Source organism: Drosophila willistoni, assembly GCF_018902025.1.
Source record: "Drosophila willistoni isolate 14030-0811.24 chromosome XL unlocalized genomic scaffold, UCI_dwil_1.1 Seg142, whole genome shotgun sequence".
Taxonomy (NCBI): domain Eukaryota; kingdom Metazoa; phylum Arthropoda; class Insecta; order Diptera; family Drosophilidae; genus Drosophila; species Drosophila willistoni.
In genome coordinates, this window is record NW_025814053.1 from 1164076 (window position 1) to 1271303 (window position 107228).

Sequence of the window (107228 nt, forward strand, 5' to 3'; positions counted from 1 at the left end):
AAATGTATCTTCCAGAACTATATGATATAGTAGACCGATCCTGATGATTTTCATACTTTATCTTACCCGGGTAATGAAAAGATGAAAAAAAAATTTCATCCCGATAGCTCTTAGGATGGCTGCGTAAAACGCATACGCACAGACGGACAGACAGACGGACATGGCTATATCTCAGCTCAGCTTCTCATGCTGATCAAGAATATATATACTTTATGGGGTCGGAAACGTCTCCTTCTGTGCGTTACAAACATCTGACCAATTTTATAATACCCTCTGCAAGGGTATAAAAATGTATGTATCCTGCACAAGAACGATTTTGGACAACTCAACGTAGTTTTGAGTCATTTCATTTATAATCATATACAAATTTCTGGACACATAGACTTGTTTTGGAGCGTGAAATGTCTAATTTAATAGCGCTACCCCTCGGAATCTAGAAAAAACGATTTTTGATTATCGAATTCAACAAATTCAGCAAAATTTTGTGAGGATGAGCGAGATAGCATATGCTATGACGCGAATATAATAGACATTCATACATTTGTTGTTAGAAATTTAAAATATTTTTCACCTGGTGCCTGGACAAAAGTTTTTAGAAAATATACTTAAATGTATATGTACTAAAAAAATTCAAAACAGAAAAAATACAATTTCTTAAAAACTCCAGGTGTATACATACATACATATATGCCGCTAAATATACCATACACCCATAGGGTGAAATGGTATATTAAAGTCGCCAAAATGTATGTAACAGGCAGAAGGAAGCATCTGCGACCCCACAAAGTATATATATTCTTGATCAGGATCAACAACCGAGTCGATCTAGCCATGTCCGTCTGTCCGCCGTCTGTCCGTCTGTCCGTCCGTCCGTCTGTCCGTATGAACACCTAGATCTCGGAGACTGTAAGAGCTAGAGCCACCAAATTTGGTATGTAGACTCGTGTAGTATGTAGAGTGATCAAGTTTATTTCAAATTTTTGCCACGCCCCTTTCCGCCCCCGCAATTTAAAAAAAGCGTTTATCTCAAAAACTATTCCAGCTAGAGACACCATATTTGGTATGTATATTCGCTTAGTAAATGCACACATTTTGTATGTATGATAAATAAATTTTGCCATGCCCTTTTCCGCCCACGTAATTTCAAAAACTTGATTATCTCCCGTATTTTTTTACCTTATGCAATCAAATTTGGCACACTTAAATTCAATACTAATATCTAGCAAAATACCAAATTTGATCAAAATCGGACAAAAAACAGTCGAGTTATGCATATAAACGTTTTTCCATAAGGCCGGAGTTGGCCGTTGGCTGGTGGGGGCGCTAGTGTGCTCGTATGATTGAGTGAGCTAGATACTAAGATATGCTTGTAAAAAGCATGTGAAAATGCATTTGTTTAATAATGTTGAAATATTTCCTTAACTGGTGTATGGTATACCTAAGTCGGCGAGACGACTTACTTACTTCATTTTGGTTAAGAAAACCGCACCATTTTGTAAGATTTTAACTCAAAAGTAGAAGCACTTCTAGTGGCATTAAAACATTGTGTATAAAAATGGAATTTATTATTACCAATTAACATAAATTCGTCGTAATTGATATAATTATAAATTAAAAGAAAAGTTATGGAGAAAAGTCGCTGTTCGTGACTTTGCCGTTTATATGGGAGCTATACGACATAGTGGTTCGATCCGGCAGAATCCGATATATACAAACTGTGCAATATATACAAGCCTACATGCAAAATTTAGGCTTTAACAGTCTAGGAGGAGTTCGCGTCGATCCAGACGGTAAGGGCGGGCGGGCGGACAGACGGACTGGCGGACAAACTCGTCTCGTCGTGCTGATCAAGAATATATATACTTTATATGGTCGGAGATGCTTCCTTCTATGCGTTGCACACTTATTACCAAAATTAATATACCCTTTTTGCAAGGGTATAAAAACTGCAGAATTGTCAGTTTTCAGTTTAAATGTATTCTATTCTATTGGACAGTAAACTTTTTTGATAATATTAAGTTCGAATTTCAAGTCAACTAAATAATTGATCAGCTATTCCCAATTTTTAAAATTGCTGTTTTGAGAAAAGCTTTTACACCTTTTTTATGTATAGTTTCTCTATGAGCATTGCGATCTTTGTCACAAAATAAAGATGATTCTAAAATAGTAGAATAGAACAGAATGAATTACACAATAAACATTAGGTCTACTAGTTAGAGGGTTTCAATATTTGTAATATTATTTCCCAAATCTTAACTTTTGAAGTTATATCCTGGAAACATAAATTTTAACTTATTTTGGTACATCGTGTAATAAAAATATTTAAACTTTGTGGTTTAATATGATTTTTATGTCCTTTTTACTTTTTGTCACAGATTAGGCCTAGTTGAATGAAATACAGAAATATATGTGTATGTATATATATCTCCACGATTTGGGTAGAGCATATAAATAATTAATAAGGATAAACTAATTATCCTTAAAACTTGCTTAGTTTTTGTGCAAAACATTTTTTCGAAATTAGTTACAGGGAGGGGTAAATTTCCAGACCTTCCCCAACACATGAACAGTCGTGTTAAGTGTCGATTTCGCCGCAACAGAGGGAGCCACCGGGTGGGCACGTTTTTATGGGATTCATTTATGGATAATATGTCCCAAAAACATGAATCAACTTTATGGCAATACTCTTATATTTATGGCTGTAAGTTGTCCCAAAAAGAAAGGTTAGCTTTTTGGCGAGGGCAAAAGGGACGAAAGCATCTATCGATAAGGACAAATATCGATATTAGCGAAATGTGACCGCCCCCTTTACGCCCGCCCACTCACTCATGGGGAGTTGAATGTTGCAAAAACAACAAAATTGGACCAAATGTTGGTTGTGTTTGTGTTGTGTTCCCTCAGTTGGCCGCGAGATATTGCCCAGGATTGGCTGTTGGCCAGGCCAACATGAAGAGCAAAGTGGGCCAAAAACGAATTAATCTATTTCACTGCGACAGTAAATCGCAAAATTGTTTTTGAAAGTGAAAAAGTTGCCAATTCAATTGATAGGTAAATCAGCTTAATTAGTTTAAGTGTCGGAAAAATCAAACTGTAACTTTCTTTATCTATCACTTTCATATCTGCCTCGTACGTCTCTCTCTCTCTCTCTCCCTCGCAGTCTCTCTCTCTCTCTATCTATCTCGATGTGTTTGTGTGAGTGTGTACGTTTGTGTTTCCGCCAAGCTGCTCTAGTTTCTCGGCACTTTCTCCTGCCTCATTTTACAACAGTTTTTTTTTGTGTGTTTTTGGTTACTTTTGATTACTTTGACTTTCATTTAAAATGAGCAAAACAAGGATAATAAAAAACCATTAAAAAGGCCCAAAGCCCTTTGCTGGCATGTCCAAACGACATTTGTCCAAAACAAGACAAACAACAAATAAATAAAATGTGCCATATCTCTGCCCAAAAGGAGGTCACTCAAAAGGAGTCGAATGACCCCTTCGCACATCTTTATCTTCGCAGGTTGTTTGTCAATTTCTTTGGATTGTTTAATTCGATTATTGGCCTTTAATTATGTCATTGCAAAAGTATCCTATATAATCGGACTTCCACATGTATACAGACGGGTCCTTATGCCTAGGTACATATACAAATGAAGGTGTCGCCATCGCCAGAGGAATGACCTCCCAGTAGGTTAATGAAAACGTGGCTGTGGCTCGGCCTGGCCCCTTCTCTATTGTTGCAAGTTGGTGTGCCTAATCCCAACTAACTAACTAACTAGTGAGAGTAACTACTTCCGGACTACATCACTAACTAGTGAGTGTAACCATTTCCTGACGACATAATTAATTGACATCAAAAAGTTTTTCCAAAGTGTGCGAAGAAACAGAACTACAACTCTCTTTTTTCAAAGTCCTCTATATTATTTCGAAAAAGATGAATTCATCTTTCGTGGCATTGTTACGAAAAAGAGCTCGCGAGCTTGAGGTAATTGTAATCCTGGGTCTTAAAAGAAGAGGACTGTTTACACAAGAGTTTTTGATTTTCTTTCTACCTGATTAAGATTTTCGGTATACGAAATTCAGTTACCTTCGAGGGGGACATTTCGTCAGTTTAAGGACTTATCCCAATTTCTATTCTAAGTGATCGGCCACTTCGATTGTGATGAGTGTCTGGACCCCCAAGAACCCTCCAGGATCCGTACAACTGAAACTGACTTAGCTAGCGTCGTGAGCATCTAAAGATAATCTCAAATCTCCTCATATCTAAAAGTAAAATAAGGAAAGATAAAGATTACATTTCAACCGATGCTAATATAAAACATGACAACTTGTTGTTAAATACCACGTTTTGCAATGTATCTGCTCACTTAATTAATGTCAAAGGAGTCGAATATAAGACAACCAATGGCAAAGTAACACGTCCTTAAGAATGCATTGATTCATTTCATAATACTGCAATGGACTGAGAATAAGGCTGACCATTGAAAATCCGTGTCTAAAATTGGTAATAACGTGGTAACGTAACCTCCTATCAAACCCATGCTTGGTTTAACACGGTGTTTTTGAAATGTGACCCATGTGTTAGGTAAGGACCCGGTGTATTAGCAATATCGATTGTGTATCGAATAACGAATATTTCAATTTTACTACCTTTTTATTGTCTCTACTAAAAGAATGACTGAAAAGAGTGTTTTGAAGTAGTGTTTTGAAGTTAATAACAAAACTTAACTCTTTTCATTATACCCTTGCAAAAAGGGTATATTAATTTTGGTCAGAAGTGTGCAACGCATAGAAGGAAGCATCTCCGACCATATAAAGTATATATGTTCTTGATCAGCACGACGAGACGAGTTTAAATAGCCATGTCCGTCCGTCCGTCCGTCCGTCTGTCCGTCCGTCTGGATCAACGCAAACTCCTCCTAGACCGTTAGAGCTACAGAGCTGAAATTTTGCATGTAGGCTTGTATATACTGCAGGCGTTGTATATCTCGGATTCAGCCGGATCGGACCACTATATCATATAGCTCCCATACAAACGCCAAAGTCACGAACAGTTTATTTAATATTAGAGAGTTTATTACGCCTGTAAACGTCTGTGCCAAATTTGATCAAGATCAGGTGACTATATCATATAGCTCCCATAGGAACGATCGGTCGAAAACAGTGACTTTTGTCAATAACTTCGTTACTTTTGAAGCAATTGTCATAAAAATTTATATATCTCAGTTTAGCATAACTATTAATGACTTTGCCAAATTTAATTAAGATCGGGTAACTATATCATATAGCTCCCATAGGAACAATCGGTGGTGAACAGTGACTTTGATCAATATGTTCGTTATTTCCTAAGCCGTTCTTTCGCAAACATTAGACCTTTTACACAAAAAACTTGCAAGGGTATACAAACTTTGACGCGGTCAAAGTTAGCCCCGTCCCTCTGGTTATACCATACACCCATAGGGTGAAATGGTATATTAAAGTCGCCAAAATGTATGTAACAGGCAGAAGGAAGCATGTCCGACCCCACAAAGTATATATATTCTTGATCAGGATCAACAACCGAGTCGATCTAGCCATGTCCGTCTGTCCGTCTGTCCGTATGAACACCTAGATCTCGGAGACTATAAGAGCTAGAGCCACCAAATTTTTTATGTAGACTCGTGTAGTATGTAGAGTGATCAAGTTTATTTCAAATTTTTGCCACGCCCCTTTCCGCCCCCGCAATTTAAAAAAAGCGTTTATCTCAAAAACTATTCTAGCTAGAGACACAATATTTGGTATGTATATTCGCTTAGTAAATGCACACATTTTGTATGTATAAAAATTTTGCCACGCCCTTTTCCGCCCCCGTAATTTGAAAAACTTGATTATCTCCCGTATTTTTTTACCTCATGCAATCAAATTTGGCACACTTAAATTTAATACTAATATCTATCAAAATACCAAATTTGATCAAAATCGGATAAAAAGCAGTCGAGTTATGCATATAAACGTTTTTCCATAAGGCCGGAGTTGGCCGTTGGCTGGTGGGGGCGCTAGGGTGCTCGTATGATTGAGTGAGCGAGATACTAAGATATGCTTGTAAGAAGCATGTGAAAATGCTTGAAATATTTGCTTTACTGGTGTATGGTATACCAAAGTCGGCGAAACGACTTACTTACTTCATTTTTGATTATAGTCTTGTAGAGGGTTATTATAAAGTTGGCAGATGTTTTTATACCATACACCCATAGGGTGAAATGGTATATTAAAGTCGCCAAAATGTATGTAACAGGCAGAAGGAAGCATCTCCGACCCCACAAAGTATATATATTCTTGATCAGGATCAACAACCGAGTCGATCTAGCCATGTCCGTCTGTCCGTCCGTCCGTCTGTCCGTATGAACACCTAGATCTCGGAGACTGTAGGAGCTAGAGCCACCAAATTTGGTATGTAGACTCGTGTAGTATGTAGAGTGATCAAGTTTATTTCAAATTTTTGCCACGCCCCTTTCCGCCCCCGCAATTTAAAAAAAACGTTTATCTCAAAAACTATTCCAGCTAGAGACACCATATTTGGTATGTATATTCGCTTAGTAAATGCACACATTTTGTATGTGTAAAAATTTTGCCACGCCCTTTTCCGACCCCGTAATTTGAAAAACTTAATAATCTCCCGTATTTTTTTACCTTATGCAATCACACTTGGCACACTTAAATTCAATACTAATATCTAGCAAAATACCAAATTTGATCAAAATCGGACAAAAAACCGTCGAGTTATGCATATAAACGTTTTTCCATAAGGCCGGAGTTGGCCGTTGGCTGGTGGGGGCGCTAGTGTGCTCGTATGATTGAGTGAGCGAGATACTAAGATATGCTTGTAAAAAGCATGTGAAAATGCATTTGTTCAATAAAGTTGAAATATTTGCTTTACTGGTGTATGGTATACCTAAGTCGGCGAGACGACTTACTTACTTCATTCGTATAGAGGCAGGCGTTTCCAATTCAGTAAATAAGTGTATTATTGATAAGCTTGAGACTAGGCGAGTCAATATACCCATGTCAATAAGTCTGTCTGTGCGAATTACCTTCACGCTCTCAATTTGTGATCTACTGAAAACCTGATGTTATCTTGTTGATCGAGAGGATCCTTTTTGAATGGTTACTAGGTAGAATGTAGGGAGCCAATAACAATATGGCAAGCACTGCTTGAAATCATTGAATCTCAAAGAGGAACTATGTAGTTCCCTTAAGGGAACGATTTCCATTTTTGAACGCTTTACAGTTGCTGTTTCTTAGAAAAGAAAGTTCTAGTGGCTTTTAACGAAACTATGTCAAATGTTTAAGCAAAACTAACTAAACGGATCCGAGGGGTACATATCTGATATGCCTCTCTCAAAACCGCTTCAACCCTTTCCCCCATCTGCCACTTGATTGTCGGCTGTTCGGTCTTTGAAGTGGCAGTGCTGTCGTCTCTGGTTTCAAAATTCAATTGAGAAAACTGTCAGCAAGTCAACAATTGAACACGAGGTGAGTGTGTTGATGTGGATGACTCAAAAACCAACGCACCTGAGCAACGAACCAGCAGCAACCAAGCAAGCCACACGAACGGCACCGTTGACAAAGATGACTAACAATAAGACGAAGATGAAGATGAAAAACGATGGCATTGATGATGTAAGCCGATACCAGATGAAAGTAGAGACACTAGGCCATTCGGCTGTCCTCCCCGCCCCACTAAACACCCGCTTTTGGGGGGAGGGGTCCAACTTCTTCGCACACATACCGACACTCAGTGGGAAATCATTTTCCTATGAAATCATTTGTAGAGCTTTTTCAACGCTTTTATTTTCTGAGTAGTCCTTTCGATTAACCGACAAATGAAAGAAATATTTCTGTGAGAAGTCTCTTCAATCCCGATCTAATGACTTCATTGTGTATCCTTCAGTATTACAGCCATGGATACAGGACCACTAGCCATGATGTTCACCAGCCTGGGGTTATTGGCGTTGGTGGTGTTGATGTTTCTGCTCCTTGCCTGCCATTGTATGGGATCAGGACGAGCAGCCAGCTGGATGCGTATGCGTTCCAGCAAGGAGGAGGAGAAGATTGGACTGTCCAAGCACAAGCACAAGCTCTTCCATGCCAATGGTTATATGGCAAGTGTGAGTGGCATGAGAACATTGAGAATTTCTTTGCTTTCAATCTGTGAGTTTTGGTCCTTTTGTGCCTCGATTTATTCAGATTCAGACCGGCTCCGAGTTTCTTTTGAGCACCAGTGGAAGCTTCAAGCGATTCGACACCATTGATAAAGAGGATTATCATCAGCGTTCCCAGCAATTGTCAAATGGGGGTAATGGTTGTTTGCCACCCGAAACGAACACCACGAAGACCACTCCATTGTGGAATCTACCGCAGGCGGATGCGGCTATACCCCCGCAACCTTTGCGCCCTGCTCCTGCTCCGAATAGTGCTGGTCCTGGATCGAAAACTGTGACATTCTCCTTTAGCAATGAGATACGGAACGGTGGAGGAGAATTGCCACAACCGTTGGAGGCACCACCGGCAGCTCCATTGCGTCTATCTACATCCGCCTCAATTATGCAAACGGGCACAGCCATACCCCGACCACTGGCCAAGAGGCAGGTCTCTTTGCAGCAGGTCATCGTTAGTCGGAAGCCCACGGAAGAGAACACGGAACAGTCCCAGCAGCCGGAGGATGAACGACGAGTTCCGCCAATTTTAAAGCGCCGCAATTCCAGCACAAATCCATTTTTATGCGAGTCCTTGGACTCAACTGCCACACCCACCACCCCGAATCCAGCTCCTGCGACCTCACCTCCGTCACCACCTCAGCAGGACAATGGAAATCCTTTTGCGGAGACAACGAATTCTCAACCTCCTACTAACCGCCTGTTCAAATTGTCTGGAGCCTGCCCCTCGAATCCCTTTACACGACTCAAGGGTCCGCATTTGCTGCAGAAAACCATCTCCGAGGATTACCTCTTCCGCAAGCTGGGTGCTGGGATCCATGCCAATGGCAATGCCGCAATCAGTGCAAATGGCAATAGCACATGGTCCTTTGGTCGCTCTCTGCTCAGGCAGGAATCGTCGATCAGTTTGGGACTGGGTCGTCGCAATAGCTCACAGAGCTCACTGGATAGTGGTTCATTGGATGGCGGCTTGAATTTGGGACGCGGCATTTCCTGTGATTCCGTCAATTCCGACTCCTCATTGTTTCTCGATCAGCTCGATCAGCCATATACACAAATAACCGGATATCTCTGTGTGGGCCTTCAATATGATAAGTAAGTCCCTCTCTCTCTCTTTCTCTTTCTCTTTCTGTATAAATGTTTCACTTCGTTAACATCAAGCCTAACCAACCACGGTCTGGAGCTAATAGTCAGTGTTCTAGAGGCCAAGGGTCTCATCTGTCCATTCAGCGTGGATTCGTTGGACACGTTCGTGCGCATTTACCTGGTGCCCGATCATCCAGGTGCCATGCAGACAAAGGTGAGCAGTTTAAAGCGAATTCAAAGATTTGAATTAATCCATCGATCTGGATTACAGGTAGTGAATGCCTCCCTCACACCCGCTTACAATGAGAGCTTCAACTTCTGGTTGCATAAAAAGCAGATGAGGCATTCTCTGTGGTTCCATCTCTATCACAATGGACCCGCCCACACGCTGATCGGTGAGGCGGAGATGGAAATCGGAGAGATACCCAAACCCATAACCACATGGATACCATTGTCCGATTCGAGGAAATGCAACGCCCGCTGGGGTGAGCTTATGTTCTCGCTCAGCTATCTGCCCACAGCGGAACGTCTCACCATTGTTGTGGTCAAGGGTCGCAATTTAAAAATGGAACTGGACACGGATTCCGACTCAGATGACACCAGACTGGTGCAGCATATTTTCGTAAAGGTACGTATGACCCCCCGAAAACCCCAGGCCCCCCCAATGGAATGTAACTTGTTGATTTTGGCTTCAGGTCTATTTGATGAACAACGAGAAGAAGGTTCTGAAAAAGCGGACTTCATTGAAGCGCAAGGATCGCTGTCCCATTTTCAATGAGTCGATGATATTCAGTGTGCCGCCTCATAGTCTGACCACAGTGCAATTGCGTCTCACCGTGTTTGGTGTGACTGAGAATGGGATATTGCCGCTGGGCCATGTCATTGCCGGCAGCTGTGCTGTTGGCAAGGGTCTGCGGCACTGGCATCAGATGTTGTCCTCGTTGCGCAAACCGGTGGCCATGTGGCACGTCCTGAGGCGTGCCATCAATCAGCCAATTTTCACAGGCGGAGCCGAGGCTGTAGTGGCCGCTATGCAATCCACCCTAGAAAGGGCGAGTGCCAAGAGGAACAGCATTGTCTAGAACCCCGAGAAACTCTAGTCGGCGGCGGATCAGAGGAAGATCTGTGCATCTCATTGACAGCAATTTCACACTTTACTCATTGAGGCGTTTAATTTTGGCTAAACCCTTTCTTCCCTTTCCCCAAAAAACACAAATCAACCGAATTATTTTCGGCACTAAAAAAGATATTTTCAAACCGAAAATAACCTTGTTAATATCCTTAGTTGATCAACATGCTAAGGTTTTCCGATTCACCAAAACTCCAACATAGAAATCCACTAATTGATTTCTAAGATTTGTATCTCTTTTGAATCGAGTAGGACCGAATTGGAATACCCACACAATATGTTGGCAACACTGGACACATAAATATCGTTTATTATTTTATATTATTATTTAATCATCTCCCAAAGTCTAGGATAGTTTGAGTAATTCAATCAAACCAAATGAAATCGAATTGCATTTTAAATGAAACCCTATAAATTGCATTTACTATGGCTAACATGAAAAACTTTTATTACTTTTCTACTCTTTCTCCTAACAAAAAAAAACCTAAAAACTCACATGATGGGAAAATTCTATACTAAGCCAATATATATAGAAACACATATATGCGGTATAGGATATATAGTTATAGATATGATATACATATATGTAAGCACATGTAATCGCCCGCACCGCACCAAAAAGGACAAATTGTGAGCCTATTTAATTAGTTATTTATTGAGATAGTTCTACTACTAAACAAATTACACAAATGTATCTGCATATAGTCATACATACCTACATTTATAAAGCACTAAAGAAATCCGAAAAGAAAACCCTAATATTACAGTATTATTATGTATAGCAACCCAAAAAGGACAACGAAACCTGACAAAATTTGTTCTTCTCATAATTAAAAGGAAAAAGAAAACATAAGATGTAATTCATTTGGTTAAAGCTTGATTTACTTTTCGTATTTGTAGGTATATTATATATTTTTAGATAGGATCAGTCAATCCATGTGTTTTTTGGCAATCATCGAAAAGTTGTTGCACATTTTATTTTATCAATTGTTATCAGATTTATGAGAGAAAGATTGTGATAAGTAGAATTCAAATTGTGTCTAAATAAACCAATGGAAAAGTATTCATCTACATAAACCATCATCTAAATATAAATAGTTACTTGTGGTTAAGATCGGCAGGTCGATCTATATATACATAACAAAACTTTGCAGAAATCCATATAGACATATAGTTTATAGAATTCCTTGATCCGTTTGACATGATTTAGAACTCGGAATTGAATGTCTGTTGATATCGAAGAATCCAATTAAAGTTCATTACGCCAATTCTCTGCAAGGTTATAACAAATAGGATACATTTTTTGTATAGCAAACATATATACATACTTATTTATACTAAAATATCTGCGTTAACAGTTGCATTTAGATTTAGTTGTTATATTATACATACATACATATTATATATGAGCGTTTCTTACTAAATGTATATTGTGTTTCGATTTATATTTTTTACAGTAAAACGACAATAAATTTTCATAATAATTCAAATGTAAACAAAACAATAATCAAAATGAAACGAAAAACCAAGAAAGATATTTAAGAGCATTTCGCCAAAATATTATTTCACCAATATTCACCAAGTCAACTTCCCTTATACCCTAGCATTTCGTATGTATGTATGTACTTTTTACCTACTATTAGGTTAGGGCTTTGCATGAATCCAAAATCTTTGAAAAGTATTCAACTTTTTTTGGGGAAATTTGTATTTCCTCAGTCTTACGCGAAGCCACATCAAAGTTGTATCAAATCGGTTAAGAAAATTAAATTTCAAAAGCAAACTCTTTCGAAATATTCACAACTATTGCCCACGGCCCAAGTCCTACACAATCCTGCACAATCCAAAACTAACTAATAGCACACACGCTTATCTATACTATCAATACATACAATACATAAATGATATATACATATATATACTTCTATACCTAATCACATTCAATTGACCAACCAAATCAAAAAGAACCTGGCACATTTGTAGCAAAATCGAAAACCAAACGAAAGCTTTAACATGTCCCCTATTTATTATTAGATTATCTAACAATGGAAAATATATAAAACTTGATCATTTCTATGAAACATAAAGAAAAGGCATTTAATGAAAACCAGTAATAAATTTGAATAATCAAAATATTTACTCATACAGCCAAACATGAAAATCGAAAACCTAATCTTACAACTGCGCAAAATAGAATGAATACAAAAATAAAAATTTAATAAACTGTTTGTTTAAAGACATATTAATATAAATAGTTTAAAGTCGTGTTAAATTTGTATAAATTATACATACATATACATATATATGTATATATATATTAAATATATATCTACAAATTGTTATACAAATAAATGCAAATATACATACATAATTCAGCAACTATATGAATTGGAAACTAAATTGAAAGGCGGCTGGTTTTTCAAAAACTTTCAATATTCAAAGCTTTAAAGGATTAAGCCAGCAATCAACAAACCAAAACACATAATTTCGGGAAACACATAATTTAATGGAAATTATAAAATCACTTTCCAAAGTCAAATTTACAACATGATTGAAAATCGGTCAAAAACTAACATATTTACGGATTCGCAAAGTTAATAGTTCTTTTTGAGACACAAATTACACTGTGCAACACCAAAAATCAAACCGCAACGGGTTTTTTTCTGAAAATACATCTATTGAATAGCAAAATCCTAATTGGGTTTTTCAATGTTAGCTCGTTTTTTCTTTTTTTAGCGAGTTGAAATTTCCCATTTTGAGAATATTTTTTAGTTTGTCATATGAACTAAATATGATTTCTTCATGCATTCGACCTAAATCATCCTCATTTGTTGTAGAAATATTGTTAATGCTTAAATAAATTACTTTTTTTTGAATGTTATATAACCCAAAATGCCATTTTCAGCAACAGTTTTCGAAAAAATTACTCGTAAGCCCTTTTCTAGGATTGTTTTGGAAATATTTTTAATTTATAGCTATTTTTTGTGAGAATAAAGCCGTATCAACACCTCTATCTCGAAGACTATAGGAGCTAGAGTCGCCAAATTGGCTTTATAGACCCGTGTAGTATGGTGATCAATTTTATTTCTAATTTTTGTCACTTGCCTTCAATCGGCTTTATATTGTAATATCTCGAGCGAGATAGCATGTTATAAGTAGATAAATTTGCATTCCATGTTGTGTCTTATGTTATTACATTTTACTAACCAAAAACGTGGAATGATTTTCCTCTAATCGATGCACTGCAAGGGAGAATATAAGCGACATTTTTCATACAATTTACCAAATAGGATATAGAATCAAGTTATTTGATAGCTATACAATGATTGGATCAGAAAAGGTTTTTGATTATATTTTTTGCCATTCGCTGGGATTCTTTAAATCTTGATAACAAGGCCAACAAGGACCCAAAGTACGAAAAATAAAAAACCATTAGCCCTTGGCCGGGGTTTTCCCCTCTCAAATATTGACAAACATTACGATACAACAACAACAAAAAAAAACAAGCGATTGAAAACTCTGGGCAAATGTTTGGCAACTTCCGGTTTAAAATGGCCAACCCTGTAAAACTAATTTTGAAAAATAATTTAGACATGTTTTCAATAAAAAAAACCTTTTGTAATGATTTGAGTGTAAATTTTTAAGATTCCAGTATGTTCATTTACGGAAGAAACATGTGAATTATAAATTTAAGAAAGAAAAAAAATGTTCCGTTCGGATCTATTAGAATATAATGCAAAGTATATGATCAATAGCAATTGACACCGGTTGGCTAACACAATATACTCAAGCACAGCTTACAAAACTTACAGTAAACTTACCTACTGCCCTAAAAATCAGTATTAAGAACAGGAGGGCACAGCAAATATTAATAGCTTCTCCTACTTTTGTAGACGTTTTTTCCCGACGTGTGATGAGTAATCGTATTTCTACATTTATTATTCTCAAAAAAAAGATATTTATAAATTTAAAATATTTCCAAAACTACTCTAAACATAAGGGCCGTGGTAACTTTGTATACCCTTCCAAGTTTTTTTTCCTATAGCCATCGAAGAGAAAGGATTTTATATAGAAAGAGAACAGACTGCAAACTTAGGGTAAAGCAATCCGGCGCATGTAGCATGCTACTTTATCGTTTGTTTTTTAAATATGAAAGCTATATAATTTAATTTTCCGATTTTTTCAAATTTAGCAGAGTTATAAATAAATATAAATATATATAACAAAAAAATATTTAAACAATTTTTTTTTAAACAGTAGCTAAGAAATTAACGACGTTATTGAGAAAAGTCACGGTTTTTATAGGAGCTATATGATATACTGCTGAATCGGATATATACAACCCGTGCAGCAAATACAAACAAACATGCACACATTCAACTCTGTAGCTTTTATGGACTAGGAGCAGTTCGAGTTCATCCAGATGGACGAACGAACTGACGGACAGACAGACATGACTATATAAACTCGTCCAGTCGTTGATGCTTCCTTCTATGCGTTGCACACAATTGACCAAAATTAATATACCCTTTTTGCAAGGTAAATATAGAAAGAAAAATAAACTGTTATGTTCAATTGAAAATAAAAGTAGCCCTTGTGTTTCTTCTGTCATTTTCATTTTCAATGCCCCAGATCCGATTCGGATTCATTTCAGTAGCAAAGCTGAAAATGAAGTAAATAAAATTGCAACATTAAAAGTAAAGAAAAAAACAAAACCAAAAACAAAATTAAATTGGTAAGTGAGAACAGTAGATGGAGGGAATAGAAAGGTTTTGACTTAGTAAGTATAATATAATACCAATTTGTCCTTCTAGCAAAATTCAAATTCGATTCAAAAACTTAGTTTGAGGCGGTTGCATCTCTCCTTGATGACTTTCGCACTCTCGGCATCCATCCAGATCTCAACCTGTTCATTGAGGCAAATTTCCGTAACGTTCTCATCGGCCTTAGATGGTAAATTTTTTCGGCTCACCACTGCCCATTTCTCCGTCTTAATATCAGAATTCTGGCGCTCCACGCATCGTGAAAATGCGCTGCAAACTAAACTTGATCTTTGTCCACGCAACTCTGGCCGCGGTTAGGTGGAGCAAGTTTTTTGGACCGATAGCCTCAAATGGCCCAATAGAACAAATGTTCCTTGCCACCCAATCCATGGTGACTTCATTAGCTGTTCCCAATTTAGTTCCCGAAATCCTGAAAAATGCCGAAGAAATCTTCCAGCAGATTGCAAAAGTCCTTGGTACATTCCAAAGACGAAACGACCAAAACAAAGGGACTGTTCTCTGGGAGTATGTTCACGTAAGGGGACCGCGGTCCATTCACATTAATCGGTTCTATTTCAATTTAGTAGTCCGATTTCACGGGGCGTGGTCTGGACCTAATGTCGCAGTCTCTCATACCACAGACTTCCACCATACTTCCTTCAGACGAGGTGCTTTGCAAACTCTCCTCACTGGATTCGAGAACAGTTTTGAACCTATTATCAAAAGACGGAATATTCAGTCACTTACCGTTTAATATCCATGGGTTTTTCGTGCCCTTAGCCGTTTCATTTAATACCGCGTTTGCAATCAAATGTTGATGGCTGTGAGCATTCGCTACTAGATCCGGAGGATAGCTCAATGACGTACTTCCTTCGAGCGACACAACTGCAATACTTGAATCTGACACCTGGTTATCGACTAATGGAACCGCTCACAAAATTGTTGCCATCATAGCAAGACACAATCGGCTCAATTTGTTGTTGCCTAAACCAGCAACTTCTGTTATGAGATCTCAATTCTCCAATGTTCCCGGCTGAATTTTAAGCTCTATCTTAAGCTCATATATGGTAGCTGAGATCGCCAGATTCATGACTATAAAACATCGCGAAGTTAAAAGAATCACCCGAGGTAGTTTGCAAAGTCTCCTCACTGGATTCGAGGATCTGTCTGAACCTTGATTCCAAAAACTCACTGCTTGATCCAGAGGAGAGCTCAATCCCAGGAGACTGGCTACCGTCGGACAACTGTAATTCAATTCTTGAGTAGAGTTGCACCTCCAAAACCAACTGAGAAAGCACATTTAGCCCCACAACAAACGTTACTGAAATTCTTCATGGAACTATCTGGTCCAGCACGATGCCGCAACCCGAAGAGATCCTGTTTGAATCTTAATTCTATTGTAGTTGCAAAAAAAATTAAATAAAGTGGAAAATACAAAAGTATAACATTTTTCCTTTCCAACAAGTTTCCTTTCCTCTTTCCTCTAAGCACGATTTCCTTTATATTGAAAAAAATCAGCTTCATTAAACTGAACAATATTAAATTTAAATATGATATAGTTGTCCGATCCGCTTGAACCCGAGAGCCCGAATCCAAGCCCTGCAGTATAAAGAAGCTCACGTGGGAAGAGCTCTGAAGCTCTTACGGTCTAGGAGGAGTTCTGTACGGACAGACATATACCTATATAGTTTATATGGTCGGAGATGCCTCCTTCTTCTTTCCTTTTAATTAGTATACCATTTTTGCAAGGGTATAAAAAAAGGCTTAATTGTAATTTTTCGAAAACTGTAGCCGAAAATTGCATTTTGTGTTATGTAACATTCATAAAATGAATTTTTTTTCAAGCATTAACAATATTTCTACACCAAATGATGATTGAAAAAGGAATCGATATCTAAGTCATATTTAGCTTATATGACAAACTAAAAAATAAACTCAAAATGCAAAATTTCAACTCGCTAAAAAAATAAAAGGGGAAAACCCAAAGTGGGGTTTGCTAGTCAAAAGATGTACTTGGAGAAAAAAGGTCCGGCGCGGTTTCATTTCAAGAACCTACAATTGGTTGCACAGTGTTATTGGCCAATCTGCGATTTTCATCTATTTCCAACCAATTTTAAAAGTTTACATTTGAAAATAAATACATGCATTTTTCGAATACAGTGAAACCTCGATATAACGAATCTGAGGGGGATCGCAAAATTATTCGTTATATCTATTGATTCGCTATAGGTACTGAAATGTAAAACCTTAGTCCTTTCAAGGGACTTAACAAAAAATTCGTTATATTGGGTTTTTCGTTATAACGAAGTTCGTTATATCGAGGTTTCACTGTACTTTGATATTGAGTAAAATAGGAAGACTATTCATGAAATTAAAGTTTCATGGAATATTTTCTTTTTCGTTGGCACTTTTCGTCTCGATTGAAAAGACAAATTGAACTTACTGAAGGTAAGAATATCAAAGATTTTATCCCAAGTCACGGAAATTCTCACTGTACGGGAAGAAAGAGACAAATAATGTATTATAATGCATGATACTTATTGTATAATGATATAAACAATAACACAAAACTAGTTCAATTTTGAGGAAAAACTCTTACGAACAAACCAGGGCTACCTTCGGTCGTGCCGAAATTTGCATACTCTTTGCACACTCTTGCTTTTCCATTACTCTTTCCTTACCTACAGGCATTCGAGCGGAAAACGTTTTATCCAAAAAGTTAAAGTTCCGCGGGCCAAAAACTTAGACTGGAGTAAACTGGAGCAAACATAGCAGGCTATTTAATCGTATGTGTATATAACAGCATTATAATAGGTAAAGTGATCCGATTTTGATAAAAAAAAAGACAAAGATTATTATCTCTGTAATTAACTAGTTTGGAGACAATTGCAGAAGAGCCAAACGAAGCTATGAAAGGTATATGATATAGTCATCCAACTTGATGAAATTTAACAGTATTGAACTGACATATATTAACTTTTTTGAGATTCGTCTGACCAAAATGAATCAATCAATGCAATCGTATTCCTGTTTGAGCGCTCAACAAATACTTGAACACAGCAAAATAGTATGAAAAAAATTCAAAGTTGCTTATTTGGACTCAAATCTTGAAGCAGTTCTTTTAAGTATTTTAAATAAGATTCTGAAATTGTTATGCTTAACGCAGTAATAGAATTCCAAGGCATTTCGAATCGCCAATATCTCGTCATTCGGCTTAACACTTCTGTTAAATTAAATTATTAAATAAAAAAATTACAATTTTGAGACTCACCATAAAGAATTTTAAATTGCATACATAGTACACTACTTTATTCGATTTTAGAAGAAGCTATTAGTTATTTGAACATTTTGTTGGAATCAATGGTACTGACAAAATGATAATATTTCCTAAGGATTGATTAAGGATCTCTATTAGTAAAAGATCACCAAAACAAAAGAAAAAAAAACTTTTTTCTTTTAATCAAAACTTTGATTATTTCAATTTGAGTTTTGAAATTCTTTGTTATTTTGGTCTAAATGAAGCTAAAAGGATTTGTGTTTGAATCCCAGTGAGGACCGCAAGAATTGAAATCTTAACTTACAGTAATAATTGGTAATTATTTAATAAAACTCATTAGTTGAAAACATTTTTTATAATAAGAAAAAAGATTAAAAATGATTCTTGTTTTCTACGCTCAAAATAATACTTCTAAAAAACTGCTTTAGATTTTTCAAATATACTTTTCTATATTTTTTAACCTTAATGGTTGAGTATAATTAAAACTAAATTAAATTAAATTGAACTCATTAATTATCTCTTTTTTTATTTCTTTCATTTGAATTATTATGCACAATTTTTATGAAATAACTCAAAAATTGAAACAACTTTTAAATCATTTCCTTGTTATTGTTTTAATATATTTAACTTGTAATGATTACGGTTCCTGCTCTGAATCTCAATGTGTCTCTAAAGCATGGAGATTTTCCGAAAACCTCTTAAGAACAAAGAAACGGCGACCCATTGTCGATATTAAAAAGCAATTAATATTTCCCATACCCATCTACAATGAACAATTTATTTACGTAGTATTTACGTACGTATCTATGTATCTATGGTAAGTGCAGTTTGTCTAAACACAAATGCTCATCGAAAGATACAAATACTTAATAGATACATATGTATCTTGTGCGGTTTCCAATTCAAAGACAAAACGACAACAACGAAAAAGAAACCGAAAATGATCTCCGCTGGCTGATGATGTGTCCCAGCTGTGTTGCCATTGGATCATCTAAATTTAGCATCAGCGATTAGCAGCCAATGGCAGACGGAGAAGCGATCGGAACACGGACCAGACTACTTGACGACATTGCAGACTGACTGTCTGCCAGGAGTGTCTGTGGCCGATGGATTCAGTTGTTAGTTGAACGAGCAAGTGCCAGGACATGAGTCACAAGTTGCAGTTACATTTGAAGGCCAAGGAGAAAGATCGCCGCCTCCTCCGCACACCGAAATGTGCGAGATGTCGCAATCATGGGGTCATCTCCTGTGTCAAGGGACACAAGAAACTGTGCCGCTGGCGGGAATGTTGCTGTCCCAATTGCCAATTGGTTGTGGACCGTCAACGCGTTATGGCCGCCCAGGTGGCCCTACGGCGCCAACAGACAATGGAGGCCCTGGAGGTAAGGGCCTCATCCACCAGCGAGGGAGAAGAATCTACGCCATGCACCTCACCACCAGCACCCCCATTGATGACACCTCAGCTAGCATCCTCGTCCACTCGCCAGGTTCTGATCGCCCAGAAAAGGATTTACAAGCAGCGTTTGAGGAATTTGCAGCAATCCACATTGCATATCACAGCGGCCATGGAAGGTAAGTGTTAAGGCTAGAGTAAGGACATGCGGTGCCAGACTGTCTGGCAGACACAGGCAACTTGTAACTGGAGATCCGCACAGGAAATGCCCAACAATAACAACAACAGCAGCACCAACAACAAATTGCTTAACTAAAGCCAAAAACAAAAAAAAAAAGAAAAGAAAAACCCAATTGAAATTTGAAATTGGATGCTCGTGGCAATTCGATACTTGAGCAAAAGGGAAAACTCTCTGGGCCAAGAAAAAGAAACAAAATTTGAAAAAGGAAAAAGAAGAAAAATATGTTACCATCTGGTTTCCAGATAATTTCAAGCAAACTGTTGTTGGTTTTTGGTGCCAGACTGTCTGTCTCACTGACTGACTGACTAATTGGCTTAACGAATTGCAGCAATTTGTTGTTCTGTATCTGACAACGCCTCCGGTCTTCTTCTTCTCCGTTCTCCTTAGAGTACAAACAACGATTTCCCTCCACATTCAGTTCCCCGCTGATGGAACGCCTGCGCAAGCGGCGTGCATTCGCTGATCCGGAACTTAACTATGTCATGGAGGCGACATTGGGCGGCAGTCCTGCCTGCCATGCCCTATATGCCGCCGCTGCTGTGGGCTATCAAACAATGCCGCCGTTTACGCCCACACCCACAACCACGCCCAACACACTCGATGTCTGTCCACCTCTACCACCGGCTACAGCTACTGTGAAGAAACCCAAGCTGAGCTTCTCCATTGAGTCCATAATAGGAACGTAGCTGTGTCTCTCATCCTGCATACTGCAGGAAAACTGAAAACTGAAAATTGTAAATAGTCCTCTTTTTTTTAATAGAATTAGTCTTCATATGAAATAAAACGAATATACAAATGTAGACTTTTAAATTTGCTTTTGAAATTAGCTGTTTCTGACACTGGGTTACAACTAAAAAACGGTCATATCGGGCAGTTAACAAAAATAAATTAAACAACGAAACTTTATTCAACACTTGTAAAAATAATTTGTAAATTTAATAGTTACATTGGAAAATATTAACTATCATCATATAATATTACACATATGTAAAGATGAAAGTTGGAGTCTGGCCCACTGTGCACATCACTTCTGCAATCGTTATCGAAACAGGGTTGCCTAATTATAAATTTTAAAAAACCTATCGACTTGGCGCTCGAACAATAACAAAATTTTCGCATCCACCTACACACACACAAGCAAACGTAGAAGGCGAGGAGCACAGAAACACTCAAACACATACAAATGTAAATAATAATTTATACACATATGCTTTTATATGGCAGATAAGTTTATTAATAAATTTTCAGTTATGTACTATTTTTAATATATATGTATGTATGTATATATAATAAATATTATGTATGTATGGATGTGTGTGTCTGTTTTTATAGGTACGTATTTATGTACATAGCAATACTGTTTGATTCTTGCTCTCCCGCAGCACACTGAATTCAATCAAAACAAACGGCAGTGAACAGGCGTCGCAACCACATCCACATCCACCACGTTATCGTTACGTTAGATAATCGGAGCCGGAGCACAGCTACCCCCCGCCGACACCCCTTTCTATCGTCAAGGTGAGTTGTTGCACATGCAGAAGCGAAAAAATCGATTGTCAAATTGGAGGCTATTCTGCTTGGCCTAAAGAGCGAAGGTACAATTAAGCAGTTAAATCGTTTTCCCACGCCAACGGACAACCCTCATCCATCCAGCGAGCCACTTCACCAAAATTGATTTGTTTTTTTTTTGTTGGTTCTGTGTTAAATTGCCATAAATAATATTGTGTGTGATTTTTGTTGATTGTTTTGCGTGCCGTCTACAATTCAATTGCGTGAGGTGCAAAAAACAAAATAACAACCATGACAATTACAACAACAAAAAGGCCGCAAATTGTTGCCGAACTTTGTGTGTGTGCGAGTGTGAGTGTGTATTCGTACGTGTATCGGTGTGAGTGAAAAAGTGAGACACTAGCAGCTGTTTAGTCAGCCAATTAGTCCCCCTCTCGAAATATTTTACGAAAGTGCTTCACATTTTTTTTGTTTGTTCATATTTTGGCTTCTAAATTGTTGGATTTAATTTAATTTTCATTTAGATTTGTTCGTTTTAATTAAGTATACACCTTATCGGTTCTATTATCTTATCTATTGGATTTGAATAAGTTACATACGGTATATGTATAGGAGATATGTATATGGGATATGTGGGAAGGTGCTTATCCAAGTTGATTCAGACTCAGTATTAAAGTCCAACTGAAATGTTGCATAAGAATTGACCTCCAACCTAAATAGAAGTTTGATTTCTGTAGACATACATCTGTACATACTTACACTGATGTGAGTCGAAGGTTCAATAACCTTATTTACTTTTCCGTGTCCAAAATCCGTGTTCAATATGCTCGCAATCAAACCTAGGGCTAAGTTAATCAAAGTAATAATAAATTTTATATATTTATATAAATCTTCTATGGGAATAAAATCGGTATTATATTGCCATTCCAAACTATTTATGTTTTTTTTCTTCAGTTCAGTAATCCACTTTACACTTTTTTAGGATGGGTTACTATGCAGTTACATTGCTACGTCTTCGAAAAAAGTTTCAATTGCTTCAATATTAGATGCAGTGTATATGAGTATCTGAATAAACCCTTATCATAGCTTTTCTGCGCTGTATGTTGTGATAACAACTTGTTCTCAGTTGCTATCTCAGCATCTATCATACGAATCGCTGTTTCGCAACATACAACATTTCATACCCAAATTCACCGATTTGCGTAGGATCCTTCAAAATTCAATAAGTGAACGCATAGTATTTATCTAATTGATACTCGAAAGTTTTCTTTCTGTGTACTCGAGATGTTTGTTTACAATTTTAACATCTTCCAAATGGCAACCGGTTTCAAATGCGACACAGCGAAATGTTACCAAAACCTAAATGACACATGGATATATATCGACATATGTACATACATACATACATACTATATCTGCTGGTATTGGGTCCATGGGGTCCAAGCAAAAAGCATTTTAAGTATATGTACACTTTGTCTGATTGACGCTTCAGTTTTGGGTATTCTTGTGATTGTCAGGTTATTGTTCTTTTGTTCTAGCATTAGACAAATTGCTTAGTCTTGTCTCATTACGTAATTGCCGGATTCAAAGTACAAAATTGTACAAATACATACATATGTATGTATGGATTTTATATATACATATATAAATCACAGATTTATATATACATAAATCGGAATGGTTGCCATAAGCCGAGCCTAGGAACTGTAAAAGACGTCACTGATAAGGAAATTAGCTCAAAGTCAAAAGTACATAGCACTGATAGTCCACAATTAAATAAAACAAAAAAAAAAAACATATGTCTAGTAGCAGTATTAATTTATATATCACATAATCCCCCAGTTAACAACAAAGAAAAAAACAACAAGACACTGAAAATAAGAAACTAGATAAACAAATTTCTTACAATTAGATATGCATCCTAATGTTAGATAAGACCATGTCAAAATCCAGAACAAAAAAATTTCAGAAAAAAAATATCTCTTTGTGAAAAATTTAAGATCCAGGAAAAGAAAATTTCTAGCAATTAGATATGCAATTAGCCTTTATTAGATTTTCTAATTGTATTGTATAAGGCCATGCTAATTTACATAACAATCAAATTTCAAAACAAAACAAAAAAGATACTCTGTAAAAAATTAAAGAACTAGGAAAATAATATTTTTAACAATTAGGTATGCAATTAGCCTTAATTGGATATCCTGATATTAGATAAGACCATGTCGAAATCCGGAACAATAAAATTTCAGAACAAAACAAAAAACATATCTTTAAAAAATGTAAAAACTAGAAAAAGAAAATTAGATATGCAATTAATTATAATATATTTTAATTTTAGATAAGACTATGCAAAATCCAAAAAAATAAAAATTCGCAACAAAAAAATCTTTTTGAAAAATTTTAGTGAAAATAATAAAAAAAAAAATTATATTACATTTAAAGTAGTATACAAAATGGTTTTAAAATCTCTGTTTACAAATAGTATGCTTTTTTATACTATAATTAATTTGCCCTGTAAAAATCAAATTTTCATCAATTAATTTTTGTAATATTTTGATTCCACAATATATCGATACATTATCAATGCCTCATCACTAATTATAATCAGCTGTTTTTTTCGTTTTTCAAGCGCGCCAACTGAAACTGTTAAATGTGTAAACTGTTAACTCCTGGTTAAACTAGTTTTTACTTGACGTTTCTTTTTTTTATTGAAATCGTCTTCGGCATTCTCAATAGGCTTTACTAATTCGGGGGTATAAGGTGGGGGAATAGCAAGAAAAGAAATATCAACTTCCATAAATTATTAATGATAACCATATAGATATAGGCTACCAGTTTCAAACTTTTACCACTGATAACAGCGCCGGCCCACAACGCACACACACACACACATTTTAAGTCTAAAATATACGTATGTATACACTCACGTTTGAATGTGCCGCCTCTCTTATACTTTTCCTTGTGCTTTTCTTACAGTGTTAACGATTAGGACACGGAAGGACAGACAGTCTGCTGTTAAAGATGAGTCGTTTACTATTGAATAAACCCAGCGCCATCCAGCGAGCCGCTGCCACAGTGTCTAGAACGTCAGCTGTCGTGTCAGTACAACAACAAAAACCACAACCATGCAAAATAACGCCCAGCGTCGTAATACGCCGCTGGAAATCGTTTCTACATAACAATAACAGCGCCGTTCAAAAATCAGCTACAGCTACAGCAACAGCGTCGCTTTCACAGCGCAGTCAAGTCGAAACTTTGAACGCGCGTGGTAGCTATACTTCTCGGTTAGTATATAGTGGAGGCTATATCCCTTTCTACACCTCCATCTCCAATATACCCACACACACCTCACTTTCACACTTGTCATCACTGGGGTCAGTTGCGGAAGCATTTGAAATATTTTAACATTATCATAACATCCACGATTTGGTGTTTAACAGTGTCTGATATTTTTGTTTTTTTTTTTTTTTTGGTTTTGCACTTCCTTTTTTCGATTCTCGCTCCTGCTTTTGTGGTCTGCTGCTGCTCTATTCCACACACAGTTCGTACACCAGCAAAAGCAACACAATGTCTTCAAAATGCCTGCAATTGGAGAACATCAATCCGAACTTTATCACCATGGAATACGCGGTTCGTGGTCCATTGGTGGTACGAGCCGGTGAAATTGAAAAGGAACTGGAGAAGGTGAGTCTAACTAACTTAATTAGCTTAATATCCCTCACTCTCTCACTAGACCACTAGATCAGCATTTACTTACCAAACCAACCAAAATGTTTACTTATGTATGTATGCGTGCGTGCGTGCGTGTGTACGTGTGTGTATGTATGTATGTTTTAGGTTTTGCGCTTTGCCGCCCTTTTTAATTTCAATTGAATGGACCAGAATAATGCCTCAAATCATTCACACTCCATCATTGTTATCTTTATTGAACTGAAATAATATGCCGTGCAGATCAAACGAAATACTATAATAACATATACATATGAAACATTTTTGGGTAAAGTAGCTACTTTACGCTACTAGAGCGTAAATAATACCTGTTTCCATCATTAAATAAGGTTTTTTGCTAAAAGTTCTTCCAAGAATGTTAAGTTTACATAGATTTATAAAAAATGTCGTTTCTTCTTCCGTTTTTGATCATTAGAATTCCATCAATATGTAGTATTCTACATAAATACATATGTATGTATGTTTATACAAATATATATTTTGTACATATGTATTTGCGCATAGTTTTTAATCTCTAGCCCTGAGCTTATTAGAAATATTATCGAACTTTATCTCAATGTTTAATTGTATAATGAAAGTGATAAAAGTGAACTTTGAAAGTGGAACCGCAAATTTCGATCACCTGATTATACATATATACAATGTACATACATATACATACATATATCCACCTACATATATTTGTACATGTTTTGAAGTACGTGAGAATATATGTGAATGATTTCAAGTGATTTCATGGGCTGGCTGAACAAGTCATTTTTACAGATATCATGATCTAATTCGATTCTAATTAGTTTAGTTTCCATTGTTTGTACTCTCTGTATGGAGAGACAAACATATGGAATTTCTAGTTGGAAATGAAACATTTCGTGTCTATCGCATAATTAATTAGGCTGGTTTGTCATGCCAAAGTAAATTTCGAAAACAAACCACATGAAATTTCAATTTCACGAGACGATTTGTGTTTGGTGACAAACAGTTGACATTTTAAGACAATACCAAATATTATATATGATGTATATGTATGTGTATATGATTCTTAATTAAGGTTAAGAATTTGATCATCTGCCTAGACAAGTTCACTGAACGTATAAAAAACGAGTAAATGACATTGGCCTTCAACTCTGCTCAACATGTTCACCCCCAGTTGGTCCTCTTATATAAACAACTTGAGGCGATGCTGTTATCCTGTTATCAGTGAAAGTCCCTAAACTCGTAGCAAACATGCGCAAACATCTTTCTCATTCTCTCTCTCTCTCTCTCTCTCGCTATGTTACCTCTCTTTGTATTTTTCTTTGTTTGACTCTTCGAAAACAAACACAATAAATTTATACTTATATATACATATGTATGTATGTACTTTTATATGGCCAATATACATATGACTTTAGACATTTTGCATTGGTTCTATTGTTGTTGACAGCGGCAGCAGCATGTCAACGTTCCATTCCCCTCAGTCGCCTTCTCCCCTCCTCCACCTCCTCATCCTCCTCGCCACTGTCTTGTCTTGCTCCATTGATTTCCTTTTCACTCATCTGCGTTTTATCAAATGTGTTTACATACACACACACACACATACAAGAAATGTATATAAAATGATAAAAACTGTTTTTTGGCTCTTGGCCAAATGATAAAGACAAAGACGTAGCTTGACTTTCCGTTTCCAGATTGTGTATAAATTTTGCTTGAAAATAAATGGCGAAAATGTATTTTCTACAATCGAGCCCAATATCCTTATAATTTAAGATCCTGCTGGTACTCTTAAAGTGTATTTGTTTCTACACCCTTTTTGGTACGTCCATGGAGATGAAGAAGTTGAAGACTGAAATGGGTGGAACTTGACCTATCTGTCGAATTTAGTTATTTTTATTATCCTGTCATATAGGCAAATATGTACAAATTCCAAAATGCCAATTCCAAAGATTGTTCAATAGAAACAACAACAAAATTCCATGATGTTATACAAATTTTGTTACAAATTTAAGTAACCTGTATATGTATGTACATGGAAACTTTCCGTTATAAAGAACATTAGTAACTGGAACTAAGTTGTTAATTCCAAAACACTATATAGATCGATTAATATTATCTAAAATTTCTTCTTAACCTTCTCATGACATTTACTGTTTAAAAACTGATATCGCATCTATAACTGCGCTATATATGTACATACTTGTATATAAATACATTCATATAATGTATACATATTTCAATTATATAGCCTCTCGTAATCGAAATCTTCACAACAACAAAAAAAAAAAAACGTGCGAACATTCATCAAACACTTTTGTTTATACACTTTCCAAAAACAAAGTATATTAACTTTGGCCCATCAATGGGATCAAAGGTGATTTAGATCTGGGCCAATTAAAGTTAGTCCAGCCTTTAAGATACTTCTCATTCAAATTGAATGTCCTTCAGCTTATTAGAAAGAAGGGTATACAAATTGTGACATACTAGAACAATTAGCAACTGCCATACATTTATTTATTAGTTTTCTTTAACAATTTCAAGTGCAAATAAGTCGAATACTTTACGCAATACATACTTACATTCGTATATATGTATGTTATTCGATATGTATAAATGTTTTAGGTGGCAACTATATATATGTAGGTATAGTATAGTTAGTACAGAGATACAATAATAACAATAGCAGCTCTTATGAAACTTACCATTTTATAAACACAATCTCCTCGACTCTCTCTATCTCTCTCTCTCTCTCTCTCTCTCTCTCTCTCTCTCTCTTTCTCTTAACGCGTATTCTGTTTGTGGTAGGTGTGTTCTGGCAATTGGCATTGAAAGTACTTTTTATCAGTTCAGTATTAAGCGATAATTCAGACGCACCTTCGAGGGGAGACTCATTACTTTTATTAATGGGGACATCAGACGCTTCTGATTTTCATCTCCAAATAAACTATTCCAAAGATTAAATAGTGAAAAGCAGAAGAAGGTATTCTGAATGCCGCTTTACCCGGTAATCGCTTACCACGTATTCGATCTTACCCGGTTTTTAAATTCTTTTTTTAGTTCTGCCTTAAATTTGGCCAAAGTATATATAGGTACCAACTATGATTGAAAGTTTTGTTTTATTTACGAAGAGGTACTTATAGTTTTTAAATGGAATAGATGTTTTGGTTTACATATTTTTGTGTTTTTGAATGACTTAACTGAAAGACAATGTGGTAAGAACGCCCAATTAGCTTCTTATTAATGAATAGGGAAAGTGAATTATAACGAGAAATATATGCGAATATCTCTGCCGGCTCGAAGTCAAGATTTTTATATGTATTCCCAAATCACACCATAAAGACTTTACCGATCAAATACGAATAGCTTACGAACCCAAACACAACAAACCCTTTACGTAATATAGTAAACAGGACAAAGCAATGTATGTGTATGTAATTATAATCCTTTGTCTAAGACGGCTTCCGATGAGTGGGCGAAATATATCGGAATAAGAACATAAAAAACCAATCCCCTTTTTATCCTTTCATCTACAAAAATCTCGACCTCTAGCTTTTTATTTCCAAACAGCTTAAAGGACTCTAAATCCCTCAACGAGAATAATAATTAACAACTTTTATTTCCATTTTTGGGCATTCAAATCTTTTGAAGTTTGTTTACGATATCTGTCTTTGTAAATATCGGACTACTATGTATATATGGATATTAACAATAGTAGATTAGGTCAGTGGCGCATCCTCGGGGAAGGCAAGGTCATCCCCCAAAATTTAATGCTAGAACCAGTATTGATCTGTATACTAACTATATTTGAGTCTATTACTTTACTATGATATTATGTATTTCCTCTTTGTGCAGTGTAATATGAATGCGGTGCATCAATTTGTTTACTTGTTTACAAGACATTCGCTTCATATCTGACAATTTATGGTACATATGTAGGGGAGAGGGCCCAGTTGTGACTCAGGCCCAGTTGTGACATTCTCAAATATTTTTGAAATGCGGTATTAAATGACAGTTTGAGCCCTGTAAATCATGTTTGTTAGACGTTCTGCAGTTTTTGGACAGACCCCAACGTTAATAATCGTATTGTATATACGCGTACCAAACATCGTTTTGAAAATCGTGCGAAAAAGTTTTTTTCCATTTTTTTCAAAGTACCAAAATTTTGTGAAATCAACAGTGAAAAGGTGAGTGCAATGCACCAAAGTATTGTATTTGCCGTATATTTTGTGATTCTATAAAAATTTATGTGATTATGTAGTGTATATATTATAAAAAATATAGATATAAACTTTAAACTATAAAAAGGCCCGGTTATGACTCAGCTGGGGTGCCCAGTTATGTCCCATTTTTTTTTGCACTCGGATTATGTAAAATTATCAAATTCCAACATTTTTGTTGTTGTTTAACAACAAGGAAAGGAAATTTACATATTGAGACTAGTTTGTCCAAGAATATTCTGGAAGATCTCGATCGGGAATGTTCATTCGAAGTGCGCTAATATGCAAGCAAATTATTTCGCTTGCAAAAACTGCGAAAGTGACATGGACGACGAGGGCTTAAAATCGTTCTCATTTATGGCCATTTTCTTTTGGGTTTTTCATTGTTTTTGGCTTTGAAGCCCTTCAAAATAAGTAAAGCATTAAATCACAACAATTCGTGTGACATTCCTTTCATATTTTCTTATTTTCAGTGAATTTCTTAAGTTGAGTCATAACTTTTTAAAGTTAAAAAAAGTTATCCAAATTAAATCTGTTCCAAAATTTTTTGAGTAACTCAAATAAACATACATTCTTTGGAAAAAAGTTGCGTTTGGTTAATATTTAAATGTTAAACTTCTTAATTTTTCATTTTCCCGAACTGAAGAAAAAATTTCGAGGTTTTTCAAAACCCGGGTCATAACTGGGCCCTCTCCCCTACGTAGTTGAATCTCCATTAAGCGATGTATATTTCATTCTATTTCCATAATGACAAAAGGACAAACCATCATATGTTTAATTAATATGTATGTATGTGTGTATATTCGAAATTTTCATTGTTTCTTCATAGTCCATTCTTTGATAGTTCCCTATAAATAAACATTAGTTAGATCAAAGCTGGTTAACCCCTCAGTTGAGCTACTACTATAGTACAACATTAGAACAGTATTAGTTGCGAACAGTATTCTTTTGAAATCCTACACACACATTTGTATGTATGTAGATATGTCCATTTTTGTGTGTGTGTGTGTTTGTGTATTCCTAAATGTAGCCAGAATGCATGCATGCATGGTGTTTGTATGTATGAACTTAGTTTACAAGCTACCTCAATCGTGATTTGCTGTGAATTCTCCAATTATTCATATTAACGGGCATTGACGTCACTCCCCCCCAAACCCCAGCCCAGACCCAGCCCCAACTCGCTCCCCCAGTGGTTCCCGAAGGGGAATGTAAGTGAATGTGAATTGCATGTCATTCCACATTGTTTGTGGCGGGTGCAAATGTTGTGAGTTTGTTTGTTTGAGAAAATTGTGTGTGTTAGTAGTGTAGTATTTCCAGCTGAGCATTAGGGTGACCCAACAGAAAAAACTAAAAACTGATATTTTTTGATGAATTCTGTTTGGTGTTTCTTATGCCAGATTCTCTGCCTTATTGATTAACATCTATTGAGATTATCAGATTCCGGATAGTCCAATTGAGATAAAATCACTCTCTCTGTTTTGTTGGGTCGATGTTTACGCTCTACTTGATACTATTATACATATATATACATACATATGTATTATTGCATTCGGAAAGCGATAGTGATCCGATATTAAAGTTTGAATGTTATGTCAGTATGGAAGCGAAATGAAGATTGTAAAATATATTATTTACATTCAGTGAGATCAACATTTATATATAATAATAATTATCTGTCAATTTTATTTCCAATATATCGTCTTCCCCTTCTTTTTCACCTATTCGAAATTGAGTTTTGAGAAAATATCACTTTAGTTTCTGCTTGAGACACCCTAATTGTGCATTGTGTATATTTGTTTTCGTATTTCATGTCTATTTTAATTGGACAATGACTTGAAGTGTTGTAAGTGGGTGTATGTACATAAATATGGACATATCGTATATGAGAGAGCAAACCAGACTTGTCGTTTCCTCTTTAGCGGTTCGTCTCATTGTTGCTTATCCTCTCACTTCGGATCAGCGATTTAGTAGTCAATTTGAACATTTCCAAATTGAACGCTTAAGTCTGTTTCAAGTTAGTTTCTTCGTAGTGAAAACGGAGGGACCTAAGAATTATTTTCGATGTAAAATGTACAGGATTTTTAAAGGAGCTAAATATTTAGGTAGAACGTTTGTCTGTATTTGATTAATTGATCCAAAAAATCAATAAGCCCAATAATTAGTGTATCACAAAAGCTAGAAATAATGTACGCCATTAAGAGACTATTTCCTAGATTTGGTAGTCTTCATTAGCGGCCTCATATGAAACAGGCTCAAAAAGAAGCTATATAGATATCGATGTATTATATTAGAATGTAGCAAGTGCTGTATTATCCTACCCAAAACTCGCATTTTAATACCTTTGCTTATTTTTTTCTTGGTAATCCACATTGAATTGGCAACTGGGTTGCTGTGAGTCATGGGATTTCCCCTCATGTAGTAGAAGTAGTAATGAATTTATAATGAAAATCGCCGTCCCAACTTAGCTTGTACATATATATAATTATAGGACTCAACGAACCGTTAGTAAGCGTAATTTGAGCCCATTTACATTTAATTTGATATCAATTTGAATTGCTCTCAATATAATTTGCTTAATGTATAATTTCAGGGCGTCAAGAAACCCTTCGACGAGGTGATTCGTGCCAACATTGGTGATTGCCATGCCATGGGACAGAAGCCGGTGACGTTTTTGCGTCAGGTGAGTGAGTTGTAATCGGTGCCGCAGGAATCCATTTAAATTGCTAATTTCCCCTTCCTTCAGTTGCTGGCATTAACCTTTGAGCCACGTCTGCTCGACTCGCCCGAATATCCGGAAGACGTAAAGCAGCGGGCTCGTGCCATATTGGGTAATTGCCAGGGTCACTCCATGGGCTCCTATACCGACTCGGCTGGTCTTGAGGTGGTTCGTCGTCAAGTGACCGAGTATATAGAACGGCGAGATGGCGGTATTCCAGCCGAATACTTGAATATCTATCTGACAGGCGGTGCTTCTCCAGGCATTAAGAGTATCTTGTCACTTATCCAGTAAGATCTATTTTCAATTGAACGAAGTGACGACCGCAACTTATCTATCCCTCTCTCTCTCTCTCCCCTCGTGTGTTTAGTGCTGATGTGGACGGCAAGCCACCAGGTGTTATGGTGCCCATCCCACAGTATCCATTGTACTCGGCCACTATTGCCGAATACGGAATGACTAAAGTGGACTATTACCTTGATGAGGAGACCGGCTGGAGTCTTGGACGTAAGGAACTGCAACGTGCCTTCGATGAGGCCAAAAGCACATGCAGTCCCCGCGCCTTGGTGGTTATCAATCCAGGCAACCCTACCGGCCAGGTCCTAACCCGCGATAATATTGTGGAAATTATTAAGTTTGCCCATGACAACAAACTTATAATCCTCGCCGATGAGGTCTATCAGGACAATGTCTATGACAAGAACTCGAAATTCTATTCGTTCAAGAGGGTGGCCTACGAATTGGGCGAACCCTATCGCAACCAGGAGCTGGTCAGTTTCCTGTCCACGTCGAAGGGCTATCTCGGCGAATGCGGCATTCGTGGTGGCTACATGGAGGTGGTGAACTTGTGCCCCAATGTTAAGGCCATGCTAACCAAATCGATAACAGCCGCTCTATGCAGCACAACCGCTGGCCAGGTGGCTGTTAGTGCTCTGGTCAATCCTCCCAAGCCGGGTGAACCATCTTATGAGCTATTCCAGAAGGAAAAGAACGCCACATTGACTGCCCTCAAGGAGCGAGCGGAGCTAGTCCACAAGACTCTGAGCGGTTTCGAGGGTTACAAAGTGAATCCAGTGCAGGGTGCTATGTATGTGTTCCCCCAAGTTGAGATCCCACCCAAGGCCATTGAAGCGGCCAAAGCCAAGGGCCTGGCTCCCGATGTCTTTTACGCATTTGAGCTTTTGGAAACGAGTGGTTAGTGGAAGGAAAACGAATAATAAAAACATTGTCATTTCCATATATTCTTGATGTCTTTTCCAGGTATTTGCATTGTTCCGGGAAGCGGTTTTGGTCAAAGGGCTGGCACCTATCACTTCCGTAGCACCATTTTGCCACAGACCGATAAGCTAAAACTGATGATGGAAAAATTCCGTGTATTCCACACCGAGTTCATGAAGAAATACAAGTAGAAGAAGGATCATCCATCCCATCCCTCCAACTGGCCCCCACATAGAAGTCTTTGAAGCCTCTGCCTGTGTTAAATATGTCTGATTCCCCAATTAATTAATTTTATACCGTAAATAGATTGAGACTTGTTTTTGATTTTTGTTACAATTCCTTTTAACTATTTGCCGCGTTATTTATATATCAAATATATATGTACCTTCTATATATACATTCATATATCTATCTATATACTATATATATACGGGTTTGTTCTCAATTTTGATACATAATACCGCCAAACTCTTCTGTTTTTCGACTAAATTCATGTTGGGAGTCGCTATTAAGTCCACAACATGAATTTTTCATTTCGACTAGACACGATTCGGAAAACGAGAGAAGTGACAATAATTTTTGTTAGCTTACGCACATACATACTGATATTGTTGTTTACAAAAGAATATTGCATTATTCCCAATTATACGTGCATACATATTATGCATAATATGCAGATTGCTTTTGCATGTAAAGGTATTTGTTTTCAAGTCATTAGTAATTGTTAAAAAACAAAAACCAAGAAAAACTATTGAAATCCAAAATATATATTGTATTATTGTTGAACAGTAATTTAAAATTTAAAAATTGGTTTTATTGGCTCAATAATGGATTCTTTTTGATCTTTAAATGCAGAGAGATATATAGGCATGGTTTCCTAAAATTCCTTTCAGGCAAACTCGTTCTGCATTTAAGTATCCTTAAGAATCTTTGAAATATTAACTTAAAATTTATCAAAATATAACTTGCATACTTCAGGGATAGAGATGTTGAGTTAATTGCATATCGCAAGGCGCAATCCCATGTATATTTTATTCCAATACACACTTTGGGAATAAATTAAGATTACATTCATCGATATCATTTCAAGTCGAAGAATGTCTTCAATTATTTTTAATTTTTCGAATTCGAATACATGAATCAGATGATCCAAACAAACAAGAAGTTAATACCAACGAACCAACAATTGTTAGGGAAATAAAAAGCAAACGTTTTTTTCGAAGTACATATTCGAAAAAAAAAGATATCTGAAGAGTAATGGAAGCAACTCTATAGAGAATTGAGAAACGTGAGTTGCGGTACGAAAAAGAACGAGTTAGAAGGCGAAATAAGAAAAAAAGGATTAACATATACCACAGATGTATTAAAAGCATTAAGTTTTTTTGACCCAGTACTTTGTGGTGTGTAAGCAAAGCAAATACCAGGTGAACCGTGGAAATAAATGTGAAATAAACAAAGTATACTTTTAGGCAGGTGCATTCAGGCGTTAAGGTATTTCTGTTACACAAGTAACAGCGAGTAAAACTTTTCATCTAGTCGAATAATGTTTTTAACTATCCTCGAGACAAGGTGCTTTGAACTTAAGCATAAATAAAATTTGGTTCTGATGTACTTAAAATTTGATTTACTATTGCTTAAAACGAAAATGAAATACCTCACACATTCCATTATGGTTACTTTTCGATTTACATTGAAGCAAAAACAAAGGCAAAATGCAGAATGTGTGTGTGTGTGTGTGTGTGTGTCTATCGCTTACGTTCCGTGCCCGAAAGTATCGAGCGTGGAATGGGATTACGGGTGAAGTGTGTTAATTGACGCTTCGATACATCTGGATGTGGAGCGCCAAAAGCGTCATCATTGATTGCACCAGGATCACCAGCGGCACCAGAATCTCCATTTGGTGTTGCAGCATTGCGTTCAAAACTGGGCAACGGGGCCTTCTTCTCGTGGGCCAATTCAGTGAATTGCAACTTGCGCCTGTGCTGGGGCGAAATCTTTTTGCAGTGACACATTTGGTGAATGTGCAAAGTCCGTTCTAGCTCGAATTTGCGATCACAAAATTTGCATTGATTGCTACAGGTCAGGGTCGTGGTGCTATCCTTTGAACGTTTTTTCGCAAAGCGTATTTTGAAATCGTCATCATGAGTACGACGATGGGCCGCAAGAAGGCTTCTAATGTTGAATTTGGCAGCACACAGATTGCAGTTGTACAGTGGCTGAGGAATCGGAGCTGGTTCTTGCTCTTTGACTTGGCCATGCACATATGAACTCAGGGGCTTGCTATTTAAACGATGGAGACCATAGGTATTTCCACCTTTTGACATCAAACACATTTCTTCGTATTCGGCTTCCCGGATAATATCATGCATACGTCGAGATATATTCAATTCAGATGGTGTCAGATCAAGATCCTCTAAAGGGTCACGTGGAGTGAGGCCATTACGTCTTGGTGATTCTATTTTAAGTACTAAAAATACACGCAAACACATTACACTGATTGAAGCTATGAAGTTTCTCCCTTTGTCCCCCTTACCATTGTGTCCACCAGTTACTCGAGATGGCTTCTCCGTGGCATTCTGTGGAGGATATGCGGTTTGCCAGCACTTCTTTACCGCTTGCTTTCCTTTATGGGCGTATTCAGCTGCAGCATTAGCACCTGGAACCTTGCGACTCGCTTCTCTGTTCTGGGCGCCACCACCAGCAGTTGCTAGCGGTTCACCGGCACCACCACGTGAGGTACGTGCACGTACATTGCGCGACGGACCGGCCATATGATTTGCTTCCGATAGATACATCAATTTACGTTCCACAGCTCTGCGCGACTTTTCGACATCGTCTTCCACAGAGTTTTCACGATGATTTTGCTGCATTTCCACAGTGATCCGCTCATTGTGACGTGTGTGTTGTGGCTGTGTACTTCGTTTCGGTTTGCCATGCACCTGTCTCTGAGCCTGGTGTTTGATTCGACCGCCTAAATTCATTTTAAGTGTCTGCGTGAGAATTATTATTATATATATAAAAACTTGTAATTATTACGATTACGATGTTGATGTTAGGTTAGTTGAAGCAAAACTAGACATCAATACGAACGAAACTTGTAAACAGATTGTATTTGTTTGGAAGCAAAAGTCATGGCCCATGATGATGAATAAAAAAACTTTAAACTATATGAAACTCAACCTAGAAGGTTGTAAGAGATTTATGTATTCTAAAAGTTTAAAAGAAACTTTATGAAGATTTTTTGTGGTCTAGCTAAAGCTTATAGGGGAGTCCCAGAAATCGCTCAAAGCCTAAATCCACCTGCCCAGAAGTATGCTATACATTTCAAGGGTAATACCAGGCAAACTCAGAAATACACGGTATAGCGTTCTGTGATGAATGTATATGTGAATAAAATATATATGTACATATAACGTTTTGCATGCGGATTCAGTTGAAAGCCAGATCTGGCTAGAAAACAGCTGAAATGACATCAGTGTTTGTACGATGTTCGACTTCAAGGTTGCATGCATCGACTCTATTGTCGGAGTTCTCCATTGTCGGAGTTCGACTCCTTTACCTGATGTTGGTACTATTTTTCCCGATTTTCACTCTTTTGTTCGAAGTTGGGGACTCTTTTGCATGAACTGCACTCTTTTGTTGCATGTTGGATGCTATTATCGAGCAACCACTGATGTCATTTCAGTTCTAGCCAGATCTGGCTGTTTTGGAAATGAGATTGCGGAAAAAATTTGAAAACAGCGGGCGGCGGGAATTCTAGCTTTTTTAGCAAATTGAAATATCTATTTTTTTAATTTTACTTTCTTCTCAATTTGGTGATTTGTTTCTATCGCATTTGACGATGATTTTGAGAAAGAAATCAAAGCATTGAGCATAAAATCCTTAATAGAAAAAAATCTAAGAGAATGCTGCACGGGTTTTGTAGTGGAGCCAGGGTTTGAAAACTGTCAACCGTTTTGCTGTGAGCTGTAGCTTCTGCTTCGAAAACTATGAACAGTCGAAGCAAAAGCAACAGCAAAAAACCGAAATCAGAAAATCTGACAGCAAAAGCAGCAGCTGGTCAAACAGTTGAAGCAAAGGTAAATATTTAATTATTTTTATTTAATTGTTATAAATACAATTTTGTCAATTTTAGATTGCCGGACAACTTTAATATATAAAACAGATTGATGCTTTTTTGAAAATACAAAACAAAAGCATCACTCCGATCCTGGAGTATTTTAGTACTCCCAATATTGACCAAATTGAACGTAAGTACTATAAAGTAAGGCAGGTACAATGGGAAAATGTCGACGACACGGTTAAGTTCTGGAATAAAGTACTAAAATACCGGGATTCTGGCGGAAACTGCAGATTTCATGAATTGGCTTTAGTTGCTCGAATGCCAAAGTGGAGAGGGTTCTTAGCCAAGTGAGTTTTGTTAAATCCAAAATCCGAAATAGGATTAGCGTTGATACGTTAAACGCTATATTAAGCATAAGGTTTATATTTATATATGTATTTTTAAATTAGAAATTAACTTATCTAAAATTTTAGGTATGGGCTGGACCGAGAAAACAAATGGTGTTTTGATTTATTATACGAGCCATAAGGAAGATATTGAAAATCTGGTAAAAAATTCAATATTTAAAAATCTTCTTCTTTTCGACTTTTTTCCCCGGAGATTCAGCGTTTTTTAGCTGTTTTCTTGAGTCGATTCAGCTGTTTTGGCCTAACAAAAAATGACATCACTGCGAGCAACATGTTCCTTGCAATTCGATATATCGACATCGCAAAATTCCCATCGATTTATCGCACTCCATCGGTTCCATCGATAATATCGATGGTGCCATCGATGGTTTTCCCACCTCTAGTTGAGTAATTTAATTCGTCGAGTTGAAATAAAGTAGAACTTACTCTTCGTACTATAGTTTTTCTCGTGTCTTCTTGTTGAGTGCTCTGCCTGCCAGGTGACTTCAAATCAGTGATGAGTGGTACGCGTGAAGAGATTTTGGATCAAATTAAAGTGCAGGGCGATTTAGTGCGTCAATTAAAGGCAGCCAAGGAGCCAAAGGAGAAGGTCAGTTTCTTGTTCCGATTTATATCTGTTTCAAGTGACATTTTGCATGGCCACCATAACTGTAATTTGTGTAAAAGAGCTTTTTGCCAATCCCCTCCAACGCTTTTCACCCATGAATGTGTATGTGTGTGTGTGTGAGTGTGTGTACCTTGTAGCCCTGTTGCATAGTGGCAATTTAGTTTCTATATTTCATCATACTTGCCACATGGCCATAATCATTACTAAGAGTTATTGGCAACTTTTTGTTGTTTGCCGTAATTAGATTGCAAGTATACATACATACAAAGTGCGCACATATACTTTCACATTTGTTTGTTGTTGTTGCTTTTCTTGGTTGTTGCTGGTGCGTTCCACTCTCAAATTGTTTCAATTGTCAGTAAATCACGCAGTAACAGAGAGCGATAGCGCGGGTGAGCGAGAGAGTGAGAGGATAACTATTGTTGTTGCTGTTTCCAATTGTATTTGCCCCCTTTTTTTATTTTTTGGTCATCATTGTTGTATTGTGTGCATGACCGACTGACGGCTCGAACCTGGCCCTGGCAGCACATGGTGGTTAACAGAAACCGGCTAGACCACAATTGCATTGTGCCAACAAACAGATGATTATAATCATCCTACATACATACACATAAGAAAAGAAGTCGACAAAAGGCAACTAAAAAAAAAAACGTGTTCACAAGTTGTTGCTGTTGCTCTGGTTCAATTTCAATTTTAACTGCCTTTCCCTCAAATGCCAAGATCAGCTGTTGCTATACCGCCACCAGCCTGCCAACTTGTTTTAATCTGATGTCAATAAAAAGGAATGCATGAGGCAATCAGCGGCATTTCAGGGATTCCCTAGCCACGCAAAGAATAGCCGACCTTTAAATACCCTACACCCGAAAAGGAGAAAGTTGTAGAGCTCCACTGAGATGCCATGTGTCTAGAATTTCATATTATTAATTGGATCTGATTATAAATTGCACTATAAACAAAAGGAAGGTTATGTAAAATGAACCAATACACTACACTTGGGCAACATAAAAGATTGATACAATTGAAATATTATAATAAATAATCTATAATTCTAATTTTAATAATTAAAATTTAAAATCAATTACACATTTGCATGGAACTAGGGATCACATTTGAAAATTGCTAAACAAAATTTTGCAGCAAATTTTTAAGTTAAACGCGTTACAAATTAATTTCTTTGATTTGCTTTTGCGCTGATGATTCAGTTTTCGATATTGCAAGTGAATAAAAAAGTGCTAAAAAGTGTTTAATAAATCCAAAAAATAAAACAAGTTTGAAATGCAAATAAAAAAGGAAATAAAAATGAAACTTGGCAAGTCAACGGACGTTTTAGCCTGCTGGCGGTCAATGGGAACGCAAAATAATTACATATTGGGTTTATAATTTCACACACACACACACACACATACAGACATACATGTTTCGTTTCGCCATTAAATTAACTAACAAAAACACAAAAAAAAAAAAAGAAATTGCAACATTAATTAGTTTCATAATTGTTGTTGTTGTTTATTAGGTTGAAAAAAGTTAAAAAGAATTTCAAAAAAAACACAAAAAGCCAAAAGAAAGTTGTTGCAAGGAAAAAAAAGAAACAAAAACCAAAAAAGAAAACAGAGAGAAAAATATCTCAATTATTTAAAAAATTTCAATGTTGCGTTCAGTATTTGGCCGCCAGTGGCGCTGTAGTGCTACGTTTCAGTGGTGTGCAATGTTCCAGCCCTCTGGCGGCGAAGTTGGTAAAACCGGGATTTCAGCAGCAACAACAACAACAAGAACAAGCCAAGCACATGAACAACAACAACAACAAGAAATCCATAAGGTTAGCATCTAAGTGACATTTACCAATTGCGAACAAAAATGTTTTAATAATGCCATATTTCCCCACTTTCTTCTTTTCTCTCTATCTCTCTATTCCACGCCATTTTACAGATAGATGAGGAAGTCTCTCGTCTATTGGCTCTGAAAGCCAAATTGGGTGGCGATGCACCGGTTAATCAAAAATTCACGCTGAAAACACCAAAAGGCACACGTGATTATGCGCCACAGCAGATGACCCTGCGGCAAGGTGTCCTCGACAAGATTGTACAGGTGTTTAAGCGTCACGGTGGCGAAGCTATCGATACGCCCGTCTTTGAACTCAAGGTAAGCGATCCCCCATTTGTAGAGATGAAAGTTCAGTGCTGGGAAGTAGAGACTAAAGTGCCCCTCCACTGAGAGGAAAGTTCAGTGTTGGGAAGTAGCGAATTGTGCAGACTCTATATTTAGTGATTATGGGATCTAAATGATATTAAGTAGATAAGTGTGTGTCAAATTTTAGATGAGAGTTTAAATTTTGGAAAAAGAAGGAGATAGGCAATACAATGCTGGAAAATACATTCTAAAGCGTTTAATACATAGACTGATCTTATTATAGCTTTCAATTTTGTCATATTTAACCCCCAACTTCATGTATAATTCCAATATCAGTCACTCGAGGCATAGGCAGACCATTTGACCTAATACCAACAGAAAGAAAAGAAAACGTTTAAAGCCGCTGATCTTTTCCATGCAGATGTAGTTGCCTGAAGGTCGTGTCGACATCAAAATCAAAGCTTCAGATTTAGCCTCATTCAGCTATGGGTATATAAAAGTCCGATTTCAAAGAATCGGGACATAAGCTCAAAATTGTTACATCTGTTAATAGAGTTTAAAAAATGCAACACCCATTTATAGGAATAGTTTATTTAAAGTGTGATTTAATAATAAATATCATTTTCCTTTTCTTTCACCTTTTCGTAGGAAGTGCTGACCGGAAAATACGGTGAAGACTCGAAGCTTATATACGATCTTAAAGATCAGGGCGGCGAAATATTATCAATGCGCTATGATCTAACTGTACCATTGGCCCGCTATTTAGCCATGAATAAGATATCAAGCATAAAACGTTATCACATAGCCAAAGTGTATAGACGCGATAATCCTGCCATGACACGTGGACGTTATCGTGAGTTCTACCAATGTGATTTTGACATTGCCGGCACTTATGACCCGATGATTGCCGATGCGGAATGTGTGAAAATCGTAGCCGAAATTCTAGACACACTCGATTTGGGCGAATATGTGATTAAACTAAATCATCGTCAGCTGTTGGATGGCATGTTTGAGGCTTGCGGCGTGCCAGCGGATAACTTCCGTGCTATATGCTCGGCCGTCGATAAGTTGGATAAGGTAAAAACTCAATAGAAAAACACATAAAATAGCAATAGTTATGGGTTTTCCATTATACCTTTTCAGTCACCATGGGAGGACGTGCGTAAGGAGATGGTTGATGAAAAGGGCCTAGATGGAGCTACAGCAGATAAAATTGGCGAATATGTGCGGCTGAGTGGGGGCACAGAGCTGGTTGAGAAACTTTTGGCCGATCCCAAACTGAAGGCTGTGCCCAATGCCGTCAAAGGTCTCGAAGGCATGCAATTACTTCTCAAATATTGTTCTCTCTTGGGCCTGGAGAAGGCAATCAGTTTCGATTTGAGTTTGGCCAGAGGTTTGGACTATTACACCGGAGTGATCTATGAATGTGTGCTAAAGACAGAGCCGCCATTAAGCCTACCAGCAACTCCGATTAAGACATCCGCTCAAAATGGCGGCGACCAGCAGGATCAACAGGGTGGCGGAGGGATTGTTGGCTCCGTAGCCGGTGGCGGGCGCTACGATAACTTGGTCGGAATGTTTGATCCACGTGGCAAGGCTGTACCCTGTGTGGGCGTGTCGATTGGCGTAGAGCGTATATTCTCGGTGCTAGAGGCCAAATTCGCGGCAAGCAAGGTGAAATTGCGTACCAATGATGTCGAGGTCTACGTGGCATCGGCCCACAAAGGCTTGCACGAGCAGCGCTTGCGTGTCCTCAATCAGCTGTGGCAGGCAGGCGTTAAAGTAAGTTTGCTATTAAGTGATATACATACACAGAACTGATCTTATGTGTCTGCCTCACTCTGCTTCAACAGGCTGAACACTCGTATAAACTTAATCCAAAACTCTTGGCCCAGCTGCAGCATTGTGAGGAGAATCAAATTCCCTTGGCCATCATACTGGGAGATGCAGAATTGTCGCAAGGCGTGGTTAAGCTGCGCGAGGTAGTGACGCGGCAAGAGGCCAGCGTCAAATTGGATGACCTGGCCGAGGAGATAATTAAACGTAGACCAAAGGACTAATTGCGGAACTTGTGTGTGGTCAAACCAGCTGCTGCTCCTCCTCGCTACATTTGGATATTACAACATATACACACATAATGTGTTCCTTTTTTTTTTTTGTTTTTTGCCTTGATATATGTATGTGTCCGTGCTATTATTATTAAACATAAACAGAACTGTAGAAGAATAAGTTTATAGACAACTTGTACCAAAACTGGAGACTAAAAAGAGAATTAATAAATATTGCATTAAACGCATTCGCATTTAAAAAAGAAAACCAAACAACCTAAACTTTATTCTAACTTATTTCATGTACTACATATACATCTTGTCGTTGTGCCTACACACTTGAAATTCGTTGTCGATCCGATTTAAGCATACTAATTGTGATGATATTTTCTTTCAGCAGCCTCTAGACAGCAGCCGCCCACATCGACTCGAATTTAAGAAACTGGCTGCTGCGAGTCAACAGTAAGAATATAAGTGTTCCGAAAAAATGCCGGAAACCCTACCCGCCACGGCTACAATGAGTGCCTCCAGCATTGATTGTACTGTGGCGGTACTGAAGGTACCCACACCCACTATGCAAATGCCTCAGGTGTATAATCTGCAGAGCTTGGGCCTCATTATGGAGCCAAACAACATAAATATCGAACTGAATCCAGCGGCTGCTCCGGCAAGCTCAACGATAACCACATCAACTGGTTTCAAGGTAAGTCGATCATTGCGACATATCAAACAAAAACACTTCAGAAACATTTAAAATTACAAAATACAGGCCGACATGATTTTTGGTGACATTCATTTGAGAGGTGCCCTTTAACTAATTGCGTATCCGATTTTTGCCAATCACATACAGATTTTGTAAAATCAGGGGATGTGTGGTTGGTAAACAGACACCCGAAAGTATACTATAGAAAGTGAAAGATATTTTTTTTTTACATTTTTAACAGATTTTAGAATATCCTGTTCAAGAAAAATATCCCTTGTTTGCAAACATTACTAATAAACAATGTGTTAGATGCAAGAGATTCCAATCACTCTTAAAAATTAATAAACGAAAAATTCTTCGACTCCCTCTAGCATACTTTTCGGGATCAAATTTTACTCACTTTATAACCATAGTTTGATATTTTGTAAATTGCTTTTAAAGTATACCTAATATATTGTTTCTATAATACATATTACGTTTTTATTATGCAATCAAAAATTGCAAATTCGGTCACTTTGAATAATTTCAACCCATTTGCTTCGGAAGTATAGGGTCGTGATCAGCATCCACCGATTGCTAAGGACACCTTAAAAATGTCGACCTGTGTAACTTGCGTTTTCAGTGACAAAATCAAGGTCGAGAAGGGCCTTCAAAACAAAATGTCTCGAGATTGGAGATCGCTTTCTCAATGTCCCATGTGGTACTTGATTAGCCTGAAGCTGCTGCAGTTCAAAAGCATGACTGCAGAAAAAGGACAGCGTATTTCTTTATATAAATCTAAATCTGTCTCATCTAGTTTTATCTCAATCTATAATAGTATCGCAACACTATAAGTTATACAATTCTTGAATTGAATTTCTGAAATTTCTTTCTTCATTTCTGATTCTTTGGGATATGCTTGGCTTTGGTTCTTCGTAGACATGAGGATTCATTGTTAGAAACTTGAAATCTGCCAAGATTTTAGGTTAGTAGACAAAGGTAGTATTAGTGTAGTGAATCAAAAACTAATTAATTCCTCACCAAAACTGGGCTTCCATAGGGAAGAGTGTACAGAAATTAGTCCAGAACCCAAAGTCGTAGTGGCGAAGATTTATTCATTCAAAAAGATTCTTCCAGGGAAGCGTATTTCCCATGTGTTATAAGATCATCCAAGTCTGTAACATTTAGACGATTTCATATAGTTATATCCGTTCGTCCGTCCGTCTGGACCAACGCAAACTCCTCCTTGACCTTTGTATATACTGCACAGATTTTATATTTCGGAATCAGCCGGATCGGACCACTATATCATAAAGCCTCATAAAAATGGCAAAGTCACGAACAGTTTTTTATCTCAATAACTTCGTTATTTTCTGAGCTATTGTCGTGAAATTTAATATTGGTGAGTGAATAGGGATTCCAGAGAGAGGGAGACTAACCCAATCTTCATTCGTTGAATTCAAAATATGAACTTTTATTTACAAAAGTACAGAGTATATATAGGACTATCTTAGGCTCTAGGAGGTAACAATTGTTCTTAGGAGATCTTATTCCAGTACGACTCACACCCACGTATTTGGGGGTTGATAAATTATTATTATTTTGGGCACTGTGATCGTTCGGGTTAGTTTAGAATTACAAGTGTTAACAGTGACTTTTATGGATAATTTCGTTACATTTGACGCGATTGGTTTAAAAAAAAAATTTGTCAGTTTTATTTATCTGTTAATGACTGTGCCAAATTTGATCAAGATCGAGCGATATATATACCTTATAGCTCCCCTAGGAAAGATCGCTGGTAAACGGTGACTTTGATCAATAACTTCTGTATTTCCTTTGACGGCTATGGGTAGGGAAAGAGTAACAAAAAACTTGCAACGGTATACAAACATTGACGCGGTCGAACTTGGCCCCGTCCCTCTGGTTAAAATTATTTTGAGTACGAAATTATACAACGATGGATACCAACGAAATAAAGCTTCTCAGTTATTCTCAGATTTCGTGACTCCAAGGAACTTCTGTGATATCTTTCTTTTATTTTTCGCATTCAGTGTCTTCTGATTTGTTGATTGGGCACTTATCAGGGGATTCATATCATCCACGTCGTGTAGGAATCTATTCTCCAAATGCCGCTTTGTCCGATCAACACTTAAAAGACACCTTAGCCTAGGGATTTAATAGAATTAAGATGTGACTTTTCCATTAAATCGACCAAACTCGAACCAAAGTTGTATTCGTAACTGCTTAATGACTTTTCAGTCGTTTCAGTTTTGAAGATCTTTTCTTAAACCTTGAGATCCTTCTTCCATTTGACGCACAATCTTAATTCCTTGAGACTTTGGGGTAAAAAAATTTCTCTATCGGAACTTCACACCATAGATCGACTTTGTAATTAAGCCCAACAAGGCAATCAAAATCTATTATAAGGAAAGTTGTTTAGCTTTCATGCCAGCAAGCAAATGTGTTCTCCTCCTCAGCAACAATGTTTTTTTACGAACAAAGGGAGTAAGAGCCGGGCAACTACCAGGAGTATAAATTCCATCCCTTTGGGAACTATTCGATATAGTGGTCCGAGCCGGCCGAGATACACAACGCCTGCAACGCCGTTCCATCTACGATATCGGACGGACAAAGCTATGCAATATTAATATACCTGTACCTCGGTTTGCAAATCATGTAAATCGATCAACTAATTTTATATAAAAAAACCCGTGTAAAGAGAAACAGATTGTAAAAAAGACGTAACAAACATACCTTAACTCAAAACATACCTTCATACAGGTAATAAGACATTATTGTGCTTCTTATATTTAGTTTATAAAATTTAAGTTCACGAATTAAAATTCCTCTTATAAAGCGGTTTCCTAGTTTCCTAGTACAAGTTACTTATGCTTCAGCCTAATTGTTTAGAGTTAAATGGTATATTAAATGTATTTTCCGACCAATCTGTGCATGTCCGTCTGTCCGTAAGAACACCAAGATCTGAGAGACTACATATAAGAGCTAGAGGCACCAAATTTGGTATGTAGACTCGTGTAGTATGTACAGTGATCGGGTTTATTTATTTTATTATTTAATTTTTGCCACGCCCACTTCGGCCCCCATAATTTAGAAAAACCGATTACCTCTCGCAATTTTGATTATCAACATTAAATTCAGCATACTAATTAAAATCGGATCAGCAACATCTAAAATATACGTATAAACGTGTGTTACTAGGCGGTCCAAAAGGGCAGAGCAAGATGTCATATAGTATTAATAGTGTTAATATTAATATTAATTCTAAAAGGTATTACCAGTTTGGAAAAAAGTGAATATTATCCGAATCCGCGTAAAGCGAGTAACAGGTGATGTATACCCTTTTCCCAAGGGTATAAATAGCAACTCTGATTCTATAATGTGAATGATTCTGTGATCATCTTTAGATGAATCGGACTCATATATACTCATTTATAGTTCCCGAATGCGTTTGTTTTTCTCTATTAAGTTTTTAAGGTAATTTCATTTAATTTTTGTTATTCTACTCGTTTCTTATTTACTTTCTCTCCCCCGCTTCTACTTGAACATTTTGTGTGTCTCTCTCATTTTCCGCTAACGCATTATGTAATTAAATTATGCATAACGGAGAAAAATGTCAAACGGTCCAGGACTACGTTTTTACACTCGAATTGAGTTAACCTCTCCTCCTGCTCCTGTTGCTCCTGTTCTCACTGTTCCTCGCTGTGTTTCAGTTTCTGTTTCCAGCTTCTGTGGTCGACGCATTTTTCATGCTTCAGTGCGTGCAATTTGTTTGACGGGTGTTCCTAGGGGTTGTGCGGGGCAAACGAGGTGTGGGGTTGTTTTTTTTTTTTTTTGTTGCTTTGTTTTGTTTCACTTTTTTTACCCCTGCCCCTCGTAGGATGCCTCATTCAAATGACCTTACCCAGGATGCGGCATTTCTCTGATTCTGACAGCATGAAAATGGTATGATGATACCCACATGCAAATGTAACTAGAGCGAGAGAGAGAGAAAGAGTGAAAACGAGATGGAGCAATGGAGTCAGAGAGTCGAGAGATGTCAGGCTAATGCAGTTTCAATATATAAATTTTCATTTAATTTTGACGATTGTCCAACATTTTGCTGTTGTCTTTTGTCGCTGACATGTCACTGCCAATGGATGACGACGACGACGATGATGATGATGATGATTATAATGGGTAAAAAGCGTCGCACAGTGGGTGATTTTGGTATTTTTTTTTTAATATATCTCTAATAACTTAGTCCTTCTGATCGTTGTGATGAAAAATCTGTAGAAAGACTGAACTCCTGGAATGTCCAACATCCTGTCGATGTTCACAAAAATCACTTGCTACACTTTTTTGATCGAAATCCTGGTAGAATTCCAAAGAGGCATTTTATAATAATATTACGTCCAAAATAGGAAAAGTTATCGATCAAAAAAGCGACTTTGTACTTAATTTAGATCGAATAAATCTTAAATTATTTAAATTGTAAATTATTTTATAGACTTCATCATTCCACAAAAGGATTTTGAAATTTATGAAACTTTTCTGGCAAAGTGTTTTTTAACTTCTTATATTTGTTTTGATATTGGTCCAAAATTTTAGCATTCAAGTGGGGTTACTTAAATCATTGAATGATTTGAATACCATTCAAAGTGTTAGAAAATAGTATATTAATATACCCATATAGCGTATGAACATTCATAATAGAAAATGAGATATTAATCGTAAACAAAAATTTGCTTCGAATTCACACGTACACCGAGTTCAAGAAGAATGGCGAATACGAATAAGTATGAATATGTAATTTTCATAAGCTATGAGTTATTCCAAACGTAGCGGCATCAACTTAGTACTTCTCGTTTAGCGTTTTCCTTTTAAAACTATCACACTTTGGTATAGTCCTACTCATATGGGATTCTTTAGTTGAGTTTTTCAAATTGTATTTTTCCAAAGATATTCGAATGTATTCATTTGGTCGCCACATAGAATACATTCATGCAGAACAATCTATTGCGGCCTTGGTTGGTCTTTTTGTAAGTCCCCTTAATGACCTTAAAAGTGACCTAGAATACAGTTGCTCAATGCTGGCTATAAGTTACCAATCTATAATTCGATCTCAATTTCAATGTATAACATTAATTACTTCGACACATTTGTAGATCATACATTAACCCACTGTATGGATTCGATTCGATGGTGGTGGTTTGGTTTGGTTTCCTTTACCGTGGTGTGGGGTGAGCTCGGCAGCGATTTTTGGGTTTCACTTTGCCAGGGTGCAGAGCACTTCAGCTTGTTTGTCAGCACCAGCACCACCAGTGAATGGAGGGAGGGCTCTCGCACTCGCACTACTGGCTTTGATATCATTCAATGCTTCTAATTTACGGATTAATGAAGGCGCAAGTTTACATATTGAAATTTGCTCTCTCGCTCGCTCGTTCGTTTATTCGGTTTACTACCCATCCCGTCGATCGTGGGAAGCGATTAGTGGCCATGACCGTGGCCAGGGCATGAGTTTTGGGGCAGCGCGCAGGCACGGCATGACATTTGTTCCCTTTTTAATTTTTCCTCCTCTTCCTTCGTTCATTTTATCCATCATTATTTCAAATGGCATTGATGGATTGCCACATAAATTTGTGATTTGCTAAGCTTGATTTTCCTAACCAAAGTTAATTTGTATGAATATTCATTTATACAAGCAAGTATGCATGTGTTTGTAACACCGTAAACACTCTGCGTATGTGTGTGTGTGTGTGTGCCGAAGGGTTGCATGCAAGATTTGAGGTTGACTTCGAATATATTTTGTTGTCCTAGGTTTTTACCAATTTCAAGCATAAGTTACGGCTTTAAAAGGCCGTTTCTAAGTTTCATAATTATCCAATGTTTTAGAAATATGTTGTTTTTACAAGCCTTGCTTACTAAATATATATATATACATATATATATATACTTTTTATTCACCGACCGATTTGGCTTAGAAAACTTTTTCCCAAATCCCACTACACGGATTTTTCTAATTGTTTTATTTAACCAAAGAACTCTAAAAAAAAACCTTTAAGAACTTTCGAAAAATGGTAATTTCTTGGGATTGTTTCTTTGCTGGAGACCTAAATCACATTTTCGAGAAATGTTAGAGAAAGTGCTGTTTGCCACTTCGCTTACAGAGAGAAAGAACCACGAAATATAATGAATGAAAAGTCAATGCGAAGTGTTACTCGAAATCCCTTGAGAGCGCATACTGAACCTTCTATTAATAAACATCGATTCTTATCCAAGAGCTAAGCTTCAATTTTCCAATTCACAGTTCGGCGCCTTTTCATCAAATGTCACATTCTGGTTGTCACTCTCTCTCTCTCTCTCTCTCTGTCTCTCTGTGGATTTCAAACTTAATAATATTAATAATAATAATAACGATGAAGATCAAATGGTTTTTTTTTCATTCTTCTTTTTTTGACAATCCGATTGAAAGTCATAAATACTTTATAGGTGAGATGGTATCTAGCTAGCTCCATAAGAGAGAGAACATTCCACATGGCAAGGACACGCGCCAGCAGTTGCTTATCTCGGGTGACCAAGCCGAGTGAGCCACGTGCCCTTGTCCTGGTCCGTTGTCCTTGCTCAGAATTGCCATAGTTTTTGTGGCACGTATGTATGAGCGGCAAATTTGCGTGCGTTTTAATGACTTTTTCTCCACAACCATTTCGCTCTCAGGTCTCAGTTTCGGGCAATGCACTTAATTCGATTATGAGGATAAGAGACTGGCAGAAAGAGAGAGAGAGAGAGTGAGAAGGAGAGCAGAGACTTTGCTTTCAGAGGGTTGGATTTCGCAAAATGTAATTGAAATGAAACTAACTGCACATTTCCCAGGCATTCCATGGACATATGTATCTATGTTTGTGACTCCTGCGTGTGTGTGTGTGTGTGTGCGTCCAAGTCTAACTAATGTGGGTGTTAACGGTGTGTTAAGTGATTTTACCATTTGTTCATCGAACAATTGGCTAACGATAAAAATAACGCACGTTTCTCACATATTTCAAAATGGCAATCTAAAATTTTTGCCGATTTCCGTTTTAAACTGCAAAAAAAAAGGGCAGGGGCCAAAAAATGAGATTAAAAAGAAACGTATCGTTTTACACAAATTCCTGGGAATGCTAGCGAAACCCGAGAAATCGATTAGATGGTCCTCCTCAATGGATTGCTCTGAGAGGTTCCCCCCAGTTACGGGTTCGCTGGCCCTTCTTAACATACACATTTATTATAATTTGCATAAGAAATTGCCAACCAATTAAACTTCTTCTCCTTCCTCTTCGATCCACTTCACCTGACTCTTGCACATTTTCGGCATATTTTCGCACGCTGTTGTTATTGTCAATTATTATCATTGCCTCGCTTCTTGTCAACACATATAGCCACAAATTCATTTACATTTCTACTTGAGAGGGCGGGTCCATCAGTAAGTCACTAAGCATGTCGCCGCAAAGGTCATTTACCCTCAACTAGGAAGTGACAGTGAATCCATCAATTCAACAAATCGCAACCATTTGGGGTCAGGAAGAGGCTGAAAAGTATCTGAAGTTTCAGATTCGACCACTAGAATGAAACCATCTCACAAGAACTAGTACCTTTTCAAAGAACCTCGTCTAAACAAATATTATACGTAGGACTAAATTTACCAAAAATGTCTTCGAATTCAAAAATCACTAAAACCGCCCCATCCGTCTTAAGTCACATGTAAGGCATTCCTTTTCGAACAATTTATTTCAAGAAATACTTAATTCATAAAAAATTAACCGTATTTAGATTACTCTTTTTGTGACAGTTTCCTTTATTTTTGAGATATTTGGGGGTTGTTCCATAATAAAGATCTGTATAAATACATTCGAATCTTCGCTTACTCTGAGTCATGTTCAATGATTACTTATTATTTAGATACAAATTTTCAGTTTTTCGACTGTTGATTACTAGTTCTTGAGATACGGGTACCATCTTTTATTTATTGCTTGCTCAGAAACAATACTGCAGAAGAATTGAAATCTCTACGTTTTAATTTTTCGGCTTTGATGCCATTTTGCACCTCTAATTTATATTGAGAACCTAGTTGGAAATTAGTAATTACTAATTTGTTGTAAATTGTTGGAAAATTCAACCAAAACAGCAAATAAATGAGTACTTGAAATACACTCACAGTACTCCAAGTTTATAAGTTGATTGTTTTTACAAAAATGACCTTGATAAGTCTATTTCGAGTCCTTATGTTGGCTTAAAAATGATTTTTTTTATACCCGATTGAAAGAAGACTGAAAAATAAGTCTTCTATGAAAGTGGATTAAACTAGACTATAAAAAACTTTTATATTGATTCAAAAATGAGTTTTTATAGCCAAAAAATCGGACTATGAAAGAAGTCGTATATTATTGAAACTCAACAATGAGTCGAAGCTTTTCAAATGAAGGGGTCTTAACGCATTAAGAAGAGTCACCACTAGAATTCTATTTTTTCCCAAACTAATTCATGAATATTTTAGTCAACAAGAAGAATTTAAAAAGTGGGTACTTATTTGATTTATTCATATCTCATATTCGGTCGAGCATATGTTATTGCTCAATTCTTTTCAGCTTTAAGCCTTATTCATTCGATTACTTTTTAAACACACCTCGTATCATACATGTTTGTATGTATGTATTGAGGTAATACATACACACATATTTAATAATATGCAAACGAGTTAACCAATCGAGTTGAGGAGACTTCTGTTTCGCAATTGCAGTATCCTTTTTGAGGCATGTACTGGATGCATGTGCAACCCGGTGGGCAAGAATATCAAATTTCAATGCTTAATTTATGGCCTGTGACTTGCTGTTGCACTTTAAAGTGAAAACTTTTCCTCCTCCCCTTTCTCTCTTTCTCTTTTCTTTTCTTTTTTCCTTGATAAATGATACTGCGACGCCTACGCGTGCGTTCAAGGGTTGAGACGTTGTTGTTGTGGCTGCCGCATTTTGCGGTATGCCGCAACGCCGATCAAACGCGATAAACGTTCTTTCACTGTATGTGTGTGTGTGTGTGTGTGTGTGTGTGTGTGAGAGAGGGGTGCTGCTGGTCCTGACTGTGATACGGCTACGTGGCTGCGGTTGACTCTGCAAACGGTTGCAAGTCAAAATTAATTAGAATTTTCAACAAGAAAGGCATTAGAGACGAGTGAGCGACTCAACGACTTTGGATATACTCTTTCTTACAGTTTAGTTTAGACTCTTTGGTGGGCCACATTGACAATCTTAACAATCAATTAGGCACAAATCTCGTCCATGGTCAAAGTGTACGTCCATATGGCATATTTCTGGCTCCATGGCCGATGAATAGGGTATATAAAAAGGTAGCTCTAAATTGAAATCAGTACAAAACAAAACACAAAAAACGAAAAACACAGTAAAAAACGATCATTAATCATCGGTCCAAAAGGGTTGACACGCTTGACAGTGCCCAAAACACAAAAACAGAAAGCGAAAAAAAAGTAATGCGCAATGGCAACAAAAAGCGTGAAAGAAGGAAACAAAAAGGTGCACCACCAGGCTACGGGCTACAGAGCACTGGGTTGGGTACTGGGGTACTGGGTGGTGGCTTAACTTGACCGGGCTGAGCACACAATAAACCAAGGTTACCCCTTCATCCGAGAAACCAGATTCAGCCAAAAGCCACATTTAATGTCTATTTATTAATGTTGGTATATGAAGAGCAGAGTACTTAAAATTGAACCTAGTTACTGGGCGGTGGCGAAGATGATGCTGATGATGGCGATGACGACAGGGATTCCTCCTGTGACTCCTCTTGTGACGACCCTTGTTCAGCTTCGTCAGCCGATGATGATGATGAGTCCAGCAAACTTTCCATGAATTCCACACTACGACTGTTGATCAATTCCCGTATCTCCTCGCCCTTGTTATGGTTCAACTGATCCTGAACCAATTTGGCTATGGCATAGTTGGTGACCTCTGGATTGCCCATTAGGTTGTGACGCAAGACTTTATAGCGTCGACGCTGACGACGCTGCTTATTGGTATCTTTGTTGTCTTCGACTAATAACTGAATGGCTTGCTCTACATTGTTCTTGGTTTTGGCCAAAGAGAAACGAGCTTGCTGTTCGGTATAGCCCATTGCGGTGACAACGTTTACCAAGTTTTCGGTGTCCTCCATTGCATCTAAATAGTCGTGTTTGTGTCCAACAAAAAAAGGCGCGTTAAGCATAAGCCACTTAACAGCTGAGTCTGAGTCCATATGTTCTTTCAACTGCTGGAATAAACTTTATCACACCTATCGATATTAAACACATATCGATAAACAAAAACTTATCACACCGTTCTAAAAACAGTGTAAACATCTAAAAATCAGATGCTCAAGCTAACTTTGGCCCATTTCGACTTTTCGGTGTGGAAGTTAAACTTGTATGACTTTTTTCATTTTGCAAACAATTATTGGACATATTGTAGTTTGTCTATATGACAGCTACAGTGAGTGTCACTGAAAACGTATCACGAAATCGAAACGAAACGAAATCATCATGCAAAGCTTCCAATATTTAATCAAAAGGTTGTAAATGAAGCCAGACCTCCTTTAACGAAGTAGCTGATGAAACGTTGATAAAATACAAAAGGATGTCAGTGACCTAATAATAAGGCGAATTCGAAACTATTTTTGTGAAGATCTGGGACTATTTGTTTTATATACATGTTGTTTATTGACAATTGAAGTATCATTGGTAAAATTTTTAATTATATATATATATATTTCGATCCGTGGCAGCGCATCTGCGGAAGCTCTATGAAAAACCAGAGGGCCGGGGCTTTCTTCGACCGCGTCAAAGTTTGTACTATATACCCTTGCAAGTTTTTTGTTACTCTCTTCATACCTATACAATCTTAGCATTGAAAATAACAAAGTTATTGATCAAAGTCAGTGTTTTCCAGCGATCGTTCCTATAGGAGTTTTGTGGTATAGTCGCCCGATCTTGATGAAATTTAGCACAGTCATTAACAGATAAATAAAACTAACAAATCTTTAATCTGAAAGCAATCGCGTCAAAAGTAACGAAGTTATTGAGCAAAAACACTGTTCGTGACTTTGCCGTTGGTATGGGAGCTATATGCTACAGTGGTCCGATCCGGCTGAATTCGAGATAAACAACCTGTGTATATACAAGCCTACATGCAAAAATTTCAGCTCTGTAGCTCTAATGGTCAAGGAGGAGTTAGCGTCGATCCAGACGGACGGACGGGCGGACATGGATTTTTGAACTCGTGTGGTCGTTCTGATCAAGAACATATATAGGTAGATGCTTCTTTCTATGCCTTGTACACTTGTGACAAAAATCAATATACCCTTTTTGCAAGCGTATCGAAATCGATAAGAAAAATAAGTTATGTTCAATTGAAAATAAAAGTAGGCCTTGTGATTCTTCTGTCATTTTCGTTTTTAAGACCCTAGATCCGATTCGGATTCATTTCAGTAGCAAAGCTGAAAATGAAATAAATAAAACAACAAAATTAAAAAGTTAAAAAAAAAAATCAAAATCAAAATTAAAAATTTCCTGGTAAGTGAGAACAATAGATGAAGGGAATAGAAATGATTTCAATTAGTAAGTATAATATAATACGAAGTTCTTCATCTTCTAAAATTCAAATTCGATCATCCAGTGACTTCATTAAATTCTAGACAGCCAACGTTCCAGAAATCCTAAAAAATGCCAAACAAATCTTCCAGCAGATTGCAAAAGTCCTTAGCACATTCCAAGGACGAAACGACTAAAACAATGAACCTGTTCTCTGGGAGTATGTTCACGTAAGTGGGCCGCTGTCCATTTAAATCAATCGGTTCTATTTCAATTTTGCATTCAGATTTTGCGCGCCGTGGTCTAGACTTAATGATGTAGCCTCCCCATACCACATGCTACTAGATCCAAGAGGATAGCTCAATGACGGAAGATTTACTTCTTTCGAGCGACACAGTGAATCTGACACCTGGTTATCGACTAATGGAACCGCGTTATCCTCAGACTCAAGAGAGGACATTATATTTCCCCTGAATCGCGTCATCTTTTGATTTGTTTTCTTCTCTTTGAACGACTTCGTTGTCCTAAGGATTCTAACTTTTCGCAATATTTGACAATACATGGCGCCAGTACGTAAATCTTCAAAAGATTTTAGATCATCCTCCAATATAGTTGATATCCAAGCGATTAACCTTCATACCGACATTACATTCCATTTGCCAGGATATACATTTTTCACCTAAATCGCGTAAAGCTTCAGTTTTTGATTAGATTTGTCCTCTTTGAACGACTTCATTGTGCCCTAAGGATTCTAACTTTTCGCGACTTTACAAATACTCGAAAGATTTACTTATAAAATATATATATTTGTTTTTTACTAATGAAAAATGTATAGAATTTTTAGCTAATATGAAAATTACATTTTTCATTAGTAAAAAACAAATATATATTTTTTAAGTAAATCTTTCGAGTATTTGTAAAGTCGCGAAAAGTTAGAATCCTTAGGGCACAATGAAGTCGTTCAAAGAGGACAAATCTAATCAAAAACTGAAGCTTTACGCGATTAAGGTGAAAAATGTATATCCTGGCAAATGGAATGTAATGTCGGTATGAAGGTTAATCGCTTGGATATCAACTATATTGGAGGATGATCTAAAATCTTTTGAAGATTTACGTACTGGCGCCATGTATTGTCAAATATTGCGAAAAGTTAGAATCCTTAGGACAACGAAGTCGTTCAAAGAGAAGAAAACAAATCAAAAGATGACGCGATTCAGGGGAAATCTATATGTGTTGAATATTACTTGTAATTTTCATATTCGCTAAAAATTCTATACAAGTAATATTCAACCTACTGAATAGTGTACAATGTATACTGTACGATGCTAATGCTGCCATTATAGCAAGACACAATCAGCTTAATTTGTTTGTTGTTGCCTAGACCAGCAACTTCTGTTATAAGATCTGACTCGACCAACATTACATCTGAAGCAAACATCTCCAATGTTCCCGGCTGAATTTTAAGCTCTGACTTAAGCTCAAATAGGGTAGGTGAGATCGGCAGCTTCATAACCATAAAACATCGCGAAGTGATAAGACTCTAACTAGGTGCTTTGCAAACTCCTCACTGGATTCGAGAACCTGTCTCAACCTTGATTCCAAAAAAACTCACTGCTTGATCCAGAGGAGAGCTCAGTCCCAGAAGACTGTCGCACGACTGTGATTCAATTGAGAAAGGATATTTGGCCCCACAACTTGATATTGAACGGAAGTTACTGTAACCCGAAGAGATCCTGTTTGAATCTTAATTCTATTGCAGTTTAAAAAAAAAATTAAATAAAGTGAAAAATACAGAAGTATAAAATTGAAATGGGAACAATTAGTTTGCATTAGTTAGCAGGTATAATATAGAAGTTTCCTTTCGTTTTCCCCCGATCCGCTTGAATTCGACATATACAAGCCCTGCAGTATATAGAAGCTCACGTGCGAAAAGCTCTGTAAGGAGTACGCGTCGACACAGACGGTCGGACGGACATTCTCGTCTCGTCGTGCTGATCAAGAATATTTGTATATACTTTATATGGTCGGAGATGCTTCCTTCTTTTTGTAAGGTTTAAAAAGGCGGGCCTACCTAATATTTAAACCGTCGTAACTTACATTAGTTTAAAAACCTTTTGAAAAAACTATATCTATTTCAAGTTTAGATGTTTTTTTCAAGCGCCGTATCCGTAATTGTCAATTTTAAAAGAAATAACTGAAACACTGGAATCGGTTTCAAGATATTATTCCATCTCTATTGTGAAAACATCTGTTCTTTTGATTTGAACATCCATTAAATTCAAATCGGGCCGCATTACTTGTGGCAGGAAATTGGAGAAATCGAACGGCTACTTAAACTTTCTTACGCTGCCACTGAACAACTAGAATGAGATCAATAACTCTTGAAGATTTTTTGACAAAACGGTGGCAATTTAAATCGAAGACAATAAGAAACCAAAAGGCCGAGGCTAACTTCAGCCGCGCCAAAGTTTTCATACCCTTGTAAGTAATTTGGTTACGCCTCTCTTACCTACCGCAAATAAGGCGGTATGGAGCAATAATATTTTTAACCGACAAATATTATTTTTTGTGACAATCGCGTCAAAAGTAAGGAAGTTATTGATAAAAGTCACTGTTTTCGACCGATTGTTACTATGAGAGATAAATGATATAGCCCGATCCTGATCAAATTCCGGCACTTGTTTTTATACCATACACCCATAGGGTGAAATGGTATATTAAAGTCGCCAAAATATATGTTACAGTCAGAAGGAACCTTTTCCGACCCCATAAAGTATATATATTCTTGACCAGCATCAACAGCCGAGTCGATCTAGCTTTTTCCGTCTGTCCGTATGAACACCTAGATCTCGGAGACTCTAAAAGCTAGAGCCACCAAATTTGGTGTGTAGACTCCTGTAGTATGTAAAGTGATCAAGTTTATTTCAAATATTTGCCACAAATATTTGGCCGTTGGGTGGTGGCGGCGCTAGGGTGCTCGTACGCTGAGCGAAATACTAAGATGTTCTTGTAAAAAGCATGTGAAAATGCATTCGTTTAAAATGAAATAGTTGCTTTACTGGTGTATGGTATACCTAAGTCGGCGAGACGACTTACTTACTTCTTTTATCAACTGATCAAAAAGAACAAACTATATAGAGAGCCCAAAAAGATTTGGCATCCTTCAAATTTTGAACTTTGTGAACCCAAAATACAATAGCGTTAAGATGTAGGATCGGCTTGTTCTCTCTTGTCATATAAGTTAACTTAAGTACCCTTGATTCATGTTCACTCATTGCAAGAGAAAACTGTATTTTACTATTTGGTATACATATGTATGTATGTACCTTATAATAATATGGGATCAATGCCCATTATGAGGGGCGATTCATTAGTTTTCAGTGAGTGCTGAAGCTATGGGGGCATGCTTAGTTTTTGGGCTTTTGTTTTGTTTGTTTCGGTTACTTGTAATGATTTTACCGACACAGTAATAAGTTAACACACAATATGGGTCTTTCTCTGCTATATTTATGCGTTCTACAATTTTAAATAATCACCCCATTGGGAAATTTCGAAAGCAAAGCCAACAAACCCCTTTCGTTTCGCTTTCTCTATCCCTCTCCCTCTTATACTTCGTGCATCTCTATCGCACACATATAGAATTGGGCATTTTTATGTGTTATTTACACTGATTTATTGCCATTTTCTTCTTTGCCTTTTTGGTCAGAAACTGGGCTCTCCTTTTTGTTTATAAGCAGCAAGGGACAAGGACAAACAAGTGGCCCGTAAAAAACTTTTCGTACGGGTGGCCGTTGGACTCGACCCATACCCATACCCTCATCTATCACAATTTCTTTTTCGGCTTTTTCTTACAGTTTTCACTTGTGATACTCTCACAGAGAATGTTGTAATTACTCTAAAAAGTTGGTGATGATGAACTGGACAACTCATTTAGACCCCATTACGAAAATATGTCATATATCTCCAAGCGGTATCCTAGGATAGAAGCATAAGTTGGGATAGGCTTCTAAAGAAAAATCTGTGAGAGTATTTAAAATTCGAGGCGTCAAAGACAAACATCCAGAGTGTTATTTCATTTTGTGTTTTTTTTTTTGTTTTTTTGGTTTGGATTTGGGTCTTAAAAACGCATTATTGTTGCTTTTCTTCTTCTTTTCTGGTTGTTGCTTTGTTGTGGGTAATTGAAGTTTTTAGTTTTCATTAGCCGGACAGGAATCCGTTCATAGGCGGCGACAAGGGACAAAGCCTGACAAGAGGACAAAGTAAAATAAATTACATATTATGAAATTAACCCATTAACAATGCGATGTGAAGGGAAGTGGAAAATTCTTAAAAAAAAAAAAAAAGAAAGAAAAAGAAATGCCACTTCGAGAACAAAATTTAGTCCCAAAGTCCCGATGTTTTGGAGCGATTTCAAATACTTCCTATAACTAATTCATTATTCAGCACAACTCAGTATGAAATGTTTTATATGAATTGTTAGAATATTTCAGGATATTTAGCGTTTAAATGATAATTTTCCTTAATTACAATGCCCCCAATTCATTTCTCAAAAGCCATTCGATATTATTAAATGTGGGGAATGAGCAGTTTTTCTACCTTTCATCATAGCTCTTGTCAGAAGATTAAGATAGAGTTTTTAGTGCATTCAAAAGACGAAAAAATCGAACGAATATATTCTAAATGTAATTTGGTCCAAAAGCCTTTTGATTCATCTGGACTTAATACTAAAATTGATAAAGTATATTACACAGAACAATTGATCTTCGTGTAATCGATTTTCAATCAATCAAACTCTCAAATCGGACAACTAAATTTTTTTAAACAGCATATCAAAATATGAAATTGGGAATTAAACATGTAAAATTGCATTTATTTTAAGTCTGGCTAAATTGAAGAGTATTTTAACAAGAGATTTTCGTACCCATGCTTGAGAGCTTGCACTGCTAGTTCGATTCGTTCATTCTTTCATACATATTTTGTTCTCCAAAAAGTATGCTATGTATGCAATTTACAAGTTTACTACCATTACGTACACACACATGTACATACATATGTACATACATTGTAGATGATTAATTACCAACGATTATTGCTGGATGTTTAATGCCTAGTATTTTACACCTCCCTGAACTTTTGGAAATCAATCAATTTAAGCCTGGACAAAAACGAAGACTTAATAGTTAATTTAGAGTCCGTTCCCCTGAAGTTTTAGAAAAGTCTTTATCAAATCGAACGAGAATCCTTGCTGACGTGAGACAAATAGTGATTCCTACGCAGTGACTCGGCAGTTGTTAACCACAACAGGAGCGCATAGGTCGGGGAAAATTCAAGTATTCGAAATGCACATTGAACGTTTTATGGGTTTTTTTTTCTTATCAACGATATTATTTACCGAAAAGCTTAATGGTGTCCTGCAGCAGTAGTAGCAGCTGCGGCCTTTGCTTGATCTTCTGGCCCAATTAATAGAATGGCAAAATGGATTTTTGTTTTGCGTACAGAAGAGAGAAGCATTTGCATACACAAGCACACACACACACAGAGAGACAGGCACACATACACACATAGACGAGACGAGCCGAAACAAAACGAAACGAGACCAGAACAGAACAGAAGCAGAGACAATTAGGCAATTATTTGCGTAAAGGATCAAGCCCAAAACAAAAAGCAAGCCTTACTGGTCCATGTGCGAGGTATTCTTAATTGGTTATCGAGGGATATGTGTGAATTGTTTTCTTTTTCCATCATATGGGTCCAGAATCTCCAATGGCTTGGTTGCGAAGTCATCTGTTAACCCTCGTATGTGCACATTCCATTCCGTTTCGTTTCCTTTTTAATTGAACATGAGCATTTAGCCTGCAATTTCTTTTTGTTTCGATGGCTGAAAATGTTAACGGTAATCTATAAGAACGGTACACACTCACACTCGTGCCCACACCCACGCAACTACACATATATATTACGTCGTACATATAACGGTATCTCTCTCTCTCTGGCTATGGCAAGCCACACGCCACGTGTTTTTTTTTTTTTTTGCGCACTTGAGTAGAATTAATTTTAAATGCCCGCGTCTCCTGCACGCGTCTAAGTGATTAAAGTGGGAGAGAGAGAGAAAGAGAGAAAGTGCGCGGGTGAGGGAGGCAGTGAAGGGAGATAGATATATGAAGAAAACGAGGGCGGCAAATCCTCCGACTCATCCACCCACTCGCATGTTTAATTATAATTAAAAAAGCATCCACAATTCCTTCAACCTGGTTCCATACACATTAAAATGGTTAATTGAGTGCTTAGTGTTCTGTTGTTGTGTCCATGCCAAGGCAGCATCAATTCGTATCCGCATCCGCATTCTCATTTTCATCCACTCCATAATATTAATTATTTTAATTGAAATGTTCATTATTTTACATCTAATTTAGCGCCTGAAGTAGAAGAAGCGTGTGCCGAAAACAGTTGCTTCATATACCGCTGCTCCCCGCCACCAACCCCCCCAAACAGAAATCATAGCTCCATTGGCCCTTGTCCTCTGATCACATGAGTTATCCAGTAAGCATTTGCACATTGGTTCGCAAATGATTAGAAAGTGCACTAAATATTAATATAGAAAGAGACAAAGATCTTAGGCATAGTTAACCATTAGTTATAAAGTAAATTAGTTTAGTTTAGATTAGTTTTGAATACGATTTCTTCAATACGTCAATTGCATATCGCATTGAATATGAACTTAATTAGTTACATCTGCAACTGTTAGAAACAATGTGTACATATTGATATATAAATATAATTTAGGTAAAATTTAACCATAACTAATTGTCAGATTGCGGATTTGACTTGATTCAGTTTCCACTGTGCTGCTGCTCTAGTGCTTATGGCATTGCTTAGGATATTTATTTATTTTCATTTTCCTTTCTGTTGGGGGTTGATGTGTTGCATTGTGGCGGGGTTAGCGGGGTTTATTATAAATTTTTAATTGGCTTTTTATGTATGGCTGCTACTCTCTGGCTTTGAGCGGCCCAAAAGAAAGCAGAGCAAACCAAAAACCAAAAAAAACATTGTATTGTATACGTATCTATGTATGTATGTAAGTCTGTAAGTCTGTACTATATGAAAAAAGGGGGATGCATCACTAAGTAGTTTTTAGACGATTATTTATGCAGACAATTCATTATGTTTGTGGTGGACAGACAAAGGGGTGGAAAAAAGGCAAAGCGAAAAAAAAGAACAAAAGATAGATCGAATGAAACAGACATAGAAATATCAAGGTAAACTATGTTTGCCAACTGAAGGCTCCACCTACATGCGTTCTATTACGGACAGGTGGAAAAAATAAACTACTGTAAATAACAGAGTTCTGTTAAGTGGAATGGAGCCAGTGACAATTGCGCGATGAAAGGAGAGGGATTCCGTTGGTTCTGTTAAGGGTAACCCTTAAACTCGTAGTCGGCACCCTGTGATAGGTTGGCCCCAATGGCAGCCAATGACAAAGCAACGAAGGCTCCAAAACTAACAAAAAACGAAAGAACAACCCTCGCCGGTTCAGTCAGCTGATAATACACAACCACACACAAAGAGAGACAGAGATCCAGAGCCAGTGATATAAAAAGGGAGAGCCTCAGTTGGCTAGCAAGCAAGCGAGAGAGAGAGCGTAAAGCTTGAAAGAGAGTAAACAGCCAGCCGCCACCACCACCTCCACCTTGTGTGTGTGTGTGTGTGTGTGTGTGTGTTTTCATTCATCGTTTTCAAATCCACGTCGTCGTGGCCTGGTCTGGGCCAGGCCATAGTCGATGGGTATACAGCCGCGCTGTACATTGGTACCACAACGTGCATTCGTGAAGTGAACTTCGTCGCTGGCGGTCGTGTGCGAGTGTAAGCGGAATTTCCAACGAACGGGGACGCAAAACCGAAAATCACATACAAATTTTTCGCGTGCAATTTGTTGTTTATTATTATTATTCCGTCTTATATGTACAACAAAAACGTATCTGTAGGCAAACATATATCTGAATAAAAATAAATAAATTCATTAATTTTTTTTCTTGTGTATGTGTGCAACAAAAAACATATGCCACAACGCTGTACCGTACCGATCCGATCCGATCCGACATAGTGTTTCAGCGCTCTCCTCCACTTCACCACCACCAGCACTAGCAGCAGCAGCCACAGCCACATCCAACAGCCAACAGCCGCACCACCTCTACAGTAATTTGAAATATGCAAATTTACGAGCTAACTAATTGAGTCCGAGTTCAGTTCGTGCTGAGCGTGTTGCGTGCCTCTGGGAGTGTGTGTGTGTGTGTGTGTGAGTGTGTGGATTGGTGTTAGTGTGTGTGTCCAAGTATCAAAGTGTGTGTAATTGTGTTGCAGGTGTTCGTTCGTTTCCTCTCAATAACGTTGCCCCACCCACACCTAAGTCATTTAACAACAACAACAACAACGACAATTTAACTCAACTGATCTTTCAGAAGTAATTCAATTAACGGAACCATCACACCTCCTACAAAGAGTCAAGATCGCTCTGTCTTTCTCTTTTTTTGTCCATCTCTTTACCCCAAACACACCTGAGACTCTATTCTATTCTATTTGTGCTGTGTATTATCCGTGTGTATGTGTGTAAACAAATAAATAAATCAAAATAAATAGCAAAATAAATTTCTAAAAAAATAATCATCTAAGAAGAAGATCTGAAACATTTGCAAGAACCTAACGCAACGTAACTCTCAACCCTTTGCATATGTAAGTTTCTATTTAAATTTGTTTTTATACCTAAGAAACCTTGAAAACCATTCTGGAATCGATTCATTCGACTAAAAAAACTAAAACAGAAGCTGTTACTTGAGTTGTAAGCAAACATTAGTATTATATACATACATCCTTGTACTGGATCAAGCGATATAATGATCTGCCAGTTATTGGATTTGTTTATTCCAAAAATTAAATTGAATCATCCGACGACAACAATAATGCTTACGGATTCAGTTTCTTTAATTTCCACAGAATTCATTTGTTTATAAAAATAACAACAGACATTAACTTGGAATTCAATATTGTTGATCAGCATTTGGGGATCAGGCTTGATGTCTAAGAATCAAGAATTCTTCGATAATCTATTATCGAAAACCCTAAGGGGAAACAACCCATAATCATCATACCCTACTATTCGCATAAGCATACTCAATCGAATAACCAAAACCATTAATGCCAAAATGCTGCGTGTCTGTCAAGCTATCCATTCGGAGCGTGTAAAGTGCAAAAAGTGACGTTAAAGTCAGTCGGAGTCGAAGGCGAAGTAGATGTCGATGTCGGGGTTGAGTCTAGTGAAGTGCATTCACGTTGCATTAATTAACATTTAAACAATAATTAAATTATTCATACAAATGTGGCAAACAACGACGAGTAGAGACGATGATGATGATCATCTTCATCGTCATAATGATGATTGTTATGATGACGTCGAAGCAGGAGGAGTAGGAGGAGCAACAGCCTATTAGTATGGCTTATTGCCTCTGGCTACCAACCAAGACAGCCATCCAAGCAACAACACTACACAGCTCCAACTCCTCTGCCTTCTTCTTCTTCGGCTTAGATCTTATCGTTAACAACAGCGGCAGGCAGGGCCCGCACGCGCATCACAGTAGCAACACAAATACACAAAAGCAGGAAAACAGGGAGAAAACAAAAAAAAAAGCAAAATATAAAACAACAACAAAAGCGAACCACGAAACAAAAATTGCAGACGGGCGGGAGAAGAGGCTCCAAGCTCAAGAGACACCACAAAGATGATGATTTTAATGATGATGATGATGATGATGACGACGCACCTCTATGCAACGCCCTCAACAAATTACACTAAACAGCAAAAAGCTTGTAGCGACAAAAGAAATTCTTTTACTTTGCCACATGTTGCCTGTAATTACATATTGAAAACCAAAGAAAATAAAACACCTGTTAGGGTAATGAGAAAATATTTTCTTTTTTTATGGGCTGGATGACAAATGGTGTGCAAGATTTTTGGAATTTCCCCCACGAAAAAAGTTTCCATCATCATTTTTAGAGCATACTTATTGGGGTAATTGCTCGGCGGCTCATTCGAAATTCTGAAGAAATTCCGACAGTTTAATTAAATCACCTTTTGGTAGGGCGGAGATTTCCAAACAATGGGTTCTTTATTTTGTAGTCGAGTGTTGTTTGTCTGCAATTGCCGATCATGGAAGAACCTTTTGATGCTAACAACTTGCTTAGACCTCTGCCTCTCGCTTCTTGTGCGGCAATCTTTCGCCTCCCTTATGTCTTCGCTTCTTCTTTCCACCTGATGTCTTATTGAAGTAATCCTTCAATTTATGAGATCTTCGAAGGAACTTAAGAAATTGAGACAACAATTTGCTGAATTTTTATTAACAAAATTGCCAAGTTGGAAATAAAATTAGCAAAAAAAAAAAAAAAAAAAAAACACAACAAGAAACCACATAAAACATAAAAAATGAAAGTGAGCTAAGGTTACCCCACACACAAAAGGCAAACCTAAGAGTCAGCTTCAGGCCAGGTTTTTAAAATCGAAAAAGAACGAAAACTCGTTAATTAAAAAGTTAACATGTTGACCAACCGACAGTGAGTTTGTGTGTGTGTGTGAGAGAGAGGAATACAGATAGAGAGACAGGGAGAAACCCGTTGCCGGTTACCATTTGCCACTGATCCCACTTTCAGCCTCAGTTCTGGGCGTTCAAGCGGCAACTTTTTTGCTTGCAATTGGTTTTATTAATAATTAAGAGCCCATCGTCGTTGCGGCCGTCGATTCGCCACAGTGCATTTTTACATACGTACATATATATTTTATGACCAAGGAACGGGACACACAGCTCACGCAACTGAGGACAGAAACCAGTCCTCGGTCTACAGTCTGCAGTCTGCAGTCTACAGTCCGCAGTCCTGGCCCAGCCTGGCCTGGCCTGGCTTGGCTTCCCCTGGACTTGGGCCTGGGCCTGGGCATGGGCCGAGTTGTTGTTTGTCAGAAGAAAAAAGGAAATGCGTCGCGCCAAAATGAAAAATGAAGTGCGCCACATAATGTGTGCTTTTATTATAATTTCATTAACAAGTAGCTGCGCTGCTGCAATGAGCAGGGCCAGTAGCAGGTTGGCGATTGGGGTGGTCGAAAGAGTCAAGAAAATCTGTTTCAAAATTTGATAAAACACTATAATATATATGGATAAACACCCACGAACAGAAAAATATCATATTTTATAGTTATAGTAGTTTATAGTTTTCACTGATAAGAAAGTTTAAACAATTTAAAATTTGTATGAGACAATGGAAGTTTTTCGAATTACGAGTGCTAAAGTGGGCGTGTCGAATATATTAAACAAGAAAAATCTAGACAGATACCAAATTTGATGTCTCTAGTTGTTATAGTCGTTGAGAAAATCCCATATTTGTTCGAGCCCTTAAAGTCTCAAGATCTAGGAGCTCGGATGAGCAATAATTGTCTATATAGACGGACGGATGGACACGCCGACATAGCTAGATGGACTCAGTTTGTCATGCTGATCATTAAGATATGTATATCCTTTGAGATGGGTCGGAAAAGTTTTCCTCTGCCGGGAACATACATTATACCCTTTCATTTGAATGCAAAATTATGTCTCGCTATACCTCGGATTGTTTCTGCACTGCAATAAATGATAATTTCTAACTGGAATACAATTAATAATTGATATAAATAAATGAAGTTTGCTTTAGGTTAACTTTATTAGTCCCATTAGTCTCTGCATTGCATTGCTGCATTTTCCTGACCATTCTCTTTCTGTTTTATTTACACAAAAAGATTTTTATCATTATTACGCACCTCAACAGAATAAAAATATGCATTAAGTAAACAAAAAAATAAAAAATACTCATATATGTATATGTATGAATGTATATAACCAAAGAAGGCAGAAGAAGTAAGGAGAGTCTTGAAACTCCTTTTCCTCTTATTTTTGTGTTCGTTTTCTTTTATAATTGGTCTGAAATTAATTTGCCAATTACACGATCTCACATTTAATTGGCTTACTCCGGCCATTCGGCTAGTCTCTCTTGATCGGCTGGTCGGTCGGTCGGTTGGTCGGTTGCTCGCTTGGTTTGCCTGGTTCCTGTGGCTCTGGCCTGCCTTTCTTCTACCAGTTCTGATTCTTTTTGTTGTTTTTGTTTTCTTGGTTGCCCTTTTTTAGCTTTACGCTTCATGAAGATGTTGATAATGATGACGATGATGAAGATTCCTGGGCAACAACATCATTAGCAGATCTTATGCACCCGACCGCCGACCACCGACCATCAACCCCCAACCTCTGCCGTCTCCTGACTCCTCTACTCCTATTGTCGCTTTCAATTTGAGTAAATGAGGCAAACAGTGCGTGCGACATTCGCTTTATGTGCCGACAATAAAGCAAGGAATCTCCCCTCACCCAACCGCCCTTCTCCCTCCCCCTCTTACCGCTCACATGGTCGTCTTATCAATTTTGCCATATGCATTTTTTGCATAATGCCATTAGGGGTTAAATCAAAGGATTAATTGGATTTCAGAAACCAGTTTTTGTTTTTGTTTTACACTATTCGCTTTTGTTGCGGCATCGTTTCCTTCTGATTCGTATTCGGAATCGAATTCTGAACAAAAAACAATTTTAACTAAAGCCTAAACACTTTTAGTTAAAATGCCAATTAAAATATTCGTCTTTTTTTCGCTTGTTGCTTTGCTCTGCCCTGCTCTGCTCTGTGTGATCGATGAGCCTTCGTGAAATAAATGCAGATGTCAATTAGAGCCTCATTAAAACCGAACGACAAACCAACCAACCAACCAGGCAAACCGTCCAAACCGACCACAAGCCCATCCCCAGGCAACCATCCGCCCGATCTAGTGACTGAGTTTCCTCTTCTCTCTCTCACTCTCTGCCTCTTTATTTGAGTTTTTCTCCCGTTTTCTACCGCTTCGTTCGCTTTTTGATTTCGTCTTGAACCTGTGCTTTGGACCTGATTTTGTACATGAGCATCACTTGCACTTTTGTTCCAGGCGTCGTCGTCGTCGTCATCGTCGTCGTTTTTGTCGCGGGGAATGTTCATAGTGTAGAAAAGTTTCTGTTACCGGCCGCCGCCGCATTCCGTCCCGATCCTTATTCGAAGTCACAAACATTCACAGTGGTTAAAGGTTGTTAGGCAAATTTCCTCTCCATAATATCAAAAACTCCAAAAAAAAATGTTGAAATATTTCATTTCCTTCGGTGAAAAATGAAGTGAAGTGAAGAATATTCTACCAAATCGATTTAACATTAATAATTATCAATTTATTAATCACTTTTATACCACTGTGGCACACACACACACACACTTACCAAGAATGATCCTTGCAAACTCTGCCGTGTGTGTGTGCGTGTGTGTCTACGGAGTGAAGGTGATTTAAAAATTTTGTCACATTTTCAGTACAAAGATTTTTGGTATTTTTTAATGAGCTTCTCGGGGATTCTCTTGTCTTCGCCTTCGTCTTCTTCTTCGTCCCTTCTCAGGCTCGTTCTTGTCTGCTGAGCGGTTCCTTTTTTTGGGCTTAAGCGAAAAGTGCAAATTTCGCTTGCATTTTTTATTCGTTTTTTTGTTGTTTTTGTTTCATTTTTATTTTTTTTCTGTTGTATTATTTTTTTTATTCTTTTGCTTGTTGTATTTAAATTGTTAATGTTGCGATGTCTTTGGGGAATTAGCGTTGCGTTATTGTTGTTGCTGTGGTTGTTGCTGTTGTTGTTGCTAGTGTTGCTAGCCCAAGGCAAAACTTGTTAAAATTCCAATGCAAGGATATACCAACGTATTCTTTAACCGATGTAGATGATGTTCATAAAGACGAGAGAAGAATGCCTTTATTTATATGAGAAAAGGAATCGCAATTAATTTAAATTAGAGATAAAGATGAACGTGGCTGGTGTAAAAAAAAGGAAATGCCGTAAAAAAAAGTATTTAAGTAGCACTTAAAAATTAAAATCTTTTGAAAAGTCAACTTATTGGCTTATCTTGTGCTCCTTTTGCTGCGTCTTCTTCTTTTTCATAATTGTTGTGGTACGATCTGTTGTTGCCACTGTTAATTAATAGTTACGCAGCAACAAAATGCGCAAACAACAATAAACATTTTCATATAACAAGCAACATGCTCGAGGCAATTAATTAACAAAATTAAAAGCGTATGCAACAAATAATTATAAAGCCAAAAGGCAATTATGCAAAAAATAAGAAACGAAATGTGCAAAAAGAAAAAACCAACACAACAAAGAAAAGCCAAAAGAGAGAGAGAGAGAGAAGGAGTGGGAGAAAGAGCGAATAAAAGAGGGGGAAAATGGGGGAAAGAAAAACCATCCAAAGCCACGCAATGCGGATGCAATTGTTGCTGGTTGTTTTGTGGTTGTTGTTGTTGCTGCTGCAACGCATTAAATTAAGTTGCCAAAGCGCACAAAAAATGGAAATTACATGCAACGCACACACACACACACACAAACACACACTCATTAGAATTAATTGACTTTCCATAATTGAGAAAACAATGCGGTGGCGTTGATGACGACGATGAATACCTGCACCTCTCTTGCTGCTGGCAAATACCCTAACCGGAATCGAGACTAGACAAAATATGAATAAACAGAACTGAATTTGGGATATATATTCTGTTTGGTTCAAATTCACGAGTTCGTTCTTAATAGGACTAATCGTCCTGGGATTACATTAAGTGGGATGTAGAACATCGTCTATGGGAACTGCATTGAATTGTCTTACAGAATACAAAAAAGGAGAAGATATTAAACATAATTCATTTAATGAGTGCCATAAAAAGAAAGATTCAGTGGGTTGCACCGCTATCCCAGTTGGTTTGAGTGGCTTTCCACAATTCTTCTGGAGATTTTAGGAATCGTGGGAATGCCAAAATCTCGGTTGAGACGAGAGAAATTTCTGAAAATGTAAAATATATATAAACAAGTTCGTTTTCCATAAGCGAAACAGAAACCTTGATAAAAATGTCGATCCTATTGATGGGAAAACTACCAACTACTTAAGATTAAACCTTATAAGATTAAGGATGTAATTCCTCCTACTTAGGCATTTATCCAAATTGATCTAAACTATTTTTTATGGCGTCGCATCTATACTTTTATATTGAAATAACTTTATATCTTTGACGACTGCAATGCATTTTGATCTAAAAGTTGTTTAAAAGAAAGGGTATATTAGTTTGGTGTTTTTATACCCTTGCAAAAAGGGTATATTAATTTTGGTCAAAAGTGTGCAACGCATAGAAGGAAGCATCTCTGACCATATAAAGTATATATATTCTTGATCAGCACGACGAGACGAGTTCAAATCGCCATGTCCGTCCGTCCGTCCGTCCGTCCGTCCGTCCGTCCGTCCGTCCGTCTGGATCAACGCAAACTCCTCCTACACCGTTGGAGCTACAGAGCTGAAATTTTGCATGTAGGCTTGTATATAATGCAGGCGTTGTATATCTCGGATTCAGCCGGATCGGATCACTATATCATATAGCTCCCATACAAATGGCAAAGTCACGAACAGTGACTTTTCTCAACAACTTCGTTATTTTCTTAGCTATTGTCGTGAAATTTAATATTGGTGAGTTAATTACACATATAAACGACTATGCCAAGTTTGATCAAGATCGGGTGACTATATCATATAGCTCCCATAGGAACGATCTTTCGAAAACAGTGACTTTTATCAATAACTTCGTTACTTTTAACGCGATTGCTTTGAAATTTATTATTTGTCAGTTTAATATATCTGTTAATGACTTTGCCAAATTTGATAAAGATCGGCTAACTATATCATATAGCTCCCATAGGAACGATCGGAGGAAAACAGTGACTTTGATCAATATCTTCGTTCTTTCCTATGCTAAGATTTTAGGCCGTTCTTTCGCAATATTAGCCTTTTTAGATAAAACGTTTTTCTACTTTAATGGCTATAGGTAAGGAAAGAGTTACCAAAAAAGTTGCAAGGGTATACAAACTTTGACGCGGTCGAAGTTAGCCCCGGCCCTCTGGTTTTGTTATTAGTTTTATTTTAATTTGTTTTTATTAGGTCTAAAAATGAAAATGCGAATAAAAGTGTAAATAAGAGAATAACTGAAAGAGAGACAAGGGGAGCGAATGTTTTTAATTGGTTTTTAACACGCATTAGCATAGCAATAGGTCGCATCACATAGGCCATCTTATGGTTGGGTGGGCGTGTTTCTGCCTCAACTAACTAACAGAGATGGCCATGGTAAGTAAAATGTGTACATGGATAGATGGCAGCCCGACTTGCAGATACCCTGCACTGCCAAATGTAGCTAGATGCTTCACATACTCATAGAGCGAGAGCGATTCAAAGCTATAAAAAGAAACTCGAGAATTTGCACTAAAGTAGCTAACAACAAAATGCATTTAGCCAAGCGCGTAAATTCAATTTGTATTTTACGCAACAACAACAACAACAACAACAACAGCAATAACAAGAATTGGCACAAATTGCCTCTTGGGCAACAAAAGCAACGATAATACATAAAAGCCACATTGTCATTTTGGGGCGTACAACATACATTACATGAGCATTTTAATTAGACCATTTCATAGGCATACAAATTTTAATTAAACCTAATTAAAAGTGCAAAAAACATTGTAGGCATTTGTTATGTGTGGTATACCCTCGCAATGGCAGGGTATATTCATTCCATTGTTAGCCAAAAAGAAGGCATTTCGTTGCATTAACAGCTATTAACATATTAAAAGTTAATTCAAATCAAATGGCTACATTTATTATTGGCCTGTTATTAAATTTAAATTCTAATCATATATCCCCCCCCCTGTTGCAAACGTGATCGACATCTGTATAAACTCGTATATGTATATGTGTGTACGTAAGTCTGACCCTCGTGTTTGTTTGTTTGTTTGTTAATTCTAGAATCAAGAGCAACAGCAACAAATTCAAATTTATTTCTACACATAAATAAATCATGTCAATTTGCATTTTACATTTATTTTCAATTTCTAGCCAATTAAAAAACATATATATTCATATAAATATACACACATGGTTAAGTACCTTAGACTGCTTCCTCTATATAAATTACAATGTATAGAGTTACCTATATTAATTTGCCTTTTGCAGTTTCTAATCTAAACAATCGACTACAAAACACCGACAAGGGAATTCGAAAGTGTCAATTGAATTATTGTTTCGAAATTTAGCCACAGTGAGGCAGAGTGACTCGGTTCGTTTTCACTTGGAAAGTGTATTGGTATATGAACCTTCGAGAGTAATGAGTTCGACACAGACTCGTATGAAAATGATATTTTATATTCGAACTACTCAAATCTCACGTGTCAGTTGCATATCCTAATTATCTCTTCAGAGCTCCGTTTCCAACTGATTCATTTTCGCCCCCTTGTGCAATAATAAACCAGTCTAATATACATATGTACATTCTCTTCAAATGTGTACACATGTCGATTGCCTTTGAGATTTTTAATCACTTCGACAAATCATTCACAGAGAAAAAACACAAAAAAAAAAGAAACTTTGGCATATTATGCGTCCAGACTCAATAAATCTTTGACCTAAATATACTCATGTGCATACGAATACCCTGTAAAAGAATTCATGTGTGTAGAAGTGGGGTTGGATCCCTTATAAGTCACGTAAAGATCAGAATTCACATAGAAATTGTTACCTGATCCTCCATCATGCTTCAAGACTTTTTGGGTCCTCTAATCTATTAGCCCCTCCTCAAGGCAGGGTAAATCAAAGTCGATGCTCCATGATAAATGACAAATATTTATTTTTACATTTAGTTGTAATCAGAGTGTGGCTGTCGATCTTAAATTGTTGCTAATTATGCTGCAAGCAGAAAAAGATCGACAAAAGTCCAAGGAGCAGAAAAATGGGGAAGAGGAAGATGGAATTCTCAATGCATTTGGATCAAGTGCAAATCTTGAGAGCAAATAACTTTTTTTTTCAATTTATTTTTCTTCTTTTTTTTATTTTTGCAAACCAATTATCGAGTAAGCTAAGTAACAGAGGGTACCCAGCTGCCAATTAGCTTTACTTTGTTTTTGGATTTTTTTTTTTTAGTTTTATTTATTTTTTTTTTGTTTTTTTAGTTTTTTTTTAATTACAATTGCCCGTCAACTGGGCACAACTCGAACAACGACTCGAACTCGACTTCGACTCGATAATTGCAATGAATGAATGCCAAAAGCCAACAGCAACAACAACAACTACACAAACAATGCAACGCAAATGGGCCATTTAGTGCAGTCATTAGCATTTATTGTAGCCACACGTAAGAGAAGAGATAGTGATACAAGAGGCGTTGCAAGGAAGTGTGCAAAGGGGGTCGGGTCGGGTCGGTCAGGGGACCGGAGTGGGGTATGCAACAGCAACATCAGTAGAGACATGCATCATTACTACAATTAAGTCAATATTTGTGCTCTGCAAACTGAGTTGTAAATGTAACGAAAGACGTCGACGACGACGACGACTGCCACAACGATGAGGAGGAGGAGTTACCCATCTATCCGGCTTGGGAAAACACGCAGCAAAAACACGCGGGGAAATGAGAGCAAGAACGGAGACCGCAAGCATTAACACTCTTTAATCATCTACACTGTAAAACAAATTATTTGTTTCTCAAACCAGAAGAGGCTAAAACCAATTGGGAATTATAACAGAAGCTGTAACATTTTTGTGTAAACAAGCCTGGCAACCCTGTCAATACATATGCAGCCATGTTGCCAAAAGAACTGGACCGAGCTTAGCTAGTTTGGGATTATAGTGGAGGATTGTCCAAAGTGAAGATCATGCTAGAAGATCATCAAAGCTAGAATTAAAACCTGACAGTCTAGTGTTGCCATTTTGGAGATGAAGCCTACACACAGCCTCAGTGCATTGTTAGGAAGTCAGAAAATATCTAGAAAGGGAGAGAGACACAGAGAGAGGGGGGAACTGCTTGGACTACCAAGTATAAGCTCTATGGAGAGGCGTGTGTGTATGTCTAAAAGTAGTCATCATTAAAATTCCAACAGTGACACACACACACACACATACACACACACGTTAGTTTGTGGACTGCGACAATGGCCAAGAAAAAAATAAAGAAAAAGATACAAAAAGTATATAAAAATAAAAATAAAAAGAAATCCCCAACTGGGCGGGCGACCCAACAACAAGAACAGAAACAAGAACAACCAACACACAATGGAGAGCCCATAGCTCTTGTTTCAATTTTCGTTAATTATGTTATGAAAGACCAACAACAACAACAGCGAATAAAACACAGAAGAAAAAGAGGAGGGAAAACAACAACAACAACAACATAAAGAAAAACAGTGCTCAATTGCAATGTGCAACGAAGAAACTGCAAAACGGCAAATGGCAAACGGCAAACTCTTTGCTTTAGCCCACATCTTAATGAGTCAACAATGTCAGGCCAAACGACACCCAACCACCAGGGGGCTCTAGATTTATGGGCCCCAAGTAGACTACTCACCCATACACACACACACACACACACACACACACACACACACACACACAACATGAACATCAAAACTAGCCAAGAACCAAGAACTAAGAAGCATCTGAAGAAGTGCGAGAAACTGCGACCAGTGCGCCAAATGTGTGTGTGTGTATGTGTGCCTAGTTTTAGCTGTGTGGGCGTCTCTAGCATTTTTTTTCTTCCTTCTCTTACCTCTCTAATTAGCATGGCAAAAGTCGGACAGTTTCTTTTGCCTAAATGACACACAAGTAAGGCTAATTATCTCTTACCGACGTACTGCCAAATGCCTTTCAATAGCCTTGATCAGTTCAAAGAATTGGCAAAGGAAGACAGAGAAAGAGAGAGAGAGAGAGAGAGAGAGAAAAGGATGGAGAGAGAGGGACAGAGTGCGCACAACGTAGGGCACACGCAACTCCCACATATTTAACTCAAGAGCACTTTTGACACCAACTTTTATTAAGAATACGGCGAATGCAAATTTTAGATTCATTTTTCATTTTTAGCGTAAAGTTGGAAATTTCTACAAAATATGGTAATATTTTGAAAACTGTGGGACAATTGCTTGGGCATTCTTAGGGCCTCAATAAGTCTAGTCTAGTTATGGCTTAGAAATTAATGATATAACAGTTCTTTTAGTTTCGAACAACGTTTTCTGAGGTTTAATTGAGTATTATTAGTTTGACAAATTTAAGGGAATGCATTCTAGCCGGCGTAGTAGACTAAACCTCATATTTATGCCCCAAGCATAATATTAAAATGTCCTCTTAAAACCAGGCAAAAGCTACGAAATCTCAATATTATGAACATCGCAAGGCCATAAATTGATGCACTAAAAATTGTTTAGTAATATTAACATTAAAATAGCAAAAACGTGTGCAGGTATCGGTAAAATAGTAAACTAAGAGGATAAACAACCTTTTTATGAAGACAGTTGACCAAATGTACATATACATATGTAACTGGGCACTACAAATGTATGTATATATGTAGGTAGGTGTAGGAAATTTCTTCTTCTAATCAGAATTTAATATACATATATAGATAGGAAAACTAGTTGACTATTGTAAGTTAATAATAATGACATGATTTTCATCTAGAAAAATAAACTTACGAAAAATTGTAGAAATTTATCTCCATTAATAGTAATAAAAATAGGAATACTTGACAAAACAATTTCCTCATGCCTCATTCAGAGAGAGAGAGGCAGAGAGAGAGAGAGAAAGAGAGAGAGAGAGAGAGAAAGAAAGAAAGAATGAGAGAGATTGTGCTTGAGTGTATTTAGCTCAGGAGTGTATTTCTCCTCATACTCTCATTAACTAATTGTGTTTATTAATGTGCGAGTATTTGTTTAATAATTATTTTTTTTACGAGCCATGCTTTTTAAATTATAAATATTTAATTAAATTTTCCTCAGACGTCGTCGTCGTCGTCATTATGAATCATGGTCGAGGGGGCGATCGGAAGATCGGTGTCATTTGTTGTTATTCGTCTCGGAGTTTATTGTTTACATACATACATATATGTACATACATACATACATATGTATGTGTATATATGTACACTTATATATTTTTTAATTAATGCCTTTGCACATTTCTTTTTGCCATTTCTTTCAATGCACTTGCATTTAAAAATTGTTCATTATATATTTTTACCAAATGCTTCGTTGCGGTTTAATTTCCTTTCATGGCTCTTATTTTATTTCGTTTCCAGAATTACAAATTGTTCACTCACATCCCATTAGTTAAATAATTATTAATAAACGTTAAACAACAAGTAAATAGCTCATCACTTGACTTGCATAATGATTAAATTAAGTTTGATACTTAAAAATATTTTTTCCGAATTGTTAAAAAATGAAGTAAGTAAGTCGTCTCGCCGACTTAGGTATACCATACACCAGCAAATATTTAAACTTTATTAAACAAATGCATTTTCACATGCTTCATTCGAGCACCCTAGCGCCCCCACCAGCCAACGGCCAAATCCGGCCTTATGCAAAAACGTTTATATGCATAACTCGACTGTTTTTTGTTCGATTTTGATCAAATTTGGTATTTTGCTAGATATTAGTATTAAATTTAAGTGTGCCAAATTTGATTGCATAAGGTAAAAAAATACGTGAGATAATCAAGTTTTTCAAATTACGGGGGCGGAAAAGGTCGTGGCCAAATTTTTATACATACAAAATGTGTGCATTTACTAAGCGAATATACATACCAAATATGGTGTCTCTAGCTGGAATAGTTTTTGAGATAAACGCTTTTTTTAAATTGCGGGGGCGGAAAGGGGCGTGGCGAAAATTTGAAATAAACTTGATCACTCTACATACTACACGAGTCTACATACCAAATTTGGTGGCTCTAGCTCTTACAGTCTCCGAGATCTAGGTGTTCATACGGACAGACGGACAGACGGACGGACGGACGGACGGACAGACGGACATGGCTAGATCGACTCGGTTGTTGATCCTGATCAAGAATATATATACTTTGTGGGGTCGGAGATGCTTCCTTCTGCCTGTTACATACATTTTGGCGACTTTAATATACCATTTCACCCTATGGGTGTATGGTATAAAAACTCCAAAAGACCTTGCCGAAGTTTCTATACCCTTGCAAGTTTTTCTGTCACCCTTGCCCTAATTACAGGCGTCAACACGAAAACTTTTTATCTAAAATTTTGACTTTTCCTTAAGGAATGGCCCTCAAACTTATACTGGAGCCATTTATATTACAGATCGTTGTTATGGGGGCTGTATGATATATTGATCAGATCCGAGATTTCTATGGCAGGCATAGAAGCCCCTTTCCCTTTGCCAAAAGCCATAATATAAGAGACTGCACATGGTATACACTCTTAAATTCGAAATGTTAGTCATTGTCAATTGACATTTTGCCTAGGGTATCAAAATTAATAAAAATGGAATAGAAACGTCATTAGACTGGGCGCGCAAAAATGCACAAAATTAGAAAAGACCGTGATCTAGGGTAGACTTTGCGATACCCTTCATTCATTTAGATTTCTACGAGGTTCAGCTGTAACGTCATCTAGCGTTTATTAAATGGGTTATCCTTAAATTGGGTGACTAAAGATATATTTCATATTCTCTTAAGAACACAGGATATTTAAGTGCCAAAAAAACATAGAGAGAGAGAGAGAGCGAGAAAGAGAGAGAAGAGAAAGCAAGAGAGGCAAAGAGCAAGTTAATTAGTCAAGCCAAAACAACAACTTTGTTTTGAATTTTATTTATAATTTTCGTTTATTTATTTCGGTCAACACTTTGTGTTTATTTTGAGTTATTTTCGGATTTTCAAAAATTAATAAACTCGCGACAGAGGGGAAGAGATGAAACTTTCCACGTAGGTAGTAAATCGATCCTGGCAACTTGCCCAATACTATGAACCACTTTGCATTCAAAGTGTTGATGGATCGATCGCTGTCAAAGTTCTGTTTGACAAGAACCTTAACATATCCAAACAAACGCACACATACAGACACACAGTCAATAAAAGCTAATACGGTTGCATCGAAGGTCTGATACCCTTTTGCTATTTTACAGCATAAAAATGATCATTGTATTCTTGAATCCTTTTTAGACACTTTCTCGTTAGTGTTTCGAAGTTTGAATAGGTTTGAGATTATGTTTTTTATTATTTTAAGTAGAAAGAGATCGCTTTGTCAATCAACCGACCCACATCCCACATGAAACATTATACTTATGTAGTAATCCTTGTCTAAAAGTAACTTAAAACGTAATAAATATGCTAAATAAGTCCGGGCCCCCCATTTGGCCGAATGGAATAGCAAAATTGATATAAAAATCAAAGACTTTTCCACATAGCAAACATAGGCTATATCGCTTACTCCCACGAGAGTAAAGTAGGGGCACTTTGGTGCCGCCACCGGCCAATTCTCGCTCTTTTATCATTCTCTTATCGCTATTATTCTCGTAAAGGCCTATTCGTGGCCATTTTGTAAGATCTTTTTCTAGTTTTTTGTTGAAAATTACTTTCCATACTTACTAATTGATATTTTCTTTTTTTTCTTTCTAGGTAAGTTTCCAAATTCAATATTACTGGATTGTTGGTGGTTTGTGTAAGTTTTAACCGAAAAGAACAAAAGGGTAAAAAAAAGAAACAATTATGACAACAATTTTAGTTGCTGATTAGTCCAAAAATGCCACAAAATCACATTTGGTCTATTAGTTTCTTAAGCTTATTTTAGCATTCGTTTATTATGGCCAAAGTGTGCGTCTGTGCGTGTGTGTGATCGTAAACGAAAAGAAATCCCCTACAGAAATGATAAAATTACGAAAGGATAGGTCATGCTGAACTCTCTATACCCTTTACATAAAAGAACATATATCCGGTGTATACAGGGAAATGCAAAACGCATATACCCTAACTTTGGAAACGGCAACTTTGTGACTGCCAAAAGCAAATAAATATAAACCAAAACCAGACATCAGACATTTGCATTACTTAGTTTGTTTTTATTTTTTACTTGTATTTTGTTGTTAATTTTTGTTTATTTGTGCATATTTTAAGAAAACGCTAATTAAGCTGCAAATTATGGAACATTTTTTTTTGTCAGGGCGAGCTTAAGGAGGCTTAGCAAACTGACTAACAACAATTGCGCTCGCGCACAGTGGGACAAAGTCGGGCGAATTGTGTGCAAAGAAATATCTTTGTTTCGGGGAGGGGCGTCTCCCATTTTACTTATACACATACATATGTACATAATGTATGTATGTATATATATATGTGTATATATATGTATTTATAGAGTTTTCCGTATTTAGGGCGTTGTTTTTACGTTTCGTCTTTTTTTTATGATTTTATGAAGAGATTTTTTGTTGCTGTTGTTGTTGTTGTTGCTTGTTGGTGTTGCTGTTGTGATAAGGCGCTTCAGCTTCGTACTGATAATTTACATTTCAAATTAATTAAACATTGCGAGTGTGGACAGGGGGAAGTGTGGGAGGAGGAGGAGGAGGTGAAGCGGCCGCTTGGCAGGCCCATTAAATGCAACACTGACAAAATTAATTGCCACTTTTTCGCATTTGGCAGTGCAACAAACGAAAATGTCAAGAAGAACGACGACGACGACGACGAAAAGGAAAAATCAAATGAAAATTATGTGACTATCGCGTATGGGGCAAGTGCAGGCGGAGAAGGGTAATAGGGTGTGGCGGGTTGAGGAGGGAGGAGAGGGTTACTACTTGCTTGCATTGCAAATTAGCATTTTAGCCCGTCGACGGAAGTTTGATGGCAACAAAAAGTTGTAAAGGAAATAAGCAAGAAGAAAAAAAGAGATTGCAAAATGCCTCAAACAGATGCAACAGTTTATCATTCTATCTCTCTTTACATTTTCTTCTCTCTTTCACTCACTTACTAACACACAAAAAAGCAGATCAGAAAGTAAGAGAGAAGGCAAAGAGATCTGCGATTGTATGATAAGAGAATCGATATCGTTAGTTTCGATAATAAGTAATGCTTCTTTGCTGATCTCTGATCATAAGTATTTGGTATCGAATTATGCCATATGATGACGATGATGATGATGATGATTATGATGATGATGAGACCATTGAGCAAACGTAACTTGTCTAAAACACTCCCAAACATATGGCAAAAGAGTATAATCAAAATGTTATGTTCGTGACGTCGATGCGAATGACACATGAGAACACGGTGGTTCAGACGAGAGGGTTGTGGAAGGCAGCAGGGGGGTTGATGTAAATGTTCCCCACCCCCCAACGTTACTGACAAATTGTATGAACATAAATGGCTTAAAGGGGTACATTACAAAACAAGAAATTGTAGCAAATAGATCAGGCTAAGACTATGCAACTGAATTCATCCAACTTGGTAAGGTTAGAATGTTATTTCGGATTTTATTTTCAACTCAAAAAAAGAACAGGGTATTTTTACAAATCTAAGAGTTGGTATCAAATCAACCCCTTGGCTTAAGAGTTCTTATTTATTTTATTGGATTAAGGGATGAGTTGATTTTAGATGCAAATCTCATGTGCAACCCTTCCACAAATGTTGACAAATGTTGACGAGAACAACCAAAGAACTCGTAAGCAGAGAGAGCAATTAAATTAAACTTAACGATTGATTAACAGTTTAAACTATATGAACCAGTGGAAAATATGTCTGATAAGATATCCTGCAATACGCCCATGAATCTAAAGCCACAGTTCTACGATTTCTACACGGATATAGATATAGCTATGTATATATGTATACACACACACACACACACACACACACACACATACAAAGACATCATGATGATGATGATAATGTCATAAAATTAAATGTTGCTTTAATTAGAGTTTTTCCAGCCGCCTCACGCAATAAGAAAATTTTCTTACTCTTGTTGTTGTTGCTGTTGCTGTTGTTGCTGCGAGGCAAAAACCTATAAATATTATAATTATCAAAAAAGCAAATGAAAATGAAGAAAAAAAAATAAAAGAATGAAAAGAAAAACGGAAAAAAGAGACGAAGAAAGAAAAAAAACACCAAGTGCAGCCAACAAACGTCCGTCGAATCGTAATTGAGTTATGCTATGTGGAGAGAGGGGGAGAAAGGGGGCGAGGTGAGGGGAAAAAGGCATTTAATTGCTTGTACAAAATAATAACAACAACTACAAGAGCAACAACAACAGCAGCAGCAAGCAAAGCTTGGCAACATGAAGGAGGCAACAGCAGCAGCAATAGCAACATGTTGCCAACGGCTAAATTATCGGTTAGGCTTGAGTGAATGAGTAAGTGAGTGGCAGAGCGATCGAGGAGGGGACATGTTGGGAGTTTGTGGAAGGTAATGGGTATTTAGGGTACAACTAAAGCTGGTCCACAAACACCATAAATTTAATAAGCAATTAACCAAAGGATGGAAATAGAGGGATAGAAAGAGTCACAAAAAAACACAGAGACAGCGATAATAAGGGAGTGCTAGTAAGGAGGGGGGAAAGGGAAAGATATGGGGACAATGACAAGGCTACAAAAATGATGACTTGCGATTGGCCAGGCCAACAGCACAGCACCAACAGCAGAGCACAACAAACATAACAACAGCAACAACGACATCATTAAAAGTCCAAAAGCAAAACAATTATGGAACTCATTGAAGCCAATTATTAGTATAAACAGACAGTGGCAGGCAACAGCGGCAACATCAGCAGCTGCAGCAGCAGCAGCAGCAGCATCCCCAGCATCACAGAGAAGCAACAAGTGGGCAAAACAGAGGCAGTTTGGCAGTGTGCATAGCCGACTAGCGAATTACCCTGTAAATTTACTTCCGCCTGGAAATGATTTCAGAAACAGAAGCTACAGTTTGTCTGATCGGAACAGATATCGTGTCGATATCGATAGATATTGACTAAACGATAACAGGGGGAAAATTGGTTGATTAATTAAAGCCAATTATGCTCTTTCATCTTACATGAGGTTGAGGGGTATTAATAGAGAAGAAACCAAAAAAAAATCGCGCCTTTAGGCCATCTCCACCCTCCTCATTTTGTCCCTGCTTCTACTCCCATTTGCTACTGTTATTTGTGGTGCTACCTGAGAGCTGCTGACTGATTCTGTGTGGTACAGTAGCAAAGAAAAAAAAAAATAAAATAAAATCAACAACCGCAACAATAACAACAACAACACACACAGAAGACATGTGGCAAAAAGGGCAATACCAAACAACAACAACAACAAAAGCAAGAGCAACAAGGGGAGCAACAAACATTGTTAATGAAGCTGCCAAGGAATGCCAAAGACGAAAGACGAGAGAAACTTGCCACTGGGACTGTCACTGGGCACTGAGACTCTGACTCCGAACCCGATTCCGATTCGGGCTCCAACTTTGTGGCTGGGCGTTGTTGAGGCCGAGAGCTCCGCTGGCAAACTTCACACATAAATGGGAGCAACATGTTGCCAAGTCAGTCAGATCTTGGACCGATCGAGGGACACAGAGACAGAGAGATATAAGTACAGTGGAAAAGTGAAAGAGAGGGTTGTTCCAACAATTACTCAACAAGAAGTCAACTCAATAAGCTACTCTGCTATAAGTTGCAGTTGCAATTCTACCAATTTAAATAGATATCTATTGGTTATCGATTATCAATTATTCGCCCATATTAGTAAAACAATCGGCTTTGCTGGTAAGGGAAACTAATCAATAAATATTGACATCGATATCGATCGATGGCAAAAAATCGACTAATGGATTCAACTTAACTTAAGGAACCAAATTATTTTGATAGGTTTTAAATATTTAAACACGAAACACAATAGTTTGGTTTGCTTTAGTTAGGATTCAAATGTTATCGGTGGAAAATCGAACGATAAGTTTGTCTTTATCTATCCTCGATAGATATTTGTTGGGAGTCATAATGGTTGATAGTTAGCGATGATTTTTGTATTAAATCTCCGATTAGTAGCATGTTCCACCCCTGGCCCCGTAGTATACATGTGTCTACGTCTGTATGTGTATCTTCTTTGTGACAATAAAGTTTATAAAAGTGCACATTAAAGGCAAGTAAACGTTGATCTCGTCTCGGTTGGAGTTCTTTCAGAGAATATGCGACATATCATGGCCATGATGATGATGATGCTGCTTAATAATGTCATAAAAATTAGAACCGCGTATTAATTGGCAAACAGCAGTGCGCCCCAACAGTGAGCTCTGGCAACATGTGGGAGCTGAGCGGTTCGCAACATGTTGCCTAGTTTTTCTCTACTGTTGTTGCTGTATATGTTTTTTGCTTCGTTTCGTTTTTTTTTTTGTTTGTGTGTTGTTGTTGTTGTTGTGTGTGGCTGCAATTTTGCGCAAATAAAATAAATTGGCAGCCAATTAAGCCAGCAGCCTAGCAGCCAGCAGAGCGCTAGCAGCCACATATCAAGAACAACACAAAAAAGCATAAAGCAAGCAAATTAAATGGACAAAGATAGAAAAAACCGAAAGAGATAGTGTTACGGGGGTGAGGCATCACAGAGAGAAAGAGAGAGATAGAGAGACAGTGACAGAGAGAGGTGTGGTGAAGTGAGCAGTGTGAGGAATGGGGAGGGAGAGGGGAAGTGGGTAGATCGAATAGGCAGCTTAGGCAGCGGAAGCCAGCGAAAAATCAAATTTAATTAACAACTAATTAAAAATCATCATTATCAAAAGCAACAACAGAACTCTAATAGCTTGTTCGGCAACATGTTGCGGGCAACATTATTTCTATGTTCGCTCTGTCAATTACACGACAAAAGAGCGAAACCATTGAACATTGCGCACACACACACACACACACAAACACAGGCACACCAAAACCAATTTATGATCGTGCAAATTGTATTTTTATTGCCAATTATTTATTTATATTTCGTTTAAGCTTTTGTTGTTAGATCGTTGTTTTTCCATTTCATACTACACTTCATAGTTTGGTGAACATGATGACGATGATGATGATGATAGGTTGGCCAATGATTATATTGCCGAATATTTTATACCCTCATAATGGTCTCTATCCAAGTAAATAACTCTTGTCTGGAGGTGACTCCAAAACGAATTTCTCCAAGGAAACAAAAGACAAAAGAAATTCTTTCTTTAAGCTCAGGAGCGGATTTATTAAAGAATGCCATTCTGGGCCCTCTTCTGCGTGTTCAAGCAACAATAAAACGCTGTGCGGGATTAGGGAACGGATGTTTAAGAATGAATTCGAAAATTTGTCCATTCCATTTGGGGAAATCTGTCCCCAACTGCCCCTCACTATAAATCTAAAGGTTGCGTATTGATGGTAGGGCATAAATCAAGTCGTTAATGTCCCATAGTTTATTAGTATGCACAATACCAGCTCGCCCACGGCACAAACACACATATGTACATACATACATGCACATTCATACTTATATAGTTGTTGTTGTTGTTGTTGTTGTCATTTTAATTTCAAAAATGATATTAAATTAATTGTCATTTTGTTGTCGTCAATGTAGCCGTTTTGTTGATTGTTTAACGATTTTTTTTCCCTATGCGCCTGCCGCACACTCACACACACACACACACACATTCATAATCATTGCTTGCATCACACGGCGTCGCGCGATCAACGCGATTTGCGATGCGCGATTCGATTCGTTCGCTCGTTCGTTCATTTCATTCATTAATTATCGTTCAATCTATAGACTTAATTTGTATTCGAATGCAATTAAAAATAATGAAAAAAAAGATGAAGAAAAAAAAACAAGCTAACAACAACAGCAACAAGAAATACACAAATTAAATTGCTCAACAATTTTTGTTTAGAAATCGAGATTTGTTGTTAAATGGTAATGTCTAGGCGAGAACTGCTTCTGGCAAAAAAAAAACACACACACACTCACACACAGATAAAAGAAAAAAACATACAAACTTATTTTCTGTTTTTATGCTCAAATAAATATCAAAAATTCGATTAAACATCATGGCAAATAATTGCAAAAACATACAACAACAACAACTGTAGAGCAAAAAAAATAAAAATAAAAAAAAGAAAGTAAAAAAAAATAATAATTAAATTAATACAATTTGTGTGCATATGATAATTAAAAACAAAAACAAAAAAAATGAAAAAAATGTTTACAATGCGGTTCGAACTTTCAAATACCCTGTAAATTTGTAGCAGAAGCAGCATCTGGGCGTTAGGTAAACTAATGATGATCCCTGCAATAGAACGGTTTAACGGTTCATATGTAGAGTGTGACCAAAGCTTTGCCTTCTGTTGATGAGTGCCCATATACCCCATCAGTATATAGAGTACACAAATCCCGGCGTAAATACAGGCGATTGCACTTGAGTAATTTCATATAAAACATAACCAAGCAGAAGGGATATTAATAAACCGACGACACATACACTCACACACAAACACACACACAAACACACACACACACACACACACGCATGCACATACAAGCACAGAAGTAAATCAGTGTCCAATGTGTAAATAATTTCCATTTGAATGAGCAATTGTGCATGGACACAGGGATACTACGGATGCATTCAGTATGCCTGCCCCATAACTGCGCTTTTCGTTCGCAGACATCTCCTTTCGCCGTTTACCGTTCGCCGTTCACCGTTCGTCGTCGTCGACATCGACGTCACTTACCGTTCTCCCTTGGCCCTCTCTCTTTCTCTCTTGCGCCCACTCGTACCGCCGCCATTCGTTGTCCCTGGAAAAATCACATGAAATTTTATTAAAATGAAGTAAATATGGTGTAAACGTGCTGATAAAACCGTTTTTCGTTCGTTTCGTGTGCAGCAATGTAGAAACACGAATACGCAGGAGGAGGAGGAATATGCCCACACTTACATAAATACATATGTACATACATGTACATAAAAAGCATATTTGTATTTGTAATATAAAGTTACCCTAAATATGTGTAAAATAAACTATTCATAAAAAGGATCACATTGAATATAATCCCAAGAAAGCGGTATACTTTGTTATTAATTATTTCTAGTTAATGTCGATTTATCAAATAGCATTTGCCTCTGTTTAAATAGAAAATCGATAACAATTACATACATAATTTGATAAATATAGATATTGTTCTGTTATGTAGACCCTAAGGTTTTACCACCGATAATAATCAACTTGAAGGTTAGCCAGAAAGAAAAAACCCGCATTCCCCTTACCACTCAAAAAATTATGTGATATTTTAAAGATATGCGTCACAGAACTTCAATGGTTTTGCGGTACTATTGCGTCACAAAAGGGGCGCCCACTTAGAGATAAATCGATTTCAATTACGATCATACTAACCAATAATTTCGTTTCGCATGATGATAAGAAAAACGTTTTGTGTCTAGAGTGGGGGGTTTCCATTACAATTGCAGAGTATCTAAACATGTGATCTGATTTAGCTTCAAGATCCGTCTTAAAGAATCTTATAGTCAGTTCTGTTATCTGTCTGGTTTTTACATGCGGGTGGAGGATAGTGGTTACAGAAGTCGTTGCTGATACTGCTGCTGTTATGCTGCGTGTGTGTGTGTGTATGTAAGGCGGCACATCATAAAATCGCTTATGTAAATATGTAGCTCTCTTCATATCCTCTCTGTGTGTGCGCATTGTTGTGGTTCTCTCTGTGGCGTTCCGACAAGAGCAGAGGAGCATTGGGCTCTTCCTTTCATTGTTGTTGTCTCTCTGTTATTAATGACGTTGCAAAAATGCTGAGAGATGATGATGATGCCTGCTGCTGCTGCTTCTGCTGTCCAGTTAACCGTTATTTAATGTGTCTGTAATTTTCGATTTCGACTCCGTAAATGTAATTAACTGTAATACCATCATCTTTCTCTCTCTCATTCACTGTATCTGCTTGGATGTGTGTCTGTGGTCAAGTGGATCAGTTGGTTGGCTTCCTACCCACCCCTACCCCAACCCCCCTCGCCTCATCCGTCTCTTCAAATACAAATAAATGTTGTGTAGGCATTCTTCCTTTATCAAAATTAAATCATCAATTATTATCGTAAAATTATAAGTCCAAGTGCTAATCAAATAATACAACAATTGGCACATATTCAACAACAACAAAACAACAACAAGTATCAAAAGAACTTGCCTATATTTGTTATAATTGTTAATTAATTAAAAAGAAAAAGTTGCCATAATTTATATATACAGTGAAACCTTGATGTAACGAATGTCAGAATTGAATGTGTCCTTTGTCCAGATTTAGGGAGGGGCAGCAAATTGTTTCTAACAAGCCTCTCAGCCCCTCAGATCCCTCCACCGCTTCTCTTAATTTATGTTCTAGCATTTAGTTCAATGAACTAGTTTGGACAATGCCGATTGATAACATTCCCAACTCTAAGGATGCTGATGACCTTATTCGTGGGGCTGTTTTCCTCTTTTTGTGTTTCAATGATTAACCATGGACAAAGCGTACATTTGTATGTAGATGTAATTAACTTGGTTAACTCGCGCTTATTTTGCGCTAATTAATGTGTTTTCCACAAAAATTAGCAATTAGCGCAAATAGAAATTGCAATCGGATCGGAATTGAATAGCAACGAAAAACTAGTTTTTGCATCGCCGGACGGACGCACAATTAATTAAGTTGACGTTGCGCGTTGATCGAGAAAGATGCACAGAGAGTCTCTCGAACTCGAACTCAAACTCGGACTCGGACTCGTTTGTCGACTCGAGCAATTGTCAATTGCTGCAATGGTCGGACTTAGAATCAATGTAATTAGCGGCAGGAGAAGCAGGTGCTCCACCACTCCATCCACAGGCATTTCCTTTTGGTATCATTTATGATTAGGTGGCATGTCGGCAGTTAAAATGGACTCGAGAGTCGGAATCGCAGTTGGGAGTTAGAGTTGGAGTCAGCATCGTTTAATTACACCAACTTGCATCCGTTACCCAACTTGGCCAAGTAAATTGAACGTAATTGCCAGGCCACTTGAGTTACAGAGAGCTAATGGAGAGACAAGCGAAACAGGGAGACAGAGCGACAGTTACACGGAGGCAGGAACGGCTACAGAGACCGGGAGTGAGGAAAATGAGTCAGAGTGAGAGGCTAAAAAGAGTGTTAAAGCCTAATTGAAACTGTCAGTTAGGGTCTCTAACTGGCCTGGGGACCCCAAGCCTCTCGGCTTGATTCCATTGAAGAATTTAGGAATTGTATTCGAAAACAAATTCGATTGCTCGATAGTTTTATCGACAATCCATAGTATGAAATGTCGGTATATCAAACGACGTAAAGGAGAGGTGAACAGTTTTTCGAGTTTCGAACTCTAAAAGTAAAAGAACATTTATTTTATTACTAGTAAACTCCACAAATTTTGAATGATGAGTTAAGGTTGATATATAAATATCGATAACTATAATGTATTCTTGGCATATGGTTGCTTTCACCTAATTAAATTGCATTTGGTCATGACCGTGACATAAAGAAAAGAAGCTGTCCGGGCATTAGGCTTCAATTAAGAAGCCATTTAAAGCCAAAGTCAGAGCCAGAGTCAAACAAAGAAACGACAAGTTAGTGTCTCATGATCGTGATGATGATGATGATGATCATCATCATGATCGGGGTGTGGGATATTAGCGCAGTGGGCTTTGCACTTGATATATGTATAGTATGTACGTGCGTATTTACTGTCCCAATCCCCCGCTCTCCACCACCTCTCCGGCCATCTCGTTGCTCTCTGTATCTTTAAGTTTGTCTGCAACAACTCCATAAAAGCGCAATTTGTCGTAATTGTTTAAGCAGAAAGCAGAAAAGAAAAGAAAATAACAAAAGCATAAAACAACTTAATAAAAATTCCTCTAACATGTCTCAACAATGTTTCTTGTAAAAACTGTTTCATCAGATGGGGGATGGGTGGTGGAGGGGCAATGGCAGGGAAGATGATGAACGCAATGTGTCGTTGACGGGGCGTGGCATAAATCTCACTTAACGAACAGCAACAACAATAGTAAGAAAGAAACGAAAATAAATCTATACAAATAGATTAACAAATAACAACAATAAACTACAACAACAAAATACTCCTCCATATGTTGCCACAATAATAAACACGATATCAACAACGACAACAACAACACCAACACCAACACATACATAAATCAAATAAGAGCCCATGCGGGTGAAACGAGGGTCTGGGAGGGTTGTGGGGGCAGAGTCATCAGGAGGAGGCTGGCTGCATGTGGCAGCATTTGCCACTTACTTTTATTTTTTCGCTCTCGTTAGTTTTTTGTGTGTTCTCTTGAACAGCAAACAATAAACTTTGAAAATACTTTGGTCATTTCAGTGGCGGATCCAGCTTATAATCGGGGAGAAAATTTCGAATTTTGGGCCTGAAAATGTTTTTTGGATATCGAAATGTCAACAGTTTCAGCGTTCCCCCCTGAGGAGAATCCGCTACTGAGCAATGTGGCATGTTGTTGACGATGGGGCTAGGTTAGACATGGGATTGGGCTTAGGGGTTGGCACTCGGCTTTCAGAAGTGGGTGCAAATACCACAAATAACAAATAAAACCAAAAAATGTAGAAACAAAAAACTAAGAGACAGTTGAAGTACACTGAAAACAAAAGTTTTGTCACCTTATCAAATAACAGGAACCATTTGCAGTCTTGGACATAAAACCAAGTCGATCTTGCCCGAATTCCCGTCTATATAGAACGTCAAGTGTAAGACGATAGGAGCTCTAAGATAACGTACTAACTATTCTATAGCAAGGGTGATTATCGAGGCTTTATAATTAATCGAAATTATCGATATTTTTAAAGTGAATTTTTTTTTAAGAGACGAATACTTACATAAATTAGAAAGTTCCAACGTGGGAGATGTTGAGATTGGAAACTCTGAGGTATATCTTACCCCCTCCACACCTCTCTTCCACAAAATAAAACATAATATTGAAGTCAACATTTCTAACAGTTTCATATCTATTACGTCTAAATAAAAGTCATATTGTTCGGGCTTCCATATCTTTTAAATTTTTCAGTAATTTAGGATTTTGTTGAACTCTTAACAGAACTGAAATCGATACACATACATACATAGTTCTCAATAATAAAATGTTAGATGGAATTTCTTTGTGCGACTCGTTGTTGTACCTACCTCGGGATTTCTGACTGTGCCACACAAGGGTGCAGAAGCACGTGTGGTGGGGCATCTGTGGAAAGTGGAATGGGGGACTGGGCGTGGGCGTGGGGAGACTTCAATTGCTGTCAATAGCCATGGGGCCAAGTGTCAAATAAGATTTCTATGTTCTGCATTTGATTTTGATTGGTATTTATGGCACTTGAAGTACAACAATTCCACAGACCAACACACACACACATACACGCGCACAGCACGTTGCCAGCCCCCCCCCCCCCACATACACCTGTCGACCTTTAACCCCCACCCCACTCTCGTATCGCCATCGTCTTTGGAATTATTATAACAATAGTTAACATAACAAAATATATGTACGTATATAGGAACAAAAAAGATTGTTTTTAATTGTTTCGGAGCTCCTTCTGGGCACTTAAAAACTCGTTTTGTATAAAGTCGAAAAAGTTAAAAAAAATAAAACAAAAACAAATATATATACACAAAACAGAGAAAAAGTTGGAAAAATTGTTGTATAAAATAGCATAAAACATGGACCCAAAAACCGTTACGTGACGCTGTTCGCTATTGCATGGGGCAAATACAGGAGGGAGGGGAGTCCTCGGTCTCGGTCCTGGAGGTAGTTGGAGATGGAGCAAAGTTACTAGGATTCCATGTTTCGTGTCTGGCTTTTGGTGACCATTTTTTTTTTTTTCATTTTCTCTTGTTGTGTTGTGTTGTATATATTTTTTTTTATTGTTGTCGTCTTCGTTTGCATTTTTATGGCATAAAAATTAAAAATGAATTTTGATTGTTTTCTTAATTTTCGTTGTTGTTGTTTTTGTGCATTGTTTTAGTTTTCATGTCGCCCACTTGAGTTTTTTCTGCTGTGTTTTTCTCTTTGTTTTTATGTTTTTTCATAAGTTTTGTTGTTGTTGGTTTTCTTTGCTTTAATTTGAAAGAAGCCTTGCATGGTCAAAGGACATTGAGTCCTTGCTAGTCGCAGTAGGTTATTAGCGTTTTTCCATTTCCTAAACATTTCTCATAGGTTCGTTTGTTCTTTTCAACATACAACAAAGATTGTGGAATGTCAGTACAATTTATTAATAATCATTTGATCAACATAAGTTCATTTTATCAATATACAATCAATTGTTATCGGCATAAAATCGTCATTTGCTTCATAGAGGGGTCATCCACCATAGAAGCCTATAATATTATTCTTTTCACCTTTTCTCTAACTATCTTGTTTGCCTTTTGTCTGTCGATTAAGGATCTTGAATTATTGAGTAATCGATTGACCGATTAAACGATAGTCAAGATCACTTGTTATCACATTCAACTATATGTAATGATAAGTAGTTTAATAATCTTTCTATGAATTAGCATGTATGTACATATGTCAAGAATTAGGCATAGATCCGATAAATCTAAAGATAATTTGAACAAAATCGCTTCATATGTATAGACTGCTGTCTTTGCATGTGTATGTGTTTCCGTGTGTGTGTGCTTATTATAGGGGTATGAGATTGTGAGGTTACCACTTCCTTACTTGCATGTCATGGTCGTCATGTGGAGCGCATTTAATGACACTAATTAGTGTCCATTGCCGTTGGTAGACTGGGCTGGGTAAGGCCTGGCCTGGCCTGGTCCTGCTCGAACTCATGTGACAAATGCAGCGCTTTATATCAACATACGCAATGTTGCAACCAACCCCCAAATTGTGACATAAACCCTCTGTAACACCCACCCACACACACACACACGCACACCAATTTGCCACGTATCAGAAGGTGAGTGAGTGAGAGAGAGAGAGAGAGATGGTAGTAAAAATCACAGAAATTCTGCGAAAATCCCATAACAACAGCTGCTGCTTCTGCTGCTGTTGTTGCAATCGTGAAGCGTACCCAACCCTTAATTGGTAATTAATTTATTTTGCATAATTTTTCGCGTCCCACTCTTCACCTCCCTCCCTTTATCACACAGCCTGTGTAGCATTGCACATTATGTTGCTGACAGGCCAACTGCTGGGATGGGGTTCGATGTGTGGGGTCGGGGACGGGGCGGGGGGGTGGGGAGGGTATTTTTCCGGGAGTTTCGGAAGTTTTGTTTATTTGGTTTTTGCGAAGCCCAAAAAAAAGGTGTCAAAAAGTGCGAATTAAGTGCGAATAAACGTGCTGAGCGTGCAATGCGTCGATTGACCACGCCCCCAGCTCCAGCTCCAGTTCCCCCGCCAGCTGTCGTGCAACTCCTCCCACATTAACGCCACCTGAAACCTGTCGCTGGGGCAAATGCGTGAATTTGCATTGCGTCACGTAAAATAAATGTAAATTTAATTTCATTTTTCTTTTTGCCCAAGCGACAAAATTATGAGGCAGAATTATTGAAAAACTGCAATCGAAATCGAAAGAGGGCCAACACTTGGCATTCTGATCAGTTCTGCGATCTATGGATCTACATATTGGCCAGTTCAGGATGTACTTATTGTTAGTATCATGGTCAGTGGGAATACTTTGCATAAGCTAGGAGTGTTTAAAGTTTGACCAACTTGTTTAAGAGCGCATAAGATGACAACATGAGGAAAGATTGAAATTTCGATTATATCAATTGGCCCAAAACATATAAATTTGAACAAAGCGTTTTTGGATCCGAAATATTTATTACCACTTGACTTGGACTCCTCCCATTCCGTCGCAAAGAGGCTATACTTCCTGTCTGCCTCTTTGACACTATTATTTCTATATATTTTTGTGGGTGTAGATAGGAAAGGCAACACGCGCACCAGTCGGAGTATTTCCGATCCACAGTCCGCCTCCCCAACCCTCCTCACTGGAAACTAATTGGACGACCAACGAGACGCGCGCTCATTAAAGCCAATCAATATTCAAATTTCACGTGCCCAACGACTCGACTCGACTTTGGAGTCGCCTCCTATTTCACGGAGCTGATGGCGTTTTCACAGTTTAGTTTGCTAAGCTAGCAACCTACAATTCTCCAGCAATCTGCAGCCCTCTCCATACCCTCTGCCCACCATCCTCCATCCTCCGTCCTCCATCCACTTGAAAATATATAATGCTGCCCCGTTTCGACGTTCCGGACGGAACGAAAGTCTATAATTATGCATATGCATGTGGTGGACGTGAACGTGGACTTTTGGACGACTCAGTGGCAAGTTTTGTCGCAACTTAAACCCTTTTTAACCCCAATTGGTAGAAAGTAACGGAGGGAAATTACAGGCTTACACGCAAGTTAACGGAAGTTACTTGGGTTGTTGCCTCCGACCTCAGACCTTTAGTCTGAGTGAGAGAGAGAGGGCCTCTATTTCTGAGTTGGGAAATTAAGTTGATTTTGCGGTCAGTTATGCTTATGGTTTATTTATTTGGTTTACGAGTGCAATTTTTGTGTCATTCTCTATGAAGGAATTACATGTTACACTGAGAGAAATTACATTCATTATCAAATATGTAACGTCATGTCATTGGAGTTCATTTCGTTGACCATTTTACCTTTTTGTCAACTAAACTAATTGCACATCAATCACAAAATTGAAGAGAAATATCAAAAATAATCAATCAAGTTGAATTTCAAATTGAAAAAGCATTTTGCGTGTCGAAATTGTAATGCATAAATTAATTGAGCAAACTTTTCGGATAGAAAAAATGTTGATACACATACATATGTATATAGATGGATATAGATAGGTAGAAACATACATAGATATACTGCAATGAAAATCTAATATATGGTGAACTCTAAACTTTGTTTTGATGCCAAATGCCGATGGCAATGGCGAGCTTAGCAATGGTGGGGCTTGATCGTTCAAAAAGGTCGAATGAAAAAATTTACATAAATTGATTTGATTCAATTTTTGCATGAGAACTTTTGCATCCTAATTAAAGTCATTTTGCATACGGCCAGTCAGTCAGTCAGTTAGCCAGGGCCAGGGTCCATGGCATGGAGGGAATGCCGTCATGGGCAGAGGTGTGGGGAAAGGGGAGACGGAAACCAGAAAGCTTTCCCCATTTTGGGGTCACAGTTGGTGCTACATGGCCGCTTGGCGGACCAGACAATGCACACAACACATTGCATATTTTTAGAGAAAATCCTCCAACCCCCCCCCCCGTTCCCCATTCGTACCCGCCACCATTCTACCCGAAACACCCCGCCGCCGTACCCCACCAGCGCCTGCAAGTGACCGACCATTTGTGAAATTTGCAACTATTTAGCAGAGTCACAAAAGAAAAGAGAGGGGGGTGGGGGGGGGGGGGGTGGGGGGTAGAAGGGACGGGGGTGCTTTGGTCAATGCCAATTTGTCATAAATCTCGTTATTTTGAAAACGTTCTCTCCTCTCTTTGTTTGTTTGCATTGATTTGTGTGTTATCGGGACGACTGCAGTCAGCAAAATATATTTCAAGAGACAATTAAAAAGGGGGATCTTTAAAAACCCAAAACAAAAAACAATATTGCCACGAGGAAAAAAGGATTCTCCTGCCTTCTGTGAGGTTTGAACTCACGACCCCTGGTTTACGAGACCAGTGCTCTACCACTGAGCTAAAAAGGCGGATAGACAGCCCGACAGTCACAAAGTAGGTCATTCTAAAGGGGAGAGAGAGGTAGGAGATGTAATATCGGTCCAGAACTCTTTCTCATTTTATCACTACTTCAGTTAGTTAGTTTAAAGATATCAAGTCTTTTGTTTGCCGGCTCGAAATCGATAGATAAAGCACAATATTTCATTCTTTTTTCGATTACTCCACCATATATATTTCGATCTCGGTTATGTCCAAAGTGGAGTTTTAAAGAACTGTTTGGAAGAACGTCTCAAATCAAGAACAAAAATATAATTGATAAATTTCAAGTTTTAATTCAATAAATATAACAACCTGCATAGAAGATTAAGTGTTTCAAAATGTTTTTCCATTTGGTGTCAGTTGCACTAAAAAGCAGTGGCATACTTTTCGGCTGTCATAGGATATGCATTATTTACACTCTTGATACATATGTTATCTACGTCAAAGTGTTAAAAACTGCCCAGCTGTTAAGTGCCGTTAGATTTTTGGCATGTGCTGAACGTTGAAAGTTGTCATTTACTAACACTACACAACGAACTGAAGTTTGCAGTTGCTGGTCGAATAATTTTAAATTTATATTTTTGTGTGTTGAGAATTAAGAAAAGAGAAAAATGTCGTTTTACGTGAATTGCGCTTTTAGCTCAATAACTGCCTACGAAGGGGATGATGATGAGGCCATTGATTTCTATAATATAGATAAATTCATAGTGCCCAATGTAAGATTCATCGAGAAGTTGGTCAAAAGCTTCATCCCCCCTCCTGCTTCTGTTCCTGCACCTGTCCTACTTGCACGACTTTGACAGTAGACGAAGACTAATTTTTGGCATTTCGTGTTTTTTTTCTTGGTTTTTTCTTCTTCTAGATGATGACTATGGATATTACCAAAACGGAACCCGGTCTGGTCGGGCTCTCCACAAATCAGCAGCAGCAACAACAACAACAACAGAATTCCACTATGAATGCCGGCAACAACAGCAACAACAATGGACAGAATAATGTTGTTAGTAATGGCAACAACAATAATAACAACAACAATGTCCAAAGCATTTCGGTTGCTGCTGTTAACAACAATAATAACAACAACACTAACAACAATAACAATAACAACAACAACAATGGAAGCCAACTATGCGCCGGCTGCGGCAAACACATACAGGATCGCTATCTCCTTCGCGCCCTCGACATGCTGTGGCACGAGGACTGCCTCAAATGTGGCTGCTGTGATTGCCGTTTGGGTGAAGTTGGCTCCACCCTCTATACGAAGGGAAATCTAATGCTATGCAAGCGTGACTATTTGAGGTACGTACTGAACGAGGAGGCGTCCGAAATGTCATCTCATCTCATCCCATCTCATCTCTCTTATCCATTCCACAGATTATTCGGCAATACGGGATATTGTGCCGCTTGCAGCAAAGTGATACCGGCCTTCGAGATGGTTATGCGGGCCAGAACCAATGTCTATCATCTGGAATGCTTTGCATGCCAACAATGCAATCATAGGTAAGTCACACACAAGATCGGATCAGATCAGATTCAAATTCAGATCAATCCTCCTCATGCAGTCCTTCAACAATTGAAACTTTTCGAATCAGAAATCTATTTTCCCATTCATGTTAATGGGGGGCAATTTAATGCCAATGCCAACAGCTCCGAACCCTTTCCCCCCCCCCATATGCTTGCAAAATTTGTTTTCTTTTACGTTCACTTTTATGATTATTATTCAGCAAATTGGTATCATTTACATGGACCAAATATCCTCCCTTTAGTGCCATAGATTTTCTATTCAAACCGCATAAATTGTGCCGAGAAAAGAACGCAGAATCCGCTAAATTGCCTGGCTCAATGGGTTGGTTGGCTTGCCACCAACTCGAAGACAGAAAAAAGAAACCCGCCCAATATATTTATTGCATTTGGCCAATTCTGGAAATGTCACTCTGGAGAGTTTTAAAGTTGTTCATCTTATCTGACCAGTGAAACGAAAGGAAACAAAGCAAAACCGAAGCAACCAAAATAATATTCGTTATTCGTTCCGTTCTGTTCCGTTCAGTTCAGTTCTCTGTAGTCGAGAAAGGGTTTCCTGAATTAATAATGAGGGCGCGTGTGCACATATGCCAGGATCTCACTCTTATTGTCCTTTCTGGTAAACATTAAATATTTAAAATGCCGCCACACGGCATTGGCATCGGCATTGGCATTGGCATTTGTATTGGTATTGGTATTGGGATCGGATGGAAAAAATATTGAAATAAATGTTAAAACATAATTGCCATATTGGGGGTATGGTGGGCCGCCCACCCACCTCTATAGGCTTTTGTTTTCTCCCTCGTTTTCATCGGGGGCTTCGCTCCCTCTCTCCCTCTCTCTCCCTTGTGCAAAAACAAAAACTTTGGAATGCCCAAAAAATGTAAGGACTTTAAAAATGCAACAGAGAGAAGAAAGGATGGCTTTTTATTCGGTTTTATTGGCTAACCATATGGGATTCTATTCTGGAATGCATACATATGTTATGTGTGCATATAAATGTATCTGAAACCGACCGACTATTGTGTGTTTTCATCTATTGATGATGGAGTTTCCATCATCAGATTTTCCGGTTTTCCTTGGTCAAACATTTGGCCTAAAGCATATGCATTGAATGCTGCATGACGTCCACTTGATTCGATTTAATAAATTTCCAAATTTGAGCGATTCCATAGAACAGGAGTTCCCTTCTATCTTCAGGTCTTCAGCCAACCTAAAGGTCTTATCTTTTGGTTGGTCCACAAGATCGCCGCCTTTTCAAGAGCATCCTGGGTCTGTGACTCCATTGATTTAAGATGTTCTTTTATGATTGACACCAAGTTTTCGGGTTTCAGCTGATTAAATTTGTTGGACCTATTGTTTAAGAGCATTCATTCTTCCAAAAAAAAAATAAGGAAAAAACAATAAAAACGGTTTTCAATTTCTCATTTCATATTCCATCTTCTCTGGCTGCTGACTGTCGTTGGTTGTGCAGCCACAGCTAATAAATTTTTTACGTAAATTAATTCAATTGCCGAAAAAAGTCATTGAGGCGTATTCGGCCAACAACGACTGGCTAGCGGCCATCAAAAAACCAAAACCAAAAAAAAAAAGAAGCAACCAGAAAATCGACGAGACAGAGCGAGATGGAGGGAGGGAGAAGGAGAGGAAGTGACTTTTCCAGTTGCATTGGAGTTGTGAAGTTTGTGCATAATTTCCTGTCGTCAACATGGTGAACTGAACAACAGCAACAACCGAAAAGCCAAGGCGACATTTTTTACCATTTGTTTTTGTATATTTTTTAACAATTTTTGTATTTCCTGTTGACAATTTTTGTTGTGGGTTGCAAGTGAGTGGTTGGTCCTGTGCGGGTAGCAGAGGGAGAGCGGGAGAGAGAGAGTCAAGATTCGTTCTTCTGCTGCCCGGATGTGCGAATCCAGCATCAACTTGTTTGTCCTGTGTCCATGTCACAGGTGCGTTCAATGCCAGGCAAAAGAAAGTTTTTTTTCTTTCCATTTTGGCTTTTTTGTGTATGTGTATGTGGTGTGTGTGTTTTGCTTGTTTTACTTTGTGTTTGTTGACTCTGCCATATATATTTTTTGTTGCCAGTAGATAAACAAAGCGTTTTTCCTTTTGCTTCGTTTTGTATTTGCTGATATACGCCCACATATTCGGTTCGTCAATCGATTGCAACACACAAGAAGCACCAGCAGCAACATCAGCTCCAGCAGCAGCAACATCAGCAGCAGCAGCAGTCGTTGCAAAAAGTAGCAAACGACATAAAAAAAACGTTGACGTAAATCAAAAGCCAAAATTCCATATCCGCTGTAAGTCTGCTGTAAGCTGATTTATACCCTTCTCACTTGCTTTCTCTGCTCCTACCACAATCCCCTCCGATTCTCGATTCTCTTTTTCTATGTTTATATACCCACATGGTGGATACTTGTCAAACTTGTTGTCAATGTGGCGTTCTGTTCTTATGGGTTGGGGGCGACTCCGAAAGAGTTTTAAAGTTTTGGTGACCCCGACGTCTAATAGCTGATTTGTTGTCATTGTATTTTCTAGCTTGCACTTGCCAAGTATGGATTGTGTATATGTATGTATGTATGTTTTACTTACTTACTACTGTGGTGACCCCGACGTTTAGAGGTGTTTTCACCTATGCAGGTGCCAACAGTAACATTTTTACAAAGGGAACTTTATTCACAACTGGCTGGCTAGATGGAGAGTTACTGTTCGTCCCTGATTGAATGGGGGAGCCTCTCTACCAAAGCTTCCCGTTGACATTTTCAAATGCTTATCTGACTTCCTCTGTTCTGTGCCGTGGTCCTTCTTCTCCTGTCTGTCATTGCCTTTGTTTCAAATATCGCAGGAACTGAGCATTGAGTAGTCGTTCCTCGACAGTTCACATTTTGCTATTTGCATACCATTTTTCCCCCATTGTAAGGGATTTTTTTTGTTGCTTTTTAACCGCTGTCAATTGTCATCTTTTGTCTATGATTTGCTTGGGTGTGCTTAAGCATGTGGAAAAATCGTTTCCAGGTCCTGTTTGGGAAACAAAAATGTGGAAATGGAGATGCTGTTACACTTATTTCTGCACAACAAGCTTGTGGGTGGGGGGCACCCACCCATGTGGTGGGTGGGTGAACACTAAATTTGTTGGAGACATGTTAATTAAGTTTCTTTCCTCTTCATTTGCAGATTCTGCGTTGGCGATCGTTTCTACTTGTGTGAAAACAAAATCCTCTGCGAATATGATTACGAAGAGCGTCTGGTGTTCGCCTCCATGGCTAATCACCCAATGCTGAAGCGCCATGTGTCCTCGCTGGGCCAGGGCTCACCCACTGGCGGGGGCGGAGGAGCCGGTGGAGCGGCGCCCGGCGTTGGCGGCGGTCTTTTGGGCGGCGGCGTCAATGGCAATGGCAATATGAATGGCCCCCGCACACCGGGCGATCACAACAATAACAACAATGGGCCACAAACACCGACTGGCGGAGGCGGAGGAAGTGGTGGGTCACCATTCGCTGCCGCGGCGGTGGCTGCTGCAACCGCTGCCCATATGAAGAATCAACTGGGTGCGTCCAGCTAAAATAAAGCCCTTATCATGAGCGGCAATGCTAATGGTGTTGGTAGTGGTAGCGGCGGCGGCGGCGGCGGCGTGGGTGGCGTTAATGTTGCCGGGGGAGGGGTGGCTAATCTTGGCCAGCAGTTCTATGGGGCAACTGGCTTTGGCATCCATCACCAGCAACATCAACAGCACCAACAACAGCACCCGCATACGCATCCGCAGCAGCACCACCATCAGCAACAGCAGCATCAGCAGCAGCTCATGGGCTTGGGCTTGGGTATGGGCGGTGGAGGAGGACCCGGAGGAGGCGTTGGCAGCATGGGCAACAGCTGCAAGCGCTACCAAAGAAAATTCTACAATCGCAACTGAGTAACGAAAAATAATCGCCAAGTTCGTTCGTTAATGATCGATCGAAAAAAAGAAAACAAAAAACACGCAAACCTTTGTTCACTTTGACTGAGTTAAAGTTTTGATACTTTATTCTTATTTTTTTTATTATTATTTTTTTCGTCGTAATTTAGTTTAGTTTAAACTAATTAAATGTTTGCTGAAGTTGTGCTCGGGGATTGTTCCAAAACCGATATCGTTATTATTATTATACAAAAAAAAACACACACAAATTTCAAAATCCTCTAATCGTGAAAATATTGCAGAAATATCGACGATATTTCCTGTGGATGTCTCTCAAGCAACAGCCAATTGTAGCGAATATATATATAGATCGATCATCGACATCGGCATTTAACCAGTATATATGTATACCCTTATCGATATGTCGATATCTGCGATATATCAGCAATCCGATTCGGGGAACATATATAATGCCTAAGCGACAATATTTAACAATGATTTTTACTTTTACTACTCACTTTAAGACCTGTAAATATTTTTCCTGTTGACCATACATAAATACAGCTAACTATAATTTTGTTCTTATTGTTTTTCCGTGCTCGTTTTCGATTAAAGTTCTATAAACCCGTTTCGAAAATTGTCAAGATGTTCAGCAGATTCTATAAGATTCTAGATCCAGCAGCTGCCTCTAAAGAGATAGTCAGATAGCCTTTAGGGACTGGCAAGATGAGGTTCCTGTATCTATATGAGGATTCGTTCATCCTTCGATAGAAACCATTTTCAATTTGCCTGAATGTTTTCCCGTCAAAAGAAAAGAGAAATGCGAATCTAGAATATGTATTAGCTAATAGAATTTGCTTCAGTTTTTTGATTGCAATATTTGATCTCGATTCAACTGTCCCGGACAAATACCCGTTAGACTTTAATTAAATTGCATCAATTAAAAAACACAAGCGGGTATATAGAATACTTAAAAGGCGAGCCTATACCTTTTTTTTTGTTTCTTTTGTGTTTTGTTAAAACATATGTTTAATTTGTTCTTTTATTTCCACGCTCGAAGCGTGTCTGCGGTGCCAAAACAAATTAAAAGCAGTGCCAAAAAACGAGAAATAAAAAATTATTCGAATGGAACAAGAAATATTTTGGAAAACGCGGCATTCAATAAAACTGAAAACAAAGGCATAAAAAATGTATAACTTAAAATCATTTTAAAAACATCCCCACCGACATTTCATTTTGCAATTGAAGGAAAATTGGCATACCATTTTCTATTTTATGTGTAAATATATAAAAAAAAAGGATAAGAGAAAAAAATTAAGAATGAAAAATTAACTTTAACCATAGTTTTTTTTTTTTAATTTTGTCTAAACATTTTTTAAGTCTGTTAGTAACCACAATTGTTGATTATTATTTAAGTTTAGTTTAGTTTGAGGCTAAAAACAAGAGCTAAAACGAAAAAAAAATTAACCACAAAAAGGAAAATAAAAAACTACAACGTTTTGTTTTATGTGTAAAAAAATATACATACATACATTTATGATAAATGCTGAAACTAAAAACTAAACTGGAAGAAGAAGATAACTAAAACCCAATTACATATATGAAATATTAAAATTAAAGGCGGAAAAAAACTCAAATGTAAACTAAAACGCAAAATATTATAAATAATAAAGATATGTGTACACACAAAACTAGTTACAATATATTTATATAAATAAATATATGTATTAATGTATTTATGAACTTTTTTTTTATTATTATTAATTATTACTTAAACAATATTTATGATATGAAGATGAAGAGCGAATTTTCGCTTGACAATTCCACTAGCAAAAAAATATAAAAAAAAAACAAAAAAACAAAAGAAATAAAATTAAATAATAGTAATTACGTGAGGAGAAAACCAAAGCATAAATGCAAAAAGCATTAAATTTTAAAAGAAAAACAAACGCAAAAGCAAAAAAAAAAGGAAAATACTATTCAATAAAATAAATTGAAAACAAAAAAAGGAAAGGCAAAACCGATATTCATACCAATATACAACTATATACCAATACGACGATAAATGTATATCTAAAGTCTATGTTAAATATAAATGTAATATTTTTTTTTATTGTCCATTTAATAACCATTAAAGAAAAGGAAAAAACAAAAAACACAAATTAAAATAAAATTAAAAGAAAAACAAAAACAAATGGAAAAAATCAAAAAATATCTAAAACTGTAAGATAAAAGATATATAGAACCCGCTTAGACTCCGTCTCTCTCCCACTCACTCTGTATGAAAGGTTACGCCACCCCCCTCCACCTCGCGAATACACACAACCACAAACACAAACACAAACACACACACACACACACACACACACACACATGAAAGAAATCAAAAACTAAAGAAAATAAAACAAAGTATATTATATAAATGTAATTGAAAAAAGAAAAAAAAAACCACCCAAAAGTTTTTCATTAAGTTTCAGTTGGGTCAGTTGGGATGTCATGTGGGCGGATTGCACATATATGTATAAACGATGATATTTGGCTTGATTCCTTGAAAACTGAATTAACTATTATTGAGTTGTAGTCGATGTTTTAAAATGTGGCCATCAAATGTTGTGGTCCAGCCCATCCTCTTCGGCTTCGGGCTCCGGTGCGGGCCGTAAACGCCAATTGTTGACATTTGTTGACTCTTTCGCTTTGACAGCCATTAATCACGACATTGTTGTTGCCAATTTCCCAACTACCCAGCCAATTCCCATTTTCCAACCACTGAGTTATCCGCATGGCAGACAGGGAAGGACAGAGAAGCGAAGAGAACAATCCAAATTTTGAAGCCGAAGTCCCAGACTCAGACAAAGGCTGATAAATGATGCTTCATATTTTTGAGCCAAATCGAGTCGGGCGATTGCGCTTGCAATTGAAATAATCAAATGTTGCCTGCCTCCCCCACCCATCCCCTCTCGTTCAATGGGTTTCTGTAGTCTCCTTCCACCATCTTTTTCTGTCTCACTTTTCCATTGATTAATGAAACTTTAAAAGGGAACACGCGCCAGCGTCTTTTGTCTGCGGCAAAACAACGACCGCAAAAACTTTGCCACACATAAATACATGTACATATATACATACATACATACATACATACGTACATACGTATTATATATGTGTGTGTATATGCATAGGAAAAGATATGAGATCTTTTCAATATTATGAGAAAAACTTTGCCGTCTTGGAAAATTGCCACGACGACGACGACAACGATGAGAACGACGATGAACGTCGCTTTGGGCTATAACAATAAAAGTCATTTATAGATTTCGATTTTGTGCACCACATGTGAAGTAGATGGCGCCTTCCCACTATCGCCTCCCGCTTCGTTTCCAATCGCCATCCCTGGGGGGGGGAGTATCGTTCTATACTCTATCAAAGACATAAGTTTGACGTTGCATAGTTTTAGGCTGCTTATCAGCACTTTTGTTTCCCTCTGGTCTGGTCTGGTCCGGGGAGTGGGTTGGGTGGTTCGCCTTTTGTTTCTCCTTGTTTGGTGTCATAATCAGTATAATGCTTATGAAAATGTCTTTTCTGTTTTTGTGGGGACTTTTCTTATCGGAAATGAAACAAAAAAGAAAAATGGAAAGCAGAAAAACAATCTATAAAAATAATGTTTGAATTTGACACGCTTGGCGGAAGGAGCAGTCAATCATCAGCTAAAAATTTGGAAATTTAGCCAAAGTTGATGGATATGCTAGAAACTACCAGAGTTTGGCGGCCATCCACATGAAGTAGGTCTCAATTTGAACATTTCCAAGAGATAGCTAGAAGAATGTGCTCCTTAGAATGTGCTGCAATATAAACTTTGGCTATGCCGAAGAATAAAGTGGCATTTGATCTGATTTCGAAATCAAAGGCAGGATAATATGCCAAGTATTTCTGTATCTAATCTGAGAACTAATTTGCACAAAGCAAAAGCCAGAGGTGAGAATTTTGGAATTTATGCTTTTGAAGTCGACACAAAGTTGACAGAGTTCTTCTCCTCGTGGAGAGTGAAGGCAATGCTAATGGAAGTGGTGGTGGGATGGTGTCGAGTGGGAGTCATCCTCAGCTTAGTCAAATTGTTTCTTATGCATATTTTTCTAGCTAGGTTGTGTTTGTTGTTGTCATAGCAGCTCTGCGGGGTAAGTTATGCTGGGTATTTTGTGTAATTAAAAACATGAAAAAGAGTTGTGCGCAAACTCATTTAATTAAGCCAAGAATTTCTGCATTTTTATTCATTCATATAATTCTAGAAAAACGACAACAGGAAAACAAAAATTATACAATATGTTAACTCTTTGGGAATGGAGAAGAGAATATTATTCTGTATACTCCCTCCTTTTGTCAGGTAGAAAAGATTGTTGACTTAATTTTGATGGCTTCAGTTTTTAAATTTATATTAATGCTTTTGAATACACATAAAGCTATTCCTATATAGCATACTTTTTTGGGCAACTAAATGGCTTTTTTTTGCGGTAACTCTTTGTGGGTCACTTTATCAACTAAAACAACCCCAATTTTTCTGGAAAATTTACCTAATAGTACTAATTATATGTTCAAACTTGCAATTGGTGTTTCAATCACGAGTGACTGCAAATTTCTAAAAAACAAAAACACAACGTGACTAACAACCAACATGTCCGTCCATCTGTCCGTCCTACAGAGTTAAAATGTGCGTGCGACTATATCATATAGCTTCCATAGGAACTATCGTTCGAAAACAGTGACTTTTCTGAATAACATTGTTAGTTTTCACACGATTCCGCTATATGATTGGCGGCTATAGGAGGGCGGGTTAGCCCCGGTCGTTCAATTTTTGTTATTTTAATAAATATTTAACGATAAAACCTTTGCAGGATCTCGTGGAAATTATTTATGTCCACGGAGACAATAAATAACATCCTAGAATTGTGAAAAGATAATATAAACGAGCTTCGTAGACCGATGGAGAACATTTTTGAATCGATTGCAGAAGAAATTACCGAATCTTTAAGGAGGTTCATCACTTTTATGTTGATATACAATGACTAAAGATTGCCTGAAGTCTGCATAATCCTCGTTGATCAGATCGATCATTGCTGCCCTCAAGTCCAGGTTGTCCCTCAGTTGCTCCAGAGTAGGTTCTCTCCAGAGAATGGCGAAAATCATTAAAGGCGAATGGTGATCCAGGTGAGAGGAGGTTAAAATCGTCCCTGCATTTTTGATTCCTTTACCAAATCAAATTTTAACGTCAAGCTGGGGTAGCTTTAATTTATTTAAAAAGTTTGATTATCTAGACCTTTTGCAATGTTTCGAAGGTGGGCCTTTAAATTCTCCAGCACAGGCATCAACCGCAAGGATTCATTAAATTTAAGGAATAATTCTAGAATCTCGAAGAGCAATGGCAAGAATAGAAGCTCCTTTAATAATTTTAGCATTTACTTCCATTAGGTTCGTGTTTCAATTTTTTTTTAAGTTGTATATCTTGCGAAGATTTTTGAGTCTTTCAATCGGAGAGCCTACATTGATATATGGAAATCCGAAACTCTAGTAACAGCCAATAACACACCTTAATACCAGCCCTTGTAATTACAATAATCTATTGCATTACTAGATGTGACTCACTCAATGTGGCAGCCCTCGAGTCTTACCCATCGATCCGAAGCTTTGAAGTTTTAAGAAGTCAAAATATACAGCTAAAATAGTAACATTTCAATACAAAATCTTATCAGATTCTGGCATTAAAAGCTTTAAAGAGTCTCCAGATAGTTATTTTTTTTTTTTTTGGCAAAACACCCCAGGCGAATAAGGATATTGCAATCTTTGTTCGAATGGTACCACCACTCGAACTTTACTATTTCTGCTATAACCTGAAGTTGTTCAACATATTAAAAGCTTGCGAAATGTTGCTCAATGAAATCGTTTCATTCTTAAAGTCGAAGTGTCGAAGTTTGCCGATTAAGTGGGACATAGTGAAACTGACTTCGCTACATCCAACAAACTAGATCTTTCTGTTTCCAATGCTCTCTCTATAAAACAAATTGTAAGTTATTCGAATCCAGTTTTATTGTTCGCCAGCAATAGAAATGGATCGTTGAATCCAGTAGAATTTTGATTTGAAATTTTGTTGGGCCAAACAATTCATTTTAATGAACGAGTTCACCGACTTTCTCTTTAATGAGTGAACAAGTTTACAATCACTTTCTGAAGTGCTTATTCACTTATTCAATTGAGTCATCAACTCATTTACTCAGCCTGAACTAACTTTATTGCGTTCTGAGGTCCCTGACAAGAGTAATACTCTTGTCAAAAGGCAGTCAAAAGTCTGCGGCGACTAAAGCATTTCCACCTAAAGATAAAATTAGTTTGCATATTGTCGATTTAAATAGATAATTCAGAAATCAACTAATCAACTAGCTTATATTGATTAAAAATAAAAGATTTTCTGAAAAACTTAGGACAAAATTTTAGGACAGATTTTTTTTCCGTTTTGAGGCTCTCGTTTATGTACATATCTAGATGTTATTAAAAATGTATTCAAAATTGAAGGAGTGAGTCTTGAGCAAGTGAATCACTCGTTCACTCTCTCACAAATGACCCAACACTCTTGTAGCTTACTTTGCCTAAACAAAAATCAAATTTAAACTGTCGAAAGATACTAATGTTGAGTAGTGTGAACACTTATTCCGATGGGAATAGGAATTCGATAGGAAACGCACCATAGTGTCAGCTTCTCATAACGTTGAAAATATTTATTAAGCATAAGGATATACTTTCAATTATGGATATAAGCTAAAAATATTAATTCAGCTGGAATAATGATACATTTACTAGACATTTTAGTAAGCCAATTGAAGCTTTCTCGTTGGTTTAAATAGCTTCTTAAGTCTAGGAACTTGACTTTTTGAGGACCTTGCGACAAATGCCGATTTCAGTTCTGTCTTGTGTTACTCATTTTAAACGTAGAACGGATTGGTCAAACAGACAAGTTATCAGGGTATTCTTAGGTCTGTAATATTTCTAATGGCAAGTGTAAATTATGATGAACAACAAAGGAAACTTTTAACGGGCCATAGATACTCACTTGTTTGTGAAAAGGACATTTGTCTCACTCTCCTGAGAACCTAAAACCGTATTTGTTTGTGTTCACCAATCAAGACAC

The 107228-nt window shown here is 37.6% G+C and overlaps 7 protein-coding genes, 1 long non-coding RNA gene and 1 other non-coding gene across 13 annotated transcripts; 6 read left to right on the forward strand and 3 right to left on the reverse strand.

Moving 5' to 3' along the window:
* Positions 1-2914: 2914 nt before the first annotated feature.
* LOC6653141 lies at positions 2915-10907 on the forward strand. The gene is made up of 6 exons (XM_002075226.4): positions 2915-3048; positions 7913-8129; positions 8209-9272; positions 9339-9477; positions 9535-9891; positions 9959-10907. The coding sequence occupies exons 2-6, from the start codon at positions 7923-7925 to the stop codon at positions 10343-10345; spliced, it is 2154 nt and encodes a 717-aa protein (XP_002075262.1). The 5' UTR covers positions 2915-3048; positions 7913-7922; the 3' UTR covers positions 10346-10907.
* An 8624-nt stretch (positions 10908-19531) lies between these two features.
* Positions 19532-20797, forward strand: LOC6653142 (doublesex- and mab-3-related transcription factor 2). Its single transcript, XM_002075227.4, has 2 exons — positions 19532-20001; positions 20451-20797. The coding sequence occupies exons 1-2, from the start codon at positions 19575-19577 to the stop codon at positions 20747-20749; spliced, it is 726 nt and encodes a 241-aa protein (XP_002075263.1). The 5' UTR covers positions 19532-19574; the 3' UTR covers positions 20750-20797.
* Positions 20798-21464: 667 nt separating this feature from the next.
* Positions 21465-33824, forward strand: LOC6652997 (alanine aminotransferase 2-like). Of its 2 annotated transcripts, XM_002075228.4 has the most exons (7): positions 21465-21581; positions 24549-24856; positions 25115-25256; positions 32082-32171; positions 32235-32497; positions 32578-33401; positions 33468-33824. In XM_002075228.4, exons 2-7 carry the CDS (start codon positions 24594-24596, stop codon positions 33614-33616), a joined length of 1731 nt encoding a protein of 576 aa, XP_002075264.2. In that variant the 5' UTR covers positions 21465-21581; positions 24549-24593; the 3' UTR covers positions 33617-33824. The 2 variants fall into 2 exon arrangements, with proteins under 2 accessions (XP_002075264.2, XP_023037082.1); XM_023181314.2 differs by lacking the exons at positions 21465-21581; positions 24549-24856 and adding an exon at positions 24863-24946.
* Positions 33825-35032: 1208 nt separating this feature from the next.
* Positions 35033-36514, reverse strand: LOC6652998. Its single transcript, XM_002075229.4, has 2 exons — positions 35959-36514; positions 35033-35892 (listed from the first exon to the last, which is right to left on the reverse strand). The coding sequence occupies exons 1-2, from the start codon at positions 36404-36406 to the stop codon at positions 35171-35173; spliced, it is 1170 nt and encodes a 389-aa protein (XP_002075265.2). The 5' UTR covers positions 36407-36514; the 3' UTR covers positions 35033-35170.
* Positions 36515-38268: 1754 nt separating this feature from the next.
* Positions 38269-42945, forward strand: LOC6652999 (histidine--tRNA ligase). Of its 2 annotated transcripts, none has more exons than XM_002075230.3 (5): positions 38269-38484; positions 40429-40641; positions 41278-41706; positions 41773-42411; positions 42483-42945. In XM_002075230.3, the coding sequence occupies exons 1-5, from the start codon at positions 38392-38394 to the stop codon at positions 42687-42689; spliced, it is 1581 nt and encodes a 526-aa protein (XP_002075266.1). In that variant the 5' UTR covers positions 38269-38391; the 3' UTR covers positions 42690-42945. The 2 variants fall into 2 exon arrangements, with proteins under 2 accessions (XP_002075266.1, XP_015031932.1); XM_015176446.2 differs by lacking the exon at positions 38269-38484 and adding an exon at positions 40133-40318.
* A 129-nt stretch (positions 42946-43074) lies between these two features.
* Positions 43075-100634, forward strand: LOC6653003 (paxillin-B). The gene is given in 4 exon segments (XM_023181390.2): positions 43075-43380; positions 95504-95940; positions 96016-96141; positions 99343-100634. Coding segments are annotated over 4 exon segments (1515 nt in total). The 5' UTR covers positions 43075-43164; the 3' UTR covers positions 100079-100634.
* LOC124460536 lies at positions 53053-53652 on the reverse strand. The gene has a single exon (XM_047011559.1). It carries the CDS (start codon positions 53629-53631, stop codon positions 53113-53115), a length of 519 nt encoding a protein of 172 aa, XP_046867515.1. The 5' UTR covers positions 53632-53652; the 3' UTR covers positions 53053-53112.
* On the forward strand, positions 54860-55418 carry LOC124460537. Of its 3 annotated transcripts, none has more exons than XR_006954449.1 (3): positions 54860-54988; positions 55047-55191; positions 55248-55418. It is a non-coding gene; the product is annotated as an uncharacterized LOC124460537 (long non-coding RNA). The 3 variants fall into 3 exon arrangements; XR_006954451.1 differs by having other exon boundaries at positions 54915-54943; positions 55066-55191; XR_006954450.1 differs by having other exon boundaries at positions 54919-54943.
* Positions 94560-94631, reverse strand: Trnat-cgu. The gene has a single exon. It is a non-coding gene; the product is annotated as a tRNA-Thr (tRNA).
* Positions 100635-107228: the final 6594 nt, after the last annotated feature.

Bases quoted from the DNA above. Each gene is read 5' to 3' on its own strand.
- LOC6653142 (XM_002075227.4), top strand. From the start codon at position 19,575: ATGAGTCACAAGTTGCAGTTACATTTGAAGGCCAAGGAGAAAGATCGC. The intron at 20,002-20,450 runs GTAAGTGTTAAG...CGTTCTCCTTAG, and splicing joins TATCACAGCGGCCATGGAAG to AGTACAAACAACGATTTCCC.
- LOC6652999 (XM_015176446.2), top strand. From the start codon at position 40,148: ATGTTGCGTTCAGTATTTGGCCGCCAGTGGCGCTGTAGTGCTACGTTT. The intron at 40,642-41,277 runs GTAAGCGATCCC...ACCTTTTCGTAG, and splicing joins CGCCCGTCTTTGAACTCAAG to GAAGTGCTGACCGGAAAATA. The intron at 41,707-41,772 runs GTAAAAACTCAA...ATACCTTTTCAG, and splicing joins CCGTCGATAAGTTGGATAAG to TCACCATGGGAGGACGTGCG.
- LOC6653141 (XM_002075226.4), top strand. From the start codon at position 7,923: ATGGATACAGGACCACTAGCCATGATGTTCACCAGCCTGGGGTTATTG. The intron at 9,273-9,338 runs GTAAGTCCCTCT...GTTAACATCAAG, and splicing joins GTGGGCCTTCAATATGATAA to CCTAACCAACCACGGTCTGG. The intron at 9,478-9,534 runs GTGAGCAGTTTA...TCTGGATTACAG, and splicing joins CAGGTGCCATGCAGACAAAG to GTAGTGAATGCCTCCCTCAC.
- LOC6652997 (XM_002075228.4), top strand. From the start codon at position 24,594: ATGAGTCGTTTACTATTGAATAAACCCAGCGCCATCCAGCGAGCCGCT. The intron at 24,857-25,114 runs GTTAGTATATAG...TTCCACACACAG, and splicing joins CGTGGTAGCTATACTTCTCG to TTCGTACACCAGCAAAAGCA. The intron at 32,172-32,234 runs GTGAGTGAGTTG...CCCTTCCTTCAG, and splicing joins CGGTGACGTTTTTGCGTCAG to TTGCTGGCATTAACCTTTGA.
- LOC6652998 (XM_002075229.4), bottom strand. From the start codon at position 36,406: ATGAATTTAGGCGGTCGAATCAAACACCAGGCTCAGAGACAGGTGCAT. The intron at 35,893-35,958 runs GTAAGGGGGACA...GTGTATTTTTAG, and splicing joins AGTAACTGGTGGACACAATG to TACTTAAAATAGAATCACCA.
- LOC124460536 (XM_047011559.1), bottom strand. From the start codon at position 53,631: ATGGACTCAGACTCAGCTGTTAAGTGGCTTATGCTTAACGCGCCTTTT.